We start from the raw sequence: 144,179 nt of genomic DNA on the forward strand, positions 1-144,179 counted from the left end.
AGAAAAACAAAAAGGTCCCATCAGACTTGAACACCTCAGAGGCAATACTGAAACAGTTTGAGGACGTTTTTGAAGGGTTGGGGGCTCTGCCAGGTGAGCTCCACCTGATGGTGGATGAATGTTAGACCAGTTCAACAGCTTCTCCGTCGAATCCCCATTCCACTGAAGGAAAAGATACTAAAGGCTGTTGATTCAATGGAGGAACAGGGTGTCATTACGAAGGTCATCAAACCTACTACGTGGATAAGCAACATGGTTGTGGTGGAAAAGCCTGGCAAAATAAGAGTCTGCCTCCATCCAAGTGCCCTGAACAAAGCTTTATGTAGGGCACATTACCAAATGCCATCGAAGAGATACTGCCAAGCCTGATAAAAGCTAAAATCTTTTTGGTTATGGATACAAAAATTGGGTACTGGCAGGTACGTTTGGATGAATAGAGCAGTTACCTTACCACATGGTAGATACCGGTGGACAAGGTTACCTTTTGGAGTGAAACCAGCTGCAGAGGAATATCAGCGAAGGCAACATGATGCACATCCTGGTATACGGCTGTGGTGGTACAATGGAAGAAGCAGTGCAGGACCATGACCACAACCTGACTCAGCTCCTACAAAGAACAAGGGAGATGAATCTAAAGCTGAATAAAGACAAAGTTAAGCTCAGACTCACCAGTATTACATACATGGGACATATTTTGACAGCTGAAGGCCTGAAGCCAGACCCCAAGAAGGTGGAGGCAGTAGAGCAAATGCCACCATCTACAGATGCAAAAGCAGTGCAGTGAGTGCTTGGTTTTGTAAATTACTTAGCCAAATTCCTACCTCATCTGTCTGACGTATGCGAGCCATTGCGTCGGCTGACCAATAAAGATGTGTTGTGGGCATGGCTTGCTTCAACATGATGATGCATTGGAGCAAATTAATAAATTGGTAAGCAACCAACCAATACTGAGGTACTATGACCTCTGAAGAAGTGACCCTACAATGTGATGCAAGTGACAAAGGCCTAGGGGCAGCGCTCCTGCAGAAGGGGCAGCCCATTGCATTTGCTTCAAGGACATTGATACCCACGGAATAAGGATATTCCCAAATTGAAAAGAAGTGCCTAGCCATAGTGTTCGCCTGTGACCGTTTTGATCAATACCTTCAAGGTAGGCACTCTATCACAGTGCGCACTGATCACAAGCTGCTTGAGGTCATCTTCAAAAAACCTATTCTGTCTGCCCCTAAAGCTCCAGCGTTATCAACTACAGGTAGTATACAAAAAAAAGGAACATCGCTTCACATTGCAGATTTCTTGTCTCGAGCAGCACTACAAACAACTAGTCACCCGCGATATCGGACAAATGAGACAGTATATGCTGTACAGGCGGAGTTTGAAGATGTGAACCATGCTACTGATCAAAACATCTCCCCGCAGACACAGGATGCTATTAGAACTCATTCAGCAGAGGACAAGACTTCTCGAATGTTTCAGTCTTTTATCCTAAGAGGCTGGCCCGGACACAAGAAAGAGTACGCCAATCCTGGTGAGGGACTACTGGACATACAGAGACGAACTCACAATGCAGCAAGAGGTCATCTACAAAGGCGACAGGGTGGTAGTGCCAGAAACTCTACGCCCGATGATTCTCACTCATATCCATGCAGGGCACTCAGGGGTCGAAGCCAGTCTCAGGAAAGTCAGACTCAGTATGACCCAAGAAATTAAAAAATGTGTGGCTGTGTGCAGAATATGTAATGCTAATCTACCTAAACAGCAAAAAGAAATGCTGCAGCCACATGACATACCAACACATCCTTGGTTTAAAGTGGGAATGGATCTGTTCACAGTAAAGAATGTTCCTTTTCTGATTATAGTCGACCACTATTCAGATTTTTGGGAGGTGAAGAAAGTGATTGACACAACAGCCGCTTGCATCATCGACTGTTGTAAGCAGCAGTTTAGCAGATATGGCATACCTGACAGTGGTGTAGTTACGGATAATGGCCCACAGTTTGAGTCAAGACTGCTTTGTTTGCAGAAGCCTGGGAGTTGCATCATGTGACCTCTTCACCATACCACAGTCAGAGTAATGGTAAGGCGGAGTCAGCAGTGAAAACTCTCATCAAAGGCACAGATGTGTGGCAAGCCATTTTTGCGTGGAGAAATACTCCCACAGAGGGCTTTGGCAGCAGTCCTGTAGAGCACTTCATGTCTAGACGCACACGCTCTCTGTTGCCAACAACTCCCAAGCTCCTCGCACCAAAAGTCATTGGGGATGTTCAGGCACACAAACGTGCATGTCAGAACAAGTCAAAACATTACTATGACCAGCATGCAAAAAAATCTGCCTGTAATAAAACAAGGCCAAGTTGTCAGAGTGCTCCTGTCACCTCGCGCCAGGGATGCCACATGGAGTCTTGGCACATGCATAGGGCACATCAGCTCAAGGTCATATGAAGTGGAAGTAAAGGGCCGAAAGTATCGAAGAAACCATAAGGACATACACCCAGTCCAGGAGAGCATAGGGCACAGGAGGGCCACATGGGAAGACTGGGAATATCCTCAGGATGGTGTGGGCAGGACACATAATGAGGAGACGGGGAAGACCCCACCTGGGCAGTTCTCTGCCGACCGTGCCTCCACAATTTCAGGAGGCTGTGGAAGAGCCAGGAGAGGACCTGAGGATCCCAGAGGTGCCCAACGTCCCAGAGGTGCCCAACGTCCCAGAGGTGCCCAATATGGTACCAGTACAACACACTAGGACAAGGGCTAACGTAAGACCGCCATGCAGTATGGTGACTATGTCCTTTAGAGATAAACAATTATTTTTTAAATCTTATATAAACATTTATAAAAAAAAGAGTGTTGATAATGTAAATAGGTATTTTCACTGTGATTTTAAAATGGTATGAAGTGCTCGACCTAATTATATATGAAAAGGAAGATGTTAAGATAATGGGCGAAATGCCAACCCAGAGATGGCGCTTGTGGGGCCCCTATCGAGGATATATAAAACAGCTGCATTATGAGTGTCTGATTAGGATGTTGTGACCTGTAACGTGTTATAACAGAGCAAAGGATTATGCTTGAACTTTACCAAACTCTCCGACGTGAGTTATACACATAAAAACAGTGGGCGAAACAACGAAAAAACGCCACCTGCTGGAGGTGCTATAGATAGCCTACCTGCTCTGGGCATGTTTATCTCAGGTTGAAGAACAATGTCGAGCAGCCTCTGTAGACGGACAACTTCCTCCTGATACTCTGCTACCGTTTTTTCAACGACCCCGAATATCTCCTCAGCAGCAGCTGTTAATCTCTCGTTCAGAAAAACCCTCAACAACCGTATTTGAGACATGTTTAGACAATTCAAGTTGATAAACTAGCTGTGTTGCTTTATATATCCATACCGCTACGAAGCAGACAAGAATAACTATGTACTTCCGAGTTACGAATCGTTGAAATCCTTCAGAATAAGAGTACCGTCCTAAATACGTTGTAAATTAATAATTAGGGCGAAAATGATGGAGAATGTTCACAATTATCGATCTGTTTTATACCAGTTAGCACACCGAATAATTAAAAGTATTTCCATAAGAAACGATGTGATTTTACCCATTTCATATGTATATACTGTATTCTAGTCAAACCCATCCTATTCGACTATTGCTGAACATACTGTACACTATTTTATCCTATGTATTCTTTAGATATACTACATATTCTATCCACATACTCTCCATAATCTTTATACATCCCATCACATATATGTATATACATATTTATACTCCGGACTCCGACATTGCTCATCCTAATATTTCTTAATTCCACTCTTTTACTTTTAGATTTGTGTGTATTGTTGTGTATTGTTAGATATTACTGCACCGTTGGAGCTAGGAACACAAGCATTTTCCATACACCTGTAATAACATCTGCTTACTATGTGTATGTGACCAATACAATTTTATTTATTTATTATTTTTTCAAACCTAAATCGACAATGTTTTTTGTTTGTGTATGTATCATTTATTGCACTGTACACTGTACATAATTCCTGTACGTTGGGTCACAGTAAAAGGGGGGTCCATTCTACTCGGAAGTACTTGTAGTTTCCAAATCCACACCCAGAGTTTACACTCAGAGGATACACATTTTGTGACACATCATACAGAAAATTGTGCATGGTGCAATATGTATGGCCAATATGAAAAAACGATTGGATTTAAACTGATTGGCCGCAAAATGAGCAGTGATGCTCATCTGGGATTTGGAAACTAGAGGTGCTCATGAATAAAATGGACCCCCTCTTTTACTGCGACACTATATGCATGTCAATATGTACAGTATGTCCAATATGAAAAACTTACTGAACATTGTGCAATATGAATGGGCTAAATAAAAATGGTATTTAAATGGGATTCTAAGGTTGATTAAAATAATAATAATAATAGTGATAATAATGATGTTGATAATAATATTATTAACATTGTTATTACTATTATTATTCATAGTAGCCTTATAAATCATGTTTTGTTATTTGTATTAATGTTGTTACCATAACTATCTGGTTGTATATATTATTGTATTGTATAGATTATACTATTATTTGTATTATTGTTTCATTTACACCTGCACTGTTGGAGCTCAGAGCTTTGTTCTTTTTTTTATTCATTAACTATTACTTTCAATAATAGTATTTGTGCTATTAAGGCTAATATCTATTTTTATTTTTTGATATTTTTAAACAAAATTCTAAGTCTGCTAACATAAATAAAATGCAGTGGTGTAAAGTACTTAAGTAAAAATACTTTCAAGTACTACTTAAGTCGTTTTTTCGGGGTACCTGTACTTTACTGTTTATATTTTTGACTACTTTTACTTCACTACATTACTAAAGAAATCAATGTACTTTTTCTCCATACATTTTCCCTGACACCCAAAAGTATTCGTTCCATTTCGAATGCTAAGCAGGACAGGAAAATGGTCAATTCACACATTTATCAAGAGAACATCCCTGGTCATCCCTATTGCCTCTGATCTTGCGGAAAAACATGAAAATCATGCCGTCTGCATTGCTTAATATAAGGAATGTGAAATGATTTATACTTTTACTTTTGATACTTAAATATATTTAAAACCAAATACTTTTACTCAAGTAGTATTTTACTGGGTGACTTTTACTTTCGTCATTTTCCATTAAGGTATCTTTACTTTTGCTCAAGCATGACAATTGGGCACTTTTTCCACCACTGATAAAATGTTACACATTTTGGATGACTTTTTACCATCTTCATTGCGGTACGATTATTTTGAAGGATAATCGCCAAGGTCACGATTTTATTCTTGTTAGGTCTTGCTTATTCTTGCTGGCTTCTCAGAGATCATGTCTGTGCGGCAACAACAGTATCCGGTAGAAGAAATGGGCGGGGTTTATGACTTTGTAACCTAACGTAAGAGGCGTAGACAGACTTTGTGTTTGTGGTAAATGAACTAGTGACGGGGTTTCTCACTGGGTCGCGACCTTACTATCGCTCAATGGTCCCGACCGCCCTGACTATTCTCAGAAGCCTAACTGACCTTTTCACACTACACTCCAGCAGGTGGCGATAGGGAAAATGTGTTTACTCCTGCACCACCAAGAGCGCGCATTGCAGCAACCCTGGTGTTCAGGTAGCAAAATTAAGACTTCCTGTTTTCCGAATTTGCCATCAAAATAAAAGTCTGTAGTAAAACGCTATGTGTATAATCCAAAATCAATATTTTTTTGCAACTTTTCATAGTGCACAATAGTGCACAATGTAAAGAAAACAACATTCTCAGCTAAAGACAATTACTACTTTATATAAAATAAATCCTATTATAAGGTGGAGCACATTGATAAATGGTTGTAGTTTAAGAAAACTCATGTAAAGAAGATAACATTCTACAGACCCGATTGATCTAGCACTAGAGTCTATATGGTGTATTTCCTGGATAACCGTGGTCTAAATAGCCAGCAGCCCTTTCTACTCCACCCATTTCATTGGTCCCAATGCAATACACTGTAGGCCTATAAATTACATATTGTCTTACAGAGAAAAAAACATTGTATGTGCTGATGTAAAAGTGGGATTGGGAATTGGGAATACTCAGAATCTATATGGTGTCATTTCATGGGGCCTTTTGCTGTGGTCAAACAGATTAAAATGGGGTGCCTGGTCACTATACGGTACAAATATAGAACTATACAGGAAAACTATTATTTGTGCCAATGTAAGAATGGGCTGGGAAGTGCTTAGTAAGATCTGTAGAATCTATATATGGTATTATTTCATGGGGGACGGATGTCTATATGCCCAGGAAACACTTTCTACTCCACCCACTCCATTGGTCTCAATGCAATACAGTGTGGTTAGGATTACTCACTAGGACAGGGATCATTAACTAGATTCAGCCACAGGACAATGTTTTGAAATTTATTTAACTAGACAAGTCAGTTAAGAACAAATTCCTATCTTCAATGACAGCCTAGGAACAGTGGGTTAACTGCCTCGTTCAGCGGCAGAACAACAGCTCAGGGATTCGATCTTGCAACCTTTTGGTTATTAGTCCAACGCTCTAACCACTAGTCTACCCTGCCGCCCCAGGGATGGTTGGGGGGACCCTGCACTAGGGTCTGTAGAATCTACAGTGAGCTCCAAAAGTATTGGGACAGTGACACATTTGTTGTTGTTTTGGCTGTGTACTCCAGCACTTTGAAATGGTACAATGACTATGATGTTAAAGTGCACACTGTCAGATTTAATTTGAGGGTATTTTCCATATCAGGTGAACCGTTTGGAAATTACAGCAGTACATAGAACCTCCATTTTAGCGGACCAAATGTATTTGGACAAATTCACTTATGTGTATTAAAATAGTCAAAAGTTTAGTATTTGGTCCCATATTCCTAGTACGCAATGATTACATCAAGCTTGTGAATCTACAAACTTGTTGGATACATTTGCTGTTTGTTTTGGTTGTGTTTCAGATTATTTTGTGACCAATAGACATAAATGGTAAATCATGTATTTTGTGATTTTGGACTCACTTTTATTGTAAATAAGAATATGATATGTTTCTAAACACTTACAGATAGTCCTGAATGAATCATGAATAATGGTGAGTGTGAGGTGCACAAATATCATATCCTCCCCAAAATGCTAACCTCCCATGTTATTGTTATGGTGAGAGGTTAGCGTGTCTTGGGGGTATGATATTTGTGCGTCTGTAACGTTCTTACAACAACAACAAAAAAGTACTTCCTTTACGAGTTTTTTCACTGCTGGGATGGTGTAAATAAATCTAGGCTACACTAATATTATACACACTGCAATGGATATCTCAATCATGAGCCCTGGCCTGTCCTTTCTTTTTGTCACTCAGACTGCTTTTCAACAGACACTGGAAGACAAATTCACCTTTCAGCAGGACAACAACCTATAACACAAGGCCAAATATACACTAGAGTTGTTTACCAAGATGACATCGAATGTTCCTGAGAGGCCTAGTTAAAGTTTCGACCTAAATTGTATTGAAAATCTATGGCAAGACTTTAAAATGTCTGTCTAGCAATGATAAAGAACAAACTTGACAGAGCTTGGCTAATTTAAAAAAAATAATGTGCAAATATTGTACAATGCAGGTGTGAAAAGCACTTAGAGACTTACCCAGAAAGACAGCTGTAATCGCTGCCAAAGGTGATTCTAACATGTATTGACTCAGGGGTGTGAATACTTATGTAAATATAATATTTCTGTATTTCATTTTCAATACATTTTCAAACATTTCTGAAAACATTTCTTCACTTTGTCATAATGGGATGTGTAGGTGGGTGAGAAAAATAAATACATGTAATCCATTTTGAATTCAGGCTGTAACACAACAAAATGTGGAATAAGTAAAGGAGTATGAATACTTTCTGAAGCACAGACCCTAATGAGTATTCCCTACAATACTTTTACTGCGGCACCCAGAATAGTTTTTGCTCTATAAGCCAATATGTATTCCATATACAGTGATTCGCATTGGCGCTGATGGAATGGGTGGAGTAAAAGGCCAGCAACACTCTGTATTATTCAGAGCCCCATGAAATGACACCATATGTAAACTCAGCAAAAAAATAAACGTCCTCTCACTGTCAACTGTGTTTATTTTCAGCAAACTTAACATGTGTAAATATTTCTATGAACATAATAAGATTCAACAACTGAGACATAAACTGAACAAGTTCCACAGACATGTGAATAACAGAAATGGAATAACAGAAATGGAATAATGTGTCCCTGAACAAAGGGGGGGGGATCAAAATCAAAAGTAACAGTCAGTATCTGGTGTGGCCACCAGCTGCATTAAGTACTGCAGTGCATCTCCTCCTCATGGACTGCACCAGATTTGCCAGTTCTTGCTGTGAGATGTTACCCCACTCTTCCACCAAGGGACCTGCAAGTTCCCGGACATTTCTGGGGAGAATGGCCCTCACCCTCCGATCCAACAGGTCCCAGACGTGCTCAACGGGATTGAGATCCGGACTCTTCGCTAGCCATGGCAGAACACTGACATTCCTGTCTTGCAGGAAATCACGCACAGAACAAGCAGTATGGCTGGTGCTGTTGTCATGCTGGAGGGTCATGTCAGGATGAGCCTGCAGGAAGGGTACCACATGAGGGAGGAGGATGTCTTCCCTGTAATGAACAGCGTTGAGATTGCCTGCAATGACAACAAGCTCAGTCCGATGATGCTGTGACACACTGCCCCAGACCATGACAGACCCTCCACCTCCAAATTGATCCTGCTCCAGAGTACAGGCCTGGGTGTAACGCTCATTCCTTCGACGATAAACGTGAATTCGACCATCACCCCTGGTGAGACAAAACCGCGACTCGTCAGTGAAGAGCACTTTTTGCAAGTCCTGTCTGGTCCAGCGACGGTGGGTTGGTGCCCATAGCCGACGTTGTTGCCGGTGATGTCTGGTGGCCTTACAAAAGGCCTACAAGCCCTCAGTCTAGACTCTCTCAGCCTATTGCGGACAGTCTGAGCACTGATGAAGGGATTGTGCGTTCCTGGTGTAACTCGGGCAGTTGTTGTTGCCATCCTGTACTTGTCCCACAGGTGTGATGTTCGGATGTACTGATCCTGTGCAGGTGTTGTTACATGTGATCTGCCACTGCGAGGACAATCAGCTGTCCGTACTGTCTCCCTGTAGCGCTGTCTTAGGTGTCTCACAGTACGGACATTGCAATTTATTGCCCTGGCCACATCTGCAGTCCTCATGCCTCCTTGCAGCATGCCTAAGGCATGTTCACGCAGATGAGCAGGGGCCCTGGGCATCTTTCTTTTGGTGTTTTTCAGAGTCAGTAGAAAGGCCTCTTTAGTGTCCTAAGTTGTCATAACTGTGACCTTATTTGCCTACCGTCTGTAAGCTGTTAGTGTCTTAATGACCGTTCCACAGGTGCATGTTCATTAATTGTTTATGGTTCATTGAACAAGCATGGGAAACAGTGTTTAAACCCTTTATAATGAAGATCAGTGAAGTTATTTGGATTTTTACAAATTATCTTTGAAAGACAGGGTCCTGAAAAAGGGACGTTTCTTTTTTTTGCTGAGTTTATATTCTACAGACCCTACTGAGTATTACCTACAATATTTTTTACTGTGGAACTGTGGAACCCAGAATAGTTGCTCTATAAGCTAATATGCATTCCATGTACAGTGATTTGACTTTGGAACATGTTTTAAAACCCAATTTTAATGCACATGTGACTTAAATATGAACAAATATGAATCATTGTTAATGTTTAGACAATTATTTTTCATATGTCATTCATAATCACAGGTTATTGACACGTTTCTACTATTACGTGGGAGACTTTTATTTTGAGAAATTCCGTGACCCAGAAGTACTTTTCAAGTGTTGCTGACGAGACGCTGATAACCAACCGGATGCTTTTGTCTTTCATGCCGTGCCACGTGATGAAAACAACACAGCTTGCTATCTAGTATATACTCCACTTGCATTATCTAAAAATGTTTAAAATACAATTGTTGAGGGTTTTTCTCAACGAGAGATTAACAGCTGCTGCCGAAGAGATATTCGGGGTCGTTGAAAAAACGGTAGCAGAGTATCAGGAGGAAGTTGTCCGTCTACAGAGGCTGCTCGACATTGTTCTTCAACCTGAGCCTGATATAACGTTAAAGCTACACAGAGCAGGTTTGTTAGCTACTCAATACGTCTTTCTAATTAAGGGGCGCAATAGCGACATAGATATGGAGGTAAATCATTGACATAATGATGAGTGTGTAGAATAGATGTATAGTTGTAAACACAATTTGAAAGTGTAACTGATGAGTTGTCAACATTAAGTAATAGTCTGTACAGTAGTTGTAAACACGTTCTCAAACGTGTAACTGATGAGTTGTGAACATGGGGGGGAAATGTGGTTGTAATGGCATTTGCAACCAATGATTCGCAAACGTGTAACTTAATATTTGCAAGCAATAATTGCATCTGTACACCTGCACGCTCAGAATTTTGGCAGAGAGAGAGAGAGAGAGACAGACAGACAGACCTGTTTCTTCTAACCAATCAGATGAGGTTTTTGATAGACCAGCATACTCTACACTGGTTGGTTGGTGACAGCTCACACGGGCTGTGTTGTCAGGCGCAACCACCTGTCAATCACGACGTGCATTACTAGGTTACCACTGAGACTGCTTGTACAATGTCCACCAAAGAAGCACAGCTGTTAGTTGTCATGGTCGGTAAGTTTAAATGTATTTCTTTTATGGATAGGTAACAAGCTATTTTCTACTTTGTAATACGTGTTTGAAAGCAATTGTCCAAGTCATTGTTGTTAAAGAGTTTAACTCTTAAGTTGTAGTCTGATGGTAGCTTCTGAAATCAAACTATTTTTAAACTTGATTCTGTATGGAGCCACAGCTAGCTAGCATAATCATTAGAAAATGAATCATTCACCTGCTAAAACCTTGCAACTGACATAAATCCCATGATTTATTGATCACCCAGTTAGATCTGGAGTTTTAGTAGAAGTCAGACTGAAGGTAGAAAATAATTTGTTAAATATGTAGGGATCGATGTCCCGTCTACGGGACAGTTGTTACTCAATAAGCATAATCTGTCAACAACAACAGTTTTTAGCGAGGAAAAAAAAATGTTGGTACATATGTGTGTTATATGGGCAGGAAGCTTAAGTTCTTGAGGAATTGCAATTCCTAACTACATTGTCCAATTTACAGTAGCTATTACAGCGAAAAAATGCCATGCTATTGTTTGAGGAGAGTGCAGAACAACAAAACACTTTTCACCGTGACAGGTTTGATACATTCACATATGAAGGTAAAATATTTACTTACATTCCGAAATCTTGCTCTGATTTGTCATCCCAAGGGTCCCAGAGATAACATGTAGTGTCGTTTTGTTAGATAAAATCCTTTTTCATACCCTAAAACGGTCCATATAGTATGCACGATCAATTTTGAATTTCCACTTGTTCAACTTGCAAAGAAAGAAATCTGTGAAAATGTAATGCTAAACGTTGTTTCAACCAGTCAAATTCCATTCGTATTTATTCCTCACACGCGAAAAAGTAACCAACCTTTGCTAGATCAGTCTGCATTCAGTCAATCCACTGGGAAACCAATTTTAGCTAGGAAGACATCCGTGCGCGCCGACGACACGGGCTGTGTTCACTTGATTGACTGTATCTTTGTCAAATGACCACCTATTGTTTTGAAACCAAGCTAGCTAGATAGCCAATGAGCTGTGCTTTACGAGAGTATGTGGAATCCCTTCGTCCGTTGCACGATCTTTCAGCTAACTAATGCGCCAGGAGGCTAGTTCTGTTTGGACATTTATGCAAGAATATGTTGAAGCGGGTTACGCATATCTATGAGTTATGAAAACGAAGTGTTTTGCAAATGTTGAACTTACAATATGGCTACTAATACTGGAAAAGCTAAATGAAAGTCCAGGTATACAGATTTTGGACGATATTCTAGCAGAAATCTACCGGGAAAGTGTCATAGACAACAGCTAAAGGAGAGGACGCTAACATTACCTTAGACTGGTAAGTGAAATACGAGTCTTTTATATTGATATTGTAAATCCGAAAGCCACAACATGTCAAAGTCAACATACAATACACATTTGGGCTCCCGACTGGCGCAGTGGTCTAACACACTGCAGTACCTGGTTCGAATCCAGGCTGCATCACATACGGCCGTGATTGGGAGTCCCATAGGGCGGCGCACAATTGGCCCAGCGTCGTCCGGGTTTGGCGGGATAGGCGTCATTGTAAATAAGAATTTGTCCTGACTTGCCTAGTTAAATAAAGGTTAATTTAAAAATAATTGGTTCACACACTTCACCACAGTGTTCCCCACTCTATATAATATATGTTTATAGATGTGTTGTTGTTTATTTGATGTATTGCTAAAATAAAGGTTCAATAAAATAAGTAATAAACTTGAGTTCTTACTGATTTATTTTTTATATTTTTTTTTGTGGTAAAGACTTACTTCAAAGAGACCACAATCAAGTCCTCCATCCCCCACTTAGTCTGATTGCTGCTCTCTCTGGCTCCACAACAAACCCCCGCCTGGCCATCTAGAGGTGGGAATACCCAGCCAGCCTACAAGTAAGTGCTTTACAGCAGAAAGGGACTTGGGACCAGCAGCACAATCTCATGTAGAGCGTGTTCTAAATTCTGTAACTGTAAATAGTGTGTACTATTTTAGAACTTTTATTTATTATTTTACTTTGTGTGGTGTGTTCACTTATGACATTAGATCAGTGTTGGCTGCTAATTTGGCCCTTAAATATTTCACTTCTGTGTTTGGAGACATTGGATCAGCGTTCTTGTCGCGTCTCCTGTTAGTACATTTTATGTAGGGAAGCTAATGATCCATAATGTATGACATTCCTGGGAGTGTGTAAACTTGTATATTTTATTAGCATAGCATTTTTGTATGTTCTCTATAGTTATGTTCTTAAAAATGTATCGATTTACCAATCCGGCCACTTGGGTACATTTGGGCAAATCGTGAAGGACACCTGGGTGACATCATACTAAATGTCATGGGGCTGCAGGTAGCCTAGTGGTTAGACCGTTAGACTTGTAACCGAAAGGTTGCAAGATCGAATCCCCGAGCTGACAAGGTAAAAATCTGCCCTGAACAAGGCAGTTAACCCACTGTTCCTAGGCCGTCATTTGAAAATAAGAATTTGTTCTTAACTGACTTGCCTAGGTAAAATAAAAAAAATACATGTAGCTTCCTCATTCTTGAAGTTATCAGTCTGAAACTTTGCACATACACTGTTGCCCTCTTGTGGGCACCATCTAAATTACATCCAGCTTCCTGGCTGAATGTGACTTTTCTCTTGCATTTCAAAGATCATGGTACAAAAAAATACGTTTTTTCTTTGTATTTTCTTTTACCAGATCTAATGTGTTATGTTCTCCTACATTCATTTAACATTTCCATAAACTTTTTAAAGTGTTACCTTTCAAATGGTATCAAGAATATGCATATCCTTACCTGAGCTACAGGCAGTTAGATTCGGGCATGTCATTTTTGGTGATTGTTATTTTTTTTTTTTTATTATTATTTTTTTTCCAAAGGGTCTGATCCTTAAGAGGTTGCTTTGACAATGGCTGCGCTCTGTAAATCTTTAGCTACTGCCCTTTGATTAATGTAAAACTGTATCTAAACCATTTACTGTCCCCATTCTCCAGGCTGCAATCCACTTCCAGTTAGACTGGGTCTGTTCAGGCCTCCGTCAACTCCACAATGCCCTGGGGGACGTGAAGGACACCCAGAACTCCTTGGCAAAAGCATCAACACCATTGACGATGTGAAATATGCTGGGATGCAACACGGTCCGTTGGCTCAGCCGTGGAGAACCTGAAGAATATCTTCTCAGGTATGTTAAGCTTCACAATTACATGCCACTTGATTGGGAATTATTATTGTTGGCTCGCATTGCATTTGATGTGACACTGTACAGTTACAATGTATTTGTATATATTCATATTTCTCATCCCTTCCTGTGTGGTGCCTGAGATGGTGGCAGACACTCCGTTAATGATAAAGCAAGCAGAACTGCTGGAGAACCACTACAATCTGATGAACCTGGAGTGCTCATGGAATGATCTCATGTAGAATCAGTACGGCATGGGCAGCAAGAACATGCACAAAATGAACCTCATTCGAAAATATACTGAAGCAAAATAGAAACTCAACATGCAACAATTTTTTAAAGATTTTACTGAGTTACAGTTCATATAAGGAAATCAGTCAATTGAAAGATATTAATTAGTCCCTAATCTATGGGATTTCACATGACTGGGAATACAGATATGCATCTTTTGGTCACAGATACCTTAAAAAAAGGTAGGGGCGTGGATCAGAAAACCAGTCAGTATCTGGTGTGACCACCATTTACCTCATGCAACGCAGCACATCTCCTTTGCATATAGTTGATCAGGCTGATTGTGGCCTGTGAAATGTTGTCCCACTCCTCTTCAATGGCTGTGCGAAGTTGATGGATATTGGTGGGAACTGGAACACGCTGTCGTACACGTCGATCCAGAGCATTCCAAACATGCTCAATAGGTAACATGTCTGGTGAGTATGCAGGCCATGGAAGAAATGGGACATTTTCAGCTTCCAGGAATGATGTATAGTCCTTGCGACATGGGGCCGTGCATTATCATGCTGAACCGTGAGGTGATGAAGGCAGATGAATGGCACGACAATGGGTCTCAGGATCTCATCACGGTATCTCTGTGCATTCAAATTGCCATCAATAAAATCTAATTGTATTCGTTGTCCATAGTTTATGCCTGCTTATATCATAACCCCATTGCCACCATGGGGCACTCTGTTCACAACATTGCAATCGGCAAACCGCTCGCCCACAAAACGCCATAACCGTGGTCCGTGGTTGTGAGGCCGGTTGGACGTACTGACAAAACAACGTTGGAGGAGGCTTAGGGTAGAGAAATTAACATTACATTCTCTGGCAACAGCTCTGGTGGACATTCCTGCAGTCAGCACACCAATTGCACGCTCCCTCAACTTAAGACATCTGTGGCATTGTTTTGTGTGACATAACTGTACATTTTTGTGGCCTTTTATTGTCCCCAGCACAAGGTGCACCTGTGTAATGATTATGCTGGTTAATCAATTTATTGATTTGCCACTCCTGTTAGGTGGATGGATTATCTTGGCAAAGGAGAAATGCTCACTAACAGGGATGTAAACAAATTTGTGCTCAAAATTTGAGAGAAATAAGCTTTTTGTGCATATGGAACATTTCTGGGGTCTTTTATTTTAGCTTATGAAACATGGGACCCAAATTTAACATGTTCCGTTTATATTTTGGTTTAGTGTGCTTTGGCAAGGTGCAAGGCCTGTCGTAGGACCTGGCCAAGCAACTGTGCATAGTGCTGCAGCGTGCCATGGGCAAGGCTGGAGGCCACAGTGAGCAGTGACGCTGGTGCAGTGCTTCTCAACACCTTGACAGGTTCTTCTCAACACCTTGACAGCTCTACCATAACACTGTGTCCATGAGGGTGCAGAGGATCTGACGGCCAACAGGATTGTGTCCCTCCTCACCTGGATCCTCAAATAATACGTACAAAACTAAGTCTGTACTGCCCTCTCTGTGATTCATCTATGGCCCTGTAATTTTGGTTAGTCATGTCACATGCAGTTGTTGACACAAACCGTTGCGCCTGGCGTCTACTACCATTCCCCATTCAAAATGCACTTACATTTTTTGTCTTGCCCATTTACCCTCTGATTGCCACACAAACAATCCATGTCTCAATTGTCACAAAGGTTAAAGAATGGATTTTTAAGCCGTCTCCTTCCCTTCTTCTACACTGATTGAAGTGGATTTAACACAGCGGTTCCCAAACTAGGGACCTGAATGAAAATGGTATCGTGGGAGAATTTCCAAAATCCTGATTTAAAAAAAACGCCAACATAATAATATTGGCTTTGTCGCTCAAAACCATTGTCACGTGGTTAACCTTATTCTAAATGAAAATGATTCAAATCTAAAACTTACATTTCAACCAGAGAGCGCCCGTCGATCGTGGGGAAAGGCCGCTCTTGACTGTTGCTCTTGAATCACTCCCACGGTGAATAGCTAAGCCCGCTATGCTATGAAACCACTCACTATTGCAGAGACTTTGATATTACCGGCCGCAATTGATATGGTGAAAACAATGTGTGGAGAGGCAGAGGCACAGAAACTCACATCAATACCATTATCAGATAACAGTGTGAAACTAAGAATTTATGCTATAGCTAGCAATCAAGAGGAAACTGACTGAACGACTCAACTTGCCACCTTATGCTCTCCAAATGGACGTTAGCTGTGAGGGCCTAGATGCCCATGCATTGACTTTTGTTCGCTACATGTCGGGTGATGCTATTCCCGCGCATGATATGGCACAGGGGATGTTCAGTGTGCTACGTGGCTATATTGATGAAAAATCGATTGAATGGTGGGCTTTTGCAGAGATGGTGCTCCCTCTATCACGGGACGGTGAGCAGGCCTCTGCACTCAGAGGAAATACAAAACAATTCTACAGATGAGTGATCGACTCAGCGAAATCCGTTTAACTGTGATCCTGGCTCGGTTGACATGCCGGTAAGTGAGATTGAACAGCTGATCGAGCTGTGATGTGACCGACTGCTGCAGACAACTCATTCACGTGTCGCCATGGAGGAGTTTTGGTTCCTGACTCAAAATACTGTGCCGTCTCCCTCCGAGCATTAAAACTCATGGTACACTGATTCAGTACTCTTGTCTGCATTAAAAACAAATATCAATCCATGTTGGATGTGACAGGAGAGGTAAGGTGCAGACTGTCAACCAACGCCCCCTGACTTTTGAGAAGCTCCGATGCAACATGCTTCAAGCACACCCATCTCATTGGTGGTGGTGAGATGTCAGACTAATTTGCCATTGGCTGTCAAAGCCTCACATTAAAAGTATATGATGGTGAGTTGAGAATACAATCAGAAATGCTGTTAGACTGTTTTGCAATTGACTGCCATAGCTCCAATAAAAAAAAGTTATCATTGGCTGTTAATTTTATATATATATATATATATATATATATATATATATATAATTGTTTTTTTCCCCATATGGTTGGGGTCGTGGGAATTTTCAGATATCAAAATGGAGTTGCGGGCCAAAAAAGTTTGGGAACCCATGATTTAACAAGCGACATCAATAAGGGATCAGAGCTTTCACCTGGTCAGTCTGTCATGGAAAGAACAAGTGTTCTTAATGTTTTGTATACTCAGTGTATTTGATGATGTTATGTAGAATACTAATTAATCATTATGTAATCATCCACACCCGGGCAGCAAGTAGTTGGCTACTTGCTGCCCGGGTGTAATAAACTTTATATCTTTCAGTCTAATATGGCTATTTACTTACTTTTGTAGCTCTTCATCAGAAGCATATTTTTTTGTAAGTAGTTAGGAGGCCTAACTGTCCTCTTATGTTAGCAGAAATTTAGCCCGGAAGGAATTGAGAAATATTAGTTGATGATAGGCCTATGACATTGCCTGCCTACGTATCTTCTTGCACTGCGCAGAATATCAGATCTCAACAATTGGAGAAGTGTTTAACATCACCGTTAAGCTTACGCTACCTCATCCTTAAGATATACATACATGACAAAGTTTATTTTTTATTTTTACTATTTTCTACATTATAGAATAACAGTGAAGACATCAAAACAAATAAATAACAGATATGGAATCATGTAGTAACCAAAAAAGGGTTAAACAAATCAAAATATATTTTATATTCTTCAAAGTAGCCACCCTTTGCCTTGATGACAGCTTTGCACCCACTTGGCATTCTCTCAACCAGCTTCACCTGGAATGCTTTTCCAACAGTCTTGAAGAAGTTCCCACATATGCTGGGCACTTGTTGGCTGCTTTTCCTTCACTCTGCGGTCCAACTCATCCCAAACCATCTCAATGGGGTTTAGGTCAGGTGATCATGGAGGCCAGGTCATCTGATGTAGCACTCCACTCTCGTTGGTCAAATAGCCTTTACACAGCCTGGATGTGTGTTGGGTCATTGTCCTGTTGAAAAACAAATCATAGTCTCACTAAGCGCAAACCAGATGGGATGGTGTATTGCTGCAGAAGGCTGTGGTAGTCATGCTGGTTAAGTGTGCCTTGAATTCTAAATAAATCACAGAAAGTGTCACCAGAAAAGCACCATCACACCACCTCCTCCATGTTTCATGGTGGGAGCCAGACATGCAGAGATCATCCGTAAACCGACACTGCAATTCACAAATACACGGCAGTTGAAACCAAAAATCTCAAATTTCCAGTGGTCTAATGTCCATTGCTCGTGTTTCTTGGCCCAAGCAAGTCTCTTGTTATTGGTGTCATTTAGTAGTGGTTTCTTTGCAGCAATTCGACCATGAAGGCCTGATTCACGCAGTCTCCTCTGAACGGTTGATTTTGAGATGTGTCTGTTACTTGAACTATGTGAAGCATTTATTTGGGCTGCAATTTCTGAGGCTGGTAACTCTAATGAACTTATCCTCTGCAGCAGAGTTAACTCTGGGTCTTCCTTTCCTGTGGCGGTCCTCATGAGAGCCAGCTTCGTCATAGCGCTTGATGGTTTTTGCGACTGCACTTGAAGAAACTTTAAAAGTTCTTTTGAAATTTTCCGTGTTCAATAACCTTCATGTCTTGAAGTAATGAAGGACTGTCATTTCTCTTTGCTTATTTGAGGTGTCCTTGCCATAATATGGACATGCTCTTTTACCAAATAGGGCTATCTTCTCTATACCACCCCTACCTTGTCACAACACAACTGATTTGCTCAAACGCATTAAGAAGGAAAGAAATTCCACAAATTAACTTTTACCAAGGCACACCTTTTAATTGAAATACATTCCAGGTGACTACCTCATGAAGCTGGTTGAGAGAATGCCAAGAGTGTGTAAAGCTGTCATCAAAGCAAAGGGTGGCTACTTTGAGTAATCTGAAATATAAAATATATTTTGATTTGTTTAACCCTTTTTTGGTTACTACATGATTCCATATGTGTTATTTTATCGTTTTGATGTCTTCACTATTTTTGTACAATTTAAAAAATAGTAAAAATAAAGAGAAACCCTTGAATGAGTAGTTGTATCCAAACTTTTGACTGGGACTGTATATGTTTTCATCAGTGCAACGTGCATGCAAGAGACCGGTTGGAATGTCTGACTGAAATACAGGACAAATCAACAAAAAAAGTTAAATTGGTGGTGTTTGAGTTTGTTGATAAAATGCGGGTCATGATTGTTTAGGACAAAGAGCCAAAATGTGGGACTGTCCGCACAATCAGGGACTTGTGGTCACCCTAACTCCAGATAGATGACATAGTAGCTCACACATGAATAGTAATGTTAATCCTAATTGAGTGGTCACAGTCTTAAAGTCTCATTACTTACAGGGCTGTGAAAACAATTAACACAATACTGGGACGCAAACCAGGTGCACGTTGGATCTTCTGGACCTTTTCCAGGCATGGAGGAACAAACTTGCAGCCGTGCACATCACTGAAGACCACTACTAAATAGGGGTAGGATATGGTGCTAGTACTTCAGGGGAGTTGGGGGTGCAGAGGGGCTAGTAGAACAGAATGCAGCCTTTCTCACTCGGTAGCCTACTGGAGGCAGGCACAAAGCTAGGCCCCTCATGGTTCTCACTGGCAAAGACTGTCCTGCACCCTGATGGTAGGAAGGTGTACTAGTCAAACATAACGGTACTAAAACCCTTAGACAAATGGCTTGAAACAGAGAAATTACATAGAACTCGGGTTGGTGTTGTTGGACTCGCCAATATCAATATTCCCCAAAGATTTTAAATGAACCACTTAAGTTTATACATATATATTATGACAGCACACCTATCATCTTTGGCCAATTGGTAGAAATGGTATACAGATGGCATCAATGAAGATGAGTTACAAGTGAGTGTTCAATTCTGCGTCAGGCTCTCCAAATTGCTTTATTTGATCGACTTACACAGAAGCCTATGGCTTTGTATCTTCCTGTCCGCCCGCCCATCTGCAGAGCCTTGTGCAGCCATTCTGATGTTGGACTGTGAGAGAATGTAAGCTTGTCTTTCTGCACAACTAAACCTTGTTAACCTTTTAATAACTATTATTATAATTGCTCTGCTCCACACTGGAACACAATCAGATATATAAATGAGAGAACCATGTATGTGGTGTAATGTACTGTGGACATTTAGACATACGGCAATGCCTGAATATACAGGGTGCAGACACATGCATTCAATCAGTGACTTTACCCGCTCTGAAACCTAGAAGTAGTAGTTTCCCTAGCTTTAAAAGGGCCTCAGCTTTGTGGAGCGATAGGTAACAATGCTTTGTGGGTGACAGTTGTCAATGTGTTCAGAGGGTACCTGGTTCGTGCTCAGGTTGGGGCAAGGAGAGGAACGGAAGCAACACTGTTACAGTACATACAGAAACACACCCATTCACAGAAAATCAGAGAGAATAGCTATAATTTATTGGTGGTTCCCATGTAATGCAGGCAGGCTAAACAAACAAGATACTTTTGTATTCGGAAAATACTCAGACCCCTTGACTTTCCACATAATTACCTTACAACCTTATTCTAAAATGGATTAAACCTGGAACCATCCCTACGGTGAAGCATGGTGGTGGCAGCGTCATGCTGTGGGGATGTTTTTCTGCGGGGACTGGGAGACTAGTCAGGATTGAGGGAAAGATGAATGGAGCAGGAGCAAAGTACAGAGATCCTTGATGAAACCTGCTCCAGAGCGCTCAGGACTTCAGACTGGGGCGAAGGGTCACCTTCCAACAGGAAAACGACCCTAAGCACACAGCCAAGACAACACAGGAGTGGCTTCGGGACAAGTCTCTGAATGTCCTTGAGTGGCCCAGCCAGAGCCCGGACTTGAACCTGATCGAACATCTCGAGAGACCTGCAAATAGCTGTGCAGCAACACTCCCCATCCAACCTGACAGAGCTTGAGAGTATCTGCAGAGAAGAATGGGAGAAACTCCCCAAATACAGGTGTTTCATACTCAAGACGACTCAAGGCTGTAATCGCTGTCAAAGGTGCTTCAACAAAGTACTGAGTCAAGGGTCTGAATACTTATGTAAATTTGATATTTTCGTTTTTAATTTTGAGTACATTTGCAAAAAAATCTACAAACCTGTTTTTGATTTGCCATTATGGGCTATTGTGTGTAGGTTGAGGGGGAAATAATTATTGAATTAATTTTAGAATAAAGCTATAACGTAACAAGATGTGGAAAAAATCAAGGGGTCTGCATACTTTCCGAATGCACTGTATGATTGGACTGGTGCCCAGATATTTCACTGATGTTACATTAGCCACAGAGAGGGCAGTACAGACTTAGTTTTGTATGTATTAATTGAGGACCCAGGTGAGGGACACAATCTTGTTGGCTGTCAGATCCGCTGCACCCTCATGGACACAGTTTTATGGTAGAGCTTGAAGAACCTGTCAAGGTGTTGTAATGTTTTGGGAAGCACTGCATCAGAGTCACTGCTCACTTTGGCCTCCAGCCTTGCACATGGCGCGCTGCAGTGCTATCCAGAGTTGCTTGGCCTGGTTGTCCGACAGGCCCTACACCTTGCCAAAGTAGTTTCAAATTAGGTTCATGTTGTGCGGGTTCTTGCTGCCCATGCGGTAGTGATCGTACATGAGGTCATTCCATGAGCACTCCAGGTTCATCAGCTTGTGCTGAACCTCCAGCAGATCAGCATACTTTGTCATTAACGGAGTGTTTGCCACCATCTCAGGCACTGCACTGGAAGGGAGGAGAAAATATATATATATATATATATATATATATATATATATATATACACACACAAATACATTGTGCCACATCAAATGCAACGCAAGCCAACAATAATTCCCAATCAAGCGGCATGCAACGGTGCAGCTGAACATACCTGAGAAGATATTCTTCAGGTTCTCCACGGCTGAGGCTAGCTGACTGGGTTTTCAATGGTGTTGATGCTTTTGCCAGAGTGTTCTGGATGTCCTTCGCATCCCCCGGGGCATTGTGGAGCTGACGGGGTCCGTTCGGGAGTGGATTTCAGCCTGGAGACAGACAATTTGTAAACGGTTTAGATAGCTTTGACATTGGCTGACAATGTCAAACCCTAAATAAATTATTTTCTACCTTCAGTTGTGCTTCTACTAAAACACCAGATCTAACTGGGTGATCAGTAAATCATGGGATTTATGTCAGTTGCTAGGTCTTAGCAGGTGAATAATATGTATTTTTTAATAATGATGCTAGCCAGCTAGCTATGGCCACTCTCGAACAGCAAGCTATGGCTCTATACAGAATCAAGCTAGCTAGCTTAAAAATTGTTTGCAAAATAACTTTGACACTAGCTATCGAAATTGATTAGGTAGACTACAACGCTAGTTACAAACTTTTAATAACAATAGCTTATAGCTTCCAAAAACATATTACAAAGAAGAAAAAAAGCTTGCTACCTAGCCATAAAAGAAAGACATTTAAACTTACCCGCCATGACAGCTAACAGTTGGGTTTCTTTGGTGGACTTTGCGCAATCAGTCTCAGTGGTAACCTTGTAATGCACATTGCGATTGACAGGTGGTTGCGCCAGACGATCACAGCCCGTGTGAGCTGTCACCAACCAACCAGTGTAGAGTATACTGGTCTATGAAAACCTCATCTGATTTGTTAGAAGAAACAGGTCCCACCTCCAAGAGCTCCTGCTCTCTCTCTCTGCTTAGTAATTGCTGTTTGCACATCTACAAATATTTTTATCAAGGTAGGGCACTATAAAGCACTGCCAAAGGTCTGAGCACACAAAATTGACATGCGCAGGTGTACAGAATAAATAATAAGTTTGCGAATGCGATCACAACTACAGATTATTATTTCATGTTACATCAGCAAATGTTGTTTACACCTACAAATCTATTCTACACAATCAAATCATTATGTCAATGATTTACCTCCATACAGAGATCTTTATATAATGAGGAGATGCTTAGGTCCACAGTAAACCCATAGAAACGCATTGGGATTATTTTGGACAGATCTGGATTGCATCTGGTTTACACATGCTCGCTAGCACTCAGTGTGTACAGGGAGAAGCGTGAGCAGTGATGATTTTATCACGTCATCCAAAAACATGCCAGACATTGGATGAATATAAAATGTTAATATCTTCGTCGGCTGTGAGTGTTGAATTTTTATTTTATTTTGAAATGCCCCGTTATCCCAACTGTTACACCGAGAAGATTGAATGACTGCTATTTCCTGCAGCTATGTTCAGTCATCTCACTGTAACAGTTGGGATAATGGAACAATTCCAAGTACAATGCAATTTCTCATCCATGGATTGAGGAATGTTTTCTGAGCCATATCTCTCGCCAGCTCCGCTGTGTCTTAATTTAAGCAAACGGCCTGTCAAACCCTGTAATGCAGCTGTAATCAAGGTGTCGGATCTGCTGGGTTTTGGATAAACAGAAAATAAGGTCTGTGGTAAACACAGGTTTAGGAGATCTTTAACCTCAGACCTTATTTTTGGCGTTTATCCTAAAAACCCATTCATCCATTAATTTCCCCTGTAGGAATGGCCAAGGGAGTACGAGTGACTCTGACATTAGGGGTGAGTAGGGTTGCCAAGGGGCAGAAACTTTCCGGTAAATTTCCGGTAAATTCTTTCCGGAAATTTTCCATGGGAAATTAAGCCCGGAGATTTTGCTTAAATTCATAAAAAAGGTTAGCTTATAACAGTGAACCTTTTTTTGTGGGATACACATAAGGCAATTCTAGGTCTTGTGGCATATTTTGGTTAAACTATCATCGATTCAATGGAATTGCAACCCTCTGCATGCACAGTGCATTCTTCCATCACATGTGCAGTGCACTCTTCTATCACATGTACAGCGCACTCTTCCATCACATGTACAGCTGATTCTCAAGATCTTGCACACATATGAGATGCTATTGAGCCCGCACTACTACACTGTCTAAGCCAAGGACTACATGCTTTCTGGTAAGTTTTGATTACAATACTGGGTGAGATGAATATATTTTATGACATTAACAATTTTTTGTTAACTAGTAAATAGTAGCATACAGCAAAGTGTGTTTAAATCATTTCTAACTTGTTAACAATTTCAGCTAGTTAATATTTGCTACCATGCGGGTTTTAGCTTGCTAACTGAGCCTGCTAACTGAGGAGTGTTAATTCACCTGTTTCCATACTAGAGGTCGATCGATTATGAATTTTCAACGCCGATACCGATTTATTGTAGGACCAAAAAAGGCAGATACCAATTAATCGGACAATTCTTGTGTGTGTGTATATATATATATATATATATATATATATATATATCATTTCAACAATACTGAATGAACAATGACCCCTTTTATTTTAACTTAATATAATACATTTAAAAAAATTAATTTAGTCTCAAGTAAATAATGAAACGTTCAATTTGGTTTAAATAATGTAAAAACACAGTGTGTGAGAAGAAAGTAAAAGTGCAATATGTGCCATGTAAAAAAGCTAACGTTTAAATTCCTTGCTCAGAACATGAGAACATATGAAAGCTGGTGGTTCCTTTTAACATGAGTCTTCAATATTCCCAGTTAAGAAGTTTTAGGTTGTAGTTATTATAGGAAATATGACGCGCCAACTATTTCTCTACCATTTGTATTTCATATACCTTTTGACTATTGGATGTTCTAATAGGCACTTTAGTATTGCCAGCCTAATCTCGGGAGTTGATAGGCTTGAAGTCATAAACAGCACTGTTAGTTAATATTACCTGCTAACTTGAACTAAATATGCACGTTTAAAAAAATATACTTCTGTGTATTGATTTTAAGAAAGGCATTGATGTTTATGGTTAGGTACATTTGTGCAAAGATTGTGCTTTTTTTGCGAATGCGCTTTTGTTAAATCATCACACGTTTGGCGAAGTTGAAGTAGGCTTTGATTCGATGATAAATTAACAGGCACTGCATTGATTATATTCAACGCAGGACAAGCTAATTAACCTAGTAATATCATCAACCATGTGTAGTTAACTAGTAATTTGTAACGAAGTGCGCTGAGTCGGGAAGCAAGTTCAGGGAGTGAGTGTTTTAATGACTAAACACAACATAATACAAAAATAAGAAACATGAACAACACACAGACATGACACAGGAACAGAAACAATAATGCCTGGGGAAGGAACCAAAGGGAGGGACATATATAGGGAAGGTAATCAGGGAGGTGATGGAGTCCAGGTGAGTCTGATGACGTGCAGGTGTGCGTAACGATAGTGACAGGTGTGCGCCATAACGAGCAGCCTGGAGACCTAGAGGCCAGAGACGGAGCACGCGTGACATGTTATGTGAAGATTGATTGTTTTTTGATAAGATAAGTTTAATGCTAGCTAGCAACTTACCTTGGCTCCTTGCAGCCACTAGGTCCTTTTGATGCTGCACTCGCGTAACAGGTGGTCAGCCGCCACGCCGCCTCCTCATGGATTGCAATGTAATCGGCCATAATCGGGTCCTAAAAGGCAGATTTACCGATTTTGTTATGAAAACTTGAAATCGGCCCTAATTAATCGGCCATGGAGATTAATCGGTCGACTTCTATTCCATACATGTTTAATTTTAAAACATTTATCTTACAAAGGAGTTTAATCTACCTGCTTAACTATTTATCTGTACATGAAATTGTATTTGGGTTTGTTTTTGGTCATTTTTTCCCTAATCTTTACAGGAAAATGCCGCGGGCGCTATCTGATGTGTGGAGGCATTTCACTGCAGCTAATGTAGAAAGAAAAGCTGTGTACATTTGCAAATATTGTGCCAAATCATATGTGAAGAATGCAACAAAGATGCAGAATCATCTGGTAAAGTGCATAAAGTTCCCTCAGCGCTCACAACAAGCTACCTCTGACAAAAGTCCCTCTACTTCTATTCGAGGTGAAAATGATGCATCAGACACCTTATCGATAGCAACAGCTCATGGTCCTCCTGGAATCAGACATTTTTTGACTCAATGGATGAACGTAGTCAGAGAAATGCTGATGAATGTCTTGCTCGAGCTGTGTATGCAACTGGTTCACATCTGATGCTCACAGGCAATGTGTATTGGAAGAGATTTCTGAACGTTCTTCGCCCAGCATACACCCCTCCAACCAGACATGCTTTGTCTACTCATTTGCTGGATACAGAGTTCAAGTGAAGGTCAAGCAAATCATAGAGAGAGCAGACTGTATTGCAATCATCTCTGATGGGTGGTCGAATGGTCGTGCCTCAACCAGTATTCTACAAGAGCACAGACACAAGGAACAACAGACCGGTCTCTACATTTCAGATGAGCTGAAGGCAGTCATCAATGACCTTGGACCACAGAAGGTATTTGCACTGGTGACAGACAATGCTGTGTACATGAAGGCTGCTTGGTGTAAAGTGGAGGAGTCCTACCCTCACGTCACACCCATTGGCTGTGCTGCTCATGCATTGAATCCTCTCCTCAAGGACATCATGGCACTGAAAACAATGGATACACTCTACAAGAGAGCCAAGGAAATGGTTAGGTATGTGAAGGGTCATCAAGTTATAGCAGCAATCTACCTCACCAAGCAAAGTGAGGGGGCGGCAGGTAGCCTAGTGGTTAGAGTGTTGGACTAATAACCGAAAGGTTGCAAGATCGAATCCCTGAGCTGACAAGGTAAAAATCTGTCGTTCTGCCCCTGAACAAGGCAGTTAACCCACTGTTCCTAGGCCATCGTTGTAAATCAGAATTTGTTCTTAACTGACTTGCCTAGTTAAATAAGGTAAAAAAATATATATAAAAAGTGAGAAGAATAAGATCACCACATTGAAGCTGCCCAGCAACAACTGTTGGGTTGGTGTTGTCATCATGTTTGACAGTCTCCTGGAGGGTAAGGAGTCTCTCCAAGAAATGGCCATATCACAGTCTGCTGATATGGACAGCCCCATCATGAGGATCCTCCTGGATTATGCATTTTGGGAGAGAGTGGTAAGCAGCCGGAAACTCCTGAAACCTATAGCAGTAGCCATTGCATGGATTGAGGGAGACAATGCCATCCTGTCTGATGTTCAGACTCTGCTTGCAGGTGTAAGAGCAGAAATCTGTACTGCCCTTCACTGTTGCTCCAAGCAGAGGAAACTGCAGTTCAGAAATACATCAAAAAGCGTGAAGACTTCTGCCTGAAGCCCATACAGGCCGCAGTACACATGTTGGACCCCAAGTATGCTGGCAAGAGCATCCTGTCTGGTGCAGAGATCAACAAGGCCTATGGTGTCATCACTACCGTGTCTCGCCACCTTGGCCTGGATGAGGTCAAGATTCTTGGCAATCTGGTGAAGTACACTTCCAAGCAAGGGCTTTGGGATGGAGATGCAATATGGCAGTCGTGCCAACATATATCTCATCAGCCACCTGGTGGACGGGACATTCTGGATCTGAGGCTTTTTCCCCTGTTGCCTCCATCATCCTCCAAATCCCACCAACATCAGCCGCCTCAGAGCGCAACTGGTTCTTGTTTGAAAACACTCTCACCAAAGCACGCAACAGGCTGACCAATACAAAGGTTGAAAAATTGGTGGCCATCTGGGCAAATTTGAGGCTTTTTGAGCCTGACAACGAGCCATCCTCAACCAGGTTGGAAAGGGACAGTGAAGATGAGGCCTCAGAGTCTGATGGTCAAGAGGTGGACATTGAAGTCCAGGGAGAAGACGTGAAGCTTGAGAGGAAGACAGCCAAAGCTTTAGTTTCTAGACATCATTTTTATGTTGAAAACGTTTTGGGAGATGCGATGGATCATTGGGGATCATTCAATATTCCCTTTTTTTTGTTGTTCAGTGAAATCATCCCATGTGGAGAGTCATATAATTTCATTAAAGTTACATGTTATTCAATCATTGCACCCACACTGCTCGCGCATGTCAGCGAGCGTCTGCGTAGCCAGGCTCTAAAATTGAACTTGGTTCTATTTGTGACGCTCAACGCACTGCAAGTCCTGCCTCTCCCATCTCATCATTGTTTTTTAGGAGCATATAACCACGTGGGTGATTGAGAGATGAACTGAGGTCCACACTCCAGTCAGTTGTACTAATGCACTTTAAACTTGGTTGCCAACTGCCATATTAAGTCCAAATAAGAAGAAGCCTGAAGGAGGAGAGATTACTAGAAACAAATTCGGTTTACCGTTTTATCTGTGGATAAATTGTCGGAGTAGAGGACCTTGTGCATTTCAGGTAAAATAACAACCCAATGTTTATATCCCAGGACAAATGAGCTAGCAAGCTAGCTAGCTAAATTGCCATAAATGTTTAATGCTTGTACCCAAATTAATATAATTGGTTCAGAGCTTGCTTTGATATTTCAATATGCGTGTCCTGATCACGTCTGGTTTGGGTGGACAAAATCAACTTGCTCGCGATGGCGCACGTGCGGTCTGGTCAGCATGTAAGAACAGAAGATCAATTTATTTTCCCCAGTCATTCTGTGCAGTCTTGTCACAGTCCCTTCTAAGTCCTGTGTAACTTGTGAGTTGTAGAGGGAAACAGAAGACACATGTACAGGTAACTGACAAAATAATGGAAACACATGAGTAAATGAGGGATACAAAGTTGCTTCCACACAGGTGTGGTTCCTGAGTTCATTAAGCAATTAACATCCCATCATGCATGTATAAAAATGCTGGGCAGGCCATTATTTTGACTACTATGGCTATGCCTGCATAGGATGACAATGCCCCCATCCACAGAGCATGAGTGGTCACTGAATGGTTTGATGAGCATGAAAACGATGTAAACCATATGCCATGTCCGTCTCAGTCACCAGATCTCAACCCAATTGAACACTTATGGGAGATTCTGGAGTTGTGTCTGAGACTGCGTTTTCCACCACCAACAACAAATCACGAAATGATGGAATTTCTCATGGAAGAATGATGTCGCATCCCTCCAATAGAGTTCTAGACACTTGTATAATTTATGCCAAGGTGCATTGAAGCTGTTCTATTAAGACTCTTTATGTTGGTGTTTCCTTTATGTTGGCAGTTACCTGTATGTTCCTGAGTCTTAGCTTTCAGGGATGGGGTCGTAATTGCCAATAGCCCAAACCGTTCAAACATTTCATAGGGAGAAGATTGCATCCAATTCATTTCACCCAGTTATTCTGTACAGAGTCCTGTGCAACTTATGAGCATTGTAGAGGGAAACCGAAGACTCATATGTTCCAGAGAATCTTCGCTTTCAGTGATACTCGTTAGTATCGTGGCAAGTAAACAAAACACGAAGTGGATGTAACTTTAAGAAAACAGCCCTAATGTTGTAAACAAACATGTTGTCATCCAGAGTCACATTGATTTATTTCCCAATTCAAAGCACACTATTTTACAAACAGCAGGTTTTTAAAGGACCAAACACTTTGGTAAATGTAATATTAAAGTTAGCGGGTAGGCCTAAATGTAATAATGTCAGCATTAAGTTCTCAGTTTCATCCTTTCTCCTTTCCTCCAGACCTCCAGCAGCGTACTCTCTCTGTCTCTGAAGAGGAGGTTCCCTCTGAGCAGCAGCACTGTGAGCAGGAGTGGAGCCCCAGTCTGGGACAGGACACAGAGCCCATACAGATTAAAGAGGAAGAGGAGGAACTCAGAACCACTCAGGAGGAAGAGCATATTCATGGGTTTGAGACTGATACTAAAGACTCCATATTCACTGCTGGCTGTGTGAAAAGTGACTGTGATGAGGACCCAACTCATCCCACACATCTCTATCAAGCCCAAAAGGAAGGAAATGGCAAGAGAGACCCTACAACTGAACAGATCACAACAGAACCTGATGGAGAGGACTACATAGAATCAGAACCAACCAGTGTCTCCCAGCCTTTCTCTGCAGTAAATCCAGAGTGTTTTGCAGCTCAGAGTGAAAACATTGAAAGTGTAGGTGGTATGGAGACTGGAGGACCTCTGTCAGGTTTTAAGCAAGTCATATCAAAGAGATCAGAGATGGCAAAAGGACAAAAGTCCCGTATCAATACTAAGGGTAAGAAATCGACACAATTCTCCCTCCTAAAATCACCCAGTCAAAGTCATGCTACTTCCTATTGTTGTTCCTGCCCTGTTTGTGGTACATGCTTCAACCAGAATGAAGATCTGAAAAGACACATGAGGAGCCACACAGGAGAGAATCCATATTATTGCCATGATTGTGGCAAAACATTCATTCGGAGTGGACATCTAAAAATACATATGCGGATTCACACAGGGGAGAAACCTTTTAATTGTCGTCATTGTGGCCAAGGATTCAACCAGAATGGAAATCTAAAAAGACACATGAGGATTCACACAGGAGAGAAACCTTATCATTGTCATTTTTGTGGCAAAGGATTCTGCAACAGCAGTAATCTGAAAAAACACATACGGATTCACACAGGTGCAGGGTTTGGGTCAATTCCAATTTAGTTAGAAATTCCAATTCAATTCTTGAATTCACTCAAGAAGTGGAGAATTTACAGTTGAAATTTGAATTGAATTCAATCTTAAAGTTATGGAATTGGAATTAGACTGTTGAGTTGGAATTGTAAAAACATTTAATCTTTGGAATTGAATGAAAATGTATGGAATTTATGCACTTAGAATTTTCCTGTTTTAAATCATTTCAACTTGTATTTATATATTAAAACTATAGCTAAGCTGTCTGAACAGTGACATGATCAGCCAGAAAGAAGCCTGAGTGAATTGAATTTGAATTGGAATTTGTGGAATTGGGAATTGAGTTCTTGGAATGACCTAACATTGGAATTGGACTGCAATTTAATTAAATTGAATTTACAGGGAGAGGGAATTGAATTTGTTGAATTAACCCCAACCCTGTACGCGGGGAGAGAAGCCATTTCATTGCCCTGATTGTGGCAAAACATTAATGTTACAGCTTGATCAACAAATGAATTCACACAGAGGAGAAATAAGACTGTTCCTGCCCTAATTGTGGCACAGGCTTCAATCCGATTGACCATCAAAAGATACACGAGGACTCACGGGAGAAACGATATCATTGCCGTGTTAATGACTGATGTTTCAGGAATGACACAAATCCAAAAAGTACTCACATGGGAGATGCAATGATTGAAATGCTTAAGTGGGCCCATTCATATAAATGAACCTTGTGAAACATGTCTTTTTTCTTCATCCAGGGATGGTGTGTTTTATTCACAACATAATAAATGTTGATAACTTTGTTCATTGAAGTGTCTTTACGTGTTCTCTTTCTTGACAGTTTTCTAGTTTGTGATGTTAGAAAGCTTCTATGCAAAACGATCCTCTGACGTGGTAGATAAAAGTGCAATATTAAACATTGAAAATGTTGGACCATTGAACTGATCGGTGGGTTCAACATTTGATGTCATGACTACATTACTGTGATGATTATCCATCTGAGAATGAATAATAACCCAACCAGTGGTTGTGATGAATTCCACGCACTATTCACTGCCCTTGTCTCAATATATATATATATATAGTCTAGGCTGTCTGTGTGGGGGGGAGACCAGCTTCAGACTGTGCTGGCAAGTCCCTACAGCCTTCCCGGCTCAAAGGGTCCATGTTACCACTACAATCCTTTCCCTCCCTCACCCTGAAAGCTGGACTCCAAACCCTGCATAAACATGGCAGTTTGTAAGCGAGTGGAACAAAAGAGAGCAAGGGAGAAATCTTAAATCTCGTAATCTAGTTTTTAAGAATAGGCTGCTAGCTACAATTATGGTAATCCTCTCTAATGTCTGCCTCTATAAACAGCAGGTATTGAGGGGTGGGGGAACAATGGGTTGTGGCATTCCCTCTGTCTGGACTCACTGCTTACTTACATTGAGGGAGGGTCAGGTTGCCTTAGTGCTAAGAGTGTGCACTGATCATCTATTACGGTAAAATAAATCAAGTTTACTGAATTGAGTTGTTTTAAAGTCAATAATATACGCATAAGGAAGTATTCAAATGCTTTTTCGGCATTAGGCTATAATGCAAATAGCAACTGCTAACAAATATAGGTTTACACTATGCGTACTGCTACTAGTAGTAGGGTACATACATTAAAACCGGTTGCAGAGATCAGACATAATGCCCGTGCAATTAGAAGTGAAGAAAACAATTGGGTTTTGGCGCATGGAGAGATTCCGGTCGTCCTCATCTCGAGGTAGCCTATGTAGTCGTGACACGCCTGAGAAGGGACACTCATAGCTGGCGCAAGCAGTCCGACTTCATTTCTGTCAATCGACCAAGACCAAGTTCAAGAAACCTCGCAGATGCGTCCGAAAATGTTCACGGTCCTCTCTTCAACTTGAATTTTAAAATGATTTGATTACATATTACTACACACGCAATGACTGTTCCATGCAGTTTGATAACAATTACGAGTTTGGTGTACCACACGGAATCGAGGTGTTCACCAACTTCTTACTATACATACTGTTGAATTCGTTGATACCCTGGTATTTTCATCGATAGTGATGAATCTCAGAAGAGGCGCACAGCTTCTGAAGTATTAACAAGAAGCGGTGGCTCAAATGCAGCCGAAACGGTTGCCTTACGAGACATTGTAATTTTACTGTATTTGTTCAGTTTTGCATTTCATCTGCACTGTCCAACACTGGAGAGCTGCATCCTCAGCCACAGATGCTTTATCCTGTACAACATCACGAAAGGTGAGCCTCCATATGATACAATTTAGACACTGGAACTAAGATGTAGGCTACTATAGTAGTGTTTGTTTCTATAATAAAACAAGACAAACAGCTGTTTATTTCTGCTAATAAAACATTTAAAAAGCATAATCATGTACTTATTGAAAACCATTTCTCAAACTCTGTTATAGCTTACATTGAGTGATTGAGATGGTAGCCTATAGGCTTCAGTGAGATGACCCGTCACCTGCTACAGATTGACTGGGGGGTTAGTTTTCTTGTCTCATTTTGGTGTGTCCAGACCTGTTGGTGTTTGGGAAGTACTCTACCTCCAACGTGTGGGTGTCACTGCCTCAGAGTCCCTGGCCTCAGACAAGTGCCAGTTCAACTGACCACCACCCCATAGCCCTGGTTAGAAGCAGGGCAGGATGCCCAGCACCACCATCGCACCCCAGAGTTCTACTCAGGGCACGATTAATTCCCCCTCCACCGTAATGCCCACCTTGGGGACCTATGCCCCCACCACAGCAGCCCCCATACATCACCCAGACCACCCTTGCCTATCCAGGGGTGGTCTGAAAAGACCGGGGACCATTAGTGGTGTAGATAGTTCTGGAACTTATTATTTTCATGTAACTGTATCGCTAACTATATTTGTGTTCTTGGAGAGATGAGATGCATGGAGAATGAATTGAAGCAGTCAAAACTAAGATCAAATTTGCTGTGAGGATTGTGGTTACCGTTGTGAGGTAATAGCTTGAGACTTGGAGTAACTGCTGATGCATTTTGAGGTCACTTGCCTCAAGATTTTAATTTTATTTAAAATAAAAAAAAAATTGGCCCATTGTAGAATGCGTCCTTTCAGTAGGGTGCTTCTCTTTCTCTCCCTGAGCCAGAGGGGAGAAGGGAATGGGGTTGAAGCCATGAAGAAGGTAAGGGGGGGCGGGGGGCTGGTTGGTAATACAGTAAACATCTGTTCAGTAATGTAAAAAGCACTTGTTTAAATAACATTAAGAACTTAGCCCAAATTTCCGAACTTGAGAAAAAGAAAGCTTTTTATTTGTTTTAATATAAAGAGGTACATTTGTCAAATATTTCACAAAAGACAGTTAGACATCAAATGCTGTGTGGTGAAATCAGAGAGGTTGGTCTCTTAACATTGCACCGGTCAACATCAGGGTGTAGAAATTAAATTCTGGTCTTTGTACTACACTACCTTTAACTACACTGTCCCGCGATTGGACCTGAGGTGATAATGCTGCAAAACTGTTCAAGTGGTGAGAAGGGGGCTATGCTTAAAACACAGCCAGTTGCTAAAACTATGCTTAACACAGTCACATGTGACGTCTTCCTGAGCCAAAGTGAGGAGTTTAGGTGTCCTGAATATTGAGTGGATTTACACTGCTACCAGACTGACTCACCTGTTGAACATGCTCAATATAGTGACGATGTGACAGTTAGGGAGTTAGGTCCAGAAGTAGGGAGGCTCTGGCTACGGAGGTTCTACTGGCCAGGGACACAGGACAACTCCCTGGGCCTAAGGTTTAAGGCCAATGTAAAATTGAACACTCGTGATGTGGGTTTTGTAGTCTGGTCCAACTGGCTGGACCTCAACGACCTGTGGAACCGGACTGAAGCGCAGGTGGATACGGACTGATATGCAAACTAAGCTAGTGACGTCCTCTGATGCAGTTGTGGTAGATTGCAGTGTTGTTGTGGAGGCTTCTGTCCCCATGATGGAACATCCCATCCTACATCCAGGACAACACTCCTTGGTATTAGACGGATGCAGCTACTGCAACACTGGACCGGCCTGAGGCTGCAGGGGAAACTCGCTGCTCTGGACTGTGCTAATCCCTGTCTCCCATTCCATGTACCAGAATGCTGCCATTGGCGAGGACATTCTCACCTTTACTGTTAAGGCTGCAAGTTCTACCAACAAAATATAATCTAACACTCTGGTACCCTGCAAACCATGAGCCATTTTGTATTCTACATGAGTCAAATGTAATGGAGTCCATTGTTGTTGTGAAGGGCTGCTGTTCATACAAGGATTTGTACATTGCTAGACATGACACGCCTTCTCCAGTCTCTTGGGGATTGGAGTGCCTCTAGTGCCCAGCAGGGGAGATGGTACAGTACACTACCTGCTGTGCTGTGGTGGACTGTGCTCCGTCACAGTGGAGCACCGGTTTGGATCAACAGCCCACAGTGGAATTAGCAACAGGCCCAGAGAGTCCGTCTCACTGAGTGAATAGATAGAATCACCCAAGCGGCGGCTAACAAGCGGCCTCTTTGTGGGCAAGCGTTACTACCTGAGCACAGCTTCCCCCGACCGGTGGGCTGCACTGTGCCTTCCATTGTGTATGCAAAGGGCAGCAGAAAGTGTTCCGCTTCCCGGCTTGTATGCCATTCCCCAGAGACAAAAAGCCAAGGCTTTTTAACCAGCTAAACCCTGCTGCCTTGGTGAGAGAACTCCCAAAGGCACAACAGGGAGAGCCATTAAGTCCCTTGTGGCTGTACTCATGTGAAAACAGCCTGTGCTGGTGACCCTGACGGTGGATTTCTCAGGTGTTGGTTGGAGTGCTGTGAATAAGTGGCAGATACTGGAGTCTGTTTTCTCCTGTTTAGAGGGGAAACGCCAGGGGTGACAATGCTGCTGTATGCCATCCCTCTGCCTATTCTTCTCATGCATTATATCTCCCCTTATGGCCTTACTCTTTCACACGAAGGGGAGAAATAATGATTCACTTGAATAGTGAATCCCTGAAATGACTTGGATGAAAAGCAACATAAAAGCCTGTAACTCTTTCTATTTCCAAAGCCCTAATGTATATCTAAGCCCTGTACCTGTAGGGATGGTTTAAGGTATCATGCATCTCTTTCCTAGTCCATTAGGGGTCTCTGATGCTCTGCACAGTGATGGCCTTGGCTGCCTGACCATCCGTCCACTCACTGTCTACCTATGGGCTGGCTGGGTGGTGAGGTTAGGCGGAGGATCATGACTACTCAAGCTCTTTGGTTCTGACCAGGGTCACGTTTAGGAGGATGCAACACACTGAACGGAACAGCTAGACATGTCATGAATAGAGCTGGGAATATATTGTACATCTGACCTTTCCATATTCTGCCCTGCTGAGCACCTCTCTGGACTTGACTAGTCAGAGTAGTAGAATTAGACACTTCCCCACGACTCGTGATAGAGGACAGTCAGGAGGTACATGGCGTAGTCATAACTGTGTTGTCTCACAGGGCAGCTGAAGGAGCAAAGGGGAGAAAAGAAAGAAAGACATTACAGAAGATAGTGTTAGTTGAAATAAAGCCTCCATTTAAAAGACATTACTGTAAAGCAACTGTAGTGAAGGACCGACACCTTATTGGTAACAGCACATTGAACAACAGGGGGTGATGCTTGTCAGTGGTGATGGTGAGTGTGTGTCTCTTTGCAGTACCTCTCTCCTACCAGTTTAACCATCTTCTTCCTGGCATGGTCGTCCAAGTTCAGACTGGAGAGCTTCACCTGAGTGGACAAAGACACATCTGACATAATACTCAAACTTATTGGCTTTGGCAAATTGATTCAAATAAAACCATAAACATACCAAAAACAATAGATGCAGTCACCCCTCAATCTGAAATAATATGCACAGTGCCACACTAAATGTTGAAACTCTGCAGCGGTAAATCAGTTCATGTTTAAACTCAAAGTCTACTGAATGGAATATAAATAATGGAAAATGACATGCAGATATGGCTCATGCTGCAGAAAACATTCTTCCCCTTTACAGCTTTGTGACAGCTGAAGTTCATGGAAGAGAAGAAGTGAATAATGAGACATGAAGAGGCTTTTCAGGAGAAGGATTATAGGCTATTCCCTCACATTGTTCCAGCACAATGTCAACCAAAACAAAACCTTAAAAAAGGTCACATTTCTCATTATTGAGACTAAGACCCTTACCCCATTGGTCAAATCCCCTTACTTTCATCAGATTAGTCACATAGTTATTTAAAGAGAGGCCATGCTACTGAGTGATCAGTAAGCCCTTTGCAGATCAGGTGGAAAACAAAAGATTACTGCAGGTCTTAACGGACATCGCGCTGCTTGCTTAGTAAGTACCACTTCCTTCTGATTTGGCTCATACGGACACAAAACACAGGACCTATGCCTTGCAAACACAACCACCCTCCTGAAGCATCTTACAATCAATGTCATGCATTTTCTAAAGCCCTTTTTACAGCAGTTGTCACAAAGTGAAATACAGATACCGAGTCTAAAACCCCAAAGCAATGCAGAAGCAGTGGCTAGGAAAAACTCCCTAGAAAGGCAGGAATCTAGGAAGAAACCAGAGAATATTCACGCCTCGGAGAAGCTAGCTATTTGGCAGCGCAAGTGGGAACACTTCAGGCTTAGGAATGGGTTTCACACGTACTATACATGCATGTACCTCACATGGGAGAGTTTATACACAAGGCTCGCCATATCACATAACAAGTATGTTATAGAAATGTTACATGTACACACGTGTGCATGTTCTACAACTGTGTGTGTGTGTGTGTGTGTGTGAGAGAGAGAGAGAACCGGTTGCCACGTGTGTTGACAGGAAATGCGTGTACATACAGTGGCTTGCAAAAGTATTCAGACCCCTTGGATTTCTTCACTTTTTACTGTGTCACAAAGTGGGATTCAAATTGATTTATCATTTTGTCAACAATCTACACAAAATACTCTGTTAAAGTGGAAGAATGCAATTATGTTTTTAACATGAACAGAAATTAACTAAAATAGTAATTGCATAAGTATTCTGCTTCCTGAGTCAATACATGTTAGAAATGCCTTTGGCATTGTTTACAGCTGTAAATCTTCATGGGTAAGTCTATAAGAGCTTTGCACACCTGGATTGTGCAATATGTTCCCATTATTCTTTAAAAAAAAAAAATCTTCAAGCTCTGTTGGAGATCATGGCTAGACAGGAATTTAAGTCTTGCCATAGATTTTCAAGCAGATTTAAGTCAAAACTAACTTGACCACTCAAGAATTTACTGTCTACTTGGTAAGCAACTCCAGTGTAGATTTGACCTTGTGTTGTAGGTTATTGTCCTGCTGAAATGTGAATTCCTCTCCCAGTCTGTTGTAAAGCAGGTTTTCCTCTAGGATTATGCTTTTTAATCCTTAAAAAATCCCCAGTATGATGATGTCAAGCATACCCATATCATGATGGTACCAACAGGCTTGAAAATGAAGTTACTCAGTGATGTGTTGGATTTACCCCAAACATAAGGCTTTGCATTTAGGCTATGCTGTATATTTTTTGTAGCATTACTTTAGTGCCTTGTTGCATACAAGATGCAAGTTTTGTAATATGCATCTTCTTTTCACTGTGTAATAAATTAAAATGTTAAGAAATCCAAGGGGTCCGAATACTTTTGCAAGGCAATGTATATACAGTGCATTCGGAAAGTATTCAGACCCCTTGACTTTTCCACATTGTTACGTTACAGCCTTATTCTAAAATGTATTAGAATTGTCCCCCCAATCTATACACAATACCACAGAATGACAAAGCAAAAACTGTTTAGAAAATTTGGCAAACTGAAATATCACATTTACATACATTACCGTTCAAAAGTTTGGGGTCACTTAGAAATGTCCTTGTTTGAAAGAAAAGCACATTTCTTGTCCATTAAAATAACATTGAATTGATCAGAAATACAGTGTACACATTGTTAATTAATGTTGTAAATGACTATTGTAGCTGGAAACGTGATTTAAAAAAAATTGAATATCTACATAGGCGTACAGAGGCCCATTATCAGCAACCATCACTCCTGTGTTCCAATGGCACGTTGTGTAAGCTAATCCAAGTGGATCATTTTAAAAGGCTAATTGATCATTAGAAACCCTGTTTGCAATTATGTTAGCACAGCTGAAAACTGTTCTGATTAAAGGAGCAATAAAACTGTCCGTCTTTAGACTAGTTAAGTATCTGGAGCATCAGCCTTTGTGGGTTCGATTACAGGCTCAAAATTGCCAGAAACAAATAACTTCCTTATTGTTCTGAGAAATGAAGGCTATTCCATGGGAGAAATTGCCAAGAAACTGAAGATCTCACAACGCTGTGTACTAGTCCCTTCACTTCTAACCAGAATAGAAAGAGTGGGATGCCCCGGGCAACACCTGACAAGAGGACAAGTACATTAGAGTGTCTAGTTTGAGAAACGGACACTTCACAAGTCCTCAACTGGCAGCTTCATTAAATAGTACCTGCATAACACCAGTCTCAACGTCAACAGTGAAGAGGCAACTCCGGGATGCTGGCCTTCTAGGCAGAGTTCCTCTGTCCAGTGTCTGTGTTCTTTTGCCCATGTTAATCTTTTCTTTTCATTGGCCAGTCTGAGATATGGCTTTTTCTTTGCAACTCTGCCTAGAAGCCCAGCATCCCGGAGTCGCCTCTTCACTGTTGACGTTGAGACTGGTGTTTTGCGGGTACTATTTAATGAAGCTAACAGTTAAGGACTTCTGTTTCTAAAAAACAAGAACATTTCTAAGTGACCCCAAACTTCTGAACAGTAGTGTAAGTATTCAGACCCTTGACTCAGTACATTGTTGAAGCACCTTTGGCAGCGATTACAGTCTCGAGTCTTCTTGGGTATGATGCTACAAGCTTGGCACACCTGTATTTGGGGAGTTTCTCCCATTCTTCTCTGCAGATCAGGTTGGAAGGGGAGCATTGCTGCACAGCTATTTTCAGGTCTCTCCAGAGATGTTTGACCAAGTTCAAGTCCAGGCTCTGGCTGGGCCACTCAACTCCTGCGCTTAGGGTTATTGTCCTGTTGGAAGGTGAACCTTCACCCCCAGTCTGAGGTCCTGAGCGCTCTGGAGCAGGTTTTCATCAAGGATCTCTGTACTTTGCTCCGTTCATATTTACCTCAATCCTGACTAGTCTCCCAGTCCCTGCCGCTGAAAAACAACCCCATAGCATAATGCTGCCAAAACCGTTCACTGAAGGGATGGTGCCAGGTTTCCTGCAGACGTGACGCTTGGCATTTAGGCCAGAGTGTTTAATCTTGGTTTCATCAGACCAGAGAATCTTGTTTCTCAGGGTCTGAGTCCTTTAGATGACTTTTGGCAAACTCCAAGCGGGCTGTCAGGTGCCTTTTTATTGAGGAGTGGCTTCAATCTGGCCACTCTAACATAAAGGCCTGATTGGTGGAGTGCTGCAGAGATGGAAGAACCTTCCAGAAGGACAACCATCTCCACAGAGGAACTCTGGAGCTCTGTCAGTCACCATCAGGTTTTTGGTCACCTCCCTGACCAAGGCACTTCTCCCCGGATTGCCCAGTTTGGCCGAGCGGCCAGCTCTAGGAAGAGTCTTGGTGGTCCCAAATGTATTCCATTTATAAATGGAGGTAACCTTCAATGCAGCAGAAATGTTTTGGTACCCTTCCCCAGATCTGTGCCTTGAAACAATCTTGTCTCTGAGCTCTATAGACAATTCCTTCGACCTCATGGCTTGGTTTCTGCTCTGACATGCACTGTCAACTGTGGGACCTTTATATAGGTGGGTGTGTGCCTTTCCAAATCATGTCCAATCATTTGAATTTACCACAGGTGGCCTCCAATCAAGTTGTAGAAACATCAAGGATGACCAATGGAAACAGGATGCAGCTGAGAGTCTCATATTAAAGAGTCTGAATACTTAGTTGGATAGCAACTAAGAGGGATGCAGGAGTATTATCTTTTGATTCAGATTAGATCATAAAACTTGGAGTTGTGTGGCAAGCCTGAGAACAGAGGGCTGAAATGGTATCAGTCCATTTCGGCTGTATCCTGGACCCTGTAATCCATCTTTGATTCTCATGCTAATCCATTCTCATGGCTAAATAATTCCTGTGTCGAGGTCGTAATCTAAGGGGAAAGTGTCAGTGGAGCAGATGGCTAGCGATTAATCAAAGTTCTTCTAGAGATAACTGTCAATTGTTTTTATGTTCCATGCCTATTACCATTCTCTATTTGTGACAAGTATGTTCATATGATGGAATATTGCAATCATACAGTGAGCGCTATGAAAAAGGTATGTATTGTTTAAGTAAGTACCTTAGAGCAGTGTTTCATAGGCTTAAAAGGAAATATTCACCCATTTTGAATTTTGTGTTTTTGTGCATTGTTTTTATGCAGTAATGTCCTATCGATTCCCTAGGTCATTTCATGTTTATCGGAGGTATTGGCATTAAAGCAGGCAGAAATTCAGTCGGTATGAAGTAGCATTATGATAAAGCCACTCTTACTACACTGGAAGTTAATAGAAATAAGACTTTTAGATTGCGAAATTGTCTATCATACATGTCAGATTTCAATACTGGCCAATGTCAACTCGCGAGGTTGTCTTCTCTCGAATGAGCCATTGATCATATTTTTGCAGTATTCCTACCTCAAGAAATGTGTAATTTAACAGAGGATCTAGCACATTACTCCTATGTCTGCCTCTTCAGTCCAGGGTGCATTGCATGGTGTCATTGCAAATTTCAGAGTCCACTATGGGGCACATCGATCTGCAAGTTGAACATGGTGAGATTGTAGACTCCTAAATTGATAGTGCAGTTTGTTTAAGTGATTTTACAGCTAACAGGCTACTTCACCTGCTGATATTGTCTTTGGTATTATTGTAAACTCAGCAAAAAAAAAGAAACGTCCCCTTTTCAGGACCCTGTCTTTCAAAGATAATTCGTAAAATTCCAAATAATTTCACAGATCATTGTAAAGGGTTTAACACTTTCCCATGCTTGTTCAATGAACCATAAACAATTAATGAACATGCACCTGTGGAACGGACGTTAACACAATAACAGCTTACAGAAGGTAGGCAAATAAGGTCACAGTTATGACAACTTAGGACACTAAAGAGGCCTTTCTACTGACTCTGAAAAACACTAAAAGAAAGATGCCCAGGGACCCTGCTCATCTGCGTGAACGTGCCTTAGGCATGCTGCAAGGAGGCATGAGGACTGCAGATGTGGCCAGGGCAATAAATTGCAATGTCCATACTGTGAGACGCCTAAGACAGCACTACAGGATGGACAGCTGATCGTCCTCGCAGTGGCAGACCACGTGTAACACCTGCACAGGATCGGTACATCAGAACAATACACCTGCGGGACAGGCACAGGATGGCAACAACAACTGCCCGAGTTACACCAGGAACGCACAATCCCTCCATCAGTGCTCAGACTGTCCGCAATAGGCTGAGAAGCTGGACTGAGGGCTTGTAGGCCTGTTGTAGGCAGGTCTTCACCAGACATCACCCGCAACAATGTCGCCTATGGGCACCAACCCACCGTCGCTGGACCAGACAGGACTGGCAAAAAGTGCTCTTCACTGACGAGTCGCGGTTTTGTCTCACCAGTACTGATGGTCGGATCCGCATTTATCGTCGAAGGAATGAGCGTTATACAGAGGCCTGTACTCCGGAGCGGGATTGATTTGGAGGTTGAGGGTCCGTCATGGTCTGGGGCGGTGTGTCACAGCATCATCGGACTAAGCTTGTTGTCATTGCAGGCAATCAACGCTGTGCGTTAAAGGGAAGACATCCTCCTCCCTCATGTGGTACCCTTCCTGCAGGCTCATCCTGACATGACCCTCCAGCATGACAATGCCACCAGCCATACTGCTCGTTCTGTGCGTGATTTCCTGCAAGACAGGAATGTCAGAGTTTTGCCATGGCTAGCGAAGAGCCCGGATCTCAATCCCATTGAGCACGTCTGGGACCTGTTGGATCGGAGGGTGAGGGCCATTCCACCCAGAAATGTCCGGGAACTTCCACCAAGGTCCCTTGGTGGAAGAGTGGGGTAACATCTCACAGCAAGAACTGGCAAATCTGGTGCAGTCCATGAGGAGGAGATGCACTGCAGTACTTAATGCAGCTGGTGGCCACACCAGATACTGACTGTTACTTTTGATTTTGACCCCTTTATTCAGGGACACATTATTCAATTTCTGTTAGTCACATGTCAGTAGAACTTGTTCAGTTTATGTCTCAGTTGTTGAATCTTATGTTCATACAAATATTTACACGTTAAGTTTGCTGAAAATAAACGCAGTTGACAGTGAGAGGACGTTTCTTTTTTTGCTGAGTTTATGTAGCTACGTTTGCTAGCTCGCTAGCCAGCCAGCCCATAGAGCATTGCATTGTGGATTTTGTAGTCAATTTGAGCTGCAACAGATTTCCACAACGATTTTCACGTTTCTACCAACCTTAATATATTTTTATTTAACCTTTATTTAACCAGGAAGGGCTCATTGAGATTTAAAATCTCTTTTTCAAGAGCATCCTGGCCAAGATAGGCAGCACCAAGTCATTACAAAAATTACAGACAAACATGAAAAACTACATCTAGTAAAAACCATAGAATTCACAAGAGTATAACAAAATCAAAAACAGCAAATTAAAAACATTGACAGGTCAGGGAATCAGTATCAAGATCATTCATCAGTGATTTAAAAATACCAATCGGGACAAGTTCTTCCAGTTTAAAAGTATTTTGTAAGGCGTTCCAAGACGATGGCACAGAGTACATAAAAGCCCTTTTACCAAATTCAGTTCGGACATTTGGAACAGTTAGCAGGATAAAGTCCAGCGAACGAAGAGAGTACCCACCACATTTCTGAACAATAAAAATGCCCAAATAAAAAAGGTAGTAAACCCAAAATGGCTTTGTACCAGTGACTGAGGCTACGAGTGACTAGAGAAGGCCAGCCAACCCTGGTATTCAAATTGCAGTGGTGCGTAAGGGTTTTGCAGTTTAAAATAAATCTCAAAGCGCCATGGTAAAGGGTGTCAATTGATCTCAAACACTGAGCGGAAGCATTCATATATAAAATATCCCCATAGTCTAGTAAAGGCATAAATGTAGCTGATACTAGCCTCCTTCTGGCTTCAAAAGAAAAAACAGGCCTTATTCCTAAAATAAAATCCCAATTTCTGCTTCAATTTTTTTGTAAGTTGTTGAATATGCAATTTAAAAGAGAGGCCGTCATCAATTAAAATTCCAAGATATTTAAATGAGGTTACAGTCTCAAGGTCATTGCCCTGACAGGTAATAATAGGTGAAAAGGTTCAGAGGTCTATTTCTTGCGTTAGAAAACACCATTATTTAGTTTTGTCAGTATTGAGGACAAGCTTCAATTGACACAAGCTATGTTGAACAGTATTAAAAGCAGTTTGCAAGTTCTGGAAAGCTTTTGGAAGAGACGAGGCACAACAGTAAATAACAGTATCAGCATAAAAATGAAGTTGCTCATTTTGGACATTTGTCTAAATTATTATAAATGCCAAAATAAAAACATTTGTTCACCAAAAAAATATTGTTCTTAGTGTATTTTAACACTGTAAATTATAGGAATGATTGATTTGGGATGACTTTTCCATTAACATCATAGATCCGGACAATGGAGTAATATCCTGAAAGGTCAACCAGACGTGAGATGACAGCTGTTTAGAGAACCTCTAGATCCCTTCAACACAAAAGAGGATAACCCTGCACTTTATATGGATTTGGTTGAGAAGGTTCAAATACAGGTCAGAGTCAAATTGAACTCTTAGCTAATATTTTAATCTACCTTAAACCCCTGAATCCCAGACCATGTATGCCTACAACACAGGAAGACAGACACTCACTCTGAGGTGGACTATGCGGGCAGATGGGTTTCTGAGGGAGGTGCCAGCAGACACGTAGTCCTTGTTCTTTACTTTGACAGGGAAGTGCTCATCATATTTAGCATCTGTGTCCAGGGCAGAGGGCCACTCTGTGCAGAACGCTGCAGGGAAAGGAGAAACACAGAAAGATAATTAAGTGATAATGCCAGATAAACCGGTGTTTGGAGGATATATTGGCACAGGTGTTAGGCAAACCGTGCCAATATATCCTCCAAACACCGGCTTAGAGGGCATTATCACTTTTATACAATGTGTTACCAATATATTCAAATAATGATTGAAATATTTTCATTAAAAACATTGATTAATTTATTCATACCATCTCATCCTTCCACGAGATATAGTCCGACACAAATCTAGGGTTGCTATGCAAGCCGGCTGGTCGTTTGGTCTATCGGTTCGGTTGCCAGTCTTTTTGTTCTAAATCTATGGAAGTGAACGAGCCATTCATTCTCGATGATGGCTGGCAATGTTTGCTTGCTAGCTAGCCAACTTTGGCTAACACAGTCACGTCAAACAGCGCAGCCAGAATAGCAAAGCAGCTGCATCTGCGTGTGTTTAAGCTGTTTTCTAGTTCAGAGGAACTAGCCAACTAAACAGCTAACACAATCACTTCAAACTGAAGCTGGGATGATGGCAAACTAGCTGCATTTCGTGTTTTTCTATCGACATTTCTTGGTGTGTGCATGCACACTACTGTTCAAAAGTTTGGGGTCACTTATAAATGTCCTTGATTTTTAAAGAAAAGCAAATTTTTTTGTCCATTAAAATAACATCAAATTGATCAGAAATACAGTGTAGACATTGTTAATGTTGTAAATGTCTATTGTAGCTGGAAACGGCTGATCTTTAATGGAATATTTACAAAGTACCCACAAAACACCAGTCTCAACGTCAACAGTGAAGAGGCGACTCTGCAACTCTACCTAGAAGGCCAGCATCCCAAAGAAGAAGCCATATCTCAGACTGGCCAATAAAAAGAAAAAGATTAAGATTGGCAATTTCTCACATGGAATAGCCTTCATTTCTCAGAACAAGAAGAAAGTTTTTTGTTTCTGGCCATTTTGAGCCTATAATTGAACCCACAAATGCTGATGCTCCAGATACTCAACTACTCTAAAGATGGCCAGTTTTATTGCTTCTTTAATAAGAACAACAGTTTTCAGCTGTGCTAACATAATTTCAAAAGGTTTCTAATGATCAATTAGCCTTTTAAAATGATAAACTTGGATTAGCTAACACAACGTGCTATTGGAACACAGGAGTGATGGTTGCTGATAATGGGCCTCTGTACGCTTATGTAGATATTCTATTAAAGATGAAATGTATTTATAAAGCCCTTTTTACATCAGCTGATGTCACAAAGTGCTGTACAGAAACCCAGCCTAAAACCCCAAACAGCAAGCAATGTAGAAGTAGAAGCACGGTGGCTAGGGAAAAAATATTATAATCTACCGTTTCCAGCTACAATAGTCATTTACAACATTAACAATGTCTACACTGTATTTCTGATCAATTTGATGTTATTTTAATGGATGCATTTTTAAAAAAAAGGCCATTTTTAAGTGACCCCAAACTTTTGAACGGTAGTGTATAAAAATGATGCCGATTCATGAGGCGGCAGGTAACCTAGTGGTTAGAGTGTTGGACTAGTAACCGAAAGGTTGCAAGACAGAATCCCCGAGCTGACAAGGTAAAGAACATCTGTTGTTCTGTCCCTGAACAAGGCAGTTAACCCACTGTTCCTAGGCCGTCATTGAAAATAAGAATTTGTTCTTAACTGACTTGCCTAGTTAAATAAAGGTAACATAAAAATAAAAAATGATTTTGACTGGCTGAGAAAATCTGCCAGGCTGTCTGTCTCGTCCTGACACAATCAGAACTATGGGACAGCTGGAGGTCGAATTTCAATATTGAAACAATGTTGCAAATGTCAGAGACAGCAAGGTTAATACAAATTTCCGCTGTTGAAAACCAAACGCTAGTCTAAAAAGAAAAGTGAGATAATATCTAGATGCTTTTTTACAGTGGAGATCTAGTATATAAAATGCCTGGCTGGGCTGATGAGACAGTGGATTGCGCAGTCAGATGGAATAGTGTAAAGGCATTTCAACGTCATACCCTTAGCCGGTGGAATCTTGTGTAATAGACACCGGCTGGAACGCGGTTTTAACCAAATCAACATCCAGGATTAGACCCACCCGTTGTATAATTATTAATTAAATACTACCGCTCAATAAGCACTTTGACTTATGCTTCAGAGCTTCGCAGTGTTTCTTTATGGCTGCTGGAGTTAAATGCAAAAAGTTTGGAATCTGAAACAGACAAAGAGTTTTCATAAATGCCTGTATGATCTGACAGCACAATACAATATATAGCCTTAAATGGTACAAATGATTTCCATCCCAATGCATAATCAAAAGCTCTGACATGTCAGGTTGGAGGTGAGGAACTGACCTTGATGAGCTCTAGGTTGCCCTTCTCCGGAGGCACCCCTCTCTTCACTGGGAAGCCCATGCGGACAGGCAGGGGCACAGAGCCCTGTCTGAAGGGGGCAGCGGTCGGGTACACTGCTGTCCAGTCCTGGTCTACAGGCATCCTATCTGTCCTGGGGTCACCCGCCTGACACACACCATGGAGACAGGGAACAGAGAAAAAGGTGACTAATTAGAGATGTCACAACAACTTCAAAATATAGCTTTATTTCTGTCAATATACAGCTTCGTCTAAAGTTGATAATGCATTCCTCACAATTTGTTTTATTGGTAAATTATCTTGGCTGATTTCATGACATGAGCCTCTACCCATGGACCATAATGTGCTGTAGCCAGAAAGAGTCATGTTGGCGTGCTTGTTGGGTAGTCTATATATTTTCTGTCTTTGTATATTTCCACTTAATTTGTACACTAGAGGGTACTATGTTGGGTCATGGGTCACTGTTCACTTCAGCACACAGGTAGCAATGATGGCTTGTGAAACTAGCACACAAGTGTCTAGAAAGTTGTATTTATTTAGGTGACAAGAAAAGTGTGGATGCCACCCAGGTATGGAGCGCAAACAATTCTCACCTTGGAACTATGATAACGTTATTGACCTATGGTAATTAGCTAACTTGTACGGCTACATCTGCCAGTATGTCATGTTTTTATCTTTACTGCTATAAAATGGGCAACCAAAAGTCTACATTTGGATTAGTTAAGATTGTAACGGGCTAATGTGAAAGTGGTACTGTTTGGCGTTGCACAGAGAATGTTCTACCAACATTAATTTGGCGATACCACCTTCGTTCTTGATTTGGCCAAACGTACAGTATCTTCAAAAACATGTCCATGTCTAGTTGCAGGTGGTTTGTCAGACTTGAAAATGCTCAGTTATTAAAATATTGTTTTTACTTTTAATGTTTTTATGTTCTCGTGTGTGGTCTCGCAAGGGGCTGAGTGCAAGTATTCGTGGGGGGGGGGGGTGTCAGTCAGTGGGCCGAAGGTGGACCGGTGGGGGTTTGGGTCCGGCGGCAACTCTGGACGCGCGCCAGGCCCTTCTCGTGGATCTCCCCAGCCCCACACATTGTAGGTGGGGAGGTCTCCTCTATGCTCACTAGACTTGTGGCGGATACTAAACCCATTGGCCCCGCAGTGATAGGGCATTGCATGGATCTGGCTCATGCCCTACGAAGTGGGAAGAGGTATCTCCAGCTTATCTGGGGAGGGAGGCCTACATCTGATGTGGGTAGTACCATCCACGCCCATTGATTTGCTACGGAACCATAAAACGGACGGAAGAAGCCTAGGTTCCCACTGGGCATGGATCACTGAATGTCAACTTGATGAAATTCAAAGGAGCGTACCCACCTGTCGCAGTCACACTCAAAAATCACCCGTGGGGTGACTGTGACCCCACCTCATGTCAAAGTGAGGAATATTGATGAAGCGCTGGTAAAGGTGGTTCCTATGGTTCTGTCCCAGAGGGCTGACTGGGCAAGCAAATGATTGAAAGGGGATGATTATTATTTTCTGTTGCCGCTAGATACTGTGAGGGGTATTTGGTTCTCAAGCCTATAAGTATTGCGCTGGCTCTTGATGTCAATTGGGTGTAAAAATGTTTTTTTTTAATTTTTAAGTTAGTCTGCTGAAGGTTAGTAGCGGCAACTGATGTCCAGTTTGTAAGACAGAAAAGCCTCTGATGATACCACTGGGCGTTACTCAGGGGCTGGGGGGGGGCAGTAGTCAGGCTGTGGAGGTTGGGGACTTAGTCTATGAGAGGATAAAAGCGTGCGGGTCACCAGGTGCACAGAGCTTGTTTCAGGTATTTAGGTGCACAAGGAGGCCTCCATGAAGGTGGGGGGCACTCCGAGTCCAAGCAGGGGCGGCCGGACTCGGGGCCTGGGGCAGCACTCAGGCCATGGAGGTTGGAGTGGGGACTTAGTCTGTGAGCAGAAAAAAAGTGGGCGAGTCACCAGGAGCACAGAGCCTATAACGGGTTACCAGGTGCACGTGGTTCCTGAGAGCGGGACTATAGATATTTTAGTAATTCCAGGGAGTAAGCTATACTCTAAGGCCAGGGGAGAGGGGTTGGAAGAGTAGGTGTGGAGGCCTGGAGGTCTGTAGTTCCAGGGAGTAAGCTACACACTCAGGCCCAGGGAGAGGGCAGGCAGGCGAGCAGGGAGTGTAGGCCTAGAGGCCAGGAGTCAGAGGTCACCAGGTCAATGTGGGCCTGCCTGGAGGTCAGGAAGGCCCAAGGGAGAAGGCCCAAGTGAACAAGTGTGTGAGTCACACTGTCCTTCAGGGGGGCAGAGTAGGCAAATTCATGTAAAATTGTGTGATATGAAAATGGACACACTAAAGGATGTGCAATGTGTAGGCCCATTGAGTGAACATTCTGAACCTTGTTTGAAGTCAGTATGTCACATGACCAAGGAGCTATTGAAATTTAACATTTTGAATAATTCATGTCAAATCATGTGAGATGAAAATGGACAAACTAAAGGGTGTGCGATATAGAAGGGTAGTCAGTGGACATTCTGAACTTTGTTTGTGGTCAGTAGGTCACATGACCAAAGAGCTATTAAAATAAAATGTAAATAATTTTAAATAGTGCGAGATGTAAATCGACAAAAGAAAAAGTGCGCAGTGTGTCTATGCCACTGGGTTAGCTAGAACCAGTTTTGAAAGTTTTAGGAGTAATGGTTAAAGAGCTATTGAAATTTGAAAAATTAGATTTGTCACTATGTTGACGGTCCCTAACTGCTGTTGGTGGACGTAAGGAAAACTACAGGTGAATATCCGTCGAATATCCAACCTGAAACTGACTTTACCTCTGTACCAAACAGCACCTATCCTGTAACGGCTAATGGAGCATCCATCACATTAGCCCGTTACAATCCGCTAGCTACGCTTGGATTGGAAATTATTTGTTTTGCACACGTTTATGAACATTTGCAAGCCCACCTGTGTTCGAGTGAGTATCATGAACTTTGACTCGTTACAACAAACATTACTTGTTCCTCACCTCTCTCCTTGGTCTTCTGTTGCCTCTGTCAGGAAAGCCTAAAATGTATATTGTGTCAGAAAAACATATCCAACTTCATTGGGCTCCCGAGTAGCGCATCGGTCTAAGGCACTACATCTCAGTGCTAGAGGCATCACTACAGACACACTGGTTCGATTCCAGGCTGGATCACATCCGGCCGTGATTGTAATGATGAATTTGTTCTTAACGGACTTGCCTAGTAAAATAAAGGTTACATTAACTTTTTTTTTTAATTAAGCTAACCATGTTGTCTCTAATTTTCTTAGGAAACAGTTAGACATAATCGGGACCATGTTAGCACGTTCCTCGTCGTGACAGCATATTGCATGTAAACTCACCTTTATTCTGACTAGAATTATTAGTAGACAAGGCCGTCGCGTATGTAGCCCTATAACGGGTTAAGCGCATGAATTCCATAAATGCAACCATTTATTTGTCCTAAGAAGGACAAAATGGATTTGTTCATTGTGTGTGCAGCCAAGTTTGACCATGTAATGTCAACCTATGGCAAGTCGAGAGGGACTGTTTTTTAGCGAAACAGAACGCGCAGACAAGATTGGTATCAGTGCCCCCCTTTGATATAGATAATGAACTGCAATTTGCGAACAGGTGACAGCATTTAGCCAACAAAGGTTTATTATGTATTTCGTAAAATGTAGGCCTATTTTAGAATTTCTTCATCTGTTAGACTACATTTTAAGAGCTCAAATAACATTTAATTGTGTTTATGTAGTTTGAGTACCAGTCTCCTCAGCTAACATTCCACTCTTGTTCATGCCACTCCTTACCAAAGATACTGGCCTTTCAGAAATCTCAATGTTCAATATGTGCTGGATTTACAACGGAGTTGCTTATTGGTTGTTGGATATAACATGACTATTTTCCATGACAACATGTCAAACCTAGAAAATATAATTAGAATGTATAACAACGTCAAAAACAAACATTTACCTGTTAGCTAAACAAGTTGTTGTATTTCGAGGGTTAAAATCAAAACTAAGACGTTTTGTGGTTGGAATTGCAGTATGTATTTAGTTTGAGAATTTAGACATGAGTTGGCAACTTTTGACAGACTGGTTTCATCTCGGGACAAACAGAAAATTGTTAGATAGCATCCGGATACCTACGCGTTCTGTGGAGAAAAAAAATGTGTTCCAATATTTGCATAATCGTTGTGATTGGAGGATAGGTGTGAGGTTTATCGAATAGGATTCATATTTAATCAGAATATTCGTATTTGAAGATGGCAGACTAAAGTCAGTTTCTTTGGCACACGACATGGAGTACAGGGAGTTGATTAGCTGAAGAGACTGGTACCCAGGCTAGTGTTTATGGACTATGTAGGCCATTCAACTGTTAAACTTCGGGATATCCTAGCTCTCATGATCATTATCTAAAAAAGTACGTTTCTGATTGTATCCTTAATGTTACTTGGTTCATCCTTGGTAGACAATACAATTTATTTGCGCCGCTGAGGTCACGTGAGTCAGGTGGATAATGTTGAGCACAAGATGACAGGCTCCAGTGTATTTCAACAGCATCCCTGCCGCCGTGCGCGTACTGCCACCAGCTGTTGCTTTTAGCAAGCACAACACTATCCAGTTCGTGACAGACGTAATTCAGAGACAAGCTGCGAAAGGATAGAAACAACGACCTGAGTTGTTTTTTTCTTCTCATTTCTGTATTCTAATGTTCCCTTTTTCCATGGTGTCCACTGTAATTTACGCACAAACACGTCTTACATCTGGGTACCACTTTGAAGGGAAGATAGGCTAACTGAATGTCCTCAGCTGAAAGGTAAGTTCACTTTTAATTTTTTTACATTAAATGAATTTGGGCTATCTGAAATTATTACTTTATTACAATAAAATATGTTAAGAGTTATATCCCTATAGGATATTTGAAATAACTAATAGCTGAAATGGAAACATCCTAATATTCCATGGCAAATATTTCTGTATTTTGTGTTGTCTGGCAGATACCTTTTTTTGAAAGCTCATCCAACACATCTGATCTGTTAGTTTGATGGCTCAAAACATACATTTATAGGTCGGTTGTCAGTGTCAGTTGTCAGGTAAAGAGAAACATATTGACAGATGTGCTCTAATCATCATTGTTACAGTGGCTCAAATAGCTTCTAATTCACCTCCAAGACCATTTTCAACATCCTCTCACAAATGTGTTTTGCATAAACCATGTTTGGTCCTAAATATTTGAATATTCAAAGTAATAAGATGCTACTATAAGGTTAAGAAGATGATATTCCTATATGGAATGATTGATGATGGATTAACTGAAGGTAACTCCTATGCCCAAGGACTCCAATGCCTGACAGAGTTTTTGTGTGTTTGATGGTTGTCCAGCGTAGCAGAGAAACTCAATCTATGGCCTGGTGACAGCAGCAGTGTTTGTAAGAACAGACTGTCATCACATTATCTGCTGTGGAGGACAGACACGTTGGAGGGTTGCTAGCTCCTGTTACGTTCCAACCTCACACCACAAAGACTTGTTTCCGACGGATTTAGTGACCATGATCCGTTCACTTTTCAGACCCAGGTCAATTTCCTTAAGGAAAAGGTTTTGACACCTACTGAATAGTGGCCATGACCTTTATGGTGGATGATGCTGGTCAATAGAGAATAAGAAGGGAAGGGAGAGAGAGGGGGTAGAGGAGCTTGGACATGGACTATGGCCTAAATTCAGTCAATGCTATCAGGGTGGTATTTCACCTGAGGTAAAGCTCTTGTGTGATCCTCTATAAATGTGTTGTAGACCTTGTGTGTGGTGACCTCTGGTCTCTAACATTGGCTAAGGAATCTATCATGCAGGGTGACACACACACACACACACACACACACACACACACACACACACACACACACACACACACACACACACACACACACACACACACACACACACACACACACACACGTTATCTGTTACCAAGATGGTCTAATGCCTCTCAACTTTGGACCGCTTGACATCTATCATCATTACCAGTTTGAATAAAGTTACCAGTATTGTGTCTGTTGGTTGTGTTGATGTAAACAGATCACATGTGAAAGGAGATAGCTATAATGATGATGCATAGAGATGACACACTTCTCCAAATCCATAGTCACAATGGTAATCCCCTGTCCATCCTCATCCCCTTGCAACATTAATGGACCAGAATCCTCTGTGTGAGCTCTCAGGGCTCAGGCCTTGGATGTGACTTCTACAAGTCGTCAGATTCATATTTTAACTTTGGACAAGAACATAACATTCTGAGATTCTGAGACCTGGAAGTGTTAATGTCTGATTTCCCATTGTAAACAAGTGAGTTATAGCAACGGCACGTATGAAGGATGAATACAAGGTAAGATATGCCATCTCAGGCATAGTCTATCATATCCAAGCTCCTTTACGCTCTGTCTCTCTATCTCCTTCTCTAGCATCATCCACCAGAAAAGGAAAATGCACTAATTACACTGAACAAAAATTAACACAACATGCAACAATTTCAAAGATTTTACTGAATTACAGTTCATATAATAAAATCTGTCAATTGAAATAAATAAATTAGGCCCTAATCTATGGATTTCACATCACTGGGAATACAGATATGCATATGTTGGTCATAGATACCTTTTAAAAAAAGTAGGGGCGTAGATCAGAAAACCAGTCAGTATCTGTTGGGACCACCGTTTACCTCAAGCAGCGTGACACATCACCTTCTCATTGAGTTGATCAGGCTGTTGATTGTTGCCTGTGGAATGTTATCCCACTCCTCTTTAATGGCTGTGCGAAGTTTCTGGATATTGGCGGGAACTGGAACATGCTGTCATACACGTCGATCAAGAGCATCCCAAACTTGTGTACAGATCCTTGTGACATGGGGCTGTGCATTATCATGCTGAAACATGAAGTCGATAAAATGCAATTGTGTTCGTTGTCCGTAGCTTATGCCTGCACATACCATAACCCCACCACCACCATGGGGCACTCTGTTCACATCGTTTAATCAACAAACCGCTCACCCACACGACGCCATACACGCTGTCTGCCATCTTCCCGGTACAGTTGAAATCGGGATTAATCCGTGAAGAGCACACTTCTCGGTTACGACGCCGAACTGCATTTAGGTCAAGACCTTGGTGAGGACGACAGGCATGCAGATGAGCTTCCCTGAGAGTTTCTGACAGTTTGTGCAGAAATTCCTGGTTGTGCAAACCCACAGTTTCATCAGCTGTCTGGGTGGCTGGTCTCAGATGATCCCACAGGTGAAGAAGCCAGATGTGGAGGTCCTGGGCTGGCGTAGTTACACATGGTCTGTGTTTTTGAGGCCGGTTGGACGTGCTGACAAATTCTCTAAAATGACGTTGGAGGCGGATTATGGTAGAGAAATTAACATTCAATGCTCTAGCAACAGCTCTGGTGGATATTCCTGCAGTCAGCATGCCAATTGCACGCTCCCTCAACTTGAGCCATCTGTGGCATTGTGTTGTGTGACAAAACTGCACATTTTAGAGTGGTCTTTTATTGGCCCCAGCACAAGGTGCACCTGTGTAATGATCATGCTGTTTAATCAGCTTCTTGATATGCCACACCTGTCAGGTGGCTAGATTATCTTGGCAAAGGAGAAATGCTCACTAACAGGGATGTAAACAAATTTGTGCACAAAACTTGAGAGAAATAACCTTTTTGTCCCTATGCAACATTTCTGGGATCTTTTCTTTCAGCTCATGAAACATAGGACCAAGACTTTACATGTTGCGTTTATATTTTTGTTCAGTATGGTAGGGGTAATACATTTTCCTTAAGGAGACTGACCTGGGGAAACAAGTCCTTGTGGTCGGAGGCTGAAAGGCTGTTCCTGGAGAGCTACATGTTATGGCTGTCAGCTTTTGCTTCAGTGCATGACTAATGATTATTTCATTAGTTGCTGTTTAGGGTTTAAGTGTCGGGCTTGGTCAGAACCAAAGCCTGCAAAGTGCCAACCATCTCAGAGGGTTGGTGACTGGTACTGTACTGTGTTACAGGGGTTCAACTGTCACTGTGATCACCCTGCCCATTAGATCTAACCTATCTGATCTCTTCTCCTCTGCAGTTCTGTAGCCTAACAAAGAGTGCTTTAGCCTCTGGGGTGGACCTGCCTTGTCATTAGCTGTTTATCTCCTCCCACCTGGACCTGTCTGACCTTTAACCCAGCCTCCTGCTCCTTTGAACCGGACTGTTCTCTTTGGCAGTATGAGCGAGAAGCGAGGATGTCCCTTTCAGCTGCTGAACCGTGCGCACAGAGACCACGGTGGTAGTGGTGGTGGAGGATCCAAGACCTTCGGGCCAAATGGTCATGCCACCACCAGCCTTACCAACCCGGGACGGAGCCCCATGGGTGGGAGCCAAGGCATGGGCACCATGGACAGTGACAGGTCCCTGGCCCTGGATGAGGCTGCCACTGCTGCTGCTGACAGTACACACTACTCTCCTGTTTCACTGAAACTGGAGCCCACAGCGGTGAATAATGGATCAGACACTCCCTGCAGCCCGCAGACGGACACAAAGGACCCACCGCTGCAGATCGACGGCCGGCCCCCTGCCCACTGCCCTAACCCTCCTCTCCCTCCAGCCAGCCAGCTGCGCTCCACCATACATTCCCAGAGCCCCTACGTCACCAAGACTAGCATGCAGGGGGATGTCTACAACTTCCTAGAGAGACCCGCTGGATTGAGATGCTTCCTCTACCACTTCTTGGTGTGAGTACCTACAGTACATTTTCATCCTTTGCTGGTCACTTTAACATACATGTAGGCAGCTAAAGGACTACCCACTTGGCACACACTGGTTGAATCAACATTGTTTCCACATCATTTCAATGAAATTACATTGAACCAACGTGGAATAGATGTTGAATTGACGTCTGCGCCCAGTGGGTAGACAGCTTCTCTAGATCAGTGGTTTTCAACCGGTGTGCCTTGAGGAACTCTCAGGTGTGCCGTACATATTTTGCTAATCTTGATTTAAAAAAATGTATCTCACAAATGTGACCTGTGGAGTGTACATGTCATTTTGACCTGGGAGCACCAGTGCCGCTCAGATAATACATTTTACGGTGCATGGTTACATCTGTATCATTGTTTCAAGTCTTTTGTGCTCAGGCTGTTACATTTGAATCATCTGAGGGGGGCGCATCAAGAGCAAAGTAATTTGTATAATTTTACTTCACCTGTGAGAATCATTAGCATATGCAAGTCTGACTAGGCTTAGCTATACTACAGTCTCTGCCATAGATAAAAAACAGAGCGTGGCCTTGTGTCCGTGGTTGCACCTTTTACGATGCAGAAAACCTCTCGTCTCTAGCTCAAACTGTTCGAAACTGAAGACATATTTTACCAGAGCTACATTTTTTTCTTTCTGGTGTGGATTGCGGGACGCTCTTAAAGGGGAACACATCAAATTAATCACCATGAGTAAGGAACTATGCAAACTATTAAAATAGTTAAAATAAACACTATTTCATCTATTAAAAGTTTGTCACAGAAAATAGATAATTTGAAGTGTGGTTCAGATGAGATGGAGGTCATTACCACTAAATAAATTAATAAGGACATTTTAGGTGTGCCGCAGAATTTTCTATATCAAGGTGTGTCATGGTTCAAAAAGGTTTGGGAACCACTGCCCTAAAAAACACAAATTCCTAAATATAACATGAAATATATCTTTCTGAATAATATTAACATTTACATTTTCTGCAAAGTTTGAAAGCCACACATTTCTATTTGAACCCACCTCCACATTTGCATAGGGAGTGACGTGTCACATTTTCTGGCCTATCCAGACAAAGGAACAATTTCCTGTGCCTGTGACACTCACAGCTGTGCTTGCAATAGCGCATATGAAACAGTCTTGACATGAAAAAATACTAAATAATTTAATAGAATTGAAACCAGATCCATTTCTCTTGGTCACAGATGGACGAAATCACGTTGTGCTTAAAGCTGAAGTTGTAACGAGTCTGCACACATTTGAATGGTGTCTCTGAGTCGCTCAGTGGATGTTGTCGTCAGTTATATGAAATAGTGCCAATATTGTACTGTCACTAAGTATGATCATATTTGTTTTACAGTTATGACAAAGGTGAAATCTTATAGTAAGTACTTTATAATTTGATCGTTAATATATTTAGAGTGCGTTTCAGTCATTTAAATTCCTATTTCCCCACATTTGTTGAATAGTAAAAAAATAATGTATGATTTTTCATATTTTCGTAATATTTGTACTATGTACTTGAGCTTGTGTCCTCAAGTGAGTGCACCTTAGCAATTTAGAACATTTTTTACCAGAAAGGTGAGTTCCAGACCTTTCTAAAACTAGGCAACTTTACCAGTTATTGTTGATGGCCATCTCATGAAAAAGAATTACGTTTGGGTATGTCTATTTAGGCAGGATCCTAATTGTTGCCCTATCATTCAAGAGATTGGATAATACCGCTTCTACTGTTTATTGACTTAACCTCAAGTTCAACACCCACTGTTTAAAACCTCTACAGGATCGGTGTGTCCCCCGCGGGACGGTTGACCTAACGTGCACGCAGGTAGCCTAGTGGTTAGTGCGTGGGCCAGTAACTGGAAGGTTGCTGGATTGAATCCCCGAGCTGACAAGGTAAAAATCTGTAATTCTGGCCCTGGGCAAGGCAGTTACCCCACTGTTCCCCGGATGCCACTCTGCTCCACTCCTCTCTGCTCCGCTCCATCAGGCCTTCCAGGACACACACGAGAGGAGAAAAAAGAAGGATGTGTAAAGGGCTGTGTACAGCACCCATGACAGGCTAATAGGCCTGCTCTTCATTATGATGACACAGATAGATAGGCAGGCAGAGAGGGAGAAGGGTGAGTGGTTCTATGCCTGGCTGACAGTGTTTCCAGCCCTATCCATCACTCCTCTTGTCTGGCTTCTCAAGACCAGAGCCAGGGACAGGCACTACGTAGTGAGAAGAAACAGACTGAACCCATGCCACGTTATCAGCTCAGAAATGACATCCGCCTCTGGGCCACACACGGACATGGACTCACAGGCACGCACATAATGAATGACAGGTACAAAGACATGCATACACTCTCTGTCTCTGTATCTCTCTCACACACACAAACACACAGATAAATATAGTCTAGTACGGAAGAAATCCCTTGGGCTACCCACAGCGTACTCGGACAGGGTCCATAAATCCCCTGGGCTCTCGAGTGGCGCAGAAGTCTAAGGCACTGCATCTCAGTACGTCTTTGTCCTTTCGTCTTGTCGTGTCCCATGTATGTGTATATATATATATATATATATATATATGTGTGTTAGCCAGTGAACTGGCCAACCTCTGGCTAACCGCTGGCTAGCTTCTGTTGTGGATTTCAGATTTGAGGTAAATAATACTTTTTTTTTTAATTGGTGAGGCGGGTTGCAGGAGAGTGTTTTGAGGTTGAGTTTTTAGAAAAAAATATATCTAAAAAGATATGCGAAGAAAAGATGTAAATATATATATATATATATATACTGCTCAAAAAAATAAAGGGAACACTAAAATAACACATCCTAGATCTGAATGAAAGAAATAATCTTATTAAATACTTTGTTCTTTACATAGTTGAATGTGCTGACAACAAAATCACACAAAAATAATCAATGGAAATCCAATTTAGCAACCCATGGAGGTCTGGATTTGGAGTCACACTCAAAATTAAAGTGGAAAACCACACTACAGGTTGATCCAACTTTGATGTAATGTCCTTAAAACAAGTCAAAATGGGGCTCAGTAGTGTGTGTGGCCTCCACGTGCCTGTATGACCTCCCTACAACGCCTGGGCATGCTCCTGATGAGGTGGCGGATGGTCTCCTGAGGGATCTCCTCCCAGACCTGGACTAAAGCATCCGCCAACTCCTGGACAGTCTGTGGTGCAACGTGGCGTTGGTGGATGGAGCGAGACATGATGTCCCAGACGTGCTCAATTGAATTCAGGTCTGGGGAACGGGCGGGCCAGTCCATAGCATCAATGCCTTCCTCTTGCAGGAACTGCTGACACACTCCAGCCACATGAGGTCTAGCATTGTCTTGCATTAGGAGGAACCCAGGGCCAACCGCACCAGCATATGGTCTCACAAGGGGTCTGAGGATCTCATCTCGGTACCTAATGGCAGTCAGGCTACCTCTGGCGAGCACATGGAGGGCTGTGCAGCCCCCCAAAGAAATTCACCCTACACCATGACTGACCCACCGCCAAACCGGTCATGCTGGAGGATGTTGCAGGCAGCAGAACGCTCTCCACGGCGTCTCCAGACTGTCACGTCTGTCACATGTGCTCAGTGTGAACCTGCTTTCATCTGTGAAGAGCACAGGGCGCCAGTGGCGAATTTGCCAATCTTGGTGTTCTCTGGCAAATGCCAAACGTCCTGCACGGTGTTGGGCTGTAAGCACAACCCCCACCTGTGGACGTCGGGCCCTCATACCACCCTCATGGAGTCTGTTTCTGACCGTTTGAGCAGAGACATGCACATTTGTGGCCTGCTGGAGGTCATTTTGCAGGCCACTGGCAGTGCTCCTCCTTGCACAAAGGCGGAGGTAGCGGTCCTGCTGCTGGGTTGTTGCCCTCCTACGGCCTCCTCCACGTCTCCTGATGTACTGGCCTGTCTCCTGGTAGCGCCTCCATGCTCTGGACACTACGCTGACAGACACAGCAAACCTTCTTGCCACAGTTCGCATTGATGTGTCATCCTGGATGAGCTGCACTACCTAAGCCACTTGTGTGGGTTGTAGACTCTGTCTCATGCTACCACTAGAGTGAAAGCACCGCCAGCATTCAAAAGTGACCAAAACATCAGCCAGGAAGCATAGGAACTGAGAAGTGGTCTGTGGTCCCCACCTGCAGAACCACTCCTTTATTGTGGGTGTCTTGCTAATTGCCTATAATTTCCACCTGTTGTCTATTCCATTTGCACAACAGCATGTGAAATTTATTGTCAATCAGTGTTGCTTCCTAAGTGGACAGTTTGATTTCACAGAAGTGTGATTGACTTGGAGTTACATTCTGTTGTTTAAGTGTTCCCTTTATTTTTTTGAGCAGTATGTATATATATATATATTATCAATGAACCTACCAGGTACCACCCCAAAGCCGTAAACACGGGCACCCTCATAGATATCATCCTAACCAATTTGCCCTCTAAATACACCTCTGCTGTTTTCAACCAAGATCTCAGTGATCACTGCCTCATTGCCTGCATCCGTAATGGGTCAGCGGTCAAACGACCTCCACTCATCACTGTCAAACGCTCCCTGAAACATTTCAGCGAGCAAGCCTTTCTAATCGACCTGGCACGGGTATCCTGGAAGGATATTGACCTCATCCCGTCAGTAGAGGATGCCTGGTTATTTTTTAAATGCCTTCCTCACCATCTTAAATAAGCATGCCCCATTCAAGAAATTTAGAACCAGGAACAGATTCAGGTTCTCTCAAGACCTGACTGCCCTTAACCAACACAAAAACATCCTGTGGCGTTCTGCATTAGCATCGAACAGCCCCCGTGATATGCAACTTTTCAGGGAAGTTAGAAACCAATATACACAGTCAGTTAGAAAAGCCAAGTCTAGCTTTTTCAAGCAGAAATTTGCTTCCTGCAACACAAACTCAAAAAAGTTCTGGGACACTGTAAAGTCCATGGAGAATAAAAACACCTCCTCCCAGCTGCCCACTGCACTGAGGATAGGAAACTCTGTCACCTCCGATAAATCCACTATAATTGAGAATTTCAATAAGCATTTTTCTACGGCTGGCCATGCTTTCCACCTGGCTACCCCTACAGGGGTCAACAGCACTGCACCCACCACAGCTACTCGCCCAAGCCTTCCCCATTTCTCCTTCTCCCAAATCCAGTCAGCTGATGTTCTGAAAGAGCTGCAAAATCTGGACCCCTACAAATCAGCCGGGCTAGACAATCTGGACCCTTTCTTTCTAAAATTATCTGCCGAAATTATTGCAACCCCTATTACTAGCCTGTTCAACCTCTCTTTCGTGTCGTCTGAGATTCCAAAAGATTGGAAAGCAGCTGCTGACACTCTTGACCCAAACTGCTACATACCTATATCTATCCTACCCTGCCTTTCTAAGGTCTTTGAAAGCCAAGTCAAGAAATAGATTACCGACCATTTTGAATCCCACCGCACCTTCTCCGCTATGCAATCTGGTTTCAGAGCTGGTCATGGGTGCACCTCAGCCACGCTCAAGGTCCTAAACGATATCGTAACCGCCATCGATAAGAAACAATACTGTGCTGCCGTATTCATTGACCTGGCCAAGGCTTTCGACTCTGTCAATCACCATATCCTCATCGGCAGACTCAATAGCCTTGGTTTCTCAAACGATTGCCTCGCCGTGTTCACCAACTACTTCTCTGATAGAGTTCAACGTGTCAAATCGGATGGCCTGTTGTCCGGGCCTCTGGTAGTCTCTATGGGGGTGCCACAGGGTTCAATTCTTGGGCCAACTCTTTTCTCTGAATACATCAATGATGTCGCTCTTGCTGCTGGTGAGTCTCTGATCCACCTCTACGCAGACGATACCATTCTGTGTACTTCTGGCCCTTCTTTGGACACTGTGTTAACAACCCTCCAGACGAGCTTCAACGCCATACAACTCTCCTTCCGTGGCCTCCAACTGCTCTTAAATACAAGTAAAACTAAATGCATGCTCTTCAACCGATCGATGCCCGCACCTGCCCGCCCGTCCAGCATCACTACTCTGGATGGTTCTGACTTAGAATATGTGGACAACTACAAATACCTAGGTGTCTGGTTAGACTGTAAGCTCTCCTTCCAGACTCACATCAAACATCTCCAATCCAAAATTAAATCTTATTTCGTAACAAAGCATCCTTCACTCATGCTGCCAAACATACCCTCGTAAAACTGACCATCCTACCGATCCTCGACTTCGGCGATGTCATTTACAAAATAGCTTCCAATACCCTTCTCAATAAACTGGATGCAGTCTATCACAGTGCCATCCGTTTTGTCACCAAAGCCCCATATACTACCCACCACTGCGACCTGTACGCTCTCGTTGGCTGGCCCTCGCTTCATACTCGTCGCCAAACCCACTGGCTCCAGGTTATCTACAAGACCCTGCTAGGTAAAGTTCCCCCTTATCTCAGCTCGCTGGTCACCATAGCAGCACCCACCTGTAGCACGCGCGCCAGCAGGTATATATTTCTGGTCACCCCCAAAGCCAATTCCTCCTTTGGCCGTCTTTCCTTCCAGTTCTCTGCTGCCAATGACTGGAACGAACTCGAAAAATCTCTGAAACTCGAAACACTTATCTCCTTCACTAGCTTTAAGCACCAGCTGTCAGAGCAGCTCACAGATCACTGCACCTGTACATAGCCCATCTATAATTTAGCCCAAACTACTACCTCTTCCCCTACTGTATTTATTTATTTATTTTGCTCCTTTGCACCCCATTATTTCTATTTCTACTTTGCACTTTCTTCCACTACAAATCTACCATTCCAGTGTTTTACTTGCTATATTGTATTTACTTTGCCACCATGGCCTTTTTTGCCGTTACCTCCCTTATCTCACCTCATTTGCTCACATTGTATATAGACTTCTTTTTCTACTGTATTATTGACTGTATGTTTGTTTTACTCCATGTGTAACTCTGTGTTGTTGTATGTGTCGAACTGCTTTGCTTTATCTTGGCCAGGTCGCAATTGTAAATGAGAACTTGTTCTCAACTTGCCTACCTGGTTAAATAAAGGTGAAATTATATATCTTTTTTTAAAGTGCAAGGAGCGTCACTACAGTCCCTGGTTTGAATCCAGGCTGAATCACATCCGACCGTGATTGGGAGTCCCATAGGGTGGAGCACACTTGTCCCAGCGTCGTTCGGGTTTGGCCGGGGTAGGCCGTCATTGTAAATAAGAATTTGCTCTTAACTGACTTGCCTAGATAAATAAAAAGAATAAAGAGTCTTATGCAGTGCTGTCAGCAGGCACTGCAGGCTCACCAGAGAACAGACACTCTGGATCTCTGACGAACATGTCTTGTGCAGTACCCAGTAGATTTGAATCTTTTATATAACATTATCTAACACAGGGGATAAGGCATGTGTTACCTCAGCCTCACTCAGCCCCTCAGACAACAGGCTCCTTTGATCCATGGCTTGCCAAGCCTCTCACTTTCCTCAATGGCAGTGGACTGACTTAGACCCCAACAGGGAAATGCAATCAGTGGTAGAAAAAGTACCCAACTGTCATACTTGAGTAAAAGTAAAGATACCTTAATAGAAAATGACTCAAGTAAAAGTAAATATACTTAGGCATCAAAAGTAAATGTAATTGCAAAAATATACTTAAGAATCAGAAGTAAAAGTGTAAATCATTTCAAATTGCTTATATTAAGCAAACCTGACAGCACAATTTTGTGTTTTTATTTTAATTTACAGATAGCCAGGGGCACACTACAACATGCAAACATCCTTTACAAATTAAACATTTGTGTTTAATGAGTCCGCCAGATCAGAGGCAGGGGATGCCCAGGGATGTTCTCTTGATAAGTGTGTGAATTGGGCCATTTTCCTGTCCTGCTAAGCATTCAAAATGTAACGAGTACTTTTGCGTTACAGTGAAAATGAATGGAGTAAAAAAAGTACATTATTTTCTTTAGGAATGTAGTGAAGTAAAAGTAAAGTACTCAAAAATATGAATAGTAAAGTAAAGTACAGATACTGCAACAAATGACTTTAGTATTTTTTAAATATTTTTACTTAAGTACTTTACACCACTGAATGCAGTTTACTGACTAAAGTCAGACCGCTTTACTGATTTTTATATTCTGTTAATATTCCACCTTACACAGCTGATACAACCACACACAGCTGATTATAGTTTTTTTACCTATGAGGTTGGCTGGCTGTGAACTGTGATGCTGCTTATCTCTGATGATCTTTCCATCTATTCATCTTCAGCTACATAACTAAGCGAGGAGGATTCTTCTGTTGCTGTGGACGCTGAGGTATCCTGCCTAACCCATGGTGGATGGGTGAGGGCCTGTCAGAGCAGGCTGCTGGACAGATGTTATGATCAGAATAGGAATACACTATTTCATAGTCAGCTTGCAGGTTTGAACCTGAGGACTGTTAGGAAAAACACACACAGGCACTCTGTAGAACATTGTTTCAGTTCAGTAATAGGGTATTTCTATAAACTAGGGTAGCAGTGAGGATTTCCTACACTGGACAACTTGTTACAGCTGTTGATAAGTAATTGATAGTAATCTGCAAAAAAATGTAATGTCATTACATTTAGGTATAAGAGGGGATCATAGCTACTATATATTCAGTACAATTCATGAGTTGATTTAAAACCTGGATCGTCTCAGACCAGCCACCCAGACAGCTGATGAAACTGTGGGTTTGCACAACCAAAGAATGAAACTGGCTCATCTGCGTGTTCGTTGTCTGCGTGTTCGTCGTCCTCGCCAGGGTCTTGACCTGACTGCAGTTCGGTGTCGTAACCAAAGACCTTGAAGCTCTCAAACCATTCTACTACAGCCCCATTGATGTGAATGGAGGCGTGCTCAGCCCTGCATTTCCTGTAGTTGTCACTGATTTAGAGAGGAGTAGGCAGGAGGCAGTCGCAGGTTTAGAACTACTGAATTTATTTAAGCACCATAGATTAAAACGGAACGAAACCCAAACGCTGTGGTGCTCAAAAAGTAAATCTCCATAAACAAAAAGGCATTTTGTGGCGCGATGGGTAACGATGCTTCGTGGGTGTCAGTTGTTGATGTGTGCAGAGGGTCCCTGGTTCGAGCCCAGGTTGGGGCGAGGAGAGGGACGGAAGCTATACTGATACATGGAGAGATACATGAATGCCTGAGGAGATATACATGAAATGAGGGTGAAATGAGGGTGAGATACGGTAATTGACGGGAGCTGTAATCTGTACGTCACCTCATTGACTCTCCTCAGGACTTTGAGCGGCCCCACAAACTGGGGGCTCAGCTTCCAGCAGGGCAGGCGGAGTGGCAGGTCTTTCGTTGAAAGCCAGACCCTATCAACAGGGTGAAAGACCGGGGCCACACTGCTGTGACGATCGGCCAGTGCCTTCTGCCAGAAGACGTTGTGTTGGAGATGGGTATGCGCGGTGTTCATACCTCCTCGGCGCGCCGAAACCAATCGTCCACTGCAGGAGCCTCGATCTGACTCCGGTGCCAGGGCCAGGTGATAGCCTAGAACACACTGAAAGGGTGTGAGGTTAGTGGAGGAGTGACAGAGGGAGTTTTGTGCATATTCTGCCCAAGGCAGAAATGCAGCCCACTCCCCCGGCCGGTCCTGACAGTAACAACGAAGGTACCTACCCGGTTCCTGATTTACTCTTTCCACCTGCCCATTTTATTTGGGACAGTACCTGGAGGTGAGGCTGACCGTGATCCCCAGTCGTTCCATGAAGGCCTTCCAGACACGGGTGAACTGAGGCCCACGTTCAGACACGATGTCCTCCGGGATCCCGTAGTGCCGGAAGACGTGAGAGAAGAGAGCCTCTGCGGTCTGCAGGGCCGTAGGGAGACCAGGCAGAGGAATCAAATGACAGGCTTTGGAAAACCAGTCCACAACGACCAGGATGGTGGTGTGCCCCTCCGAGGGGGGAAGGTCTGTGACAAAGTCCACGGACCAGGGTCATTGTGGAACCGGCAGTAATTGGAGTTTGCAATAGGGGAGGTGTCTAGGTGTCTGCTCTATTTGCAGGTGGAGCAGGAAGAGACGTAAACCTGGACGTCCCAGGCCAAGGTGGGCCACCAGTACTTGGCGGAGAGACAGGCGATGTGTCCAGGTGAGTAGACGGTCCCGCACATCGGAGGGCACGTAGATACGCCCCTCAGGACAGTGGGCAGGTGAGGGCTCCTGTCACAGGGCTCGACGGATGTCCGCATCAACATTCCACACGACAGGAGCCACGATGCGGGACAGGAGAATAATGGGTGTCACTTTCTCCCTCCGATCCTCTGTGACATGCACCCGGGACAACGCATCGGCTTTAACGTTCTTTGATCCCGGCTAGTAGGAGAGGGTAAAGTCAAACATAGTGAAGAATAGGGCCCACCTGGCATGACGTGGGTTCAGCCTCTTTGCTGCTCGAATGTACTCCAAGTTGCTGTGGTCCGTCCAGACAATGAATGGGTGTTTAGCATCCTCCAGCCAGTGCCACCATGCTTTCAGCGCCTTCTTGACGGCCAACAACTCATGATCCCCCACGTCGTAATTCCGCTCTGCGGGGGACAGCTTCCATAGGTAGAAGGCGCATGGATGGAGTTTAGGCTGTTATCCAGTGCGTTGGAAGAGAACAGCCCCTACTCCAACCTCGGAGGCGTCCACCTCCACGATGAAGGGCAGAGAGGGGTCAGTGTGAGCCAGAACAGGTGCATTAGTAAAATGTTCCTTGAGTGCACGGAGGCTTCGTTGGCCTCCCCAGTCCAACGCAGCTGTCGAGGACCTCCCTTCAGGAGGGAGGTGAGATGGGCCACCACTGTGCTGAAACCCCCTTTGAAGCGCCTGAAATAGTTGGCAAAACCAAGGAAGCACTGCACCGCTTTGATGTTGGATGGAACAGGCTGCACGGTACTGCACTGACCCTCTGCTCTTCCATCTCTTCTCCAGCGGTAGATATCCGATAGCCCAGGAAGCCTGCTGAAAGAAAAGGCTCTTCTCTGCCTTGGCGTACAGGTGATGCCCCATCAGCCTCTCCAAAACGGACCTGACATGAGAGACATATTGCTCGCGTGTATTGGAGTACACCACTACACAATGATCCAACATTTCTAAACACCTCATTAATGATTGATTAAAACAGAGGGTGCATTTGTCAGGACGTAGGGCATTATCCTGTATTCGTAGTGCCCGGTGCTGGTGCTGAAGGCAGTCTTCCATTCATCCCCCTCTCTGATGCGCACCAGGTTGTAGGCACTGTTTAAATCCAAGTTAGTAAAGTACTTTGCACCATGCATCTGTTCGATCACAGTGGGTATGAGAGGCAGAGTATAACTGAATTTAGCAGTAGTCTTATTCAGTGTCCTGTAATCGATACAGGGGTGGAGACCTCCCTCCTTCTTCATGAAAAAGAACGCCTCCTGGGTGTGTGCCTCCTGGACGTAGGCCTCCATGGCTTCGGTCTCTGCATGCGAGAGAGGGTAGATGTGCCCCTGAGGGAGGGTAGAACCAAACAGTAGGTTGATAGTGCAGGGCAAGCACGTGGCACGGGCAGACACGTGGCACGGGTCTTCAAAAAGGCCACCTGTAGGTCCCGGTACTCCTCCAGGATAGGACGTGGGTGGCCTGGTCTGGTCTGGACTTTCCACGGAGGTGGCACAGATTGACACAGAGAGACACCTCCCCTGACACTCCTGCGACCAACCCAACAACCCCCTCTCTGTCTACAATATACTGGGGTTATGCAACAGTAGCCAGGGGAAACCTAAAACTACGGGGTGTGCAGGAGAGTCTAAGATGAGTAAAGTGATGCGTTCATGGTGGTTGTGAGTAACTGTGAGTGAAATGGGAATCGTGGTCTGGAGCACCAGTCCTGTTCCTAGGGGACAGTTCTCTAGGGCAAGGATTAGGATAGGGGGTTGTAAAGGGACTAGAGGAATGCGTAATGATAGGCCACTGACTGGTCTAGGAAATTGCCTGCAGCACCTGAGTCCCCTAGGGCAGGACTCAGTGGGGGACCAGGATTGTCAGGGAAGGTGACAAGGAGGAGGACGGGTTGGGTGGACAGAGAGGAGCAAGGCATGTCCATGCCTACCTGGGAAGATGCAGGAGCGCTCCTTGGCCTGTCGCTTCCTCGCCTGGTTCTCCTTCTGGGACAGGTGTTCCAGGGGTGGTCCGACTCCCCGCAGTAGGAGCAGAGACCCTGTTGAAGTTCCTCGGGGGGAAGGTGCGTCGTGCCCACCTCCATGGGCTCTGTCTGGCTGGAGGTTCCTGGGAGAGACCTGAACCCCCGGGATGGGCAACGACGGGCACGCAGGAGTTTATCCAGGCGGTTGGCCGTGCCAATGAGCTGGTCCAGAGTGAGGTCCTCATCGTGACAGGCCAGCTCGGTCTGGACGTCCGCCTGTAGCCCGCTGCGGAAACTGTCAACAGGGCCTGGTTGTTCCAGCCAGTGGACGCAGCCACCGTCTGGAAATCGAGAGCGTACTCTGACGCTGGCCTGGACCCCTGGCGTAGACGGAGGAGACGCTCACCTCCCTCTCAGCCTTCTGTAGGATGGTCGAGGACGGCACGGAGAAGTTGGGTGAAGCGCTCATAGGACTGCACTTCTGGACCGTCCCTCTCCCAGATGGCATGCGCCCACTCCAGAGCCCCGCCTGTCAGCACCGAGATCACCAAGGCCACCTTGTCCATCTCGGAGGCCGTCTCTGCATGACGGGTCAGGTGGAGGTCACACTGCAGGAGAAATCGCCTACAGTGAGCTGGGGTGCCATCAAACGGCTCCGGCAGGGGCATGTGGACGTTGCTGATCGGACCGGGTGATGTAGATGGTGTGGGGTGGCTGGAACGACCGCAGGGAGCTAGGAAGGTGGTGGTGTAGCCTTCAGTTGGCGTACGGCCTGGAGCACCTCGTCCATGGCAGTCCAGAGGGGCTCCAGGCACGAGTCGTGGTGGTGGAGCTTCACTCCTAAAGCGGAGAGGTTGGGATGTCCTGCTGCTTCCTGTTTTCTTGGGTCGGTCCTTCTGTCACTGGTGTAGGGAGGAGTAGGCAGGAGGCAGTCGCAGGTTTAGAACTACTGGATTTATTTAAACACCATAGATCAAAGCGGGACGAAACCCAAACGCTGTTGTGCTCAGAATATATCTTCATAAACAAAAAGGCACAGGGTGAACCCAAAGTGCAAAGTATAAAGTACTCAGGAAATAGTCGGAGAGATTCCTCTCAGGAAAACAAGTAACATTTTACAATGACCGACAAAGACAAATGGCAGAGGGAGTATATATACAGTGATAGAGGAGATTGGAATCAGGTGTGTGTAATGATGACGAGACAAGTCCGGGGTTGATGAGTGAAGGGCGTTTGCCAGGAGTAGGTTTGGCAGCAGCTAGAAGGCCGGCAACGCCCAAAGTGCTGAACAGGAGGGGGAGCCAAAGCGAAGGCTGGTGTGACAGTAGTTCACGATAAGGGAGAGGTTGTTGTTCTGGCACCACACTGCCAAGTCTTTGACCTCCTCCCTATAGGCTGTCTCATCGTCGTCGCTGATCAGGCCTACCACCGTCGTGTTGTCGTAAAACTTAATGATGGTGTTGGAGTCGAGTGCGGCCACGCAGTTGTGGGTGAACAGGGAGTACAGGAGGGGACTGAGCACGCACTATTGAGGGGCCCCCGTGTTGAGAATCAATGTGGCAGGTGTGTTGTTGCCTACCCTCACCACATGGGGCGGCCCGTCAGGAAGTCCAAGATCCAGTTGTAGAAGGAGGTGTTCAGTCCCAGGGTCCATAGCTTAGCAATGAGCTTGGAGGGCACTATGGCATTGAACGCTGTGCTTTAATGAAAAGCATTCTCACATAGGTGTTGCTTTTGTCCAGGTGGGAAAGGGCAATGTGGAGTGCAATAGAGATTGTGTCATCTGTGGATCTGTTGAGGCGGTATGCAAATTAAAGTGGGTCCAGGGTTTCTGGGATGATGGTTTTGATGTGAGCCTTTCAAAGCATTCCATGGCTACAAATGTGAGTGCTATGGGGTGGTAGTCATTTAGCCAGGTTACCTAGGTGTTCTTAGGAACAGGGACTATGGTGGTTTGCTTGATACATGTAGGTATTACGGACTGGGTCAGAGAGAGGTTGAAAATGTCAGTGAAGACACTTGCCAGCTGACCTAGCATTATCTTATTGTATCTCAGTATCTTTCCAGTTACATAAGCTGATTCATAATTTGACACTTTGATTAAGAAATCCTCATTTGGAAAAAGCTGTAATTTATTAGGGAGATAGCCATTGATGGATGTCCCTAATAATCTATTTCTCAAATGCATTTATTACTAGGGCTGTGACGGTCTTGGAATTTGAGGTTGTACACGGTCACCGACATAACCGTTCAATAAAGGGGAGGTCACAATTCTGTTTTTACACTTGTTTACATGGATATTTGAAACAAGCCATTACACTTCATTATTATCATGGCATTTCATTATTATTATTATTTAGGTTACTACTTATAAATATTTATCAACAAATGAAGAAATGCCAGGTTGGAGAGGATCTCTCCCATATTCGTATTGACACATTAACGGAGTCAAAATAAATATATATTTCTACCTTGTCTTTGTCTTTTGTCTTTTCTGCGTAATAAAAAAAAATACAGATCCTATTTCAAAGCACAAAACCATTCGAATGAAGTCTGATGGGTTTTCACCCATTTTTCCTGAAAAATTTGCAAATCTTCACAAACCCTGCTGCTGCGGTCATTCAATGGCAGTGGCATTGGCATTATGTTCATCAAAGAGAGGACTCCGTAATGAGAGAAGTAACGTAGCCTAAGCTACTGAAAATAGTCATTTTACAAGATTATATCATGACCGGAACATTTGATTCTTATTAAAGACAGGCTACTTTAGGAAACTTTCTGAATGATTTCTTGATTTTTAAACAACTAATTGTTCAATTAGTTTATTTTTTTTTAGCACAATGCGCACATTGCACAGTTTCTCTAGAGATAAATCAGACCCAGCCTGATGCTTTGCCCAGGTATCTCTACCTGAAAATACATGATCTAAATGATTGATATTTGGTGTTCAGCAGTCATAAAAGTATGTCTTATTTACTTTGAAGAAATACAAAATAGTTATTTTGTCAGACAGCATAGGCAGCAGCCCTATAGAGATGAGATGATGACTTGGAATGAAATAATAAAGCCATCAGATAAAACAAATGTAATATAGGCTACACAACAACTGCAATATTTTATTAAAGTAAAGAAATGTGAATACATGATGGTTAATAAGTGATAAGCAGTAATGGGCAGTCACTACCATCACAGGACCTTTATCAATTGTTTTATTCTCTGTTGCATAGTGCATTTAATGTTTAAAAAATTGAAAACCGTGATTATTTTTAAACGAACCGACCTCAAAAAGCAGTAATCGCCTAGCACTACTTTTTCTACATATGGTTGTGTTACAGCCTGCATGTAAAATGGATTCCATTTAGATGTTTCTATACCTGGCCTACACACAGTACCCCATAATGTCAAAGTGGAATTATCTTTTTTGAAATGTTTACAAATCAATACAAAATGAAAAGCTGAAATGTCTTGAGTCAATAAGTATTGAACCCCTTTGTTATGGCCAGCCCAGTAGTAAAAATGAGCTTAACAAGTCACATAATACGTTGCATGGACTCACCTTGTCTGCAATAATAGTTTAACATTATTTTTTTAATGACTACCTCATCTCTGTACCCCACACATACAATTATCTGTAAGGTCCCTTAGTCAAGCAGTGAATTTCAAGCAGAGATTCAACCACAAACACCAGTGATGTTTTCCAAAGCCTTTCAAAGAAAGGCACCTATTGGTACAGTAGATGGCAAAAAAATAAAATAAGCAGACATTGAATATCCCTCTGAGCATGGTGAAGTTATTAATTCAAGTTTGGATGTTTTTTCAATACACCCAGTCACTCCAAAAATACAGGTGTCCTTCTTAACTTAGTTGCCAGAAAGGAAGGAAACCGCTCAGAGGGCAATGGTGAAAACTGAGGATGGATCAACAACATTGTAGTTACTCCACAATACTAACCTAATTGACAGAGTGAAAAGAAAGAAGCCTGTTCAGAATAAAAACATTACAAAACAGGCATCCTGTTTGCAACAAGGCAGTAAAGGAATATTGCAAAAAATGTGGCAAAGCAATTAACATTTTGTCCTGAATACAAAGTTTTATGTTTGGGGCAAATCCAATGCAACACATTACTGAGTACAACTCTCCATATTTTAAAGCATAGTGGTGGCTGCATCATGTTATGGGTATGCCTGTAATCGTTAAGGACTGGAGAGGTTTTAAGGATATAAAATAAACGGAATGGAGTTAAGCACAGGCAAAATCCTAGAGGAAAACCTGGTTCAGTCTGCTTTCCACCCAACACTGGGAGATTAATTCATCTTTCAGCAGGACAATAACCTAAAACACAAGGCCAAATCTACACTGGAGTTACTTACCAAGAAGACAGTGAATGTTCATGAGTGGCCGAGTTACAGATTTGAAAATCTATGGCAAGACCTGAAAATGGTTGTCTAGCAATGATCAACAACAATTTGACAGAGCTCGAAGAATTTTGAAAAGACTACTGGGCAAATGTTGCACAATCCAGCTGTGGAAAGCTCTTTAAAGACTTACCCAGAAAGAATCACAGTTGTAATCGCTGCCAAAAGTGCTTTTACAAAGTATTGACTTAGGGGTGTGAATACTTACTCAAATGAGATATTTCTGTATTTAATTTTAAATAAATGTGCAAAAATGTCTTAAACATGTTTTCACTTTGTCATTATGCGGTATAATGTGTAGATGGGTGAGACAATTATTTTTTTAAATCAGTTTTTATTTGAGGCTGTAACACAACAAAATGTGGAATAAGTCAAGGGGACACACGCACACCCCTATAAAAGCACCCGTCAATCAAAGCCACCGTCAATCAAAGCCACCAGTGTATGTCAGACACAAGAGCAATATTTATCCTTTCCATAAAACATATTAAAAAACCTAGCCCTACCTTAGGATTTTCGGACGTATTTTATAAGATAACGAATTGACAAGGAAAGTATGAAGGGGGCAGCTATGCTACAGTATGAAGATAGCCTAGGCTACTATTATACTGTGCGGGGATAGGAGGCCTAGGGGGGCATATCAGCCAGAACCGGGCCTGATCAGCGTTTGATTAGTCTTTAAATCAAAAAAAGATTCTGTATCAAATTATACCATGCCAGTTTGGAGAAGACTGACGCATTGTCCATTGGACACAACATTATCGCATTATAGGCGTCAGAGCCAGAACAACCTTGTCCACTGCTGTTGAATAATTCATATATCATCAGACACATTCAACCTTTTTTAAAAGAAGATCAATTTATTTATTTACTCGCAAGCAATGAAAACATGCATTGTATAAAATAATGTCGACGCATCAAACAATTTTTTTACTGAAGTGCCATCGCCTATAGCTCTTTACACCCCCGTGCAACTAGCAGATCAGCTGGTCGAACATCAAAGGACAGTTGGAAAGATGAGATGTAGAAAGTTTTAAGGGAAACGTCACCCCTCTATTTAACTATATACGTCCATATATGTCCATGTCATAAAAATGTGGAATTTCCTCACTTCACGCAAATACCCACCTAGTGTTCAACCTTCCCAAGTTCTCCCATGTCACCGCGCACCTCCACACACTCCACTGGCTTCCAGTCAAAGCTCGCATTCACTACAAGACCATGGTACTTGCCTACGGAGCAGCAAGAGGAACTGCCTCCTCCAACCTTCAGGCTATGCTCAAACCCTACACCCGAACCCGAGCACTCCGTTCTGCCACCTCTGGTCCCTTGGTCCTCCCACCTCTACAGGAGGGCAGCTCCCGCTCAGCCCAGTCCAAGCTCTTCTCTGTCCTGGCACCCGATTGGTGGAACCAGCTTCACTCGGAAGCTAGGACAGCAGAGTCCCTTGCCCGTCGTCCGAAAACATCTGAAACTCTACCTCTTCAAAGAGTATCTTAAATAATCCCACAGCTTTTGTGAACTAACACTCAACTTTTTGACCCCCTTACTAGTTCAGACTTTGCTGATAGCTACTTTTTTGAGGTAAAATGTACTTTACATTTTTATTTTTGTAACCCTTATTTAACTAGGCAAGTCAGTTATGAACAAATTCTTATTTAACAATGACGGCCTACTCTGGCCAAACCCTAACTCGGACGACGCTGGGCCAATTGTGCGTCGCCCTATGAGACTCCCAATCACGGCCGGTTGTCAAACCAGGGTCTGTAGTGACGCCTCTAGCACTAAGATGCAGTGCCTTAGACCGCTGCGCAACTCGGGAGCCCACTATGACTGTGATATGTGGTTGGCCCACCTAGTTTAAGATTCTAAAGTTTCTTAAGATGAATGCACTGTATGTCGTTCTGGATAAGAGCTTCTGCTAAATGTAAATACAAGCATTTCTGCATCTCACCAGTAGAAACGGGCCAGATGCATTTCCTGGTTGTAAGCAAACCACAATATCCAGAATTCAATGTGTATTTCAGGACGTGGAGGGCCGCCCCGTGGATGTGTATACAATTGATGTGAGAAATGTCAAAATGTCTGTGCTTCTAGCTGCCATTACCCAACACAAGAAGAGGTTCACCAGCTGAAGAACATTCTGGAACCTGCTTGGAACATTCAACCAACACAACATCCATATTTAGTTAGACTGATGTTGTAATATAATTTACAATGCCTTGTATGCTCACAATTGCATTGTGGTATACGTAGATATTGCAACCTGTTGTACATATGTACACTACCGTTCAAAAGTTTGGGGTCACTTAGAAATGTCCTTGTTTTTGAAAGAAAACACATTTTTTGTTCATTAAAATAACATCAGATTGATCAGAAATACAGTGTAGACATTGTTAATGTTGTAAATGACTATTGTAGCTGGAAACGGCTGATTTTTTTATGGAATATCTACGTAGGCGTACAGAGGCCCATTATCAGCAACCATCACTCCTGTGTTCCAATGGCACGTTGTGTTAGCTAATCCAAGTTTATCATTTTAAAAGGCTAATTGATCATTAGACAACCCTTTTGCCATTATGTTAGCATAGCTGAAAACAGTTGTTCTGATTAAAGAAGCAATAAAACTGTCCTTCTTTAGACTAGTTGAGTATCTGGAGCATCAGCATTTGTGGGTTCGATTACAGGCTCAAAATGGCCAGAAACAAATAACTTTCTTCTGAAACTCGTCAGTCTATTCTTGTTCTGAGAAATGAAGGCTATTCCATGTGAGAAATTGCCAAGAAGCTGAAGATCTCGTACAACGCTGTGTACTACTCCCTTCACAGAACAGCAAAAACTGGCTCGAACCAGAATAGAAAGAGGAGTCTGAGGCCCCGGTGCACATCTGAGCAAGAGGACAAGTACATTAGAGTGTCTAGTTTGAGAATCAGACGCCTCACAAGTCCTCAACTGGCAGCTTCATTAAATAGTACCCGCAAAACACCAGTCTCAACGTCAACAGTGAAGAGGCGACTCCAGGATTGCTGGCCTTCTAGGCAGAGTTCATCTGTCCAGTGTCTGTATTCTTTTGCCCATGTTAATCTTTTCTTTTCATTGGCCGGTCTGAGATATGGCATTTTCTTTGCAACTCTGCCAGCCCCGGAGTCACCTCTTCACTGTTGACGTTGAGACTGGTGTTTTGTGGGTACTCTTTAATCTGGTGTGGGTACTCTTTAATCATGCTAACATCTCTGTTGACGAGTCTACGATACGTAAAACACTAAACAGAAATGGTGTTCATGGGAGGACACCACGGAAGAAGCCACTGCTGTCCCAAAAAAACATTGCTGCACGTCTAAAGTTCGCTAAAGAGCACCTGGATGTTCCACAGCGCTACTGGCAAAATTTAAGTTGAGTCGTTTGGAAGGCCCACTCAACACTATGTGTGGAGAAAAAAAGGCACAGCACACCAACATCAAAACCTCATCCCAACTGTAAAGTATGGTGGAGGGAGTATAATGGTTTGGGGCTGTCTTAGGGCCTGGACAGCTTGCTATCATCGGAAAAATGAATTCCCAAGGTAATCAAAACATTTTGCACTGTGGATGTTTACACGTGTGTTCAGTAAAGACATTAAAATGTATAATTGTTTATGTGTTATTAGTTTAAGACGACTGTGTTTGTCTATTGTTTTGAAGATAAGTTCACATTTTATGACCAGTTTATGCAGAAATCCAGGTAATTCCAAAGGGTTCACATACTTTTTCTTGCCACTGTAATCATTAGTAAACACGCTACTAGGTAAATTTTATCTACAGGAAAATAAAGTTAATAAAACAAAATGTAATCCTGAAGTGAATGTTTATTTTATTTTCATGATGACCTTCATCCATAACCATCAGTAACATGGTTATTCAATTACGTCACAGCCCTATTTATTAGGTATACCACCATACACACAGCACAGGCATCGCAACCCCACAGGAATACTCCTCTTCTGTGAAACACACACACACGCACACAGAAACTAATGTTTTTGTCATGGTTCATATTGAAGGGGGGATTGGGACTCCACTGCACCCTCTCTGAAGTGGGTCTGAGGGATATGCAGTTATTGTAATAACGCTGGATCAACCACCAGCTGTTTTGTTTTAATCAGATCCCAGGGGTTTTGTCCTTCCAATCAGGTTCTCTAATGGTTGTGACCTGGTTTGTCCCAACGCTAAAACCTCCTGGGGTGTCAGGATACACACAGAGAGGCTTTAGGTCCTTTAGGATATTACTGTAGGAGGAATACACAGTACCTCAGTCTAGCTGCTATTGATTTATTGATTGATTTAATTCATTAGATCATTAAAAGTAGTAGGCTGCTCCAGCCGGAGACAACATTACATACATAAAACAATTATTGAAGATAAAAACACAATACAGTCCGGAAGCTTATTTCCATTGTGGTCCCCATTTTTGGCAGTGAGATGGCAGGTGGGCAAGACTGACACTTCACATGCATTCAATGCAATTAAATGAAACAGTAAAATTCCATTGTATAACAATCACAAAGTGCTACGGTATGTAGAATCGGCAGTAGGGGAAACAGCGCCACTGTCTGCCCCACGGTCATTGGTATTGTTTTGTTGACAACGCAGAGGTGAGGAGCTTCGCGCCACCCAGTAAAAAAAGAAATGAAGTACATATTCTGCTGTTCTATCACTGTTGCAATGATGCCCGAATGGAAAACCCCCCACTGTTTTTGTTGTTTGCAGTAGCTTCTTTGTTGTAATGTGTCAGTTTCACCATTAATTATATAAATGATAAACAAATAATAGTATATAGTGTTTTTATGATGCTTTTCTGGAACCCAAATATGCTTTATTCAGAGTTTGAGAATTAAAATAGGACAGTTTGTCTTATGTAATTGTGATTGTTTTGGGGTTTTGGCATGGGACCTTGGTCACAAGGATTTGTTTTCTGTTTTTGCTTTTTTAAGTATTATGGTCTTCCTGTTTTTGTAGGCATGAGTGATTTTAGAGTGTATGAACTCTGGATACATGTCGGGCTTGAAGTCTGGTTTTACTCTGTGTAGTACTTCAATATCGTACTCTGCATTTATGCTGTTACCAGACGTCACTCAGAGGTTTGGAAGTAGCTACATATTTGGCTCCAGTGGATAAGTGTTATTGATATTGCTGAGGTCAGGAGTCAGTCATTTTCTCTTCCATGTACTTCAGTCCCATCAAGTTATCACTTTACTACAGTAGCTAGCAGCTACCTTCATTTTGTTCTTCCCGGAGCTTTGACTGGCCTATCAGACACATTTCTTTATTAATTTGTGTTGTTTTGTATTGATACTCTTGCAGGTATTACTACACAACAGGAAATGTCAGCAGTCTACAGCACAAATCATTTTTGTGAAATTAGAGTTAGAAACAACATCGAAAGGATACGCCGTGTTTCATACTGCTGAGTAACATCATTTTCTCAGGGGAATTGTGTTTTTGCAGAAAATGTACACTTGTGTATAACCTGACTAACAATGACATATGACATCATATTTGTATTTTTATAAATCCAGTTAAAATGATCCTGTGTTATGACAAGAGAAAGGGATTATTTTTAATTTCAGTTTTTCACTTCCTCCCCAGATGTTAGGAAATACAAAAATTACACCAAGAGATGAATACCACAACAATTACTTTGTTCACAATATTCCTGTACAAGGGCGAGGGTATTGAAGGACAGGGATTTTCAGATTACAGAAATGCTTTATTCTCTTTTCATGTGTCACGTCCTGACCATAGAGAGCTCGTATTTTTCTATGGTAGAGTAGGTCAGGGCGTGACTGGGGGGTTTTGTCTAGTTTATTTATTTCTATGTTTGGTTCTAGTTTCTTTTTTCTATGTTGGGGTTTTTGTCTAGTTTAAATGTTCTATGTTGTGTTCTAGGTTCTTTTTTCTAGGTTGGGGTTTTCGTATGATTCCAAATTAGAGGCAGTTGGTCATCGTTGTCTGTAATTGGGGATCATATTTATATTGTTGTTTTTCCCACTAGTGTTTGTGGGAGATTATTTTGAGTTTATGCATGTAGCACCTCTTTGTCACGGTTTGTTGTTTTTGTTTATAGTTTATTGTCTGTCTTGCGTAGTTTCACATAGAAATAAAGATGTGGAACGATACACACGCTGCGCCTTGGTCTCTTTCATACGACATCCGTGACAGAATCTCCCACCACCAAAGGACCAAGCAGCGTGCCCAGGAGGAGCAGGGATCCTGGGCCAGGGAGAGAAGAGAGTGGAGGACATCCTGGACCTGGGAGGAGGTAATGGCAGGGGACAAGACCCTGCCATGGATGCAGGCGGAGACAGCGAGAGAGGAACGTCGACGATACGAGGAACTAGCACGGCAACGACGGAAGCCCGAGAGGCAGCTCCAAAAAACTTTTTTGGGGGGGCACACGGGGAGATTGGTGGAGTCAGGGTTGAGACCTGTGCTTACCGTGGGGAGCATGTGACCAGTCAGGCACCGTGTTATGCGGTGATGCGCACTGTATCTCCAGTGCGCATTCATAGCCCGGTGAGCACTGTGCCTGCGCCCCGCATTTGCCGGGCTAAAGTGAGCATTCAGCCAGGACGGGTTGTACCGGCTCAGCGCTCCTGGTCTCCGGTGCGTCTCCTCGGTCCAGGATATCCTGCACCAGCTCTACGCACTGTGTCGCCAGTGCGCCTTCACAGCCCAGTGTGTCCTGTGCCAGCGCCCCGCACTTTCCCGGCTAAAGTGAGCATTCAGCCAGGACGGGTTGTGCCAGCTCTACGCATCAGGTCTCCAGTGCGCCTCCACAGCCCAGTACGTCCTGTGCCTGCTCCCTGCACTCTCTCTGAAGTGCGTGTCCTGAGTCAGATACGTTCTGTGCCTGCTCCCCGCACTCTCCTTGAAGTGCGTGTTCCCAGTCAGGTATGTCCTGTGCCTCCTCCTCGCACCCTCCCTGAGGTGCGTGTCACTAGTCCGGTGCCACCTGTACCGGTCCCACGCATCAGGCCTCCAGTGCGCCTGCCCAGTCCGGCGACAGTTCCCAGTCCAGAGCTTCCAGCGACAATCCCCAGTCCAGAGCTTCCGGCGACAGTCCCCAGTCCAGAGCTTCCGGCGACAGTCCCCAGTCCAGAGCTTCCGGCGACAGTCCCCAGCCCAGAGCTTCTGGCGACAGTCCCCAGTCCAGAGCTTCCGGCGACAGTCCCCAGTCCAGAGCTTCCGGCGACGTTTCACAGTCCGGAACCTCCTGAGACGGTCCGCAGTCCGGAACCTCCTGAGACGGTCCGCAGTCCGGAATCTCCTGAGACGGCCCGGAGCCTCCTGAGACGGCCCGCAGCCCGGAGCCTCCTGAGACGGCCCGCAGCCCGGAGCCTCCTGAGACCGCCCGGAGCCTCCTGAGACGGCCCGCAGCCCGGAGCCTCCTGAGACGGCCCGCAGCCCGGAGCCTCCTGAGACGGCCCGGAGCCTCCTGAGACGGCCCGGAGCCTCCTGAGACGGCCCGCAGCCCGGAGTCTCCAGCGATGGTCGGCAGCCCAGAGCCTCCACCGATGTTGGCGGGTTCGCAGGATGAGAGGGTTCTTTGTCCCGCACCAGAGCCGCCTCCTATGCTGGCGGGTTCGCAGGATGAGAGGGTTCTTTGTCCCGCACCAGAACTGCCTCCGATGCGGGAGGATCCGCCAGATGAGAAGGTTCTTCGTCCTGCACCAAAGCCGCCACCAACACTAGATACCCCCCCTACCCTCCCTTTTGGTTTCAGGTTTTGCGGCCTGAGTCCGCACCTTTGGGGGGGTACTGTCACGTCCTGACCATAGAGAGCTCGTATTTTTCTATGGTAGAGTAGGTCAGGGCGTGACTGGGGGGTTTTCTCTAGTTTATTTATTTCTATGTTTGGTTCTAGTTTCTTTTTTCTATGTTGTGGTTTTTGTCTAGTTTAAATTTTCTATGTTGTGTTCTAGGTTCTTTTTTCTATGTTGAGGTTTTTGTCTAGTTTACATTTTCTTTGTTGTGTTCTAGGTTATTTTTTCTAGGTTGGGGTTTTCGTATGATTCCCAATTAGAGGCAGCTGGTCATCGTTGTCTCTAATTGGGGATCATATTTAAGTTGTTGTTTTTCCCACTAGTGTTTGTGGGAGATTATTTTGATTTTATGCATGTAGCACCTCTTCGTCACGGTTTGTTGTTTTTGTTTATAGTTTATTGTCTGTCTTGCATAGTTTCACATAGAAATAAAGATGTGGAACGATACGCACGCTGTGCCTTGGTCTCTTTCATATGACATCCGTGACATCATGATTCCTCCATAAGTGTGTTTATTAATCCAAGCATCAGTAAATGTATAAAACCATACATGTTTGATGAAAATCCATCATAGCCTAAATACTGGAATGCTACTTCCATGTTCTGTTCAGTTCATTTACAATGGCTACAACTCAGCACTTGGAGAATTTAGCATTGCCTTTAGCAGTATTCTAGTCCCCCCTTTCTCTCTGATCGAGAGCTTGATAGAACCTTATATTATCTGCATTTTTGTATTGACATAGCCTGGATCTGCCTACAGTGCAATTGGAAAGTATTCAGACCCCTTGACTTTTTCCATATTTTGTTACATTTCAGCTTTATTCTAATATTGATTACATTCTCCCCCCCCCCCCCCCCCCCCCATCAATCTACGCACAATACCCCATAATGACAAAGCAAAAACAGGTTTTTATACAGTTTTGCAAATGTATAAAAAAAAACCGAAATATTACATTTACATAAGTAGTCAGACCCTTTACTCAGTAATAGTTGAAGTATCTTTGGCAGTGATTACAGCCTTGAGTCTTTTTGCGTATGACGCTACAAGCTTGGCACACCTGTATTTGTGGATTTTCTCCTATTCTTCTCTGAAGATCCTCTCAAGCTCTGTCAGGTTGGATAGGGAGTGTCGCAGCACAGCTTTTTTCAGGTCTCTCCAGAGATGTTCGATCGAGTTTAAGTCCGGGTTCTGGCTGGGCCACTCAAGGACATTCAGAGACTTGTCCCAAAGCCACTCCTGCATTGTCTTGGCTGTGTGCTTAGGGTAGTTGTCCTGTTGGAAGGTGAACCTTCGCCCTATTCTGAAGCCCTGAGCACTCCGGAATAGGTTTTCATCAAAGATCTCTCTGTACTTTGCTCTGTTCACTCTCAGACCGTGAGAAACAAGGTTCTCTGGTCTGATGAAACCAAGATTGAAATCTTTTTTCAGGTCTCTCCAGAGATGTTTGATCGGGTTCAAGTCCGGGTTCTGGCTGGGCCACTCAAGGACATTCAGAGACTTGTCCCAAAGCCACTCCTGCATTGTCTTGGCTGTGTGCTTAGGGTCGTTGTCCTGTTGGAAGGTGAACCTTCGCCCCAGTCTGAGGCCCTGAGCACTCGAATAGGTTTTCATGTCTGTACTTTGCTCCGTTCATCATTCCCACGATCCTGACTAGTCTCCCAGGGCATGCCGCTGAAAAACTTCCCCACAGCATGATGCTGCCACCACCATGCGTCACCATTGGAATGGTGACAGATTCCTCCAGATGTGATGCTTGGGATTCAGGCCAAAGAGTTCAATCTTGGTATGATCAAACCAGAGAATCTTGTTTCTCATGGTCTGAGAGTCCTTTAGGTGCCTTTTGGCAAACTCCAAGCGAGCTGTCATGTGCCTTTTACTGAGGAGTGGCTTCCCTCAGGCCACTCTCCATTTTTTGGTAACCTTCCCCAGATCTGTGCCTTGACACAATCCTGTCTCGTAGCTCTACGGACAATTCCTTTGAACTCATGGCTTGGTTTTTGCTCTGACATGCACTGTCAACTGTGGGACAGGTGTGATCCTTTCCAAATCATGTCCAATCAATTTAATTCACCACAGGTGGACTCCAATCAAGTTGTAGAAACATCTCAAGGATGATCAACGGAAACAGGATTCACCTTAGTTAAATTTTGAGTCACATAGCAAAGGCTCTGAATACTTATGTAAATAAGGTATTTCTGTATTTTCAAAAAAACTGTTTTCGCTTTGTCGTTATGTGTGTAGATTGATGAGGGAAAAAAACAATTTAAATAATTTTAGAATAAGGCTGTAATGTAACAGAATGTTGAAAAAGTAAAGTGGTCTGAATACTTTCTGAATGCATTATATATACACCGGCCTGAGGAGAGACACATGGAACGAGGGGTTAATACGGTAATCAGAGGGAAGCTGTAATCTGTAACACACCTCGTTCACCCTCCTCAGGACTTTGAATGGCCCCACAAACTGCGGACCCAGCTTCCGGCAGGGCAGGTGGAGGGGCAGGTTTCGGGTCGAGAGCCAGACCCGGTCCCCCGGTGCGAACACCTGGGTCTCACTGCGGTGATGGTCCGCACTGTTCTTCTGGCGAAGCGCAGCTCGCTGGAGGTGAACATGGGCGGCCTCCCATGTCTACTCCGCGCGCCTGAACCAGTCGTCAACCGCAGGAGCCTCGGTCTGACCCTGATGCCATGGCGCCATAACCGACTGGTACCCCAATACGCACTGAAAGGGGGAGATGTTAGTGGAGGAGTGGCGAAGCGAGTTCTGTGCCATCTCGGCCCAGGGCACGAACGCCGCCCACTCCCCCGGCCGGTCCTGACAATAGGACCGCAGAAACCTGCCCACATCCTGGTTGACTCTCTCTACCTGCCTGCTACTCTCGGGGTGAAAACCCGAGGTAAGGCTTATCGAGACCCCCAGACGTTCCATGAACGCCTTCCAAACTCTCGATGTGAATTGGGGACCCCGATCAGACACTATATCCTCAGGCACCCCGTAGTGCCGGAAGACGTGAGTAAACAGGGCTTCAGCAGTCTGTAGGGCCATAGGAAAACCGGGCAGAGGGAGGAGATGACAGGACTTAGAGAAACGAATGACCAAGATAGTAGGGTTTCCCAAATAAAGAGGTAGATCGGTTACAAAATCCACAGACAGGTGTGACCAAGGTCGTTGTGGAACGGATAAGGGGTGTAGCTTACCTCTGGGCAGGTGTCTCAGAGCCTTACACTGGGCACACACCGAGCAGGAGGAAACATAAACCCTCACGTCCTTAGCCGAGGTGGGCCACCAGTACTTCCCAGTCAGACAGCGCACCGTCCGGGCGATCCCCGGACGTAGACCTCCATCCTTCTTCTTCACAAAAAAGAAACTCGAGGAGGCGGGTGAAGTGAATGACCGAATGTACCCCTGACGCAGGGATTCAGTGACATATGTCTCCATAGCCACCGTCTCCGCTTGCGACAGGGGATACACGTGACTCCTGGGAAGCGCAGCGTCTACCAGGAGATTTATCGCACAATCCCCCCATTGATGAGGTGGTAATTGAGTTGCCTTCTTCTTACAGAAGGCGAGAGCCAAATCGGCATATTCTGGGGGGATGCGCACGGTTGAGACCTGGTCTGGACTTTCCACCATGGTAGCACCAACGGAAACCCCTACACACCTCCCAGGGCACTCCCGCGACCACCCCGTGAGAGCCCTCTGTTGCCAGGAGATAGTGGGGTTATGCTGAGCTAACCAGGGTAGGCCTAGTACCACGGGAAACACAGGAGAGTCAATGAGGAAGAGACTGATTCTCTCCTCGTGACCCCCCTGCGTCACCATGCCCAAGGAGATGGTGACTTCCCTGATTAGCCGGGACCCTAATGGTCGACTATCTAGAGCGTGAACCGGGAAAGGTCGAACTACAGGAATAATGGGGATCCCTAAACTAAGGGCTTACGCTCTGTCGATAAAATTCCCAGCTGCGCTTGAATCGACGAGCGTGGGCTGCATATGCTGGGAATGCGGGGGAAAATCAGGGAAACAAACAGGTACAAATAGGTGGTCAACAGAGGACTCTGGATGAGTGTGGTACAGACTCACCTGGGGTGATGCCAGAGTGCCCTGCCTGTTCCCAGAGGAACCGACACAGCACCGACCAGCAGTGTGCCCACTGCGGCCACAGATGATGCATGTGATGGCTCCTCCTCCAGTCTCCCTACGCGCAGCCCCTCCCAACTCCATGGGCACCGGAGCGGGGGTGCTGGAAGATGGCACCGACAGAGCCCCCTCTGGACGTCCGCGGGTGACCAGCAGGTTATCCAACCGGATGGAAAAATCCACCAGTTGGTCGAAGGAGATGGTGGCATCCCTGCAGGCCAGCTCACGTCGGACGTCCTCGCGTTGGCTGCACCGATAGTGGTCGATGAGGGCCCTGTTGTTCCAGCCTGCTCCGGCGGCCAAGGTCCGGAATTCCAGGGCGAATTCCATGGCGCTCCTCGTCCCCTGCCTCAAATGAAAGAGCCGTTCCCCCGCCGCTCTACCTTCGGGTGGATGGTCAAAGATGGCCCGGAAGCGATGGGTGAACTCCCCGAAGTGGTCCAACGCCACATCTTCTCCCCACACGGCGTTTGCCCACTCCAGAGCTCTCCTCGAGAGGCATGAGACGAGGGCAGACACTCTCTCCCTTTCCGAGGGAGCTGGGTGCACAGTGGCCAGTTAGAGGTCCAGTTGTAGCAGGAATCCCTGGCACTGTGCTGCCGTCCCATCATATTCCCTGGGAAGGGAGAGACGCATCCCACTGGGACTGGCTCCAGACGGGACTGGTAGAGGTATCCCCGGTTGCGCTGGTCGAGGCACTGGAGAGACTTCCTGTCTCTCCCAGCGGTCCATAGTCTGGACAACGCGATCCATCATGGCACCAAGATGATGTAGCATACAGTGCCTTGCGAAAGTATTCGGCCCCCTTGAACTTTTCGACCTTTTGTCACATTTCAGGCTTCAAACATAAAGATATAAAACTGTAATTTTTTGTGAAGAATAAACAAGTGGGACACAATCATGAAGTGGAACGAAATTTATTGGATATTTCAAACTTTTTTAACCTCTTACATCTAGACGTTCCGCTAGCGGAACACCTGCTCCAATATCCAATGATAGGCGTGGCGCGAATTACAAATTCCTCAAAAATACAAAAACTTCAATTTTTCAAACATATGACTATTTCACAGCATTTTAAAGACAAGACTCTCCTTTATCTAACCACACTGTCCGATTTCAAAAAGGCTTTACAGCGAAAGCAAAACATTAGATTATGTCAGCAGAGTACCCAGCCAGAAATAATCAGACACCCATTTTTCAAGCTAGCATATAATGTCACAAAAACCCAGAAGACAGCTAAATGCAGCACTAACCTTTGATGATCTTCATCAGATGACACACCTAGGACATTATTTTATACAATACATGCATGTTTTGTTCAATCAAGTTCATATTTATATCAAAAAACAGCTTTTTACATTAGCATGTGACGTTCAGAACTAGCAAACTTCCGGGGAATTTACTAACAATTTACTAAATTACTCACGATAAACGTTCACAAAAAGCATAACAATCATTTTAAGAATTATAGATACAGAACTCCTCTATGCACTCGATATGTCCGATTTTAAAATAGCTTTTTGGTGAAATCACATTTTGCAATATTCTAAGTACATAGCCCAGCCATCACGGGCTAGCTATTTAGACACCCGGCAAGTTTAGCCTTCACCAAAATCAGATTTACTATTACAAAAGTTTGATTACCTTTTGTTGTCTTAGTCAGAATGCACTCCCAGGACTGCTACTTCAATAACAAATGTTGGTTTGGTCCAAAATAATCCATCGTTATATCCGAATAGCGGCGTTTTGTTCGTGCGTTCCAGAAACTATCCGAAATGGTAAATCAGGGTCGTGCGCATGGCGCATTTCGTGACAAAAAAATTCTAAATATTCCATTACCGTACTTCGAAGCATGTCAACCGCTGTTTAAAATCAATTTTTATGCAATTTATCTCGTAAAAAAGCGATAATATTCCGACCGGGAATCTCCTTTTTGGCAAACAGAGGAAAAAACACAAAGACGGGGGCGGCCAGTGCACGCGCCTAACCCCACAGTCCCTTGATCGGCCACTTGAGAAAGGCGATGATGTGTTTCAGCCTGGAGCTGGAATGACGACATTCAGGTTTTTCCCGGGCTCTGAGAGCCTATTGGAGCCATGGGAAGTGTCACGTTACCGCAGAGATCCTTTGTAATGGAATGAGATGTCAAAGAAAGACAATAAATGGTCAGACAGGCCACTTCCTGTAAAGGAATCTCTCAGGTTTTGACCTGCCATTTGAGTTCTGTTATACTCACAGACACCATTCAAACAGTTTTAGAAACTTTGGAGTGTTTTCTATCCAAAGCCAATAATTATATGCATATTCTAGTTACTGGGCAGGAGTAGTAACCAGATTAAATCGGGTACGTTTTTTATCCAGCCGTGAAAATACTGCCCCCTAGCCATAACAGGTTAACAAATAATAAACTGAAAAATTGGGCGTGCAAAATTATTCAGCCCCCTTAAGTTAATACTTTGTAGCGCCACCTTTTGCTGCGATTACAGCTGTAAGTCGCTTGGGGTATGTCTCTATCAGTTTTGCACATCGAGAGACTGACATTTTTTCCCATTCCTCCTTGCAAAACAGCTCGAGCTCAGTGAGGTTGGATGGAGAGCGTTTGTGAACAGCAGTTTTCAGTTCTTTCCACAGATTCTCGGGTTGGATTCAGGTCTGGACTTTGACTTGGCCATTCTAACACCTGGATATGTTTATTTGTGAACCATTCCATTGTAGATTTTGCTTTATGTTTTGGATCATTGTCTTGTTGGAAGACAAATCTCCGTCCCACTCTCAGGTCTTTTGCAGACTCCATCAGGTTTTCTTCCAGAATGGTCCTGTATTTGGCTCCATCCATCTTCCCATCAATTTTAACCATCTTCCCTGCCCCTGCTGAAGAAAAGCAGGCCCAAACCATGATGCTGCCACCACCATGTTTGACAGTGGGGATGGTGTGTTCAGGGTGATGAGCTGTGTTGCTTTTACGCCAAACATAAACGACACTTTTTATGGATATCTTTAAGAAATGGCTTTCTTCTTGCCACTCTTCCATAAAGGTCAGATTTGTGCAGTATACGACTGATTGTTGTCCTATGGACAGAGTCTCCCACCTCAGCTGTAGATCTCTGCAGTTCATGCAGAGTGATCATGGGCCTCTTGGCTGCATCTCTGATCAGTCTTCTCCTTGTATGTGCTGAAAGTTTAGAGGGACGGCCGGGTCTTCGTAGATTTGCAGTGGTCTGATACTCCTTCCATTTCAATATTATCGCTTGCACAGTGCTCCTTGGGATGTTTAAAGCTTGGGAAATCTTTTTGTATCCAAATCCACTTTAAACTTCTCCACAACAGTATCTCGGACCTGCCTGGTGTGTTCCTTGTTCTTCATGATGCTCTCTGCGCTTTAAACGGACCTCTGAGACTATCACAGAGCAGGTGCATTTATACGGAGACTTGATTACACACAGGTGGATTCTATTTATCATCATTAGTCATTTAGGTCAACATTGGATCATTCAGAGATCCTCACTGAACTTCTGGAGAGAGTTTGCTGCACTGAAAGTAAAGGGGCTGAATAATTTTGCAAGGCCAATTTTTCATTTTTTTATTTGTTAAAAAAGTTTGAAATATCCAATAAATTTCGTTCCACTTCATAATTGTGTCCCACTTGTTGTTGATTCTTCACAAAAAATTACAGTTTTATATCTTTATGTTTGAAGCCTGAAATGTGGCAAAAGGTCGAAAAGTTCAAGGGGGCGGAATACTTTCGCAAGGCACTGTAGCAGAATGTTCCTGGACGCGCTCCTCGACTCCTCTAACCGGGGTCCCTGCTCCTGCTGACTCCATAGTTTGGTGTGTAATTCTGTCAAGGGTGTGTACGGGAGGCGAAGTCAGGTGAAGACATAGCTTGAACTGTAGCCTACAAAAGCCTATTCCTGCTCTTTTCCCTCCATCCAGCAATACATTTGGTGTGTCATCATAGTGGTCTCTGACTCGCTCAGGTGGAACAAACTTAAACTTGTGCCTTTTTTCAATGCTGATTTTGAATGTCATTGACAAAACAGAGAAGGGCCAAATCTTTTTTTTCTCGCAAACATCCTTTCTGAATTTAAACATAATCCTCAAAGTAATCATCTAGTTTTTCAAAAGTATCTGTAATCCAATTACAATATTTTTGTTGGTAACGTTACAGATTACAGCGTTCTGTCTCCTAGAGATGAACGTACTTTGGTGCGAAAAGTGCAAATCAATCCCAGAACAGCAGCAAAGGACATTGTGAAGATGCTGGAGGAAACAGGTACAAAAGTAACTGTATCCACAGTAAAACGAGTCCTATATCGACATAACCTGAAAGGCCGCTCAGCAAGGAAGAAGCCACTGCTCCAAAACCACCATAAAAAAGCCAGACTACGGTTTGCAACTGCACATGGGGACAAAGATCGTACTTTTTGGAGAAATGTCCTCTGGTCTGATGAAACAAAAATATAACTATTTGGCCATAATGACCATCGTTATGTTTGGAGGAAAAGGTGGACGCTTGCAAGCCGAAGAACACCATCCCAACCATGAAGCACAGGGGTGGCAGCATCATGTTGTTTGGGTGCTTTGCTGCAGGAGGGACTTGTGCGTTTCACAAAATAGATGGCATCATGAGCAAGGAAAATGATGTGGATATATTGAAGCAACATCTCAAGACATCAGTCAGGAAGTTAAAGCTTTGTCGCAAATGGGTCTTCCAAATGGACAATGACCCCAAGCATACTTCCAAAGTTGTGGGAAAATGGCTTAAGGACAACAAAGTCAAGGTATTGGAGTTTCCATCACAAATCCCTGACCTCAATCCTATAGAAAATTCCCCTGGGCAGAACTGAAAAGGTGTGTGCGAGCAAGGAAGCCTATAAACCTGACTCAGTTACACCAGCTCTGTCAGTAGGCAATGTGCCAAAATTCACCCAACTTATTGTGTGAAGCTTGTGGAAGGCTACCCGAAACGTTTGACCCAAGTTCAACAATTTAAAGGCAATTCTACCAAATACTAATTGAGTGTATGTAAACTTCTGACCCACTGGGAATGTGATGAAAGAAATAAAAGCGGAAATAAATAATTTTCTCTACTATTATTCTGACATTTCACATTCTTAAAATAAAGTGGGGATCCTACCTGACCTAAGACAGGGACCTTTTAGTAGGATTAAATGTCAGGAATTGTGAAAAACTGAGTTTAAATGTATTTGGCTAAGCTGTATGTAAACTTCCGACTTCAACTGTATATGTGATACTAAGTTTGACGTGTGTTTCTTCCCTCCACAGTTTCCTCATGGTCCTGGTGTGCCTTATCTTCAGTGTCCTGTCCACCATAGAACACTATGCCGATTTTGCCAGCGGAACACTCTTCGTGATGGTGAGTGGATTTGGGATGGATTCACCAAATCAGTGACCTACCTTTGATTTTGTTTTATTGCAATACCATCCATATCCACATGATGGGAGTAGAACATATTGAGTGGGACGCAGACTAACCTCCATCTTAAATTCAACTGACTTCGAGCTCAGTGTTCAACAGTATTATAAAAATAATGAACCTCAGATGAAATGGAAAGGGTCTATATAGGTGCATGAGACTATATCTATTAGTCATTGGCATGATTCAGAGCTTATTGCTGGGGGTTTTGGTTGATGTAGATTATATTGGCTACTCAGTGTTGTTACTCTCAGTGCTATCAGTCCTATTCTCACAGGTAGAGAAATACTGATATGGGGCAGGATAAAGACTTTGCATCATGCTTTGCATATAAACACACACACACACACACACACACACACACACATGCTCGCACACTCACCTCACCAGTGTGGGGGCAATCAGAAGACAGGACTGTACAGAGTGTTCTCTAAACTTTTGGCCAGTGCCCTTTGGAGGATTCTCTGGCTGCTGAGTTATTCATTTATTAAACCCTGGAAGAAGAGCTCTCCTATCAGCAGCTTGGTTATATCTAGAACAGTAGGTAGTAACCCAGTGAGTAGGACAGAATACAGAGAGTTAGAACAGTAGGTAGTAACCCAGTGAGTAGGACAGAATACAGAGAGTTAGAACAGTAGGTAGTAACCCAGTGAGTAGGACAGAATACAGAGTTAGAACAGTAGGTAGTAACCCAGTGAGTAGGACAGAAGACAGAGTTAGAACAGTAGGTAGTAACCCAGTGGGTAGGACAGAAGACAGAGAGTTAGAACAGTAGGTAGTAACCCAGTGAGTAGGACAGAATACAGAGTTAGAACAGTAGGTAGTAACCCAGTGGGTAGGACAGTAGACAGAGTTAGAACAGTAGGTAGTAACCCAGTGGGTAGGACAGAAGACAGAGTTAGAACAGTAGGTAGTAACCCAGTGGGTAGGACAGTAGACAGAGTTAGAACAGTAGGTAGTAACCCAGTGGGTAGGACAGAAGACAGAGAGTTAGAACAGTAGGTAGTAACCCAGTGGGTAGGACAGAAGACAGAGTTAGAACAGTAGGTAGTAACCCAGTGGGTAGGACAGAATACAGAGTTAGAACAGTAGGTAGTAACCCAGTGGGTAGGACAGAATACAGAGTTAGAACAGTAGGTAGTAACCCAGTGGGTAGGACAGAAGACAGAGTTAGAACAGTAGGTAGTAACCCAGTGGGTAGGACAGAATACAGAGTTAGAACAGTAGGTAGTAACCCAGTGGGTAGGACAGAAGACAGAGAGTTAGAACAGTAGGTAGTAACCCAGTGGGTAGGACAGAAGACAGAGTTAGAACAGTAGGTAGTAACCCAGTGGGTAGGACAGTAGACAGAGTTAGAACAGTAGGTAGTAACCCAGTGGGTAGGACAGAAGACAGAGAGTTAGAACAGTAGGTAGTAACCCAGTGGGTAGGACAGAAGACAGAGAGTTAGAACAGTAGGTAGTAACCCAGTGGGTAGGACAGAAGACAGAGTTAGAACAGTAGGTAGTAACCCAGTGGGTAGGACAGAAGACAGAGAGTTAGAACAGTAGGTAGTAACCCAGTGGGTAGGACAGTAGACAGAGTTAGAACAGTAGGTAGTAACCCAGTGGGTAGGACAGAAGACAGAGTTAGAACAGTAGGTAGTAACCCAGTGGGTAGGACAGAAGACAGAGAGTTAGAACAGTAGGTAGTAACCCAGTGAGTAGGACAGAAGACAGAGTTAGAACAGTAGGTAGTAACCCAGTGGGTAGGACAGAAGACAGAGTTAGAACAGTAGGTAGTAACCCAGTGGGTAGGACAGAAGACAGAGTTAGAACAGTAGGTAGTAACCCAGTGGGTAGGACAGAAGACAGAGTTAGAACAGTAGGTAGTAACCCAGTGGGTAGGACAGAAGACAGAGTTAGAACAGTAGGTAGTAACCCAGTGGGTAGGACAGAAGACAGAGAGTTAGAACAGTAGGTAGTAACCCAGTGGGTAGGACAGAAGACAGAGAGTTAGAACAGTAGGTAGTAACCCAGTGGGTAGGACAGAAGACAGAGAGTTAGAACAGTAGGTAGTAACCCAGTGGGTAGGACAGAAGACAGAGTTAGAACAGCAGGTAGTAACCCAGTGGGTAGGACAGAAGACAGAGTTAGAACAGTAGGTAGTAACCCAGTGGGTAGGACAGAATACAGAGTTAGAACAGTAGGTAGTAACCCAGTGGGTAGGACAGAAGACAGAGTTAGAACAGTAGGTAGTAACCCAGTGGGTAGGACAGAAGACAGAGAGTTAGAACAGTAGGTAGTAACCCAGTGGGTAGGACAGAAGACAGAGAGTTAGAACAGTAGGTAGTAACCCAGTGGGTAGGACAGAAGACAGAGTTAGAACAGTAGGTAGTAACCCAGTGGGTAGGACAGAAGACAGAGTTAGAACAGTAGGTAGTAACCCAGTGGGTAGGACAGAAGACAGAGAGTTAGAACAGTAGGTAGTAACCCAGTGGGTAGGACAGAAGACAGAGTTAGAACAGTAGGTAGTAACCCAGTGGGTAGGACAGAAGACAGAGAGTTAGAACAGTAGGTAGTAACCCAGTGGGTAGGACAGTAGACAGAGTTAGAACAGTAGGTAGTAACCCAGTGGGTAGGACAGAAGACAGAGTTAGAACAGTAGGTAGTAACCCAGTGGGTAGGACAGTAGACAGAGTTAGAACAGTAGGTAGTTACCCAGTGGGTAGGACAGAAGACAGAGTTAGAACAGCAGGTAGTAACCCAGTGGGTAGGACAGAAGACAGAGTTAGAACAGTAGGTAGTAACCCAGTGGGTAGGACAGAAGACAGAGAGTTAGAACAGTAGGTAGTAACCCAGTGGGTAGGACAGTAGACAGAGTTAGAACAGTAGGTAGTAACCCAGTGGGTAGGACAGAAGACAGAGTTAGAACAGTAGGTAGTAACCCAGTGGGTAGGACAGTAGACAGAGTTAGAACAGTAGGTAGTTACCCAGTGGGTAGGACAGAAGACAGAGTTAGAACAGCAGGTAGTAACCCAGTGGGTAGGACAGAAGACAGAGTTAGAACAGTAGGTAGTAACCCAGTGGGTAGGACAGAAGACAGAGTTAGAACAGTAGGTAGTAACCCAGTGAGTAGGACAGAAGACAGAGAGTTAGAACAGTAGGTAGTAACCCAGTGGGTAGGACAGTAGACAGAGTTAGCACAGTAGGTAGTAACCCAGTGAGTAGGACAGAAGACAGAGTTAGAACAGTAGGTAGTAACCCAGTGGGTAGGACAGAAGACAGAGTTAGAACAGTAGGTAGTAACCCAGTGGGTAGGACAGAAGACAGAGTTAGAACAGTAGGTAGTAACCCAGTGGGTAGGACAGAAGACAGAGTTAGAACAGTAGGTAGTAACCCAGTGGGTAGGACAGAAGACAGAGTTAGAACAGTAGGTAGTAACCCAGTGGGTAGGACAGTAGACAGAGTTAGAACAGTAGGTAGTAACCCAGTGGGTAGGACAGAATACAGAGTTAGAACAGTAGGTAGTAACCCAGTGGGTAGGACAGAAGACAGAGAGTTAGAACAGTAGGTAGTAACCCAGTGGGTAGGACAGAAGACAGAGTTAGAACAGTAGGTAGTAACCCAGTGGGTAGGACAGAAGACAGAGAGTTAGAACAGTAGGTAGTAACCCAGTGGGTAGGACAGAAGACAGAGTTAGAACAGTAGGTAGTAACCCAGTGGGTAGGACAGAAGACAGAGTTAGAACAGTAGGTAGTTACCCAGTGGGTAGGACAGAAGACAGAGTTAGAACAGTAGGTAGTAACCCAGTGGGTAGGACAGAAGACAGAGTTAGAACAGTAGGTAGTAACCCAGTGGGTAGGACAGAAGACAGAGTTAGAACAGTAGGTAGTAACCCAGTGGGTAGGACAGAAGACAGAGAGTTAGAACAGTAGGTAGTAACCCAGTGGGTAGGACAGAAGACAGAGTTAGAACAGTAGGTAGTAACCCAGTGGGTAGGACAGAAGACAGAGAGTTAGAACAGTAGGTAGTAACCCAGTGGGTAGGACAGAAGACACAGAGTTAGAACAGTAGGTAGTAACCCAGTGGGTAGGACAGAAGACAGAGTTAGAACAGTAGGTAGTAACCCAGTGGGTAGGACAGTAGACAGAGTTAGAACAGTAGGTAGTAACCCAGTGGGTAGGACAGAAGACAGAGAGTTAGAACAGTAGGTAGTAACCCAGTGGGTAGGACAGAAGACAGAGAGTTAGAACAGTAGGTAGTAACCCAGTGGGTAGGACAGAAGACAGAGAGTTAGAACAGTAGGTAGTAACCCAGTGGGTAGGACAGAAGACAGAGTTAGAACAGTAGGTAGTAACCCAGTGGGTAGGACAGTAGACAGAGTTAGAACAGTAGGTAGTAACCCAGTGGGTAGGACAGAAGACAGAGTTAGAACAGTAGGTAGTAACCCAGTGGGTAGGACAGAAGACAGAGAGTTAGAACAGTAGGTAGTAACCCAGTGGGTAGGACAGAAGACAGAGTTAGAACAGTAGGTAGTAACCCAGTGGGTAGGACAGAAGACAGAGTTAGAACAGTAGGTAGTAACCCAGTGGGTAGGACAGAAGACAGAGTTAGAACAGTAGGTAGTAACCCAGTGGGTAGGACAGAAGACAGAGAGTTAGAACAGTAGGTAGTAACCCAGTGGGTAGGACAGAAGACAGAGTTAGAACAGTAGGTAGTAACCCAGTGGGTAGGACAGAAGACAGAGTTAGAACAGTAGGTAGTAACCCAGTGGGTAGGACAGAAGTCAGAGTTAGAACAGTAGATAGTAACCCAGTGAGTAGGACAGTAGACAGAGTTAGAACAGTAGGTAGTAACCCAGTGGGTAGGACAGAAGACAGAGAGTTAGAACAGTAGGTAGTAACCCAGTGAGTAGGACAGAAGACAGAGTTAGAACAGTAGGTAGTAACCCAGTGGGTAGGACAGTAGACAGAGTTAGCACAGTAGGTAGTAACCCAGTGGGTAGGACAGAAGACAGAGTTAGAACAGTAGGTAGTAACCCAGTGGGTAGGACAGTAGACAGAGTTAGAACAGTAGGTAGTAACCCAGTGGGTAGGACAGAAGACAGAGTTAGAACAGTAGGTAGTAACCCAGTGGGTAGGACAGAAGACAGAGTTAGAACAGTAGGTAGTAACCCAGTGGGTAGGACAGTAGACAGAGTTAGAACAGTAGGTAGTAACCCAGTGGGTAGGACAGAAGACAGAGTTAGAACAGTAGGTAGTAACCCAGTGGGTAGGACAGTAGACAGAGTTAGAACAGTAGGTAGTAACCCAGTGGGTAGGACAGAAGACAGAGTTAGAACAGTAGGTAGTAACCCAGTGGGTAGGACAGAAGACAGAGAGTTAGAACAGTAGGTAGTAACCCAGTGGGTAGGACAGAAGACAGAGTTAGAACAGTAGGTAGTAACCCAGTGGGTAGGACAGAATACAGAGTTAGAACAGTAGGTAGTAACCCAGTGGGTAGGACAGAAGACAGAGAGTTAGAACAGTAGGTAGTAACCCAGTGGGTAGGACAGAAGACAGAGTTAGAACAGTAGGTAGTAACCCAGTGGGTAGGACAGAAGACAGAGAGTTAGAACAGTAGGTAGTAACCCAGTGGGTAGGACAGTAGACAGAGTTAGAACAGTAGGTAGTAACCCAGTGGGTAGGACAGAAGACAGAGAGTTAGAACAGTAGGTAGTAACCCAGTGGGTAGGACAGAAGACAGAGAGTTAGAACAGTAGGTAGTAACCCAGTGGGTAGGACAGAAGACAGAGTTAGAACAGTAGGTAGTAACCCAGTGGGTAGGACAGTAGACAGAGAGTTAGAACAGTAGGTAGTAACCCAGTGGGTAGGACAGAAGACAGAGAGTTAGAACAGTAGGTAGTAACCCAGTGAGTAGGACAGAAGACAGAGAGTTAGAACAGTAGGTAGTAACCCAGTGAGTAGGACAGAAGACAGAGTTAGAACAGTAGGTAGTAACCCAGTGGGTAGGACAGTAGACAGAGTTAGAACAGTAGGTAGTAACCCAGTGGGTAGGACAGAAGACAGAGTTAGAACAGTAGGTAGTAACCCAGTGGGTAGGACAGAAGACAGAGTTAGAACAGTAGGTAGTAACCCAGTGGGTAGGACAGTAGACAGAGAGTTAGAACAGTAGGTAGTAACCCAGTGGGTAGGACAGAATACAGAGTTAGAACAGTAGGTAGTAACCCAGTGAGTAGGACAGAAGACAGAGTTAGAACAGTAGGTAGTAACCCAGTGGGTAGGACAGAAGACAGAGTTAGAACAGTAGGTAGTAACCCAGTGGGTAGGACAGAAGACAGAGAGTTAGAACAGTAGGTAGTAACCCAGTGGGTAGGACAGAAGACAGAGAGTTAGAACAGCAGGTAGTAACCCAGTGGGTAGGACAGAAGACAGAGTTAGAACAGTAGGTAGTAACCCAGTGAGTAGGACAGAAGACAGAGTTAGAACAGTAGGTAGTAACCCAGTGGGTAGGACAGTAGACAGAGTTAGAACAGTAGGTAGTAACCCAGTGAGTAGGACAGAAGACAGAGTTAGAACAGTAGGTAGTTACCCAGTGGGTAGGACAGAAGACAGAGTTAGAACAGTAGGTAGTAACCCAGTGGGTAGGACAGAAGACAGAGAGTTAGAACAGTAGGTAGTAACCCAGTGGGTAGGACAGTAGACAGAGTTAGAACAGTAGGTAGTAACCCAGTGGGTAGGACAGAAGACAGAGTTAGAACAGTAGGTAGTAACCCAGTGGGTAGGACAGAAGACAGAGTTAGAACAGTAGGTAGTAACCCAGTGGGTAGGACAGAAGACAGAGTTAGAACAGTAGGTAGTAACCCAGTGGGTAGGACAGAAGACAGAGAGTTAGAACAGCAGGTAGTAACCCAGTGGGTAGGACAGAATACAGAGTTAGAACAGTAGGTAGTAACCCAGTGAGTAGGACAGAAGACAGAGTTAGAACAGTAGGTAGTAACCCAGTGGGTAGGACAGAAGACAGAGAGTTAGAACAGTAGGTAGTAACCCAGTGGGTAGGACAGAAGACAGAGAGTTAGAACAGTAGGTAGTAACCCAGTGGGTAGGACAGAAGACAGAGAGTTAGAACAGTAGGTAGTAACCCAGTGGGTAGGACAGAAGACAGAGTTAGAACAGTAGGTAGTAACCCAGTGGGTAGGACAGTAGACAGAGTTAGAACAGTAGGTAGTAACCCAGTGGGTAGGACAGAAGACAGAGTTAGAACAGCAGGTAGTAACCCAGTGGGTAGGACAGTAGACAGAGTTAGAACAGTAGGTAGTAACCCAGTGAGTAGGACAGAAGACAGAGAGTTAGAACAGTAGGTAGTAACCCAGTGGGTAGGACAGAAGACAGAGTTAGAACAGTAGGTAGTAACCCAGTGGGTAGGACAGAAGACAGAGTTAGAACAGTAGGTAGTAACCCAGTGGGTAGGACAGAAGACAGAGTTAGAACAGTAGGTAGTAACCCAGTGGGTAGGACAGAAGACAGAGTTAGAACAGTAGGTAGTAACCCAGTGGGTAGGACAGAAGAAAGCTATAACAGATGAGTTTGAAAGCATTAGTTACATTGGAGCATTAGAGGTAGAGTTACCCATTGTAACAAAACATTTGTAACTCAAAACATGAGAGTTACAAAACCTACAAAATAGTATTATTAAGGAAGACAGGTGGCAATGTCCTGAGGGGAATATTTCAGTTACTAAACTGTTCAACCTCATTGTATGTGCACCTGCATGTGTGTGTATGATGTAATAGTGTTTGTGTATTTCATATATTCTGTGTGTTTGCATGTATGTGTGTGTGCGTGTGTGAGTGAGAGACAGTCTGTGGCATCATGGCACGTATTTGTGGTGAAGTGGCTATACTTAGCGAGTTCAGGGTTTGCTGACACCCATGAATCTGTGTGCTTGTTTTGGATGGCAGAGAGGACATTAGTCCTTAAGGATATTTGGCTTTCAAGGCAGCTGCCAAAGTAAAGTTAGCCAGGCCCAGCAGGACGCACCGTCATCCATCACGTGTCACACGCTCTCCTCTCTCTCTCCTGTCTCCTGTCCTCCAGTCTACTCCAGGTCCACTGATGTCACAGCTATGTGGCACAGTGGCACCACCAAACATCTGATCAGAAACTGGCCTCCACCATCATTCCACCATATTAACACAGAGCTCCCTCAAACATTTCCGAATTGCCCAATCCATCTCTAATCCATGTAATTACATTCAGATTGCTAATACCCAGGCCTATGAATCAGCTCCGTCCTAGTTTTATGAGATTAGGGAACACTACAAAATGAAACTATTAGCCGTTTTCTGCAAACTTCTAGTTACCGGTTCGTGACACCAAAATCCTTTGGACATCCAGGTGAACCATTTTAGAATTTTGGGGATTTATTGTAATCCGATTTGATTTCCATGTTCACCTGGTTTTACCTGGAAATGTCATGGTCAAATAGTTGTTATGTTATAATGTAATTATTTGATAGTGAAGAACCAGACAGTACCCATTTCTTGTATATAGTTTATACATAACATCAGGTAAGCACAAGGTGAAATAGGACTGTACAATAAAACATTACCCAGTTTTTATTCTCACCCAGCACTGACCTGACCTGGTAGTTCATCTACGTTTTCATGTTCTTGTTCATGTTGCTGTTCCCATCACGTATCCCCACTCTAGCTTAGGTTCCTTTAAATCTCTCAACAAGACTTATTTCCTACACTCTTAGAAAAAAGGATTCCAAAAGGGTTATTTGGCTGTCTTTATAGGAGATCCCTTTTTGGTTCCTGGTGGAACCCTCTGTGGAAAGGGTTCTACATGGAACCCAAGAGTACCCATCATGTATCATGGCGCCGGAGAAGATGGCTGACGTTTTACGTGCTCCTAACCAACTGTGTTTTTTTGTAGATTTTTTTTGCGTTGTTTGTAACTTATGTTGTACATAATGTTGCCGCTACTGTCTCTTATTACTGAAAATAACTTCTGGACATCAGAACTGAGATTACTCACCATGAACTAGCAGAAGCTTTTTTTTCCTTTAATGAGTCTGACGAGCCCGACGTGAATGACATACTGCTTTCCCAGAAACAGGCCCTAATCCCCATTTGCGTGAAGAGAAGACGGAGAAAAAGAGGGCGGAGGTTGGGCTGCCTTCTGAGAATTCGTAGGCGATCGAATAAACCCCCACTGCCTTACTAGCTAACGTGCAATCATTGGAAAATAAAATTGATGACCTACGAGGAAGATTAAACCACAACGGGACATTAACAACTGTAATATCTTATGCTTCACAGAGTCGAAGCTGTACGATGACATTATCAACATACAGCTGGCTGGTTATACGCTGTATCGGCAGGATAGAACGGTGGCGTCTCGTAAGACAAGGGGTGGCGGACTATGTATATTAGTAAACAACAGCTGGTGCCCGATATCTAAGAAGTCTCAAGGTTTTGCTCGCCTGAGGTAGAGTATCTCATGATAAGCTGTAGACCACACTATCTACCTAGAGACTTTTCATCTGTATTTTTTTGTAGCTGTCTACATGCCACAACAGACCGATGCTGGCACTAAAACCGCACTCAATGAGCTGTATTCCACCATAATGTCACGTCCTGACCAGTAAAAGGGGTTATTTGTCATTGTAGTTTGGTCAGGGTGTGGCAGGGGGTGTTTGTTTTGTGTGTTTTGGTGTTTTTGGTTTAGGTTCTATTTCTATGTTTAAATCTAGTTTTCTATTTCTATGTTGGGTTTTTGGTAGGACCTCCAATTAGAGGCAGCTGGTTGTCGTTGTCTCTAATTGGAGGCCATATTTAGTTGAGGTTTGTTTCACTTGTGTTTTGTGGGTGGTTATTTCCTGTATAGTCTGTGCACCTTATGGGACTGTTTCGTCGTTGTTTCTTTTGTTTAAGTGTTATTTCTAATAAATTAAGAAGATGAGCACTTTACCCGCTGCGCCTTGGTCTGTCCATTACGACGAGTATGACACATAAGCAAACAGGAAAACACTCATCCAGAGGCAGTGCTCCTAGTGGCCGGGGACTTTAATGCAGGGAAACTTAAATCAGTTTTACCAAATTTCTACCAGCGTGTTAAATGTGCAATTAGTGTGTAAAGAACTCTAGACCACCTTTACTCCACACACAGAGACGCGTACAAAGCTCTCCCTCACCCTCCATTTGGCAAATCTGACCATAATTATATCCTCCTGATTCCGGCTTACAAGCAAAAATTAAAGCAGTAAGCACCATGAAGTGCTTTGAAAGGCTGGTCATGGCTCACATCAACAGCATTATCCCAGAAACCCTAGACCCACTTCAATTTGCATACCGCCCCAACAGATCCACAGATAATACAATCTCTATTGCACTCCACACTGCCCTTTCCCACCTGGACAAAAGGAACACCTATGTGAGAATGCTATTCATTGACTACAGCTCTGCGTTCAACACCATAGTGCCCTCAAAGCTCATCACTAAGCTATGGACCCTGGGACTAAACACCTCCCTCTGCAACTGAATCCTGGACTTCCTGACGGGCCGCCCCCAGGTGGTAAGGGTAGGTAACAACACATCCGCCAAGCTGATCCTCAACACAGGGGCCCCTTAGAGGTGCATGCTCAGCCCCCTCCTGTTCTCCCTGTTCACTCATGACTGCACGGCCAGGCACAACTCCAACACCATTAAGTGTGCCGATGACACAACAGTGGTAGGCCTGATCACCGACAACGACGAGACAGCCTATAGGGAGGAGGTCAGAGACCTGGCCGTATGGTGCCAGGACAACAACCTCTCCCTCAATGTGACAAAGGAGACAAAGGAGATGATTGTGGACTATAGGAAACGGAAGACCGAACACAACCCCATTCTCATCGACTGGGCTGTAGTGGAGCAGGTTGAGAGCTTCAAGTTCCTTGGTGTCCACATCACCAGTAAACTAATATGGTCCAAGCACACCAACACAGTCATGAAGAGGGCACGACAAAACCTATTCCCCCTCAGGAGACTGAAAAGATTTGGCATGGGTCCTCAGATCCTCAAAAGGTTCTACAGCTGCACCATCGAGAGCGTCCTGACTGGTTGCATCACTGCCTGGTATGGCAACAGCTTGGCCTCCGACCGCAAGGCACTACAGAGGGTAGTGCGTACGGCCCAGTACATCACTGAGGACAAGCTTCCTGCCATCCAGGACCTCTATACCAGGCGGTGTCAGAGGAAGGCCCTAAAAATTGTCAAAGACTCCAGCCACCCAAGTCATAGACTGTTCTCTCTGCTACCACACGGCAAGCGGTACCGGAGCACCAAGTCTAGGTCCAAGAGGCTTCTAAATAGCTTCTACCCCCAAGCCATAAGACTCCTGAACATCTGATCAAATGGCTACCCAGACTATTTGCATTGCCCCCCTCCCCCTTTTACGCCACTGCTACTCTCTGTTATTGTCTATGCATAGTCACTTTCATAACTCTACCTACATGTACATATTACCTCAATTATCTCGACTAACCGGTGCCCCCGCACATTGGCTCTGTACCAGTACCCCATGTATGTAGTCTCGTTATTGCTATTTTACTGCTGCTCTTTAATTACTTGTTCCTTTTATATCGTATTTATTAATCGGCATTGTTGGTTTGGGGCTTGTAAGTAAGCATTTCACTGTTGTACACCTGTTGTATTCGGTGCATGTGACCAATAAAATTTGATTTGATTTGAATAGGGTTATACCTGCAATAAAAAATGTTTTTTCCTGGAACCAAAAATGTTTCTTCAAATGGTTCTCCTATGGGGACATCCAAATAACCTTTTTAAGTTCTAGATGGCACCTTTTTTTGTGTAGAGGTGCTGGCCACTGGGGAGCAGTTTGGACAGGTGTGGGAAAATAGCCCTGGCCAACTTTTAGACACAAATACCCACAAATAGTGCAATGTTATATAGACACAGCACAGAGCCATGACATTTGGTCTCTCACTCTCTCCGCGGTATACACAAGTAGGGCTGTGCCTGGTCGGTCAAGTCCAACTAAAATAGATGTTATTAACCCACTTCTCACTTTTTCCCTCAGTCACAAATACGGTAGCTATTTATGTTAAATCCACACAACAGTGCTACTTGTTCCTGTAAGAGCAATCCAACCCACAGTATTATTAAGGAAAGGAAGGACACTGTCACTGCATTCGCAGTAAGTGAATGTGTCTATAGGGTGAGTGACAGCCAGGGGATTGTTTTTGTGACTATGGAGCTATGTTGTTGCAGCAGGGCCTGTGGTATTAGGTTTCAAAGGGGGGGGGGCTGGTAGAGCAGCCAATTCAAGCAAGCAACGGGATGGCCACCCACACTAAGACAGCTATTACTGAGTGTTAGGTGGCAAAATATTATGGAGACATGGTGCTAATGTAAAATATATTGGTTCATGAAGAATTATCACACACACACAAACAAACACACTCACCCCTCCCCACCATACACACAATATTTGCACTGTGAAAAATGTCACCTATTATATTTTAACCACCCAACAGATGTGTAAAGGGCTCCAACACAACCCAGCTGATTTAGTATTTATCCTACCTGCACATCCTGCTGAGGCCCTGTCACAGCCATGAGGCTCAAATCACTGAGCCATTGACCCTGGCTCAATATGCTCTGTCATCAGAGATGCAATCTAACCTTCTGGGTGGGCTGGTGTGAATGGTTCCCTTACTACTAGACCACCTCAGCCTCTCTCTGTCAGCACACCTGTCAAGTCCCAGTCCCACCAAGCGCTTATCAAGCCTGACATCTCAATGCATTGCTTGGCACTGGACTTAGAAAAACACTCATATTACTTTCATAGTATGAAATGGTAAATAGATAGTGTGTGTGTGTAGTAGTCTTAGTAAAATGTGATAGTAAAATGCTTTGGTCTTATTGAAGTAGTTTGAATGCTTTGTGTCTTCTCCCCTTCTTCCCCAGCCCTGTTCTGCTAATTGTTGTCTGTAACTGCTTGTGTTCTGGTCCACAGGAGATTGTCCTGGTGCTGTTCTTTGGGACAGAGTATGTGGTGCGGCTCTGGTCTGCCGGCTGCAGGAGCAAATATGTGGGGATCAAGGGACGACTCCGCTTCATCAGGAAACCCATTTCTATCATAGGTGCACCTGGCTTATCCTTTATTAAATCTCACACAGCCGTGCCACATGCAGTTAGACACCGTTGTTACATGTTTTTAACCCTTCTTTTTTGGGGTCAAATTTGATTACTTCTGCTATTATGTCTACTAGGGGAGAACCGTGACGAAAGTAACACTTTTTGTTTCTTAATTACTCACAGATCGATAGTGCTAGAGAGACTATATTTTATGACAAACAACTTGTGTATGTCCTCTACCATTAGAAACTGTAATTTCATTTCTGAGGTAAGTGAGTTGAAATTAAATAGACTACCGCATAGTTACTTTTGCACCTGCCGGCTGGGCGGGAGTAACATCTGGCGAGAAGTGCACAATATCTGTCTTATCTCCATGTTTCTGGTTTGTAATGGTCTTTACTTTCAACAAAAGTACTATCAGCCATCATTTCATGAATAATTCACGCTATAGGTTAGAAATGAATGAAAAGGAGCCATCTCAATGTTGCGCAGCCACAATATTTTGCCTTACAATATTAATCAGACTAAAATGGATCACATAATAGCTACATTAACCATAGTAGGAGATGTTATTCATGCTTAGCCCTACCAATCAGCTGTGCTCCAGTTGTCCTTGTCATGCGCGCTCCTCGTGTCTTGATAGAGTAAACGTTTGTATTATTTTCCCAAACTGCAAAGTAATCAGGCTTATCACATTTCCATGGCTTGACACAGGTAATTAACCCCCAGAATCATATATATTTTTAACCACTAACCTGTCGATAAAAGCTTATGTCATAAGCTGATCCATCAAGTCATTTGATTAAGGCATAATTCTAATGATGTCATATATAATTTTCTAACATTAAGTCACCTGTTGATATTTTGCTATCATTATAAAAGCAATATAAACTAGGGGAGACAATGGCCTGTGCTTAAACATTTTTTTGGTTATTCCAGGTCATCAGTTAACATTGTGTTACTTTTTTTTTGGGGGGGGGTTGCTTTTGCCCTGTATTACTTTCGTCCCGGCTCTCTTCTTACTTCTTCTACTATCATTAATTCTACTATCATTACTTCTACTATCATTACTTCTACTATTATGTCTACTACTTTTGTTGTTCAATGGCAACTTAAACATTTGAAGATTATGAACTAGATGCCAATGCTAATGTACAGGTGTATCCCTGTATCCCCCAGATCTGATAGTGGTTATTGCCTCCGTCGTAGTGCTGGGTGTAGGCTCCAATGGCCAAGTGTTTGCCACATCTGCTATCAGGTACTGGGTGTGGTACAAATCAGGATGCAAAATTCCGGGAACTTTGAGTATTTTACCTGCTTTTCCAGAAATCCTGGTTGGAGGATCCCAGATATCCTGCTTATTCACCTCCTGATTACGGGAAGCCTCCGACCGGGATTTAGGGAAAACCAGGAAATGTATTGAAAGTTCCTGGAATTTTGCAACCATAATTACAAAATAATATAATATTGTAATGTAAGTGTAACATTTTGTGTTGTACTGTAATTGTGTTTTCGTTGCATAGTAAAACAGGTGGAAGAGAGTAGAGGTATAGTAGGCTAAGGTTTGATTGACATTGGTTGCCTTTTGTCTCCATGATTACAGGGGAATCCGCTTCCTCCAGATTCTACGCATGCTGCACGTGGATCGTCAGGGAGGAACATGGAGGCTTCTTGGATCAGTAGTCTTCATCCATAGACAGGTGGAGATCCCTTTACATCTGTTGGCTCATTTCATATCATAATGATGTGCAGTATGAGCTTACATGAAGTTAAATATCAAAAGGTAATCTGGAGTATAATGCTGTTTTTAGTAGAGTGAATTAATCTACCTTGATCTTACTTGATCTAACTTGATCTACTTGTCTACTGTACCCTGAGTAGGCTTCTCATAAATCCTCAGTCAATCAAGCAGATGAAAATAAAAAAGCAAGGTAGATGAGATGGCTAAAGATGTGGTTAGTCATGGCTTTGAAAATAAAAGATAAAACAACTATTGTTGGACATTTCTTAACCAAATAAGGACACTGTGGTCAGATGATGGGTGCACATTGTTGCTATTTCTTCCAGAGGATTAGTGCACTTGTTCTGTCTGAGTTGCCCTGCCTCCTGCCTAGCTTGTCTGGTTATGGGTAGACTGAGGCAGACGTCTGTCCATGTTGTCCATGCTATATTGCCACCAGTGATTATCACAGGGCCCGTTGCACAATCACAGATTCCTCTGATACTCTCACTAGGACCTGCGACGCTTTATAAGGAGAGAGATAGAGAGTCAGGTTTAACAGCTTTCCTTTCCACCTCTTCATGTGTTTCCCCCTCTTTGTTTGTACTCTAATTTCAGTCATCTGATGTTCTTTTGAAGACCTCCTCTTCTGTTTTGTTTTCTATCTTTAACAGGAAGCTGTGGGTTATTTCTCTGTGATGTGCAATGGGTCTACTGCTATTCTTTTAGGGTTTAGGGTTTATATAAATAGGGGGGATTTGGAATTTGGTATTTTATTAGGATCCCCATTAGCTGTTGGGAAAGCAGCAGCTACTCTTCCTAAAGATGAAGTCTTCTGTCTGTGTGAAATGATAGAGAGAGAGTCATATGCCTCCTCTTTCTTTGTAGTCATTGCACACTCTAGTCTTGATCAGACTATGTGTTGTAATGATTGATGTTATGGACAGATATCATTTTAGTTTGATTCACACCTGCAATGTAAAATGTGTAAATAATGTAAAGAAATACATGTAGCACCTATACATGGTCTACTGCACATTACAAGTGACATACTCCACTCTCTATCTGCATTTCCTCTGTTGTAGGAGCTGATCACCACGCTGTACATTGGCTTCCTGGGGCTGATTTTCTCCTCCTACTTTGTGTACCTGGCGGAGAAGGATGCTGTGGACGAGGAGGGCAAGACTGGGTTCTCCAGCTACGCTGATGCCCTGTGGTGGGGCGTGGTAAGGCATAGTATTAGAGCTGATGTCCTGTGGTGGGGCGTGGTAAGGCATAGTATTAGAGCTGATGTCCTGTGGTGGGGCGTGGTAAGCAGAAGAGGCTGGTGAGGGAGGACGGCTCAAAATAATTAATGGAATGGAATGAATAGAATGGCATCAAACACATGGAAACCAACCATTACTATGAGCCCATCCTCCCCATTTAAAGTGCCACCAGCCACCACTGGTGGTAAGGCATAGTAATAGGATAGTACTGTATATAGCAGACACGTTTATCCAAGGCAACTTACAGAACAGTGATATACAGTGCATTATTTTTAATACATTTGTAAAAATGTCTAAAAACCTGTTTTTGCTTTGTTATTATGGGGTATTGTGTGTAGATTAATGAGGAACATTTTTAATTTCATCCATTTTAGAATCATGCTGTAATGTCACAAAATGTGGAAAGGGGAAGGGGTCTGAATACTTTCCGAATGCACTGCACATTTTAGTATATGTGACCCAAGCGGGAATCAAACCCACAACCCAAGATTGAATCTCCTCTATTTCAAATCAAATCAAAGTGTATTTGTCACGTGCGCAGAACAGGTGTAGACCTTACAGTGAAATGCTTACTTACAGGCTCTAACCAATAGTGCGAAAAAAAGGTGTGTGTGTGTGTGTGTGTGTGTGTGTGTGTGTGTGTGTGTGTGTGTGTGTGTGTGTGTGTGTGTGTGTGTGTGTGTAGGTAAGTAAAGAAATAAAACAACAATTTCCACCGTTGCGCTTGTTTTGTGGTGTGTATCTGTCGGGGTCCCCCTCTAGCTTGAGTGGTTCTGGAATACCATAAAGAAACAAGTTTCTAATCCGGTTTCAGTTACACAAAGCTACTTTTACACAAAACTATTTTTTATTTAACCAGGTAGGCCAGTTGAGAACAAGTTCTCATTTACAACTGCGACCTGGCCAAGATAAAGCAAAGCAGTGCGACAAAAACAACAACACAGAGTTACACATAAACAAACGTAGTCAATAACACAATAGAAAAGAAAAATAGAAAAATCTATGTACAGTGTGTGCAAATGTAGAAGAGTAGGGAGGTAGGCGATAAATAGGCCATAGACGCCTATTTATTCATTACAATTTAGCATTAATACTGGAGTGATAGATGTGCAGATGATGACGTGCAAGTAGAGATACTGGGGTGCAAAAGAGCAAGAGGATAAGTAATAATATGGGGATGAGGTAGTTGGGTGTACTATTTACAGATTGGCTGTGTAGAGGTACAGTGATCGGTAAGCTGTTCTGACAGCTGATGCTTAAAGTTAGAGAGAGAGATGTAAGACTTCAACTTCAGAGATTTTTGCAATTCGTTCCAGTCATTGGCAGCAGAGAACTGGAAAGAAAGGCGGGCAAAGGAAGTGTTGGCTTTGGAGATGACCATTTCAATATACCTGCTGGAGCGCGTGCAACGGGTGGGTGTTGCTATGATGACCAGTGAGCTGAGATAAGGCGGGGCTTTACCTAGCAAAGACATATAGATGACCTGGAGCCAGTGGGTTTGTCGACGAATATGTAGCGAAGGCCAGCCAACGAGAGCATACAGGTCGCAGTGGTGAGTAGTATATGGGGCTTTGGTGACAAAATGGATGGCACTGTGATAGACAATATCCAGTTTGCTGAGTAGAGTGTTGGAAGCTATTTTGTAAATGACATCGCCGAAGTCAAGGATCGGTAGGATAGTCAATTTTATGAGGGTATGTTTGGCAGCATGAGTGAAGGAGGCTTTGTTGCGAAATAGGAAGCAGATTCTAGATTTAATTTTGGATTGGAGATGCTTAATGTGAGTCTGGAAGGAGAGTTTACAGTCTAACCAGACACCTAGGTATTTGTAATTGTCCATATGTTCTAGGTCAGAACCGTCTTGAGTAGTGATGCTAGTCGGGCGGGAGGATGCGGGCAGCAATCAGTTGAAGAGCATGCACTTAGTTTTACTTGCATTTAAGAGCAGTTGGAGGCCACGGAAGGAGTGTTGTATGGCGTTGAAGCTTGTTTGGAGGTTTGTTAGCACAGTGTCCAAAAAAGGGCCAGATGTATACAGAATGGTGTCGTCTGCGTAGAGGTGGATCAGAGAATCACCAGCAGCAAGAGCGACATCATTGATATATACAGAGAAAAGAGTCGGCCCGAGAATTGAACCCTGTGGCACCCCCATAGAGACTGCCAGAGGTCCGGACAACAGGCCCTCCGATTTGACACACTGAACTCTATCTGAGAAGTAGTTGGTGAACCAAGGAGTCATTTGAGAAGCGAAGGCTATTGAGTGTGCCGATAAGCATGTGGTGATTGACAGAGTTGAAAGCCTTGGCCAGGTTGATGAAGACGGCTGCACAGTACTGTATTTTATAGATGGCGGTTATGACCTTGAGCGAGGCTGAGGTGCACCCATGACCAGCTCGGAAACCAGATTTCATAGTGGAGAAGGTACGATGGGATTCGAAATGGTCGGTCATCTGTTTGTTAACTTGGCTTTCGAAGATTTTAGAAAGGTAGGGCAGGATGGATATAGGTGTGTAACAGTTTGGATCTAGAGTGTCTCCCCCTTTGAAGAGGGGGATGACCGCGGCAGCTTTCCAATCTTTGGGGATCTCAGACGATACGAAAAAGACGTTGAATAGGCTAGTAATAGGGGTTGCAACAATTTCGGCTGATAATTTTAGAAAGAGAGGGTCCAGATTGTCTAGCCCAGCTGATTTGTAGGGATCCAGATTTTGCTGCTCTTTCAGAAAATCAGCTGTCTGGATTTGGGTGAAGGAGAAGCGGGGGGGCTTGGGCAAGTTTCTGCAGGGAGTGCTGTGATATTGGCCGGGGTAGGGGTAGCCAGGTGGAAAGTATAGCCAGCCGTAGGAAAATGCTTATTGAAATGATCAATTATCGTAGATTTATCAGTGGTGACAGTGTTTCCTATCCTCAGTGCAGTGGGCAGCTGGGAGGAGGTGCTCTTATTCTCCATGGACTTTACAATGCCCCAAAACTTTTTGGAATTAGTGCTACAGGAAGCAAATTTCTGTTTGAAAAAGCTATCCTTAGCTTTCCTAACTGACTGAGTATATTGTTTACTGACTTGCATATCGTGAGGGCTATTCGATGCTAATGCAGAACGCCACAGGATGTTTTTGTGCTGGTCAAGGGAAGTCTGGGGTGAACCAAGGGCAATATCTGTTCTTAGTTCTACATTTTTTGAATAGGGCATGCTTATTTAAGATGGAGAGGAAAGTACTTTTGAAGAGAAACCAGGCATCCTCTACTGACGGGATGAGGTCAATATCCCTCCAGGATACCCGGGCCAAGTTGATTAGAAAGGCCTGCTCTCTGAAGTGTTTTAGGGAGCGTTTGACAGTGATGAGGGGTGGTCATTTGACCGCGGCCCCATTACGCACGCAGGCAATGAGGCAGTGATCGCTGAGATCCTGGTTGAAGACAGCAGAGGTGTATTTAGAGGGCAAGTTGGTCAGGATGATATCTAAGAGGGTGCCCATGGTTACGGATTTAGGGTTGTATCTGGTAGGTTCCTTGATAATTTGTACCCTTACAGACAAACTAACATGCTGTAGTCGAGGCGCTTTCAAGGGTATATAACTGTGATATATATAACTTCATGGCCTGGCCCTTGCGGTGATACGTACTTAAAGGACCATTATTCTGCATTATGAATTGATGTAGAATTGTATGATTTTTTCTTCTTGTTTTAATGGAAAACTGATATAAAAAAATGTGAAGGTAACCTGCCTTAATGACTACCTACATGTCGGTAGCCATGAAGTGCTATGAAAGGCTGCTCATGGCTCACATTCCAGAAACCCTAGACCCACTCCAATTCGTATACCACCCCAACAGATCCACAGATGATGCAATCTCAATCGCACTCCACACTGCCCTTTCCCACCTGGACAAAAGGAACACCTATGTGAGAATGTTGTTCATTGACTACAGCTCAGTGTTTAACACCATAGTGCCCACGAAGCTCATCACTAAGCTGAGGACCCTGGGACTAAACACCTTCCTCTGCAACTGGATCTTAGACTTCCTGACGGGCTGCCCCCAGGTGGTAAGGGTAGGCAGCAACACATTTGCCACTCTGATCCTCAACACCAGGGCCCCTCAGGGGTACGTGTTTTGTCCCCTCCTGTACTCCCTGTTCACCCACGACTGTGTGGCACGACTCCAACACTATCATTAAGTTTGCTGACGACACAACAGTGGTAGGCCTGATCACCGACAATGATGAGCCTATAGGGAGGAGGTCAGAGACCTGGCAGTGTGGTGCCAGGACAACAACCTCTCCCTCAATGTGAGCAAGTCAAAGGAGCTGATCACGGACTAAAGGAAAAGGAAGGCCGAACAGGCCCCCATTAACATCGACGGGGCTGCAGTGGAGTGGGTCAAGAGTTTAAAGTTCCATGGTGTCCACATCACCAGCAAACTATCACGGTCCAAACACACCAAGACAGTCGTGAAGAGCTTTTCCCCATCAGGAGACGGAAAAGATTTGGCATGGGTCCCCAGATCTTCAAAAAGTTCCACAGCTGCGCCATCGAGAGCATCCTGACCGGGTGCATCACCGCCTGGTATGGCAACTGCTTGGCATCCGACCGTAAGGCGCTACAGAGGGTAGTGCGTACGGCCCAATACGTCACTGGGGCCAAGCTCCCTTCCATCCAGGACCTATATACTAGGCGGTGTCAGAGGAAGGCCCAAAAAATTGTGGAAGACTCCAGTCCCGGCAAGCGGTACCGGAGCGCCAAGTCTTGTTCCAAAAGGCTCCTTAACAGCTTCTACCCCCAAGCTATAAGACTGCTGAACAATTAATCAAATGGCCACCTGGACTATTTACATTGACCCCCCCCCCCCTTTGTTTTTACACTGCTGCTACTCGCTGTTTATTATCTATGCATAGTCGCTTTTCCCCTACCTACAAATTACCTCGACTAACCTGTACCCCTGCACATTGACTCAGTACCGGTACCCGCTGTATGTAGCCATGTTATTGTTATGTAATTTTCTTGTGTTACTTTTTATTTTATTTTTTACTTTAGTTTATTTAGTCAATATTTTCTTAACTCTATTTTTTTAACTGCATTGTTGGTTAAGGGCTTGTAAGTAAGCATTTCACGGTAAGGTCTACACTTGTATTCGGCACATGTGACAAATACAATTTGATTTGATTTGATCAACAACCCAACCCTGCTCTTTTTAAAGAAAACAATCCAACTAAGTGACCCAATGCTTGTAACTCAGCAGTTGGGTCATCTAAACAACCCAGAATTTTTTCGAGTGCAGGCTGTTTTGGCTGTTTCCATCAGGCGGGTCAAGTTTCCAGTTAATTTAATTAAACAGTTCAATGTAAGGCTGTGGGTAATAAAAAACCTATGGTAGTCTTGTGCTAGAGGGATCTACACGCAATAAACCACCTCGCTGCTCTCTGTCTCAAATACCTTTTACTCTGCCACTATAAAGTGTCAGTTCCTTTAATTAAAACTATAATTGCAGGATTACTAGCTGTTTTGTAATGAGAGTTAGAAAGGTTCAGGGGTCCTTGGTGCCCAATGGAACCATGAAGAAAAGCTGTTTTTGTGTGTCATAGCCACAATGAACAAAACAGCCCAATAGGAACTTTGCTCTCCTTTGTTAATCACAGAGACTGTAAACTTGAGACTTGTGATATGCCGTGCCAATAGGTTTGGTCACTCGTGTGTGTGGTGGGGTGTGCGTGTGTGTGGTGTGGTGTGGTGTGGTGTGGTGTGTGTGTGTGTGTGTGTGTGGTGAGATCAGTTTGTCCAGCAGTAAAGGGAGAGCCTGTTTGGAGAGTGGTGTGTGTGTGTTTCCCAGTGTATTCCCTGTCAGCTTGTTTTCCACTGTGGGGTGTGCAGGTGCAGGGCACAGCTGTAGGACGGGCCCAGAGCCCACAGGCCAATGGCATGATTCATATTTCTCTCCTCTCCTCTCCTCTCCTCTGCCTCACACTCAGACAGAGGTTGTTAAGGGAAGAGTGTTTGATCTGGAGCTTCACCAGCACTCTGCTCAACCTCTGAAAATGGGAGAGAGAGACAAAGAACCGATTGATTTCAGGATAGATAGGGAGAGAGAGAGAGATTTAGTTGATGTTGTTTATAGGGTGTATGGTGTTTACTATGAACCATATGATAGCAGGTGTGGTGTGGCAATGACACCACAGAGAGAGGGAGAAAGAGTAAATAGACTGTGCCCCAATGAGAACTCAAGATGGTGTGTTTGACCTTTGTGAAGACATGGAGAGGCTTCGCCACACACTTGGAGTGCAGCGCTTACACCAGGGGTTTGAATGCGGGGGTGTTGTTGAGTAGACTATTCCACACTGATGTCAGGCCCATTGTTTAGTCATAGAATGTGTAGATGAGGATTAACCATCCCCCTCCCTCCTTCCCTCCCTCCCTCCTTCTTCCTATTTACTCCCAAAAAGTTTTAAGTATCTCACCTTACATCACCCTCTTTATATAAGCACACAGCACAAGGTCACACGGTGCCCCAAAGACACTCCACTGTGCTTCTCTCAATGTGTCACAATTGGCTCAGCTTTCAGAGTGGATGTACATTGAAATGCAGGGGTATTTGTTTTCCTCCGTGCTCCGCTCAGCCAAATTCCTCTCCTCACTGAGGATTAGTCCCAGAATCCTCTCCTCACCGAGGATTAGTCCCAGTCAGAATCGTATTCCTATTGAGTGAATTTCAACTGCTGAGTGGTGACAGTTTTGGAGGCAGGCCAATACGTGTGATGAACTTTCTCTTCATGGTCTGCTCCTTGTTGTTATCGCCAAACTGTGTTCAATGACCTCTTTACAACCAAGTAGCTCATTATTAGAAGCCTTTAACAAACGATTTTTAACTTATTTAGTACATATGTAAATGTATAAATGGTGAAAAGATATATATATATATAAATATATAACTAGGAAATTATCGTGTAAATAAAATGGACATCAGTGTGTGGAAACATTGCCTTGTTTTCCCTAACCTATCCCGTCCCCACTGTCCCCAGGTGACAGTGACCACCATTGGCTACGGGGACAAGATTCCTCAGACGTGGATAGGGAAGTGCATTGCCTCCTGCTTCAGCGTCTTCGCCATCTCCTTCTTTGCTCTGCCTGCAGTAATTACCCCTCATCTTCCTCCTCTTCTTCCACAATAAACTAAATAGCATAATGTGTACATAATTTATAATACACAATATTGCCTTCCATCATTACTGTGTTGTCTGGTGAGTAACCCAATTAGTCCTCTGAGGGGAAGCCTCAGCGTGCAGCTCCAGGTCGTCCTGTGGTTTCAGTGTCATGATGCCTCTCTCTCTCTCTCTCTCTCTCTTTCTCTCTCTCCCTCTCCCCTTTTCCAGGGTATACTGGGCTCGGGCTTTGCTCTGAAGGTGCAGCAGAAACAGAGACAGAAACATTTCAACAGACAGATCCCGGCTGCAGCCTCACTAATCCAGGTACTGACTGACTGACTGACACAGACAGACAGACAGACAGACAGACAGACAGACAGACAGACAGACAGACAGACAGACAGACAGACAGACAGACAGACAGACAGACAGACAGACAGACAGACAGACAGACAGACAGACACTCACTCACTCACTCACTCACTCACTCACTCACTCACTCACTCACTCACTCACTCACTCACTCACTCACTCACTCACTCACTCACTCTGTCCTGTCTGGGATCTCAGCAGCTGTGTATAGGAGAGAATATGTATAGGAATGAGTGTGTAGAAAGGGCTTAAGCACAGTGATGACACATGGGACCTACTGTAGGCCGCTGAACCTCTGTAGGACCAGGTCTGGTCTGGTCTGACGCACACCATCTTTGATTCAGTGCTTTACTCATGTAACAACTCCAGGCCAGGATGTCAGAGAGGTTCAATTTAAACATGTCCAGGACCACTAAATCTCCTGAATTCTTTAAATAACACATTTGTTCCCTTCAAATCTTGCCAATGTAAGCTTCAAAAAGCAGTCTAGTACAAATAGATGAGTAGCAGTATTTGTAGTCTGCACATGTCCTGGAAAAGGTGAGCTGTCCTGTCCTGTTCTCTCCCAGGCAGAGAAGACAGGCAAATAGCAGCCAGTTTATTCACCAGGAGCTGGCCATCACAAGGATCACATTGACTCTGAACATGCAAAGAAGCCCACAGCTGCATTTACAAAGAGACTCCTTATTGTGCTGACGTTTAAGAAACATAGAGTCACTGAATCTACATGATGATGATGATGAGGATGACGGTACAGAGCTAAACATGGAATGGCTATATGAATGGTTATACTGTATGTGAATGGTTAAATGTGAATGGTTAAATGTGAATGGCTATATGAATGGTTATGTGAATGGTTAAATGTGAATGGCTATATGTGAATGTTTATATGTGAAACGTTATATGTGAATGGTTATATGTGAATGGTTATATGTGAATGGCTATATGTGAATGGCTATATGTGAATGGTTATATGAATGGCTACATGTGAATGGCTACATGTGAATGGCCTTATGTGAATGGCTGTATGAATGGCTATATGTGAATGGTTATATGAATGGCTACATGTGAATGGCTACATGTGAATGGTTATATGAATGGCTACATGTGAATGGTTATATGAATGGCTACATGTGAATGGCTACATATGAATGGCTACATATGAATGGCTACATGTGAATGGCTACATGTGAATGGCTATATGAATGGCTATATGTGAATGGTTAAATGAATGGCTACATGTGAATGGCCTTATGTGAATGGCCTTATGTGAATGGCTACATGTGAATGGCCTTATGTGAATGGCTATATGTGAATGGCCTTATGTGAATGGCTACATGTGAATGGCTATATGAATGGCCTTATGTGAATGGCTACATGTGAATGGCTACATGTGAATGGCTATATGTGAATGGCTATTTGTGAATGGCTATATGTGAATGGCTATATGAATGGCCATATGAAGTTGTTAAACCAGGAATCTACTTCAGAGGGAAGAACTGTCAGAACACATTGTTGCCCTTAAACACTGATCCAAGGTCAATTTCGCTGTTGTCCACCTAATGGTTAAGGTTTGGACAGGTCTGATCCTAGATCTGTGCCTGAGGGCAGTTTCTACCCAGAGCTGAGATAATGTCCAGGTGATCAGCGCACCATCTGTGTTTACTGTGGGTAAATATGATAGGACACTTATCACACTGGTTCAGTTTGTCCATCCTCTTTTTCAGACGCTGTGGCGCTGCTATGCAGCAGAGAAACCAGAAGGCTGTCCTGCCACCTGGAAGATGTATGTCCTCACCAGAGACTACATTCCCCCCATTAACTCTGAAAACAACAACCCAAACCTCAGAAACAAGGTAAACACTACATCACTTCTTCAGTTATAACAAACATAATACTGCAGGTCTATACACACTTTATACACCTTTATCCCTGTTCAGAGAAGCAACCATTTTCCTCTGCATTCTACTGATGCACTATAGCTGCTTTGTCAATCAACATCTAATATATCTGTCAACCTGTCTCTTGGAGAGCTTGCATCCTGTCTCAATCCCCAGAGGAGATGTCAGAAAGAGAGCTGCCCTCAGGAAAAAGCTGTTTGGTGGTGATATGAGCCTTCCATCCGACAGACAGACAGACAGACAGACAGACAGACAGACAGACAGACAGACAGACAGACAGACAGACAGACAGACAGACAGACAGACAGACAGACAGACAGACAGACAGACAGACAGACAGACAGACAGACAGACAGACAGACATATGGTACTATCCCCTTTGACAGTGTGGTTTTTAACTTTGAGAACTACATTAGCCATGTGGTGGTGCTTAGGGCATGGATCTACGAAAGAACAAGTTAAGCCCCCCACCCACTCCCTTTCACCACCTCAACCCCCCGTATCCCCTACCGCTCAAGGCAAGAGCCAGTCAAATCAAAATCAAATCAAATTTTATTGGTCACATACACATGGTTAGCAGATGTTAATGCGAGTGTAGCGAATTGCTTGTGCTTCTAGTTCCGACAATGCAGTAATATCTAATAAGTAATCTAACAAATTCACAACAACTACCTTATACACACAAATGTAAGGGATGAATAAGAATATGTACATATAAATATCTGGATGAGCAATAGCCGTGCGGCATAGGCAGATGCGGTAGATGGTATAGAGTAGTATATACATATGAGATGAGTGATGTAGGATATGTAAACATTATTAAAGTGGCGTTATTTAAAGTGACTAATGATAGGCATAGGCAGATGCTGTAGATGTATAGAACAGTATATACATATGAGATGAGTAATGTAGAATATGTAAACATTATTAAAGTGCCATTATTTAAGGTGACTAGTGATACCTTTATTAAGTCCATTTATTAAAGTGGCCAGAGATTTGAGTCTGTATGTTGACAGCAGCCTCTCTATGTTAGTGATGGCTGTTTAACAGTCTGATGGCCTTGAGATAGAATCTGTTTTTCAGTCTCTCGGTCCCAGCTTTGATGGACCTTTACTGACCTCGCCTTCTGGATGATAGCGGGGTGAACAGGCAGTGGCTCGGGTGGTTGCTGTCCTTGATGATCTTTTTGGCCTTCCTGTGACATTGGGTGCTGTAGGTGTCCTGGAGGGCAGGTAGTTTGCCCCCGGTGATGTGCTGTGCAGACCGCACCACCCTCTGGAGAGCCTTGCGGTTGAGGGAAGTGCAGTTGCCTTACCAGGTGGTGATACAGCCCGACAGGATGCTCTCGATTCTGCATCTGTAAAAGTTTGTGAATGTTTTAGGTGACAAGCCAAATTTCTTAAGCCTCCTGAGGTTGAAGAGGCGCTGCTGCGCCTTCTTCACCACGCTGTCTGTGTGGGTGGACCATTTCAGTTTGTCCGTGACTTCTCCTTCTCTGTGATGTGTACACCGAGGAACTTAAAACTTTCCACCTTCTCCACTACTGTCCCTTCGATGTGCATAGGGGGGTGCTCCACGATCATCTCCTTTGTTTTGTTGACGTTGAGTGAGAGGTTATTTTCCTGACACCACACTCCGAGGGCCCTCACCTCCTTCCTGTAGGCCATCTCGTTGTTGTTGGTAATCAAGCCTACCACTGTAGTGTCGTCTGCAAACTTGATGATTGAGTTGGAAGTGTGCATGGCCACGCAGTCATGGGTGAACAGGGAGTACAGGAGAGGGCTGAGAACGCACCCTTGTGGGGCCCCAGTGTTGAGGATCAGCGAGGTGGAGATGTTGTTTCCTACCTTCACCACCTGGGGGCGGCGCTTTAGAATGTCCAGGACCCAGTTGCACAGGGCGGGGTCGAGACCCAGGGTCTCGAGCTTAATGACGAGTTTGGAGGGTACTATGGTATTAAATGCTGAGCTGTAGTCAATGAACAGCATTCTTACATAGGTATTCCTCTTGTCCAGGTGGGATAGGACAGTGTGCAGTGTGATGGCGATTGCGTTGTCAGTGGACCAATTGGGGCTGTAGGCAAATTGGAGTGGGCCTAGGGTATCAGGTAGGGTGGAGGTGATATGCTCCTTGAATAGTCTCTCAAAGCACTTCATGATGACAGTGAGTGCAATGGGGCGATAGTCATTTAGTTCAGTTACCTTAGCTTTCTTGGGAACAGGAACAATGGTGGCCATTTTGAAGCATGTGGGGACTGGGATAGGGAGACTGGGATAGTGATTGATTGAATATGTCCGTAAACACGCCAGCCAGCTCGTCTGCGCCTACTCTGAGGATGCGGCTAGGGATGCCGTCTGGGCCGGCAGCCTTGCGAGGGTTAACATGCTTAAATGTTTTACTCACGTTGGCCACGGAGAAGGAGAGCCCACAGGCTTTGGTAGCGGGCCGTGTCAGTGGCACTGTATTGTCCTCAAAGCGAGCAAAGAAGATGTTTAATTTGTCTGGGAGCAAGACGTCGATGTCCGCGACGTGGCTGGTTTTCTTTTTGTAATCCGTGATTGACTGTAGACCCTGCCACATACGTCTCGTGTTTGAGCCCCCCAGGATGATTCCGGGCCTTTGTCTCCCCCACACAAAGACACAGTCAGTTGAGATGATGTCACTGCCGCCTTTCTCATGGGAGGAAACCTTTGTGTTGGTAGAACAGCAACAACAACAAAAATGGTTTGGCATTGAACCCACACATATTGGGGAGAGTGAAGGCTGCTTCCGTCACTTTCTGTTTCGGCATGTGACTTCTCTCTCTCTCTCTCTCTCTCTCTCTCTCTCTCTCTCTCTCTCTCTCTCTCTCTCTCTCTCTCTTTCTCTCTCTCTCCTCTCTCTCCCCTCTGCTCCTAATGAGTCATTCAGGATTCAGACCCATTCTGGTATTTGGACAGGACTATGGGCCAGTATCAATGCCAGGACACTGTGTGTGTCATTGAGTAAAAATCATTGTGTTTCTATAAAGCAGTCAGTTAGTGACGTGCTGCCTCTAGGTGATGGAGTGGAGCACAATGAAGGCCCTGAGGAATTCAGAGACTCAAAGAGCGTTGATCTCAGTTAAACCAGCACAGATTTGAAGCCATGGCCTTAATCACCATGCTATAGTGCAAGAAGATTTGAAGGTTTGAAGGTTCACAAATCATTGCTTACAAAACAGATACTGAGGTTTCTGTGTTCTGAATGGTTAGAATCAAAGTTTACTGGGTAGTATACGCCATGTTAGAAAATAGCAAATCAGGAATGAATGACAAGTGATAGTGCTAAACCATAAAACACAACAACAACAACTTGTCTAACATATGGAGGTAGGGATTGGCCACATGTGACTTTTGGTATTTGGTCTTTTATTAGGATCCCCATTAGCTGTTGCAAAAGCAGCAGCTACTCTTCCTAGGGTCCACACAAAACATGAAACATAATACAGAACATCAATAAACAAGAACAGCAGGACAGAACTACATACATTTTTTTAAAGGTACACATAGTCTACATATCAATGCATACACACTAACTATCTAGGTCAATCTGTTTTTTAAAACCAGGTTTGCTGTTTATTTGAGCAATAATTTGTTCTGGATTTGGGGACTGTGAAAAGACCCCTGGTGGCATGTCTGGTGGGGTAAGTGTGTGTGTCAGAGGTTTGTGTAAGTTGACTATGTAAACAATTTGGGATTTTCAACACATTGTTTTTTATAAAAAGAAGTGATCAGTCTCTCCTCAACTCTTAGCCAAGAGAGACTGGCATGCATAGTATTTATATCAGCCCTCTGATTACAATGAAGAGCAGAACGTGCCGCTCTGTTCTGGGCCAGCTGCAGCTTAACTAGGTCTTTCCTTGCAGCACTGGACCACACGGCTAGACAATAATCAAGATTAGACAAAACTAGAGCCTGCAGAACTTGCTTTTTGGAGTGTGGTGTCAAAAAAGCAGAGCATCTCTTTATTACGGCCAGACCTCTCCCATATTTACAACCATTGAATCTATATGTTTTGACCATGAAAGTTTACAGTCTAAGGTAATGGCAAGTGATTTAGTCTCCTCAATTTGTTCAACAGCCACACCATTCATTACCAGATTCAGCTGAAGTCTAGAACTAAATGAACGATTTGTACCAAATACAATGCTCTTAGTTTTAGAGATGTTCAGGACCAGTTTATTAAAGGAAAGGAGGATACCTAGTCAGTTGTACAACTGAAATGTGTCTTCCGTATTTAACAATAGCATTGTCTTTGGTCAAACACAATTTTGGTCATACATAATTTTTTCCAAAAGTTTGCTAAGAGCTGGCAGCAAGCTTATAGGTTTGCTGTTGTAACCGGTAAAGGCTGCTTTACCACTGTTGGGTAGCGGAATTACTTTGGCTTCCCTCCAGGCCTGAGGACAAAGACTTTCCTCTAGGCTCAAATGAAAAATATTCAAACAGGAGAACATTAACCTGACTAGGAAAACTCCTGGCCCTGAGTTTAATCAATGCTCTGTGTTCAGGAAAGCCCTGGTGATGCATTCTTGTGTCTGTCTGTGTTGAACAAGCACACCAAGAGGAAACTGAAGATGGTTCGTGACAATGGCTCCATGACCATCCTTGGAGCGAGGAAGATGTCCATTCCTCAGATCACCTTCGACCACATCGAAGATAACGACGAGAAGAAAGAGGTCCCCTTCTTTCTAGAAGAACCCCAAGGTATATAACAGAATCAAAACACGAAGCGGATTTCACTTCTTTTGGAAAACAGCCCTAATGCTGGAAACAAATATCATTATGTTGAAATCCAGTCACCTTTATTTATTTTCCAAGTTATAGCACATGCTATTTTACATACAGCAGGTTTTGAAAAGGACCAAAGAGTTTGCGATAGTGGTATCGTCCCGGCCCTAGTTTTTGTACACATGCAGTTGGTCATCTTACAGATGCTCCTATTGCTTGGCTTCAAGTGAAGATAGATACTACCATACTGGGCATATCTGAACACATTGTGTGTAAAGTGGTATAGGTCACACGCTCATTGGTATTGGAATTAAGCAATAAGGCACAAGGGGGTGTGATATATCAAATCACATGTTATTAGTCACATGCGCCGAATACAACAGGTGTAGACCTTACAGTGAAATGCTTACTGGCGAGCCCCCAACCAACAATGCAGTTTAATATATATATATATATGTTTAGATGCCTCTTGGACCTATATGGCCAATATACTACGGCTAAGGGCTGTTCTTATGCATGACGCACAAACCCCTGAGGTGCCTTATTGCTATTATAAACTGTTTACCAACATAATTAGAGCAGTAAAAATAAATGTTTTGTTATACCTGTGGTATACGGTCTGATATACCATGGCTATCAGCCAATCAGCATTCAGGGCTCAAACCTCCCAGTTTATAATGTGTAATATGTAGTGGTTTGTTTTAAGAGGAACACATAGACTACTTGAACCAGCATATACAATACTAGTGCTTTCTAGGAACTGTTAAAACTATGAACTGAAAACCAGTACTTGACACCACAGTACATTGCAAACTGACTCCCATGCCTTAATTGACGATACGTCTCATTTGAGAGCATGTCATACTGTTGAATGGTGTCCTGTGTTGAGGTATTTTTCAGAGAAATAACCATGGGTCATGCATGTTTGAGCTAGCTGTGTTAGAAGCAGATGTCCTATGAGGAGCATTTTCCAAAGTGAATTACCACAGTTATGAAACAGTTTTTTCTTCCTTTTCAAACTTCATTTGACAAAATAATGTATTTAAGAGCCCCTTGAAATGATGTCATGCAGCCTTATGTTTTGCGCATTGAAAATCCATCATTTCAGTAAACAGAGATATTGGATGCTTGGTGAGTATACCCTGGTGACTTGACTGGTTAGGGGCCAGTGGAGACAGGAGAGACAAACATTTCCATGGCACAGTTGGAGTCCTCTGTTTGAGATTCAAACAGTGATATAGAAATAAGAGGAACTCAATCCCCTTGGGAGTAGACTATATTTCAGACGTGAGGATACAATGTTCTTATCCATAGCTATTTACCATTCAGTTTAATGGTCATGGTGTAAATTGTAAGTAATGATGAATCTGTGCAATGTATGCCATGTGGATAGGACATGACACAGTGGTGTGATTGACTCTCTCCTCCCCCATAAAGAGAGTGAGGGAGAGAATAGGGATGGTGGGTAGGGATGAGGACTGACTGAGGTGTTGTGTAGCTGGTTGTTCATGATACAAATCAAATCAAATCAATGATGATTGGTTGCGGACACAGATTTGCAGATGTTATCACAGGTGCAGCAAAATGCTTGTGTTTCTAGCTCCATCAGTACAGTAATAACTAGCATTACAAAATAAAAATAAAAACAATACACACATAATCCAGAACAAGAAAAGTTATATAGGATTAGCCATGACTAGAATACAGTATATACAGTTGAAATCGGAAGTTTACATACACCTTAGCCAAATACATTTAAACTCAGTTTTTCACAATTCCTGACATTTAATCCTAGTAACAATTCCCTGTCTTAGGTCAGTTAGGATTGACACTTTATTTTAAGAATGTGAAATGTCAGAAAAATAGTAGAGAGACTGAGTTATTTCAGCTTTTATTTCTTTCATCACATTCCCAGTAGGTCAGAAGTTTTCCATACACTCAATTAGTATTTGGTAGCATTGCCTTTAAATTGTTTAACTTGGGCCAAGTGTTTCGGGTAGCCTTCCACAAGCTTCCCACAATAAGTTGGGTGAATTTTGGCCCATTCCTCCTGACAGAGCTGGTGTAACTGAATCAGGTTTGTAGGCCTCCCTGCTCACACACGCTTTTTCAGTTTTGGCCAGAAATCTTCTATAGGATTGAGGTCAGGGCTTTGTGATGGCCACTCCAATACCTTGACTTTGTTGTCCTTAAGCCATTTTGCCCCAACTTTGGAAGTATGCTTGGGGTCTGTCACGATCGTCATAAAGGACGGACCAAGGTGCAGCGTTGATTTGAAGTCAGTTGAAGCCTTCATTTCTCAGAACGAGAACAGACTGACGAGTTTCAGAAGAAAGTTCTTTGTTTCTGTCCATTTTGAGCCTGTAATCGAACCCACAAATGCTGATGCTTCAGATTCTCAACTAGTCTAAAGAAGGCCAGTTTTATTGCTTATTTAATAAGGACAACAGTTTTCAGCTGTGCTAACATAATTGCAAAATGGTTTTCTAATGATCAATTAGCCTTTGAAAGTGATAAACTTGGATTAGCTAACACAACGTGCCATTGGAACACAGGAGTGATGGTTGCTGATAATGGGCCTCTGTATACCTATGTAGATATTCCATACAAAATCAGTCGTTTCCAGCTACAATAGTCATTTACAACATTAACACTGTCTACACTGTATTTCTAATCAATTTGATGTTATTTTATTAGACAAAAAAAGTGCTTTTCTTTTAACAACAAGGACATTTCTAAGTGACCCCAAACTTTTGAACGGTAGTGTAATTATTTTTTTTTATAAAAGAATACTTCAAAATAGGAGGTAGACCTGTTGTGGCAAGAGTCAGTCAGAAAGCTATAGTGTTTTGTGTTGAATCAGTGATAACATTCCCACAGATTTTACATTCAGTTACTCAGTATTCACCTGATGTTGCTAGCTAGCCACGTAGTCTAACCTGTTGTTGTCTAAGTTGCTATCTAAAACTATTATTACTTTCCCAATTTGGATTATTTTCCCAAACTCTCGTGCCCTGTCCATCCACCTCCAGATGAAATCCAGTGGTCCATACGGGTGCTGCTGAGGCCCATTACTCCATATTAATGATAGATTGGACTTTTCCATTGCACCATCTAACGGTGGGGGGGACTTCCTGTGTAAACCTCTAACCCCTGCCAAATGAATCGTCCCAGTCTGGAGGTTAATAAGTGTGCTTTATGAGTTTTTCCTGTCAAAGCACATAATCATAAAAGGAGGGAGAAGGACATAAACGCAGAACGTCACCAGTAGAAAAAGGAGTTATGGGGGAAAATGCTATCTTGTTTGGTGGGATATAACTTAGATAATGAACAGGAACATATGTCTTACTGCCTTTGAACTTTAGAGTGGGGAAAAAAATGCACTTTTGTCAAATTGCATGTTTTTTGGATGTTGAGGCTTGTTAGTGGAGCCAAGGCTTTTGAAAGGCTGTCTATTGATGTCATAAAGACATTTAAGTAGCCATGCTCACCACACTCTCAACAGCATGTTGTCACTAATGATAATGTTTAGAGTCCAGGCAACATGGTGTACATTCTATTGCTAACAGTGCAGAAAAACAGACATCTTCAGATTCAAATGTCTTTGCAGATGATGGGTTGTTGAAATTGATTATTTTGCTCCAGAAACCAAGTGTTAACTGTGTTGCTGAGGAAAAGGGTTTATAGAACAGCAATGGCATTTGCACTCTCTTACATCCATAATTAAAGTCATATATGATGCTAAAATCTAAGTTTATCATATGTTTTCTGACCTCAAAAGTGGTCTCATGTTGTCCATATCCCACGCCATCGGTTGTGTAGATTGATTTCTCTATATACATTATGTCATATTAAGGCAGTGTTTTTGAGGACATCATTTTGAAAAGTTATTTATTTTCCTCCTCAGGCATCATCCGGATGTTCAGACAAACAGGTGAGTCCTCCACCTCTCTGTAACAAAGGAGGCTGGTGGGAGGAGCGATAGGAGGACGGGCTCGTTGTAATGGCTGGAATGGAATTGATGGAACGGAGTTAAACATGTGGTTTCCGTATGTTTGATACTGTTCCATTGATTCCATTCCAGCCATTACAATGAGCCCGTCCTCCTATCGCTCCTCCCACTAACACTATCTCTCTAACACGTGTCACAAGTGTAATATCTCCTAGATGACATCACTCCATGGTCTCCAGTCTTATTGACGCACTCCAGCTTCAACTCACGCAGTTAACGATGCAATCCTTTGTCCTTTTAAGAGATCCTCTGTGTTAATCATTAGTCATTTGGTTTTTACAACTGCCCAGACAGTATTTTAATTAGACTGGCTCTTTGTCACCAACCGGAGCAAACTGGAAGCCAGCAGAGAGACCGACGCAGGCAGGCTCTGGACTCCCTCCTGTCTTATCGTCCAGCCCGGGTGTTTTCTTTTCTGTCTGTCCAGCCAACACCAGCCGGGGTGAGGGCTGGGACAGGGGACAGAGGCTGAGGGCCAGGGGACTGGGAGGGAGGTCGGGGTGATAAGAGGCCATTGTGGAGCTCCAGTGGTCAGAAATAAACTGGGCATTGTTTGATTTAGTCAACGTCCGGCTTATCGCTCCACTTATCTGTCTGGCCCTCTGGCCCGGCTGCCGTCTGTGAGAATCTCCCTTCTCAATGGGGCTTTCTCTCTCACTCTGTCTCACTCTCTCTATCGCCCTCTTTCCCCCCACTCTCTCTCTCTCTGGGCCCTGCATGTTTTCATTCGCCGGGGCTTCTAACCCAGTGTGTTTGCTCTGACAAGCCAGATATTAATAAGCCTGCAGTGTTTGTGTAGTAGATAATTCCGCTCGCGTCCCCGGTCCCCCTGAATGAGAGAGAGGTGGAGGAGCTGCACATAACCCAGTTCCTGAAACTAGATTAGATTAGAAAAGTTTGTCACTCCACAATGATACAATAATAAATAATACAGATTATTTTTAAAGCACATTGTGGACCACTCAAATTGAGTTTTGAGACACTAAAAAATTATCATAGTCAAACATGGTACAGGTGTGATATATAATACATTACATCATCTATACACATGTATGCATACTTAAAAAACGAAGTACAATCGACAAAAAGACAATTAGGCACTTCTAAAGAAACGTCTCCATTGGAGGATGAGATGGCAGGCTTTGCGGACTGTTGGACTAGGTCCTTACAAACATTTGCAATGGTTTTTAGTTGCACTAACCAAACCCGCTGTAGAGGTTTGGAAGGGATGTTATCAATCATCATGTTCACAGACCAAAACAACCTCATCTTAGTGTGATGATACAATACAATGGTGGACTATATACTTCATTGACTAGTCAACACATTGTGTGTTTATTCCACTTCTCTTTCACACTTTCTTTCTTTCTTGCTGTTGACTGCAGGCGTTCAGCACTCATGGTCCTCTTTCAATCTGAGCTGTCCTGCCTCTCCAGGTAGAACCTTACACTTCTTTACCAGCTATCCTGTACTTTTTCTTTACTTTTCAATAAATAAGCCTATAAATTACAAAAAAGGGTTCCAAAATAGTTTTTTTTTTCTCGGTTGTCCCCATAGGAGAACCCTTTTTGGTTCTAAGTCGAGATCTTTTCGGTTCTAGGTTGAACCATTTTGGGTTCCATGTAGAACCCTCTGTGAAAAGGGTTCTACCTGGAACCAAAAAGTTTTCTTCAAAGGGTTCTCCTTTGGGGACAGCCAAAGAACCCTTTAAGGTTCTAGATAGCACCTTTTTTTCTAACAGTGTATTTTCTTTTCACTTATAAAATTGGAAGTTGCATTGAACTAAATCCTTGAATATGTCACCAAGACTCTTGCATTGTCTCGCACAGTTAAGAAAAACCTGGATGGGCCTTCCATAGGCATCTCCCGGGGCAACAGCTTGAGTGATGACATGGACTATGTCAGCGAAGACACACCTTTACCCGTGGTGACAGACGCATCACAGTAAGTACCTAACTACCCCGTCACTCACTACACTACAGAACATCTACCTCACATTCATCTTCCATACAGCCATTGTATTGTACCCATGCTCTTGCCCTTATTAACTTATTAACCCCTTATACTCGTGGGAATTGGCCTATATGGATAGGGCTAAATTGAAATGTTTCTTACAGAAGAAATATGGAAAGCATATGCATAACCATGGTACCAATTAAAAGGGAACAGTTTGGAGATGATTAGAAAATTATTAGACTAAAGGTGAGGACAAAACAATCCAAAATTACACTGTTGATTATATGTGCATTTTACATTTACTGTACTTTTGCCACATTTTTTGATAACAAAATCTGGAAATATTCTGAAACATTCAGTAACATGATAAGAATATTCCTGGAAAATGTGTTGTAGGGGCAACATAAGACAATAAAAATGACAAGGGTTTGAGTGAGAGGACTAACTGGTGTCTCCAAGTGGACACACACCTCTCCAAAGTGTACACAGTTCCTAAGTCATTTCAATGCACTTTTATGACTCAAAGAGATCAACTATAAGGTGCTTTTTTTTTTTAGCTATCTTAGCTCTGCCGTTGAGGAACTAGAGCAAGCACACTTGTAGTTGTTATGCTTGCAGCACAACCCTGCATCTGGACCTTACAGAATTACTGCTGTTGTTTACACAAAATCAGTCCATTATAAATTGCGGTCTGGGTCAGGTGGGCATCATTTGAAAGCTTCTATTGTCAACATGACTTGCTAAATTATAAAATACGATCTTACAGTGTTAGGCTTTCACTAGGCAATTCAGAGAAGCAGACCGTAATTTTGGTGCGCATAGAATGGAGTTATGGGGGCATTCAGATGCGTGTGCTGCAGAAAATTCTCTTCACAATACAACAAACAACAGCTCATTCTGTTCAGGAAAACCCATGGTATAACGCCATGTCATCTTGTACACCAAACATAGTGATCCTACATGTTGACACTTTATATTATCTGAGTTTTATGATATGGAAATGTGTTCTCAAGGGTGTTGTTTGGCTTGCTTGAATGACATCAAAGTGGTATTTATTACCATCCTCAAAGTCTTATCTTTCAAAATACATCAGATCCTCATAATTTACAGCATTTCCCTCACTCAGACAACATAACATTTCCAAAAGTTGCCCAATTACCATGAGGCATGGTGCTCAAGTTCAAAACGGCTGTCAGTTATAAACCATACAGAGATTTGAAGTGGAGACCCTGAGCTCTGATGTCATGTTTAGCTGTTACTGTGCAGCCACTGTGTTCCAAATGAGGTGCTTATCAGTGTCCAAATCTGCCATTTTCAACCTGTATACGGGTATGAGCATAAAGGGCTACCCAATAGCATAGATGCCTCCCTGGCGCTTACAGAGGTCCATCCCTACTCCATAGGGCATAAAGCCTTTTGTTAGGCCAAAGAGCCCTTCCTGTCAATGGAAAGCTGCTCTGTTCAACTCACTAGAGGGTTAAATGGCCTATTGAGTGCTTGAAACCCTGGTTATTACAACGGTAAATAAGGGATTATCCTAGAGTTGGAGAAAACAGCCCAGTTTGTTGGGGACATGTTTACAAGGTGACTAGTTGGCTAGTTGTTACATGATGATAGTGGTCTGCTGGGTGGGACTTGGCTGTTTTATTTTGGGGGGGTCAAAAAAGACTATAAAATCACAGAGAATTCAGCTAGAAATGTGTTTAATTTAGGAAATCTGTTGTAATTTGTCTTGAGCCGTTTCATTTCTTAACCCTATTACTAGCCATCTATGGCAGAGTTTGTAGAGTGAAGTGTTGGGCATAACCTATTTACACAAATTTAATGTATTTATATGTAATTTCATTTTTTGGGAAGGGGGAGCACAGACATGCGATGGACTCGAGTATAAAGGGGAGCGTGTGTGTGCGTGCATTTGTGCTTGTGAATGTGTGTGAGAGTGTGTTTCTGTTAGTGTGTACTCACACCACACAGTAGGCATTCTCTGTTCTCCTCTTGACCTCTTCCCCAGCCCAGCTAATCCAATACCACCTCTAACACCATTATCATTCTGCATTCCTCCTCTGATTCAATCTCTTTCTTCTCCTCCCTCCCTCCATCCTCCTCCTCCTCTCCTGACAAACCCCCAGCCTAGAGATTTTGTAAAAGGAACACAAATGCTTCTCTCTTGCAGTTTGTTGACCAGCCCGTTCATGGCAAAGGTCCAGGACTCAGTCTCAACTCACCACTTGAATTCAAGAAGGTACTGTACTGCATGCTGGGTTTTACACTATTACTATAACCCACTAACCCCCCCACCCCCCTATACTCTAATGATATACTCCATCTGCATCAAAACGGAGCGACTGAAGTGTGACATCTTATATCAACTGACAAACAACTATCCAAATGGTATTGAGCATCACAAATCTGATAGTTCCAACCCTGGAAAAATGATTAAATGAAGTTTATAAGACTGTCATGCAGTTTTGGATTCCCCTGGCAATATATATATATATATATATATATAGTTTTTACAAAATCAATTTTTTCTCTATTACTGTGTCCACAATAAGGCCATAATCTACTTTATGTAGCATTCATTCCCTTATGTGCTGTTGTATATGGCTGTTTACTGGCCTTGAACACTACGCTGTTGAATATGGCTGTTTACTGGCCTTGAACACTACACATATGAAGGGCATCGTATGAGATCATGTGAATAATAGAAGATGTCTTGGATCTTTTATAAGGGACGTGTGAAGACGTGTCTAAAGCTCAAATGATCCTTTTCTCCCTCCCAACACTAGATGGCGCTTTTCCTTTACACTCTTGTACAGTACTTGAACACCTAAGTACTCAGTTTAATCATCTCATAGTGGGTGAACTGTACTCAGTTTATTCATCTCATAGTGGGTGAACTATACTCAGTTTATTCATCTCATAGTGGGTGAACTGTACTCAGTTTATTCATCTCACAGTAATGCCCCCCAGACATGATATATGGTTTATTACTGAGGGAGTATGTGGTGTTGAGAACTATAATCAGTGATATAATACATGTATCACCAACTATCAACTGCTAGTGTGGTTGTGTCATGGAACATGCCCATGTCTCTGGTCTACATGGGTAAGGCTGAGCCAGAGGCTCTAACAGATTTGGGACGTGGGCACTCCTATAACACCTGCTTTGGAAAACCCGATGCCGCATGCCAATTTAACATTTCTTGATTCCCAGCTAAACAGTTTTTAAACAAATTAAAACGGAACTGAGAAGGACCAGGCCCACCCACTGGGGAGCCAGGCCCACCCATGCCCCGCCCCCCCTAAACGATCCCGCAGGTGAAGAAGCCAGGTGTGGAGGTCCTGGGCTTGCGTGGTTATTCGTGGTCTGCAGTTGTGAGGCTGGTTGGACGTACTGCCAAATTATCTAACGCGATGTTGGAGGCTTATGGTAGAGAAATTAACATTAAATTCTCTGGCAACAGCTCTGGTGGACATTCCTGCAGTCAGCATGCCAAGTGCACACTCCGTCAAAACTTGAGACATCTTTAGCATTGGGTTTTGTGACAAAACGGCACATTCTAAAGTGGCCTTTTATAGTCCCAGCACAAGATGCACCTGAGTAATGATCATGCTGTTTAATCAGCTTCTTGATATGCCATACCTGTCAGGTGTATGGATTATTTTGGCAAATGAGAAATGCTCACTAATAGGGATGTAAATAAATGTGTGCACAAAATGTTAGAGACATTTCTGGGAAATGTTACGTGTTGCATTTATGTTTTTGTTCAGTGTAGTAAAGTAAAGTACAGATACCCCAAAAAACTACTTAAGTTGTACTTTAAAGTATTTTTACTTAAGTACTTTACACCACTACACACACACACCACACACCATACACACACACGGGATTAAATGACAAAATACCAAAGACCAATGTATCAAAATAAAATATAATATATTTTCGCAAAGTATTGTATTTTATTAAAAAACATGTATTTTGTACTTTAAAATATAGAAATACATTTGCAAGTGGCCGGCTGAACAACAGCAACATTCTCAGTATTGGAGACAGGAGAAGGGGGGAGAGGAGAGGGAGAGGAGACGGGGGAGAAGGGTTGAGGGGAGGAAAGAAGGGGGAGAGGAGAAGGGGGAAAGAAGGGGGAAGGGGAGGGGAGGAAAGGAGAAGGGGGGAGAGGAGAGGAGAGGAGAGGAGAGGGGGAGGAAAGGAGAAGGGGAGGAAAGGGGGAGGGGAGGAAAGAGAAGGGGAGGAGAGGAAAGGAGAAGGTGGGGGGAGAGGAGAAGGGGAGGGGAGGAAAGGAAAGGAGAAGGTGAGGGGAGGAAAGGAGAAGGCGGGAGAGGAGAAGGGGCAAAGGAGAAGGGGAGGGGAGGAAAGGAGAAGGTGAGGGGAGGAAAGGAGAAGGGGGGAGAGGAGAGCAGCAGTGGTGTTGAGAGATTTACAGCTCCCAGATGTGGTCAGGAAGAGTGTGTGTGTGGTGTGTGTGTTCGTGTGTGTGTGTGTTCGAGTGTGTGCGTTTGTGTGTGTGCGTTCGTGTCCTGGGCGCTGGCTGGATGGTTGACATGCGGTCCCCTGGCTCTGAAGCCCTCCATTAAGTGTAGTCAGTCACGCAGGCAACACACACACACACACACACACACACACACACACACACACACACACACACACACACACACACACACACACACACACACACACACACACACACACACACACACACACAAACACTACAACAACATCATACCTACAGTTCTTACTAACTCTATCACACTGCCTATTCAGACGGATCTGTCATTGGGCCAGTTGGCTCTGTATTTTCCTATTGAGTTTCTTCTGGTGTTCCTAGGTGATAGTGATATAGCAGATAGTGTGGACTATAGCAGCCCAGTGGGGTTTGTTAATCTTCAGACTACCCTCCGAGTGGGGTTCAGATCAGAGGACAAATGGACAGCTGTGTGTGACTGTGACGACACTGGACTGGCCAAAAGGAAGTGGCACTGCACAGTGGCCACACACCATCTGTCTCCATACCCCTCTAGGAGATCTGTCTCACTACCCCTCTAGGAGATCTGTCTCACTACCCCTCTAGGAGATCTGTCTCACTACCCCTCTAGGAGATCTGTCTCACTACCCCTCTAGGAGATCTGTCTCCATACCCCTCTAGGAGATCTGTCTCACTACCCCTCTAGGAGATCTGTCTCACTACCCCTCTAGGAGATCTGTCTCACTACCCCTCTAGGAGATCTGTCTCACTACCCCTCTAGGAGATCTGTCTCACTACCCCTCTAGGAGATCTGTCTCACTACCCCTCTAGGAGATCTGTCTCCATACCCCTCTAGGAGATCTGTCTCACTACCCCTCTAGGAGATCTGTCTCACTACCCCTCTAGGAGATCTGTCTCCATACCTCTCTAGGAGATCTGTCTCCATACCCCTATAGGAGATCTGTCTCACTACCCCTCTAGGAGATCTGTCTCCATACCCCTCTAGGAGATCTGTCTCACTACCCCTCTAGAAGATCTGTCTCACTACCTCTCTAGGAGATCTGTCTCCATACCCCTGTAGGAGATCTGTCTCCATACCCCTCTAGGAGATCTGTCTCACTACCCCTCTAGGAGATCTGTCTCCATACCCCTCTAGGAGATCTGTCTCACTATCCCTCTAGAAGATCTGTCTCCATACCCCTCTAGGAGATCTGTCTCACTACCCCTCTAGGAGATCTGTCTCACTACCCCTCTAGAAGATCTGTCTCCATACCCCTCTAGGAGATCTGTCTCACTACCCCTCTAGGAGATCTGTCTCACTACCCCTCTAGGAGATCTGTCTCACTACCTTTCCATCTCTGTCTTACACCGTACTAGCCTGTAGGCTTCTGGGGGCTCATTTAAAAAACATTGAATACGCACAAAATATGCCCCCAAAACATGCATGCACCAGTTTTCACGCAAAAGTTGGCATTTATAAAAACTGATAGATGTGAGAATGTGCTTATCTTCCCGCAAACTGTGGACCATGTGTTCTTTACACAGTGTCTTGTGGTTGAAGTATTGCATTGCAACAAGGAGACAGTAGCCTAGTAGCCTTGTGCATGAATATATGATGACACTCTTATTCATACTAAAAAACTGGTAGATAAATATAATAAGATGCAATCATTTGCCATTAGTGAGAAGAGCGAAAATCTATTGATTTTATCTTTGTGTTCTAAAATAATTATAAATCGGCATCCAGTTCCTATTGTTAATGTCATTTCCATGATCGTTACAGAATAAATTCCTCACCTTTTCTGACTGGGATGGTTTCATTCTCACGAAATAGCCTATAGGGCGACAACAAGTTAGGATAGGGCACCATTCATCCCATCTCTCATTAAATTGGACCTACTTCACAGTAGTAAATAAATAAGCTATTTTAAGTATTTTGCTCTCTGTGATCCGATCCAAAGCGCAGTTTAACGGTGGAACAGACTGTTCACCTTTTCCATTGATGTTTTTAGGCTAGTCTACATCTGAATACTGTAATCAGGGGCGGAAATCCCGGGGGGGACGGGGGGACACGACCCCCCCATCCTGGGAAAAATATGATTTGCCCCCCCCCCAATATATCACTGAAACATAACTATGTAATTTAAATAATATTAATAATACTCAATGAAAGCAATTGTGCTGATTATAGACACTTAATAGCGCGTTTTTAAGTTTCAAAAGATTGCGACCCCCCCACCCTTTTCCTCACAATGGTTTGATCCACTGGCAAGGTAACAGAGCTGTCGTGTCTACTGTCTGAAAGGCACTCAATGCACGTAACTGACGTGAGGTTAATCCAGTCAATCGCGCACACACACTAGCTGAATATGCAGCGCTAGCACGCAAATATTAACTATTAAGCTAGCTAGTACCTATTCCATTTATGTGGCCTCGTCAAAGATGGAATCTTTGCTATCGTCAATTTATTCCGAGATCAGCATGCAGATGATGTAAGTTAGTGCTTCAAAGTCCCTGTGATAAGGTTAGCGATAAACTGAAGTCAAAACTGAACAGAACTACACTCTCTTCTACCATTGTCTTAAATATATTTAATGGTCTCGTTGCAAAAGCTAAATTGTCGCAAGGGAACTTTTATTTATTTATTTTATTTAACCCAGGTAGCAAAGATTATAGCAAACACCACTGAAACGGAATTGGTGCTTGCTTGCTTTGCAAATTCAGCTATTGTTGGAAGCCAGCCAATATGAAACAAACTATTAAAATTACAAAAGGTTGCAGCATATGTTGTGTAAATGGTGAACTCATACAGCTGTCAACTCTTGTCATTTGAATCCGTTTCACATTTGCTAGCTACCTTTTAGATCGAAGCCCAAATAGAATGATAAAAGATAAGATGATAGAAGCCCATCTCCTACTGTAAATAACCTACACACTGTGTGTGTGTGTGTAGCCAGCCAGCCAGGTAGAAAAATGGCAGAAAAATAAAAGACGGACATCAGAGTATTTTTCAGTACACCAAAACGCAAAGTAAGAACCGTAGTAGCCTAATATCTCAAAGACTAGTTGATAAAATGTTCATAAGAAAGAAATGAAATTCTAATGGAAATGTTTCACAATGATGTTATTAGGCAGAGCAGGCAACAGATGGCACACAGACAGCAGAGTTGGGGACAGATATGCAGGGACAGACTGGCAGAGACAGGGAGTCTCAGGTAAGTTTGTTGAGTCTTTGTTTGGCAACATTATGAAAGGTTCTCAATTTTTTTTACTTGTAAAATAGGGACATAATTGGAAAATGCCATGGATACCCCCACTCTCAACTTAAACTGGTGACTGAACTAAGATTTGTTAAAGGCAATGGTATTACTGTTGTGAGTAGTTGTGTAGTTTTGGGTACCGGTAGTTAGGAGTACGGCAAACACCTTATTTCTTTGGTTCCTCAATATACATTTACCATATTACAATGTAGGCTATGTGTTACAGCACTACTTTTGGTGTCCCCCTCAGGAATTGCCCTTGAGAAAATTTCATGTAATTGTCCCCCCCAAAGTTGATATCAGATTTTCACCCCTGACTGTAATGCCAAATTTCTCAAGTAGAAAATATTTAATTCATAAACATAATGCATAATGAATATACCTGTCATAACCATTACAGACTAAATTCTTCACCTTTTCTGGCCATGATGAGTTCATATTCCCGAATTAGCCATACAACAAATGACCATGCACATCCCATTTACTTTGGCTTATTTGATAGGCTACTGTATTATAATTGTATGTTTTTGCTCTATACATCCAAAGGGAGAGCAGGTGAGCAGGCTACCACTGTAAGTAGGACTACTGTAAAATTATCAAGTCGACAATGTTTCAGAATATGCGGGCACTGCATCATACTTATGTTCGGGAAAAAGTAAACGCAAAACAGTATTGAATTCAAACGATCTGTTTACAGGTCCACAACTATTTGCAATTGTTTTTGTCTTTCAGAAACAGTCAGATAAAGCAAATGTCACTGCAAAAGAAAACATTCTGCCAACACCTCCAAAGACATTTCATCAAGTTCACCATTGATATTTCCTTTAGCCATACTGTGTTGGCCTAATTCCAATACTTCCAAAGTATACAGCAAATAAGGGTGTTATTGTCACCATAAAAGGTGAATGATGGGCGTTTTTCCGGCGGAGTTATAATGCTCGTTCACACACGCACATTTTTACGACTGGTCTGATTTATAACGGGAAACGTGTTTGTATGGCTGTGCCAGTTTTATAAATCTCAATATTTTTGTGCAGATGTTTAGTGTAAAATGTATGCAATGAATATAAATGAGGACCGTGCAGTCTGAGGTATCCAGAAGCGCTCCCCCACAACCAACCGTTCCCTTAAAAAGATACCAGTTGTTATCTGAACCTATTCCAAATAAATCCCACATAATGGAAACCAAACAGGGAGAGAAATACTGAATTCCTTGACATAGTCAGTGTGGTATTCACCATAGTTTTTTAGGGGTTTGTTGTACAAAGAACACTTGTTCTGCTGATTGTATACATTTCCCCTCTTTTAACACTAACATGTATTAGAATCTGTTAAATTAGAAGAAAAAATATATATTCCTTCCCTCTTTTTTCGAACTCGGGCAAGTCTGATAAATAGTTATTTCCGATGATTGTGCAATACTCAACAGAATGTGTGAGAAACTGCTAGCTATGATCACACACTGCTCTGTATACACTCTGTGTATCAATGAGAGTAGTTGGTTTACTTTTCTCTGTCATAAAGATACAAACTCAACTGACATGAGAATGGTTCTCAATTCTACTCCCCAAAGACAGATTTACATTCACAGAGCTTAGTCCTGGAGAAAAAGTAAATGTTTTGAAATACTTCTTTGGTCCCAAATAGAGGAAGGCCTATTGCTGATTGCAGTGTACGGTTACCCCTTTCTCTCTGTCTCTCTGTCTCTGTCTCTGTCTCTGTCTCTCTCTCTCTCTCTCTCTCTCTCTCTCTCTCTCTCTCTCTCTCTCTCTCTCTCATATGTTTACATTGCCAAAGCAAGTGAAATAAACAAACAACATGTTTGATTTGTTTTCAAATTCTTTGTGGATCTGTGTAATCTGAGGGAAATATGTGTCTCTAATATGGTCATACATTTGGCAGGAGGTTAGGAAGGGCAGCTCAGTTTCCACCTCATTTTGTGGGCAGTGTGCATATATCCTGTTTTCTCTCGAGAGCCAGGTCTGCCTATGGCGGCCTCTCTCAATAGCAAGGCTATGCTCACTGAGTCTGTACATAGTTAAGGATTTTCTTAATTTTGGGTCAGTCACAGTGGTCAGGTATTCTGCCACGGTGTACTCTCTTGTTTAGGGCCAGATCGCGTTCAAATTTGCTGTTTTTGGTTGATTCTTTCCAGTGTGTCAAATAGTTATCTTTTTGCTTTCTCATAATTTAGTTGGGTCTAATTGAGTTGCTGTCCTGAATTTCTGTGGGGTCTGTTTGTGTTTGTGAACAGAGTCCCAGAGCCCGCAGGCTGAGGGGACTCTTCTCAAGGTTAATCTCTCTGTAGTTGAGGGCTTTGTTGTGGAATGCGTGGAACGTTTCCACTTCACAATAACATTACTTACAGTTGACTGGAGCAGCTCTAGCAGGGCAGAAATTTGACAGACTGACTTATTAGAATCCTATGACGGTGCCACATTGAATGTCACTGAGCTCTTCAGTACAGGCCATTCTACTGCCAATGTTTGTCTATGGAGATTGCATGGCTGTGTGCTCGATTTTATACACCTGTCAGCAACGGGTGGGGCTGAAGTAGCCGAATCCACTAATTTGAAGGGGTGTCCACATACTTTTGTATGTGTACCTGTGGTCCTGATGTTTAGGCTGAGGTAGGTATAGTTCTTTGTGTGCTTTAAGGCCACGGTGTCTAGATAGAATTTAATTTGTTGTCCTGGCAACTTTTTTGGAACACCATTATTTTTGTCTTACTGAGATTCATTGTCAGGGCCTAAGTCTGACTGCTGTAGGCCCTCCTTGGTTGGGGACAGAAGCACCAGATCATCTGCAAACTGTAGACATTTGAATTCAGAGTCCAGTAGGGTGAGGCTGGGCGCTGCAGACTGTTCTAGTGCCTTCGCCAATTCAGTGTATTAGGTACACCACCCGTTCACAAAAATGGTTCGCTCCTACAGACAGTGAGTCACATGGTTTGCTATATAAAGCAGGCAGACAGGGATCGAGGCATTCAGTTACTGTTCGATTGAACGTTAGAATGGGCAAAACGAGTGATCTAAGCGACTTTGAGCGTGGTATGATTGTCGTGTGTCAGGCTCGTTGGTTCCCTTATCTCAGAAACGGCCAGCCTCCTGGGCTTTTCACACAAGACAGTGTCTAGGGTATACCGAGCATGGTGCGACAATCAAAAAACATCCAGTCAGCGGCAGTCCTGTGGGCGAAAACAGCTCGTTGATGAGAGAGGTCGATGGAGAATGTCAAGAATCGTGCACGATAACAGGCGGGCCACAAACAGGCAAATAACGGCGCAGTACAACAGTGGTGTGCAGAACGGCATCTCGGAACGCACAACTCATCAGTCCTTGTCACGGATTGGCTATTACAGCAGACGACCACACCGGGTTCTACTTCTATTAGCTAAAAACAAGAAGAAGAGGCTCCAATGGGAAATTGGACAATTGAAGAGTGGAAAAATATTGCCTGGACCAACGAATCCCGGTTCCTATTGCATCATGCTGATGGCAGAGTCAGGATTTGGTCCATGGCCCCATCCTACCTGGTGTCAATGGTACAGGATGGTGGCGGTGGTGTAATGGTGTGGGGGTCATTTGATACCAACTGAGCACATGTTAGGTCCCTTGATACCAACTGAGCAATGTTTCCAAGCCCTGAAGAATTCAGGCTGTTCTGGAGGCAAAGGTGGTTCCGATCCGGTACTAAATGGGTGTACCTAATAAACTGTCCGCTGAGTGTATATGTTGAAGAGGATGGGGCTCAAACTGCATCTCTGTCCCACCCCACGGCCCCAATGGAAAATAAATCTGTGTTTATTGCCAATTTTAACTGCACACTTATTGTTTGTGTACATTGATTTTATAATGTTATATGATATGACATTTATCATGCCAAATTGAGTCAAATGCTTTTTGAAATCAACAAAGCATGAGAAAGCTTTGCTTTTGTATTAGTTTGTTTGTTGGTCTCTAAGAGTGTTCAGGGTGTATAGGTGGTCTGTTTCCGAAGAAGCCAATTTGACATTTGCTCAGGACATTGTTTTCACTGAGGAAATGAGTCTGCTGTTGATGATGCTGCAGAGGACTTTTCCAAGATTGCTGTTGACGCAGATTCCACGGTAATTATTGGGGTCAAATTTGTCCCCACTTTTGTGGATTGGGTGACCAGACCAGACATTGGTTCAACATATTGGAGAAGATGCCAGAGTTTAAGCATAGCCTCCCACTCTCTCTTTATCTCTCACTCTCTTTCTCTTCCCCTTTCTGTTCCAAGGCAGCAGATTAGTTCCTCACCTCTGACCCTGGGATCTCCCCCCCAGACCTGGAAAATACTGCATGGGCCACCTGCAGACCTCTCCTAATTAGCCCCCTTGCTTATAAGATGCTGACCACAGAAACAATAAAACAGAGGAGAGAGAGAATTTATGTTTATTTATTTTCTCTTTTGTACTTTAACCATTTGCACATAATATGACATTTGTAATGTCTTTATTGTTTTGGAACTTTTGTGAGTGGAATGTTTACTGTTAATTGTTATTGTTTATTTATCTTTTGTTTATTATCTTTATATTATTATTTTGTATTATTATGCTTTGGCAATGTTAACATATGTTTCCCATGCCAATAATGCCCCTTAAATTAAAATTGAAACGAGAGAGAGAGACTATGTGCACACAGCCCACAAAATGAGGTGGAGACTGAGCTGCACTTCCTAACCTCCTGCCAAATGTATGACCATATTAGAGACACATATTTTGATAAACTCCCATATCTATTGGTTGAAATACCACAGTGTGCAAATACAGCAGCAAGATTTGTGACCTGTTGCCACAAGAAAAGGGCAACAGGTTTTCCCTTTTGTACTTTAACTATTTGCACATCATTACAACACTGTATATAGACATAATATGACATTTGAAGTGTCTCTATTATTTTGGAACTTGTGTGAGTGTATTATTTACTGTTCACTTTGTATTGTTTATTTCACTTTTGTTTATCCATTTCACTTGCTTTGGCAATGTAAACATATGTTTCCCATGCCAGTAAAGCCCCTTGAATTGAATTGAGAATGAGAGAGAGAGAGCAAGACAGAGAGAGTGTGTTGGCTGTTGTTGCACTGATAGTCATTTCTCTGTTGTGCTACTCACTCTGTTGTGAATTTCTGTTGAATGTCTGTACTTTGCTGTGGCCTCCATGTGGCCCTAAACTGTAATATTTGTCTTGGTGAACCTAGTATAACTTTTTAGGTAAAAAACAAAAGTCTAAAACAAATGTTCCCTCACACAGTATCCCCCACTGTGAGTGTCTGTGCGCTATGTTAGGCCAGTGGAGTTATGAGGGTCTGTCCCAGTAAGCCAGTAAATCAGAGTTTCATTTTTTATAACATTTCTCAGAGCTAGTCCACTCCTGCATAAAAAGCCACGCTATAGTATTTATTTTTGCTCGTAATAATACGCTCTGAACATGTTTTATGGAGTTTCATGCTGGATATAGTCTTAACAGTGAAAATCGCCAAACAAATCCTCCTAATATTTCCACTTAGCTATCCAGCGTCAAGATGACAAAGTACCCTGTCAGCGTGATGCTGAATTAGTCCTAGCACACGCTTGATGAGGTAAGATAGATCCACTGTCTCCCAGTCTTCAGGGAGAAAGAAGGGCTAGTCTGTTGCTGCCTGGCCTTTCCACACAGTAAAAAAGAAAAGAACAAGTTGTGCCCCGGTTTCTTGAAATGCTGCCAATTTGAGAAAGAGAGCAAGAGAGAAAATCATAAGGCTGGTAGTAAAACAGTCACATACTGGTTCATCTTCCTGGTCTTACTGGCCCAGCCAGCCGCCATAGAGGGAGACCGAAGTTAATCTCATTACCAACTCTGCAGTTTTATGTGGCTACAGCCCTCACTCAGTCCCCACTCACCCACATGTATTACTCATATTTTAAATGCTTCACGGGACTGCATCTTAACACGCTGGAGTTATTTTAGGAACAATGTGTAAATTAAAATAAGTAGCAGTGTAGTGAGACAACAAAACATTCCAACAAGCCCAACTATAAGTGTTTGGCTGTAGCTGACGAAAAGGAATTCCCTCAAGTCATTTCACATTTCATTTTATTTGATACAGTGATAACATTCATATTAAGTGTTAGGATCCCTGAAATGAATGATAGCTGAAGGCCATGCTTCTCCAATACCCTTTAGGTGAGTGTCTCAAGATAGTTGAAATACATTCATGTAGCTAGACTCTGGCTCCTTCTGAAACTCCCAGAATGAGAGAGAGTGATTTATCTCCCCAGTTGTCGCCACAGAGCCAATACTATAGACTAGAGAGATTATTGGATATTGAACAAAGTCCTAACAACTAGAATATAAAGGTTAGCAACCAACAGACGTTTTATTTATTTAATGAGGTATAGTACACCAGGCCAGACCAAGGCAATAAAAGGTCCCTCCGTTAAGTTTTAATTAAAGAGTACATTTACTTGGGGCTGACACTGGCCGGGCAGAATTAATGAATGCCCTGTGCGTGTTGTCGTTAAAGCCCAGTGTTTACTCCCAGTGGTGGCGGCTTGGGGTTTATGGACAGGGATCTTTACTGGAGGAATGCCTCTTTATATTCCCTCACCACAGATTGGAAATCTCAGCTAAGTGGTAACAGCTAAGCAATAAATAAAATCAGACTGGGGGAAAAAAGATTCTCACTTACGGAACATAAATAGTATTGCGTAAAAGACTCTTGCTAACATCAACAGTATTGCATCTCATCTGTTTGGGTAAATACAGGGGCTATAACATACAAGAGCACCACGCGGGAGGTTAGGAGATTAATATTTATTCATCTGTTGTGTGTGTTTATTGTATGCGGGAGTGTGTAGTGTGTGTATGTTTGAGTGTGGTGAGAGTATATATGGTGCTGTGCAGTGCAGATCTGAGCACCATATCAAGATATGAATCCTGTATTCCTCCAGGCAGAGAGCTTGACCTCCACCATAGCAGCAACTCATAGATTTACTATGTAGTGAGATGTTAAACTAACAGATCGTCCAGGCCCACATTTGGCAGCAAGACACTGATCTTTTTCCCTGGTACAGCCCGTCCCTACTGCGACAAATCTAACTGAAATTAGAGACGGAAAATAATAATAAACTCAGGAAATTGACGTTTTTTTTCAATATGCCAGGAGATTGTCATGTTTGCTCCTCTTTTGTTTTGAGGAGGAAAATATCTGCAAAATTACTGTTGTGTTTGTTGTGATTAGGCTCGAGAACTATTAACAATTACACACTCACTGAACTATACTAATGACAATTAGTGTTTTGATTTGTGGCTATTATAATAACTTTTAAGCATTTGTCTGCTTTTTTGGAAAGTAAATTAAGTAACATTAGTTTCAGTGTTAGTGTAGAAAAGCTGTAATGAAAAGGTGACCTGGGGTTGAATGTAAAAATGACACTGAACCAATATACTTAGACAAATCCTTCTGTCAGTATTATTATTATGAGAGATTAGCATCAGTGTCTAGGGGGATATGTCATGCAGTCTACCCACTCTCTCTGCTGTACAATGGAATCAATGCCTGGAAATAAAAGTTTCTGTGTTGTAGAGAAAGCCGTACTAAGTCTATTTTATCAAGCAATATTTCAAACTTACATGGAGTTAATACCGTTGAAGTCAGAAGTTTACATACACCTTAGCCAAATACATTTAAACTACGTTTTTCACAATTCCTGACATTTAATCCTAGTGAAAATTCCCTGTTTTAGGTCAGTTAGGATCACCACTTTATTTTAAGAATGTGAAATGTCAGAATAATAGCAGAGAAAATGATTTATTTCAGCTTTTATTTCTTTCATCACATTGCCAGTGGGTCAGAAGTTTACATACACTCAATTAGTATTTGGTAGCATTGCCTTTAAATTGTTGAACTTGGGTCAAACGTTTCGGGTAGCCTTCCACAAGCTTCACACAATAAGTTGGGTGAATTTTGGCCAATTCCTCCTGACAGAGCTGGTGTAACTGAGTCAGGTTTGTAAGCATCCTTGCTCACACACGCTTTTTCAGTTCTGCCCACAGATTTATATAGGGTTGAGGTCATGGCTTTGTGATGGCCACGCCAATACCTTGACTTTGTTGTCCTTAAGTCATTTTGCCATAACTTTGGAAGTATGCTTGGGGTCATTGTCCATTTGGAAGACCCATTTGCGACAAAGCTTTAACCTGTTGGGGCTAGGGGGCAGTATTTGCACGGCTGGATAAAAAAATGTACCCGATTTAATCTGGTTACTAATCCTACCCAGTAACTAGAATATGCATATACTTATTATATATGGATAGAAAACACTCTAAAGTTTCTAAAACTGTTTGAATGGTGTCTGTGAGTATAACAGAACTCATTTGGCAGGCAAAACCCTGAGACATTTTCTGACAGGAAGTGGATACCTGATGTGTTGTATTACCTTTAAACATATGCCATTGAAAAACACAGGGGCTGAGGAATATTTTGGCACTTCCTATTGCTTCCACTAGATGTCACCAGCCTTTACAAAGTGTTTTGAGTCTTCTGGAGGGAGATCTGACCGAACAAGAGCCATGGAACGATGATGGCCCATTAGACACCTGGCGCGCGAGTTCATGTTGGGTACCCTCGTTCCAATACGTTATAAAAGAGAATGCATTCGTCCACCTTGAATATTATTCATGTTCTGGTTAAAAAAGGCCCTAATGATTTATGCTATACAACGTTTGACATGTTTGAACGAACGTAAATATATTTTTTCCCCTCGTTCATGAAGTGAAGTCCGGCGGGCTTAGATCATGTGCTAACAAGACGGAGATTTTTGGACATAAATGATGAGCTTTTTTGAACAAAACTACATTCGTTATGGACCTGTGATACCTGGAAGTGACATCTGATGAAGAGAATCAAAGGTAATGGATTATTTACATAGTATTTTCGATTTTAGATCTCCCCAACATGACGTCTAGTCTGTATCGCAACGCGTATTTTTCTGGGCGCAGTGCTCAGATTATTGCAAAGTGTGATTTCCCAGTAAGGTTATTTTTAAATCTGGCAAGTTGATTACGTTCAAGAGATGTAAATCTATAATTCTTTAAATGACAATATAATATTTTACCAATGTTTTCTAATTTTAATTATTTAATTTGTGGTGCTGACTTGACTGCCGGTTATTGGGGGGAAACGATTTCCTCAACATCAATGCCATAGTAAAACGCTGTTTTTGGATATAAATATGAACTTGATAGAACTAAAAATGCATGCATTGTCTAACATAATTTCCTAGGAGTGTCATCTGATGGAGATTGTAAAAGGTTAGTGCATCATTTTAGCTGGTTTTATGGTTTTGGTGACCCTGTCAGTGAATTGACAAAACATTACACACAACTCTTGTAAATGTACTGTCCTAACATACTCTAAATTTATGCTTTCGCCGTAAAACCTTTTTGAAATCGTAAAACGTGGTTAGATTAAGGAGATGTTTATCTTTCAAAGGGTGTAAAATAGTTGTATGTTTGAAAAATTTGAATTTTGACATTTATTTGGATTCAAATTTGCCGCTCTTGAAATGCACCTGCTGTTGATGGAGTGGACCACGGGTGGGACGCTTGCGTCCCACCTAGCCCATAGAGGTTAACTTCCTGACTGATGTCTTGAGATGTTGCTTCAATATTTCCACATAATTTTCCTTTCTCATGATGCCATCTATTTTGTGAAGTGCACAAGTCCTTCCTGCAGCAAAGCACCCCACATTATGATGCTGCCACCCCTGTGCTTCACGGTTGGCATGTTGTTCTTCGGCTTACAAGCCTCCCCACTTTTTCCTCCAAACATAACGATGGTCATTATGGCCAAACAGTTATATTTTTGTTTCATCAGACCAGAGGACATTTCTCCAAAAATTACGATCTTTGTCCCCATGTGCAGTTGCAAACCGTAGTCTGGCTTTTTTTATGGCGGTTTTGGAGCAGTGGCTTCTTCCTTGCTGAGCTGCCTTTCAGGTTATATTAATATAGGACTCGTTTTACTATGGATATAGATACTTTTGTACCTGTTTCCTCCAGCATCTTCACAAGGTCCTTTGCTGTTGTTCTGGGATTGATTTGCACTTTTCGCACCAAAGTACTTTCATCTCTAGGAGACAGAACGCTTCTCCTTCCTGAGCGGTATGACGGTTGTGTGGTCCCATGGTGTTTATACTTGCGTACTATTGTTTGTACAGATGAACGTGGTACCTCCAGGCTTTTGGAAATTGCTCCCAAGGATGAACCAGACTTATGGAGGTCTACAATTTCTTTTCTGAGGTTTTGGCTGATTTCTTTTGATTTTCCCATGATGTCAAGCAAAGAGGCACTGAGTTTGAAGGTAGGCCTTGAAATACTTCCATGTGTGGCTCAGTTGGTAGAGCATGGTGTTTGCAACGCCAGGGTTGTGGGTTCGATTCCCACGGGGGACCAGTACAGGGGGAAAAAAAATTATGAAATGTATG

The 144,179-nt window shown here is 43.2% G+C and overlaps 4 protein-coding genes and 1 long non-coding RNA gene across 8 annotated transcripts in view; 2 read left to right on the forward strand and 3 right to left on the reverse strand.

Annotated features, from left to right (window-relative positions):
- Positions 1 to 3,412, reverse strand: part of LOC106584463 (zinc finger and SCAN domain-containing protein 2-like) — a 17,537-nt gene extending 14,125 nt beyond the window's left edge. For both annotated transcript variants that reach the window (XM_014169823.2, XM_014169822.2), the window contains exon 1: positions 3,172 to 3,412. In XM_014169823.2, coding sequence (XP_014025298.1) covers positions 3,172 to 3,343 — 172 coding nt within the window. In that variant the 5' untranslated portion in view covers positions 3,344 to 3,412. The remainder of the gene's footprint in view (positions 1 to 3,171) is intronic.
- A 6,536-nt stretch (positions 3,413 to 9,948) lies between these two features.
- On the forward strand, positions 9,949 to 31,382 carry LOC106584461 (zinc finger and SCAN domain-containing protein 21). Of its 2 annotated transcripts, XR_001323744.2 has the most exons (3): positions 9,949 to 10,213; positions 12,535 to 12,659; positions 13,758 to 14,392. XR_001323744.2 is itself a non-coding variant. In XM_014169818.1 (2 exons), exons 1-2 carry the CDS (start codon positions 10,030 to 10,032, stop codon positions 30,595 to 30,597), a joined length of 1,128 nt encoding a protein of 375 aa, XP_014025293.1. In that variant the 5' UTR covers positions 9,955 to 10,029; the 3' UTR covers positions 30,598 to 31,382. The 2 variants fall into 2 exon arrangements, 1 of the variants encoding a protein (XP_014025293.1); XM_014169818.1 differs by lacking the exons at positions 12,535 to 12,659; positions 13,758 to 14,392 and adding an exon at positions 29,654 to 31,382 and having other exon boundaries at positions 9,955 to 10,213.
- Positions 21,301 to 22,763, reverse strand: LOC106584462 (uncharacterized). Its single transcript, XR_001323750.2, has 3 exons — positions 22,637 to 22,763; positions 22,050 to 22,200; positions 21,301 to 21,901 (listed from the first exon to the last, which is right to left on the reverse strand). It is a non-coding gene; the product is annotated as an uncharacterized lncRNA (long non-coding RNA).
- A 2,465-nt stretch (positions 31,383 to 33,847) lies between the features above and the next one.
- On the reverse strand, positions 33,848 to 50,579 carry LOC106584460 (28S ribosomal protein S35, mitochondrial). 2 transcript variants are annotated; one of them, XM_014169817.2, is made up of 7 exons: positions 50,386 to 50,578; positions 50,027 to 50,064; positions 46,979 to 47,143; positions 46,752 to 46,836; positions 44,483 to 44,622; positions 36,263 to 36,330; positions 33,848 to 36,067 (listed from the first exon to the last, which is right to left on the reverse strand). In XM_014169817.2, exons 1-7 carry the CDS (start codon positions 50,474 to 50,476, stop codon positions 35,986 to 35,988), a joined length of 669 nt encoding a protein of 222 aa, XP_014025292.2. In that variant the 5' UTR covers positions 50,477 to 50,578; the 3' UTR covers positions 33,848 to 35,985. The 2 variants fall into 2 exon arrangements, with proteins under 2 accessions (XP_014025292.2, XP_045562111.1); XM_045706155.1 differs by lacking the exons at positions 33,848 to 36,067; positions 36,263 to 36,330 and adding an exon at positions 43,904 to 44,319 and having other exon boundaries at positions 50,386 to 50,579.
- Positions 50,580 to 55,145: 4,566 nt separating this feature from the next.
- On the forward strand, positions 55,146 to 115,209 carry LOC106584451 (potassium voltage-gated channel subfamily KQT member 1). Its single transcript, XM_014169807.2, has 9 exons — positions 55,146 to 55,785; positions 89,550 to 89,640; positions 102,707 to 102,833; positions 104,008 to 104,086; positions 104,432 to 104,528; positions 105,634 to 105,774; positions 112,829 to 112,939; positions 113,180 to 113,275; positions 115,051 to 115,209. Exons 1-9 carry the CDS (start codon positions 55,280 to 55,282, stop codon positions 115,207 to 115,209), a joined length of 1,407 nt encoding a protein of 468 aa, XP_014025282.2. The 5' UTR covers positions 55,146 to 55,279.
- Positions 115,210 to 144,179: the final 28,970 nt, after the last annotated feature.

This window comes from Salmo salar, chromosome ssa23 (genome assembly GCF_905237065.1).
Source record: "Salmo salar chromosome ssa23, Ssal_v3.1, whole genome shotgun sequence".
Taxonomy (NCBI): Eukaryota; Metazoa; Chordata; class Actinopteri; order Salmoniformes; family Salmonidae; genus Salmo; species Salmo salar.

What these genes read in the sequence shown, in the direction of transcription:
- LOC106584461 (XM_014169818.1), top strand. Translation starts at nt 10,030, where the DNA reads ATGTTTAAAATACAATTGTTGAGGGTTTTTCTCAACGAGAGATTAACA. An exon ending in GTTAAAGCTACACAGAGCAG is followed by an intron (nt 10,214 to 29,653) that starts GTTTGTTAGCTA and finishes CCTTTCCTCCAG; the next exon opens with ACCTCCAGCAGCGTACTCTC.
- LOC106584460 (XM_014169817.2), bottom strand. Translation starts at nt 50,476, where the DNA reads ATGGTTGCATTTATGGAATTCATGCGCTTAACCCGTTATAGGGCTACA. An exon ending in ACAGAAGACCAAGGAGAGAG is followed by an intron (nt 47,144 to 50,026) that starts GTGAGGAACAAG and finishes GGTGTGTGTCAG; the next exon opens with GCGGGTGACCCCAGGACAGA. An exon ending in GCAACCTAGAGCTCATCAAG is followed by an intron (nt 46,837 to 46,978) that starts GTCAGTTCCTCA and finishes TGTCTGTTTCAG; the next exon opens with ATTCCAAACTTTTTGCATTT.
- LOC106584451 (XM_014169807.2), top strand. Translation starts at nt 55,280, where the DNA reads ATGAGCGAGAAGCGAGGATGTCCCTTTCAGCTGCTGAACCGTGCGCAC. An exon ending in TTCCTCTACCACTTCTTGGT is followed by an intron (nt 55,786 to 89,549) that starts GTGAGTACCTAC and finishes TTCCCTCCACAG; the next exon opens with TTTCCTCATGGTCCTGGTGT. An exon ending in TTTGCCACATCTGCTATCAG is followed by an intron (nt 104,087 to 104,431) that starts GTACTGGGTGTG and finishes CCATGATTACAG; the next exon opens with GGGAATCCGCTTCCTCCAGA.